The sequence below is a fragment of the Podarcis melisellensis genome (genome assembly GCF_964234715.1).
Source record: "Podarcis melisellensis genome assembly, chromosome: 1".
Classification (NCBI taxonomy): Eukaryota; Metazoa; Chordata; class Lepidosauria; order Squamata; family Lacertidae; genus Podarcis; species Podarcis melisellensis.
In genome coordinates, this window is record NC_138528.1 from 50,756,623 (window position 1) to 50,878,518 (window position 121,896).

Genomic DNA, 121,896 nt, shown 5'->3' on the forward strand with positions numbered 1-121,896 from the left:
TGTTATTACATGTGCCTTGCCTCTGAAGACTTTGAAAAGCTAGCCAAGTAACATTATCCTGGGAGTCCCCCTGGCTGCAGGAAGCTCTCCAATGCATGTCCTCTATAGGAGCCAACTCCTAGGGGCTAAAGGGTCTTTGCCCCCCAAAATATTTGAGGGAGTGCCCCCCCAAAAAGGTTGAGGGGAATTGCCATTCAAATGGTGTGTGTACACTGCATCATATGATCAGTTATGTGGGGCAGGGCTTACCTTGCCCCCCCCAATATTTTATTCAAGTTGGCACCCCTGATATCCTCTGAATGTTCACAAGCCCTGGTATAGCCAGGATTACAGCAGCAAGTGTGAAGAAACTCTCTCAGGAGCACTGTGTGTGACAAAATAAAGGCAGTGCTCTTCCCACTTCACTCCCTGACAGGTTGTTCCTTTGCGTGTTACAGCAAAAGCTGGCGCCCTGTGTTGCTTCATCACTTCTTCTCTGTAACATCTAGAGGGCGTTTATGTGCTTGAAAATATGCGCCCAGGAGAAGCCTCGGCCAATGACATATCTCTGGCATAAGTCTGTCTAATGTTTTCAGACACACACTCTTCAAAGAATATTAAAAAGAAGAACTGAGCTACAGTAGCTATTCAGAGACCTACTTTTTCAGCAATTGTGCGACGCACCTCTTACAACCTATTCGCTAACCATTGTTCCTGCTTGCCGCAACCTACCCTTCACTTTACTTCTGCCACTGATAAGTTTTGTTGTCCCAATAGCCTTTTGCTTCTCACATCTCCTGTTGTTATCCTTACAGCCCCTGCCAATGAAAACCTGCATAATGGTTTGTTTCATAGCCTTTTCAGAGGCAAAACCGGAGATTTTAATCAGACAGAAGACTTTGCCCTATTACGATCTATCTTTGATGCCATGTGAAGAAAAGGTAAATTTTGCTTTAGACGGCTCTCTATGGAATTGGGCAGGACTTCTTAATAGAAGCCCTGGAAAATCCATTGCTTATTATTTTCAGGATTATTTAAAGACACTATACCAAGTAAACACAACAAACAAATAGTCATTACTTTTTTCAAAACTTTAGCCAAGCTGGTAATAGTGTGTAATTGGTAAAGCATCTGTTAATGAATACTGTAATAAAATCTAGAAGCTCACAAAAGGAATGGAACCTATACAGGAATGCAAGGAGCTGTCTTCTGCTGAGTCACACTATGGTCTATTTAGCACAGGATTGTCTCTGCTGACTCACAGTAGCTTCTCAGAGAGCATCTCGTACCTGGAGATGCTGTGGGTTGAACTGGAGACCTTTTGCAAGGCATGTGCTCTACCACTGAGCTATCATCTAAGCAGAGTGGAGGAATGGTAATATGCAGGTGTCAATAGCACAGCAACAACTACAGTAATGTTACACAACACCCCAATCTCCAAGTGATGAGAGAATCCAGGGGTTCCGAGCGCTTACCAAGGTTTGGCTTCCTTGGAATGAAAGTCAGCAAAGACCAGAGGGCCTTTAGGATATATGGTTTTGTTTACACATATATACAACCTGAGCATAAGATGGAGGGGCTCGCAGCATCAACACTCCAACAGATCTTGCTTATCAATATGTCACAGCTTTGGATCCAGAGAAGATCAGGCATGTTTCTGTGTGCCCAGCTTCCAGTCTGCTTCCAGCTCAGCTAGGCGAGCGGGCTGAAGGAAAGGTTCACCCGTTAGCTTGGAGGGCACCATCACTTAGTTGTAGCTCTTGCAACCTGGTTCATTCTTTTGGGTTGCTGATGAGGACAGCTAAGGTCACTGTCTCACAAAAACACCTGATGAACCAGTTCATCAACCTCCTCTATTAGATTCTAATCCTCAATGGGCACAGGACTCCAAGAACGGGAAGGGATGCAGAACATCAATCAGACTGGACCCCCCCCCCCGCCAAAAAAAACCCCTCACCATCATAGTCATCATCAGAATTTGAACCTGAGCCTGGAACTTAATTTCAATGCCTGGATGAAACTTAGACATGGCATATGGCAGCTCCACATCATATCCAGATTGTGGCATGGGGTGGGGGCTTTGTCTGCAGTCCATAGACACCAGTCCTCTGATTTCTAATAGCATACATGGGGGTGGGGGGGTACCAGATTGGGAATCGTGACAGGGACAGAGGACTCAACCCCATCCCCTTATTCCAGCCTGGCTCATATGTGTACCAGTTATTTTTCTTCAGTAAAAACCTTGCCCACCAGGGCAAACTGTGTGACAAATCTATCATCTAGCGGCTGTTGCTGTTGCTCTCTGTGTGGATGTGGGCGACTGGCTCAGATGTTTACATGGTGCGCATGTTATGATCCAGCACTCCAGGGATACATTGGCCCAAATAACAAAATGCATTCTGAACATTGTGCATCTAGGTAGATTGCCTGGGGGAAATTAACAATAAGGAGAGTGCCCCGAGGTCATTTAATTGTGAGAACATGTTTACCTAAGCAATTGTTTAAGGACAGTAAATGTGAGGATGAATATCTGAATAAACTCAATAAGGGACTGAAGGGGTTATTAAGAAGGCTTCAGGAATGCTAACTAAGAGGAATGTGATTGTTTTAAGAGTAAGAAGCGGCAGGGGAGTGGGGGAAGGGAACTCCCTAGGACAGAAGTTGTGGAATTATCCTGCAAGGTGAGTGTCCTAGATCAAGGAATACTTAAAAATGAAGAAAGGCACATCTTGGTTTGGGTTCTTCACGCGAACAGGATGAACAAATTGAGATGAAGGTTGCAGTCCTAAATGCTCTCACTTGGGGTATTTGCTTTTGAATACAGTGGAAATGACTGACTTCTGATGAAATATGTAGAAGATTGCACTTCAATGCGCATTTCTTCTTCTTCTCTGCATTCTCTGACTCTAAGATTGAATTTGCTATATTGAGTTTACATTAGATTAATAAAAAGCAGGAGAGTGATCACAGGAACTCACTACCCCAGGGCCTTAGTCTGACAATGCATGATCCATCTCTGACCTGGATAAGAGAAAGCCTGATTCCGATTCCTTGAGTTCCAGGCTGGGAAATTGTGAGATAGAAATAAATTACAGCAAATGAGCCCCCTGCCCTGTAGGTAACAAAAAGACAAAATCACAGGAACACAATTTAGCAAAAATGAAAGTAATGCTGCTATAACCATGGCTAAAGTACCAGTTACAGATAGGTAGCCGTGTTGGTCTGCCATAGTCAAAACAAAAAAAATTCCTTCCAGTAGCACCTTAAAGACCAACTAAGTTAGTTCTTGGTATGAGCTTTCGTGTGCATGCACACTTCTTCAGATACACAGATACTGTGTATCTGAAGAAGTGTGCATGCACACGAAAGCTCATACCAAGAACTAACTTAGTTGGTCTTTAAGGTGCTACTGGAAGGAATTTTTTTTGTTTTGACCATGGCTAAAGTAGTAGAAGAATACAGAGAACTACAAGCATTACAGGCCAAGGCCATGATGCAAACAACAATACGGATCTGCAAATGAGATCTTTAAGATGGCACCTCATTTCATGCTGCTTCAAGCCACCAATGGGATAATATGCACAGGTGGCAGCCATTAACCCCAGCATTGCGCCAATGATTCTTCCTAGATCTTTCTTTCTTTCTTTCTTTCTTTCTTTCTTTCTTTCTTTCTTTCTTTCTTTCTTTCTTTCTTTCTTTCTTTCTTTCACAAAAGCATCATCCCTGTAAATCTTTGCAACATACGATGCAGGGTGGGGGTGGGAATCACGGAAATACTGGAATGTGCAATATGAAACCACAATCAATAATATAATTAAAATGCCTGCTAAGATTCTGTAGAATGCTCCTGGGCATTTCAGTACAACCAAAGGTGCTGCAACTCTAAACACTGCCATATACAAAATGGATTTAAAGTTATGTTATGCTGTATTGTAATCTAATATATATATATATAGATATATATATATATATAAATATATATATATATGGCAGAGTTCAAATTTAAACCTCTGGTCCAAAAATAAGGAATTTGTCATTCATAGAAGAGGGGTGAAAATATACAAAGTTGCTTACAAAATAAGCTTTGACTGAGGTCTGGGTGTAAGAGGAATGTTGCCAAGTCATGCATTTGCAACAGCAGTGAATCTATCAAGTAGCTTGCTGACTCTGAAGTATAACAATTGTTTAAAGGAAATATCAGCATTACTTTCATTTCTGCAACATTGGGATATAAATAAACTGACGTGCAGCAGGATTCTATAATAACAAGTATGGGCCCCTCCAGACTGTTGATGTTGTTTGGGTATGTTCTGCAAAATGTGACGGACACAATAAGAGTGCATTAGTAATGGACTTAGTCTGGACCATCCTCACATCATTCTGCTTTACTAGTGATTCTACAAAACTTATCCAATGTTATCACATTACTGCTACCTGGAGAGGCACTTTCCTCTTGCACGATGGTGCAGTGAAAGTGGGTCAGAAAATAAATTGGGACTTTGGGGTACAAACAGTGACAAGATTTCATTTATTGATTGGAAATGAAAGCCTGAAACTTTTGCAGGCACGAACAGTACAGAATGGCAGGGTGTGTGTGTGTGTGTACATAATTGCTCCAGTAACATCATGAACACACAAGAAAAAGGACCACTTTTGTTGTACTCATTCTGGCACCTGCTAAAAACATTCTTGTTCAGACAACCCTACTGAGACATGTAAAGTTTAATTGGGAATTTTAGCTTGCAGTGCAGTTTTAACTGTTCATTTTATTTATATTCTCATTTTTTAAAAACTCCTAAACTTTAACTTTTACAGGCAACTTTAACATATATGTTATATTCTTTAAAAACCACTTAGAGCTCTTATTTACAGTTAAGCTGCATGCAAATTCCATTAAATAAACAAATGGGATGTCCTGAGGGGCCATAAGTACCACTGAGCTCAATGAAGCTTGCTCCTAGGGAAGGGTATGTAGGAATTGCAGCCTTCACTGGTCAAATGACCCTTTGACTGTTTCAAACGCTGAAGTCTTTCAGAATTGCTCCTAGTAAAAGGAGGATCAGACAGAGAGGACGGCAGGGCTCCCAGATCTGAGAGAGTTGTGTAGAGGAGGCAATTTCAGTAGGTGCCTCTTCTCTGCCTCTTGCACAAAAAGCTATATCTACAGATGCAAACACTATCCTACTTGCATTCAGCTGTTCGCATAATAAGAGGCTTGTCCTCCTTTGCATCTGGCCATCCATGGAAGGAACAACAAACACCCAAGAGACCCCAGAATAGGCTGTTTTGCATCCACACGGACGGAGATGATATTTGCCATCAACAAAGCTTGTGTTGTTTTCTTTTTTTCCCGAGGTTTCCATGGTGTTTCACTGGGAGTGAAATAGCAACTTCTCGGCTCTTGCTCTAGCTAGGGGCTCCTTAGTATTTAAATCAGCTCATAAATATTCTATTTGGATTTCATGCTTAAGTAAGCCTGCCATAGACATGACACCATGCTATCATTTGCTACATTGCGTTGCCCACAGTGCCATCAGCCCCCTCCTTCCTCTTGCGGGAGTCAGGATTCTAGAGAAGGCTTGGGGTGCTGCCACCCCAATCATGCTTATAGTAGCCACCCCCAACCTGAATTTGCAGGTATGTGGTTGAAATTGGAAACACCCTGATTTTGTAAAATTCTAGGGTGGGATTCAACTAAGGAGTACCATCAGCAGATTCAATCAGTCAATCAATCAATCAATCAATCAATCAATCACTAGGGTGTGTGGGGTCTCAGGAAAAGCCACAGAGGCCTGTTCTTGTCCTGTTTTTTTTTTAATTTAACTGATGCCTTTTTGCTTCTGTAAAAAACTGTCTGCTTTAGAATATAGGAGGGTGAGCCACAAATATGGGAAGACCAGATAATGTTGCTAGGTGATTTTCAGGAAAACCTCCCTCTGCTGGGCAGCTCTCCCCTTCAAGGTTTCCAGGCAGGATGTCCTGTTTCGATCAGTGCAAGGAACCTCGAAAGGGGGAAGGGGAGGGGGCTGCCTATATAATGTATGAACAAAGGCTATTTGGCATGGCTGCACCATCACACTGGTGAGTGTGGCTCGCCTGCTCTGTTTTACTCAGCTGAATAAACGAGTGATTATGGGGATCTCCTCTGTCTATGGCATTTATTGGCTTTTCAGTGATGAAGGCAGCTTGGGTCCGATTAGCGGGCCCCAACAGGTGGCTACATGCAAAATAGAGCAGGCATCTCTTCAATACATCCTTCTCAGTTTGTAGAAGAGGGAATTAAAGTTCTCTTCTACACAACCTTTATCTTTTATATATATAATTTTTATTAAATTTTCTGTTTTACAATTTAAAATACTCATTTAAACATCCTTAAAATATCAGTGACTTCCCTTCTCCTCTTTCCATGGTTCATTCTGCATATCATAAATCCCTGCATATTTTACAAAAACTAAACTGCAGTATTCCATTATTACATCCACAAAACTTATTTACACTGTTGAATTTATCTTAATGCTGCCAACGTTTCCAAGTGTACACAATTTCCCCCCATATATTCAATAAATGCTTTCCAATCTTCTCTAAACGTATGTACTTCTTGTTCTCTTATTCTGTATGCTAAGCCTGCAAGCTGCACATATTCTGTCAGTTTAAGTTGCCATTCTTCTTCTACACAACCTTCAAAGGTAAAGGAGCCTTCTTCTAGTTTGCCTCTGCCAGCGCCTTTTATTTACAACCAGCAGTCCAAGTTGTGGGTGAGGCAAAAGGAGAATTCCCTGGGCTTTGCCTCTTGTTGGCTCTGGCTTCCCCTGCTGTTGGCACCCTGGCCTTCTGTCCTGAAACCCTGGCGTCTGGCCACACTGCTCACGACTGTGAGTCCATGATAAGCAGCTGCACGATAAGCAGCCGCTTCCTCCCATCACTGCCTTTCCGTGCAGGTAAAAGCTTTGGCCATTCAGCTGGGAACCTGGCAGTGAGGAAAACGGCAGCACCCTGAGTGAAAACCTGACCATCGTGTTTGGGTTCAAGAGGTTCAAAAAGTATTACAGTGGTACCTCGGGTTACAAACTTAATTCGTTCTTGAGGTCTGTTCTTAACCTGAAACCGTTCTTAACCTGAGGTACCATTTTAGCTAATGGAGCCTCCCATTGCCTCTGTGCCACTGCCGCCACACAATTTCTGTTCTTATCCTGAGGTAAAGTTCTTAACCCGAGGTACTACTTTTGGGTTAGTGGAGTCTGTAACCCGAAGCGTTTGTAACCCGAGGTACCACTGTACATGGAAACACAGCACCCCTTGGCAGACATAACACTGGCACATAGGCCACAGCCTAGAGAAAGGAAGGGCAAGTCCTTTCCTACCTAGCCATCCTAAGCCTTTTCATCACGGTGGGAGGAATTCCCTGAAGCAGTGGCAGCCAGTCAGGCAGGTTGCTTATGGAGAGGGAGGAGGGTGAGGCACAGGAAGCTCAGTGCAATGCAGTGCATGGCGGCAGAGCCAATCTGATGTCCCTGTCGCATACCCTCCAAGTGTCCCGATTTTCCACGGACAGTCCCAGAATTACGAAAGCCACCCTGGCTTCTGATTTGATCACTGAAGGCCCCCATTTCTCTTGCCAGCATCTCCAGCGCTGAGCTCAGGGTGGAGGATGAGCCGGCGTATGTCCCAAGCGGTGGCGGCGGCAGCAGTGGTGGCTGCTAGGGAGCACCCAGCTGCCACTCCATGGCCTCCACTGCTAGCCGCCTCCCTTGGGCAGCTCATGGTGGCCAGTGGCGAGCAGGTGAGGAGGAAGAGAGGCTGCTGCTACCAAGGCCCAGCCAGGTGTAAGGCTCTGGCTCTGAGGTGCAGGCAGAGGGCAGGGCTGCCCTGGGCGGGAAGAAAGGCGAAGTGGCGTGGAGCTCAATTACCCTTGATTTTTTAAATTATAAAATGCTTTGTGCCTCTGTCTCTAATCTTGTCCCTTTCTCTAATTTATTTATTGGTGTGTGCTTTTCTTTTTGCAGATGTACCAAAGAATGAAATAAAATAAAATTCTCTGCAAGGGGCGGGGGAATGGGGCATTGAGGAGTGTCAGTTTTTTGGGGGGAGTCAGAAATGTCCTTATTTTTATCTGAGGAATGTTGGAGGGTATGCTGTCCCCTCGTGCTGAGGCACACTGAGCTCCTCACGCCTTGTCCCTCCCTGTCACGGTCTGGGCAGATGAGGAGGACTGGTGGAGACCTCCACCTGAAGAGGTGTCTGGGCAGGAGGAAGATGAAGATTCTATGGACCCAGATTCATGGTGGTGGCGAACAGGACACACCCCAGAAGCAGCAGCAAAGTGTTGGGAAATAACAGAAAATGAGGAACAGGAGCAGGGTAGCAGATGCTCTAGTTCTGAACAGAGACAGGACTCAGAAGTGGGAGAAACAGTACAACATGGATACTATGTCACTTGAAAGCCTGGTAGAACCCCCTCCTTCTCCAAGGACAAGGTGATCCCTTCATATCTTAGAGCGGAAGACCAAACAGAGACAGAAAGATTCCATTCCCAGCCACTGTAGGCAGTAAGGAGGGGCTTGGAAGCTAGGAAGTGCCACAAGAGCGGTGGAGCAGGCACTCTGGGCAACGTCTGGAGACTGAGGGGAGCAAAATCCATGGTATCTCTGTGTTTAAAGAAAAGAACTAGCAGAAGCTCTCTGCATCTCTGATTTCACTGGCAGCTAGCCTGGGAGTTATGACCAGGCTGTGGTCATAACCGGCTGTGTTGGGAAGCTGGGAGAGCAACAGAGCCCCACCCACAGTGCCTCTCTGCCTTGCCTGTAGTATGCATGTATATGGGCAGGGGGATCTGCCACCAGTCTTCTACTACTGATTGTCAGTGGTGGCTGTTAAGAGCTGGACCTGGGCGGTGGGCAGGGCAGCTGCTAGGAGGTGGAGCCAAGGAGAGGGTCACTGAAGGCAGAATCCACTTATTCCAGTTTTCTCCCCATCCTCCTCTCCCAAAAGATACCAGAGAGGACTCTTGGGAGTGATTGTGTCAACCGCTCGTTTCATCTCGCTATTCCATTGTGAAACCAGGGCCTCAACAGGGTCACCCGCTTTCTCCACCAGAAGATCCCCTGAGCATTCAGGAAGCCTTCAGTTTTCATCAGTTACCTGGAGAGCTTCATTTTTTAAAAGGAAAGACTCTGCCTTTTAGAACAAGAGACACTGAGTATTATCCCTAGTGAAATAAATCATATTAATGGCTAATAATGTGCAATTTATCACTGTAATTTTGCTCTGGAAAGGCTTTTTGCAGGCGCTTTAGACAGTGTGAAAGCCTGGATGAGCTGCTGCTGCAGTCGTTAAATCAAAAGTTTGAAAATAAAAGGTAGGCTGATAGTTGTAGTCCCTCTTCTGTGGACGGTTTTGAAATGGGATGGCTATGATCTGAATTAGAAAATATTCGCTTAAAGTAAGGGGCATTTGGCAGCTCTGACTTTTAAAAAGGGTACAAGAATACGAGAGGAATCTAAAAAGTGGCTCATGAATTCATAATTTGACTTGGATACTCTGTTTCAAATACACGTCTGAAGTATTGATAAAACTGTACGATGATGGTTTTTAAAAAATAAGCAATAAGCAATACAATAATCAAATTCGGAAGGTGATGGACTCTCCTTCACTGGAGGTTTTCAAGCAGAAGTTGGATAGTCATCTGTCATGGATGCTTTTAGCTTAGATTCCTGCATTGAAGAAGAAGAAGAAGAGTTTGGATTTGATATCCTACTTTATCACTACCCAAAGGAGTTTCAAAGCGGCTAACATTCTCCTTTCCTTTCCTCCCCCACAACAAACACTCTGTGAGGTGAGTGGGGCTGAGAGACTTCAGAGAAGTGTGACTAGCCCAAGGTCACCCAGCAGCTGCAGGTGGAGGAGCAGGGAAGCGAACCCGGTTCACCAGATTACGAGTCCACTGCTCTTAACCACTACACCACACTGGGGTTGGACTAGATGAGCCTCCTGTTAGTGTAATTTGGAAAAATTGGTGAAATTGAACTAACAGCTTGGACCACGTCTCTCTTTCTGTCTGGTGTTTTGAATTATGGGAATGCTTTATGCAACTGACCATTGTACTAAAGTTCTCTACATTTCCGATTTCCCCTACATTTGAGGCTTATCTCTTTTGTGTGTTTTTTGTTTGTTTGTTCTTTTGTATTTGGTGCTGCTGCTTCCCACCTCTCTCATTTAATAATAATAATACAACAAATGTTGGAGCGGGGGTGGGGGTGGGGAGCGGACGCAGTCAAATTATACACTCAACTCTCGTGTTCAATTCCTATTGGATCTTCATAAGAGGAGGCAGCAAAAAAATCTATTACTTCAGTCTTACAGCACAAATTAATTGGTTACAGGTGGGCTTCCTTTTTTTAAAAAAAATGTATTTTTTCATTTTTTTCAGTAACCAAACTATTTATGTTAAGTGTTTACTGGAAGGGGCAGTGATGTTACAGAAGATGAAAAACAACCTAAAAGGACTTTTTAATTGTGAGTAGTGTTAGGAGATATAGGGATAGTCATTTTTGTTTGTGTGTAGATATCAAAATAGTTCTGCAGTTAATTTGTAGTGTAAAATTCTGAAGTTAAGTGTGGATTAATATTATGAGTTCAGGCCTGTGTAAATGTTGTCTATATTCCCTGGGGCTTATGTGTTATTTTTAAAAATAATAATTATTATAGGTTGCATCCAGCTAAGTCCTACTCAGAACAGACTCACTGAAATTAAAGAACGTAACTTAGCCATCTCCATTAACATCAGTGGGAATCCTTTGAGTGGGATTAGTACTGAATACCGCCCATTCAACCTACTATTACTGGAACAGTAATGGCCAAAACAGATGGAGAGGCTAGAGAAAATAAGGTAGAAAGGGAAACACATTACAGAGAAGCTTTCAACTATCTAAGAGATTGCCTTAGTCAAATATCTTCCAAACTGAAGGGGCAAGTGGAGGAGGATTAGTTTGGATGACAAGATATGGGTGATCTTTATAGTAACAGGCCAGAGATCTTAATATCTTCCTAACCGTGTGTGTGGGCAGATAGGGAGGTTAGAGTCTCCTTTCGTGCTGAAGGTGTTGAAGAGGAGGATGAGAGCTGTTATAAATCTGATCATTTTGGGCAAATCTGAGCAGCGTGGGAGTACAGGAGCAAATGCTGGCAGGAGGCCTAGACAAGTTGGAAAGATGTTCAGCTAAGTATCTTGAGAACAAGAGCAGCAGACTTGGACAGGTGGCCTGGACCAGCAGAGAGCTGTCCAGCAAAGCTTGGGTTGCAGGGGCTGGGTTAGGAAATGAATCTATTTTTGCTGGGTTTGGAGTCCAAAAATACTGGCGGGACTTGACAATTATCCTTGTGGCAGATCCCTTCTGCTCTTTTGTTACTCTCATTGGTGCCTAATGCTGCTAATCAGCAGTGGCTCTGTATCCTTTGATATGTCTGAATCATTGGCAGCGTTGGATTCTTCCAGCTTCATCTACAAACATGCATTCAGGAGAGGAATGCAATCAGGGGCCTTGCTGGCATCTCCATCTTCTGCCCAGATGGAGTGGGGCAAAGTCAAATGGGTTGTAACCAACTCATGGTGTAATATAAAACCCAGATATACATTTCTCCACTGGGTGTAATTTACACCCCTTTCCTATAGTTTGGATAACTTCGTGAGTCATACTCAAGAGTAGACCCATTGAAACCAATGGACTTAACTTAAATTCATTGATTTCTATGGGTGTACTTGCTTATGATTTACAGAAGCACATTGGGCAACCAAATTTGTGAATCACTTACAAGGGGCCAGTTTACACAAAGAGCAGACACAAGCAGGAAAGTTCTCCCCAGACCTTGGATTGGGCTGGAAAAAGTTAAAATGGGTGCAACTGGACCCACTGCCTCTGCTGAGCTGGGCCAATATCACCTTAAATTCTCTATGCCAGCAGTCCCATCCTTCTGGTGTAAACCTCCACGTCAGCCATCATGCAGTTCAGAGATTTGACCAGCATCAACCCAGCAAAGAGGAGTGTGCTGGGGGCAGGAAAGGGGTGAGACATGGGGAGAGTTGGGCTACGCCACATTCAAGTCCCACTCAATTAAGAACCCCACCCCAATAAGTGGGCAGTCCTTACACCAGCCAAAAGGGGTGATGCAACTTGCAAAGCTCCATAGATGTCAATGGAATGGGCCCCATGCCAGAAACTCGCCTTCCAGCCACACTCACAGCAGCCCAATGGCATTCTCCGGATGCAGCGTAAACACCAACTAGTCAGAGGGCTAGAAACTATGCATCTACCAACCTCACTTTACATGCTTCTTCTTGCAATGTAGCATGCTGCCACATGAGCAACTCATGCATTCAGGAGAGGAAGCTCAGGGCAGCATGGTGAATTACACTTTGAACTATGGGGAGCATCCTGCACACAGAGGTCTAGCAAGGTCAGGTGGTATCCGGCGCGAATTTTTTTTTGTCACCCTCTCCCACATTGCAATTTTTGGGAATGTTGCCCAGAGCTGTTGACCTTTTTTTAAGGGAATGTGCCCCAAAGTTGTTGACCTATTATTAGGGAGTGTTGGCCGCGAAACAGATATGCCCGCAGATCACGCAAATGAGACCGGGGGTCTGATTTTTGCAATTGGCAGCCGGCGCTTACACCACAGGCAGGCCAGCAGCACCCGCCGATCGTGAAAATCTGACCGCAAATCACATAAAACCACCCACCAGCGATGCAAGTCCTGCCTGCCGGGGGATGCCAGGCTGATTGCCAGGCGTATTTGTGTGACCAGCAAGTGGATTTTCACGACGACGATTGCGCCAATCATGAAAATCCACCCGCAGGGGGTGTGAGCACCGCCACGCCGATCCACCCAGAGGGATTTTGTCACCCCCTAGGCATGACACCCGGGGTGAACGGCATCCCCCTTGTGACGCCCCTGCCTGCACAAGCACCGGGCACTCTCAGCACTCTTTGAGCAAAGTTCGCCCACCAGAATAAAAAAATGCAAACAACTTTTCCCAAGCTTCTCTCTCCCACAGGAACTTGGTGATAGGCCTCAGGAGAATGAGGAACAACACCATGCACTCCCAAGGAGCAGCCAGGATCGAGCCCAACCATAAGGTTAGTCTGCGAAAGGGGAGAGGCCTCCCCAGGGAAACTTCCAGACCAGACTCATCTCTTGCATGGAGGGATGGCAGCAGTGGCAAACAAGCTTATACTTCACAGCTTGGAGTGGTGGCCCCAGGCCTCCACACTACCCCACATGTCGGTGGGTGGTGGGTGCTGATTGGATGATGCTGGCAGGGTTGCTATGGAGTCCTTGTGCATCTTTGTGTTTCCTCCACCAGTCTCTGGCTCTTTCCACTGGCTGCAGCTCCTCCCAGCCACTTCCAAATGGAGTCAGGTTGCAGCATATCTTCAGCCAGCCATATCTCCACTGAGTGTAATGTACACCCCTTTCCTATAGTTTGGATTGCTTTGTGAGTCATACTCAAGAGTAGACCCATTGAAGCCAATGGACTTAAGTTTTTGTGGGTGTGCTTGCTTATGATTTACTTGTCTACAACCCTTACTGTAGAGGCCTTTCTCTCCACCAGAGGAACATTGGGCAACCAAAATTGGGCAATCACTTACAGGGGGCTGGTTTACACAAAGAGCAGACACATGCAGGGAAGTTCTCCCCAGATAGCACTACTTTGGATTGTAGGTGCAAGGTTGCATAGTTGAAATCCCTATGGGTGAGGGAGCCTACCCTGTGCACAGAAAAAAGGCATGTCATGGAGAAGCCCAACCTGAACTTTCTTTTGTGCAAGGATGGCCCTTCCCTTATGGCAAGTTTTTGGGCATGTGATGTAACACACACTCTAAAGTGACACAGTTCAGGAAAAGCTCTGCCATTGACTGTTGTGACTGTAGAGACTGGCCCAAAGTCTGTGTTCATGAAGTGATCAGAAATGGTACGGCAGCACTCTTCTCCAAAGTATACAGAGGAACACTGCATGTTAATGAGACGCAATGTCTGTAACCAGAAGCCAGCTGGGCTCAGAAGAAGAGGGGAGTAAGGAGCTGGGGCACGGAATACACTCAGCAAAGAGATGGGCTAATGAAGCTCCTTGGCCTAATTATTTCAGACCAACCATTCCATCATCTCCAAAGTTTCCGAGCAATGTCGGGCTGGACATTACTCATTCAGTCAACTGTGACTTTACCCTCTTCTACTGATTTATTTTTTAAAATTTTTAAGTAGCAGTGAATACAAATAAGAATTGGAACCAGGGATAAGAGAAGAGAAGCCACTTACTATCACTCTCTTCCCCTGCCCATGTGCAGTGTGTGTGTGTGTGTGTATGTATGCGTGAACTTGGGTGCCTGAGAGCCAACAGCGAAATATCCTAGAAGAAGGTGTGGCTGAACAGGAGCCCTCCACATGCAATGTTTTCTGGCAGCTCCCACTTCTTTCTTTCTTTCTTTCTTTCTTTCTTTCTTTCTTTCTTTCTTTCTTTCTTTCTTTCTTTCTTTCTTTCTTTCTTTCTTTCTTTCTTCCTTCCTTCCTTCCTTCCTTCCTTCCTTCCTTCCTTCCTTCCTTCCTTCCTCTCTCTTTCTTTCTTTCTTTCTTTCTTTCTTTCTTTCTTTCTTTCTTTCTTTCTTTCTTTCTTTCTTTCTTTCTTTCTTTCTGTATAAAACTCATTAATTGTATAGAATTAATTAAGCTCTTGGCTGTTCTGGTATGTTGATTTACAACATGCATTATTACAAAAAAAAAGTATTATCTAGGTTGTTGTTGCTGTTGCAAACTCTCCTATTGAAAAGTATATAAATACTGGAATTATAGTTTTATAATAATAAATAATAATATTTCAGAGCCCTCTTCTAGCTTTCATAACAAGTTTTTCTGTCCCATCTCCACCCTGCAAATGATTTCTGTCCTTGCCTTTCCACATCTTAAACTTTCACCTGCATAAATTTGTTCAACAGAATGCACAAAATATACTACTAGACAACATGATAATATAAGGTAAGAACACCACTGTAGCCCCGTTTCCCTTTGTGTGTGTGTGCATATCCCATTTTAGGGATCCAGCACGTACACTTCATGCCAGCACAGAACAGATTAAACCCGTAACACATTTCCAGGCTTAGGAGCAATTAGTCAGTGTAAACGAAACTTTTAATTGCACCTATGATTTATTGAGCTGGAGCTGAACAATTAAGATTCATTCTCAGACATGATCAATGAGCTGCAGCGAATGACCACTTTGTGTGTGTGCGTGATTGAAGAGCCACTTCCATCAGGGAGGGCTCATACCACACTTGTTCCTCTGAAGGGGCCAGTTATGCACTCTCTTTCCTTAACCAGGAAGGCTGTGCCCTCCTATCTGATGCTATTCCTACAGGGTGCACCTACAAGTGAGGCAGCTGAGCTATGGTTTTTCCTTACCCATAATTCTTTTCTCAGGACCCAACATATCCCTTAGGTTTCTCCTCTTTAGAGTTTTAGAGGCACTGCTGCCAATCAGCCTAAGGATGTGAGGGATGGGAGACCTCTACAAATTATCTGTTCTCCCAAGAAATTGCTTACAAACAAGCAGATATTACCTTGTTTGGCGTAGACTGTGCTTCTGGCAGGCATTCTGATGATTGATTATCTTTTTATTTTGAAGAGGGGCTCACATCTCAATGCTGTGCATGCCTAGCCAACTCAGAAGTCAGTCCCATTAGAATCAGCAGAGCCTCCTCCCAGGTAGAGATGCTATAGGAGTGTTACTTCAGATCCTTTGCTGCAATTAATGGGTATTTGAGTTACTGGCTTTGATCCCTCAGATCTGAAGAACATCACAACATGTAGGAAAAGATGTAGGACATCATGTATGATCAAGGGTCTGGAAACCAAGCCTTAAGAGGAACAGTTGAGGGGACTGGATATGTTTAGCCTGGAGAAGAGAAGACTGAGAGGTGATAGCACAGCCATCTTCAAATATCTGAAGATGAAGCAAGCTTGTTTTCTGCTGCTCCAGAGGGTAAAACCAAAACCAATGGATTCAAATAACATGAAAGGAGATTTCAAGTAAATATTGGGAAGAACTTTCTGACGACAAGGACGACAACAACAACTTTTTTATACCCCTCCCATCTGACTAGGTTTCCCCAGCCACTCTGGGCAGCTCCCAATAGAATATTAAAAACACGATAAATACATTAAAAACTTCCCTAAACAGGGCTGCCTTCAGATGTCTTCTAAAAGTCAGATAGTTGTTTATTTCCTTGACATCTGATGGGAGGGTGTTCCACAGGGCAGGCGCAACTACCGAGAAGGCCCTCTACCTGGTTCCCTGTAACCTCACTTCTCGCAATGAGGGAACCGCCAGAAGGCCCTTGGCACTGGACCTCAGTGAACAATGGGGGTGGAGACACTCCTTCAGGTATTCAGGACGGAGTCCATTTAGGGCTTTAAAGGTCAGCACCAACACTTTGCATTGTGCTCGGAAATGAACTGGGAGCCAATGAAGGTCTTTCAGGACTGGCGTTATATGGTCTTGGCAGCCACTTCCAGTCACCAGTCTAGCTGCATTCTGGATTAGTTGTTGTTTCTGGGTCACCTTCAAAGGTAGCCCCACGTAGAGCGCGCTGCTGTTTGACAGTGGAATGGATTCCCTCTGAATGTGGTGCTCTCCTGCATTGGATGTTTTAAACAGGCTGGATGGTCATTTGTCAGGGATTCTTTAGCTGTGATTCCTGCATTGCAGGGGGGTTGGACAAGATGATCCTCGGAGTCCCTTCTAACTCTACAGTTCTGTGATTCTTTGTATGAAAACTGTGTGAGTGCCAATTTTACAATAATGATGCAAAGCATTTTCCTTGTGCCTTTTCCACAGGCCTACATTGTCCTGCCCCATATTATGGCCTCCAAAAAACCACGTAATATGTTTAAGCCTGAGACAAGATTTGAAGTGAGGGACTCACAGCTCACAACCACAATGGGACCCAAACACCTTTGCTATGTTCTGAAGCAGCTCCACATCCATATCCTGTAATTTCCCCCAGGTAAGGCATTGCAACAGACTTAGGTTGCAATCATTTACGCACTTAACAGAGACTCAGTCCGATTGAACTCAGCAGGAGTTTCTTTTGAAGAAACATGCATAGGATTTCACTGTTGCATCCCGTGAGTTTCAAGATGGGGTCTTCGTCTTATTATGTTGCTTTTGCTCAAGTTTTCTGTTTTTATCTCTCTCCCTCTTATCTCCCATAGAAAATCTTTGTATCTTGCCAAATTCTTGTCGCTATTTGGAGCTGGGATGAATCAGGCGTAAAATGAAAATAAATCGCTAATTCCCCCTAATAATGCCTGATTTCCTGATTTGATATCCCACATTAATTCTAATTACTTATCCAGAGTCAGGGCATTAATCAACATGTTTAAATGTCTTCTCATTTAGCAACACTGATGCGCCAAGCAGCTGGCACAGCACTGCACCCACGTGCTGGGGATGTGCCGTTGTTGTGCTGGCTTGCTTCAGACTGCAGCACTCTCCATGGTGCAAGAAGCCTTGTCAGGTGGTCGGGGATGTTAGCTTTCGCTGGCAGTCATTGAATAAGTCACTGATGAGAAAGGTAACACTCATGGTGAGGCACAGATTTGTCTAGCCTGGCCAAGTAATCACTGAGGTAACTTATAAAGAAAACCAATCTGAGGTAGCAGCTAATATCACAGGTTTCGAGGGGAAGAGCTCTCATGCCAAGAACACAAGCAATTTTAGGCACAACAGAATACCTGCATTCCCCCCTACAGTCCTATTCTCCTAGCCATCTGCTGGCTGGGGGACTGGACTGGTATTTGGTGAAGTCCCCAGCACAGGCCAATTGTTTGGGCCAGATATACCAACTAAAGGCATCTGATCTGCTAAATAAACCTTGTGAGGACACACTATTTATCTGAAGTTTTTGTTCTTCTTAAAGAACTGAAATGAGAAGTTGATGTCTTCTCACAAAAGATGCAATTATTATCATCATTATTATTTTATTTGATTTATAAATATTTTTATTAATTGTTTTATAAATAAATTATATAATATCATTTATTATTGCCCAGGTTTCCCCAGCCACTCCAGGCTGCTTCCAGCATATATAAAAACATAGCAAAGCATTAAACATTAAAAACGTCCCTATACAGGGCTGCCTTCAGATGTCTTCTATAGGTTGTTTAGTTATCTCCTTGACATCTGATGGGATGTCCTAAGACTGGTCTTGAAAGTGGCTAATGTAACACCATTTTAAAACAGGGAGCCAGGGGAGAGCTGGGAAATTAGAGGCCAGTTGACTATTAATGCTTGTTCTGGAAACACTAGCAGAAAGCAGCTGCAGATAAAATTGTCAAACACATGGAATAACAAATCTTACTGAAGAAGAATTGACATGGCTTCTTCAAGGTTAAGTCTTGTCTCAATAACCTTTTAGAGAGTGTCAACAAGCATGTGGATAGTGGTGAACTAGTAGACAGTATGCACTTGGGCAAAGTTATTCAGCCAAGAACTTATTCACCTGAGCAAGCTCAGCAGTCATGAAATAAGAGGACAGGTCCACTTATAGAGCAGTAACTGGGTAAAGGACAAGAGACAGGGGTAGGGATAGATGGACAGTTCTCACATGAAGGGATGTAAGAAGTTGAATCGCTCAAGGATCTGTACTGGGATCAGTGCTTTTTGACTTGCTCACAAATGAGTTACGGGCAGGCAGTGAGGTGACAAAATTTGCTGATGACACAAAATTGGTAAAACAAAAGGAATTGTGAGAAGTTCAAAAGGATCTATCCAAACTGGGTGAATGGGCATTGACATGGCAAATGGAAGCTCATGTAATGTGATGCCCATTGGGGCAAAACAACCCCCCCCAAAACCCAAAACAAAATCCCTAACTTCACATAGACATCATCATCATCATCATCATCATCATCATCATCATTAGGGTCTGAATTGTCAATTGAGGTCATATTGGGTAGCTCACTTAAGATGTTAACCCAAGGTCCAGCAGGTGTGAAAAAGGCACATTTCATGTTAAGGATTATTAGGAAAGAGAATATTTTGACTGCGTCAGACCAACACGGCTACCTGCCTGAATTAGGAAAGGGACTGAAAATAAAATAGCAAATACCATAATCAATTCTATAAATCTATTGTGCAACCAGGGGACGCAGGTGGCGCTGTGGGTTAAAGCCTCAGCGCCTAGGACTTGCCGATCGAAAGGTCGGCAGCTCGAATCCCTGCGGCGGGGTGCGCTCCCGCTGCTCGGTCCCAGCGCCTGCCAACCTAGCAGTTCGAAAGCACCTCCGGGTGCAAGTAGATAAATAGGGACCGCTTACCAGCGGGAAGGTAAACGGCGTTTCCGTGTGCGGCTCTGGCTTGCCAGAGCAGCGATGTCACGCTGGCCACGTGACCCGGAAGTGTCTCCGGACAGCGCTGGCCCCTGGCCTCTTAAGTGAGATGGGCGCACAACCCCAGAGTCTGTCAAGACTGGCCCGTACGGGCTGGGGTACCTTTACCTTTACTATTGTGCAACCATACTTGGAATGCTGCTTATAGTTCTGTTCATAACGCTGTGAAAATGATATTTTAGAAGTGGGAAAATGCAGAAGAAGACAAACAAAATGACCCAGGGGTCTGGAGTAATTCCCTTATGAGGAATGTTTACAATTCTTGGAGCTTTTTAGTTTAGAAAAAACAAGTGAGTAAGGAGGGACATGATAGAGGTATACAAAATTATGCATGTTATGGAGAACGAGGATAGACTGATGTTTTTCTTCTTTTCTCATCATATTCGAGCCAGGGGTCATCCAATGAAGCAGAAAGTTAAGAGATTCAGGACCGACAAAATGAAGTGCTTCCAGAATTTTAGAGGTAATATGCCCTTCAGTACCAATTGCAGAGAATGACAAGTGGGGACAGTGCTGTTGCACTCAGGTCCTGTTATGGACTTCCCATAGGCATCTTGTTGGACACTGTAAGAACAGGATGCTGGGCTAGATAAGCCATGGGACGGCTCCAGCAGAGCTCATCTTACCTTATAATTATGAAGATACTTCTCATCATGGTGAGCCATCTACGTGCTGATAGAAGCTCCATGACAACATAGCTTCTCACAGCGGGCTCCAGGTGCCTGGACAAAAGTGAATTACTCTGTAGGGAAGAAATAACTCTGAAAGAGTGAAAGTGAGCTAAGCAAAATTCTCAGGCACTCCGGAGAACAGCAGCCCTTTAATGAGGCAGGTGATAGCACATTTTGCCATTACAAGAGCTGCTGGCATCCATGGGCAGTGGGATGAATATGCACCCAATGATGGCAAGTGAGAGGAGACGCTTGTACATGGTTCTTCTCATTAGCTCATTGTTCAAGAAGACTTTAAGGACCCACCTGCCACTCACAGCCCTGCCTTTGCCTGCTATTAAGTGGAATCTCATATTAGAACAGAGCAAGGAGATGAGGGTTTTTGAGTGTCTGGCAACCTTACCTAGATGGAGAATGTACTGCAATTATCTTCTCCAAACTGCTTGGAATGCTCATTTAGTGGAAAAAGCAGTGTGTGCTCATGCACGCATATGTCTGATAGTATATATTTCTCCACGCAAACCACATTTCCTATGTGCAAGCTTCTAGTATTTTAAGAATTCATTGCTGGGTAGTTTACTTCAAGTATTTGAACTATCGTATGGTTAAAAAAAAAAAGGTAAAGGACCCCTGACATTTAAGTCCAGTCGCAGACGACTCTGGGGTTGCGGCACTCATCTCCCTTTACAGGCTGAGGGAGTCAGTGTTTGTCTGCAGATAGTTTTTCCGGGTCATGTGGCCAGCATGACTAAGCCGCTTCTGGTGCAACGGAACACCGAAACCAGAGCAGCGCACGGAAACACTGTTTACCTTTCTGCCAGAGTGGTCCCTATTTATCTACTTGCACTTTTTGGCATGCTTTTGAACTGCTAGGTTGGCAGGAGCTGGGACCGAGCAACCCCGTCGTGATGATTCAAACCGCCAACCTTCTGATCGGCAAGCCCAATAGGCTCAGTGATTTAGACCACAGTGCCACCTGTGTATGGTTACGTGGGTGTAAATAAGTTTTATCTACATCAGTCTTGGTCCATGTTCTTCACCACTTCTCCATATCTGGATGCCCACCTGGCAGGCAGCATTGGGAAGGTGGGTTGTTAGAAGGAGACTTGCAAAGGTTTTCCAAGCCTCCAGGATCACAGCAGCAAAAGGACTGTGGCAAATTAACAGCATTGTGAAGGCTGCTGCCTGGCGATGGGTCACAGGATGCTGAGATAGACTGGCTGGCAGAGCTGTGTTTACCTCCAATGGATCTGCCTACATTTGGCCCTTTTGAATTGACAATGAACCGGGAGAACCGATACATTTTCATGTCACAACCATTTTTAGCTTGGCCAGAAGGCCACACATCTTCCCTGCTCCTGTTGATAGCTAGACAAAGCCAAAGTGGCCTGTTAGTCCCATCTGGCTATAACAGTTAACATGCCCCTTCCTGTTTCTACTGAAAGAGTCCCATACTTCCTACTTCAGAGTGAGTGCATCTGAAAAGGCACCTAGTGGGTTGCTTTATCTTCCATCTCCATCAACATCTCCACAGCCTTGTCCTTTGTGCTACTGTTTGAATCTGCTAGCTGTGCTTTTGAGAGCCAGTGCTAGTCTCTTTGGCAGACAGGCATCTTTTGATCCCCTCCTCCAGCTCTGAGTGGGCTAACCGCTTGGAAGAGATGGAAGCTAGTTTATTCCCTTATCTATTTTCCCCTGATATTTATCTTTCTCTTCTCCCCTTCTCTCCCTCCCCACCCCCCTTTTATGAATTTGAGAGCCAGGCAAAAGTTCATCCCGTTTACCCAGGAGCTCCAGAAATGAAGAGAGAGGTTTCCTCTTTGCAGATTTGCACTTATATTTTGATAGCCTCACACAAAAGAAAGAAAGGTGGCTCTGCTTATCCATCTCAGAAGGGTGATTTTCATCTCTTTTGGCTGTTTGAAAGCTGAGTTATCCTCCAGGGATATCTGCAGTCCAAAATGCATGGGAGACTCATGAACACCGCTGTCAGCTAAGGTTTGCCTTGCAGAAATCAAAGAAGGTGTTAAGGAAGCTGCATCGCTGCAGAGCAACCAAGGGTCTTTCCCAAGCACAGCGGTTTTCCTTGGAGGATTATATGGCTGTCACTAACCCACGCAGATTATGACACCTCAGTGAGCATTTCTGTTGCAGTTCAGTCACTGTTTCCTGCTCTCAAATGGCTAAATGCAGTTTCTGGGAAATGGCTATTCTTGCCACAGCAAGTGCAAATATTGTGCTTGTTTTAGTATGGGATACTGGTTTGTGCTATTGATTCAATTATCTCAGTGGCATAGCATGGGTTGCTAGTGCCTGGGGCTGCATGAAGGGTTGGTGGGCACCACATTATGTGGTTGATTATGTGGGATGGGGCTTACCTCACCTTCCCATATTTTATTCAAGTTGGCACCCCTGGTTTCAGGAAGTGCCGACTTAAAAATCCACAGTGCCCAGCAGACTTCCTGCTTGCACTGGCTCAACTTCTGCTGCACTGAACATGCCCTCATTTCATTGGATGTCAGGATGGACATCCACCCTCTGTTCCATTCTGAACAGGTGAGAGGTGCAAAGAGCTCTGAGTGTGATGGTGTGAGTGATGGAGGGCATGCCTGAGACATTTTGTGGTCCTATCTCCTTTTCTCTTTTCTTTCACACGTGGCAGCCATTTTGTGTTATGTCATATGTTATGCCATTCTTTTACATGTGGCAGCTATGTTGTGACTCTGGTTCATAGCATTTTCTCAAAATGTGCTCACTGGCCCCAAATGTTTGGCAGCCCCTGACTGAGACGCTAACCCATTGTGAATGTCCTCTGATAGTACAATGTGAGATTTCAAATATTCAGTTTTCATATGGTGGGAATATTAATGTAAAAGTAAATAATATGAATAAGAGGAAAGGAAAGGAATAGCTTAGAGTAGTTGGACAAATACATGAAGAAAAGAGGAGAAAGACTGGTGTCTTAATTATAGACACAGTTACTTGGAAATAAGTTTCACTGTGTTTATTTCCAAGTTTTAGGTTTGCAGCCTTAAACCACATTCATTTAATCTCCAACAACCCTTTTAAGGACTGAAAGTATTCCTTCCCTAGAGAATATTCATGGTCTCAGGCAGGATGTTAGCTTGGGGCTCTGTCTGCCATGCATGCAAGTTCACACTGTTCTCCCATAATGAGTCAGGCAGCTGGGCTGGGAGGAGGCCATATCACAGGCTTCCAGATGTTTCTTGCAGGTTTGTTGTATTGTGAACTCAGCTGATCAAAGCTCCTTGTTACCTGCTGATGTGTGGATGCCAATTACTGAGGAGCCTGGAGGAAAGAAATGCCGCCTTCTCAAGCTGTTCCTGGGATGACTAGCCTTGAGCCCAAACATCTGGTCATCTTTTTTTTTAATAAATAAAAAATTAGATGGCTGTGCCAGAAAATAGGCAGCAATAATTTCCTTATCCTTGAGCCTGGGCTAGATGAGGTCACTGGCATTTCAAATAACAGCCTTGGTGATGATCAAGTGTTACCGGTATGTTGTTGTTTTTGAACTTTGTGAGGTAGGTTGTGGTGGGATGCATCAAGTCAGAATAATAGTCCCCACAACCACCACTGCAACCTCAGTTCCACTCAGGAATACCACATCATTGGCCTTTACCTCTTCACTGGTCTCAGTCAATGATTGCATTTGTTATGGCAGAGTTGATGAAGCTTTGGCCTTCCAGTTGTTGTTGGACTTCAAATCCCAGCAGCCACATCCAGCATGGCCATTGTTTGGGTTAATGGGAGTTGTAATTTAGCAATATCAAGAGGGCCAAAGAATCCACAGCCCTGTCTTATGATCTGTTATGCACATCTATGTCCTCTTTCTTGGTTGCCACTCAGTGTCAGGGCTGGAGTCATGTGTAGGTTCAGCAATAAAACAATAAATCACTTAGGCCAATGAAGGTAACCCTTTCTATAAGGAAACAAGCCACAGCTTATGCCTAGTGGTCTCAGCGTCTCTTTTCATGAGGGCTTGCTCCAAGGAAGCAGCTGCAAGGACTGAAGGTCCCCACCTTCCCTCTGCTCCCTAAGACTCCTATCCTAGTTCCCTCCCCAGTAGCCTAAGGTTTCACCTTCTTGATGCTCATTACCTGCCCCCTCTTCATTTCTCTGTGTGTTCTGGGAGAACAAGGGGGAGAAGAGCAGGTTGTGGCAGCAGGAGGAGATTCCATGTCTTCTTCCGCAGCCTGCCTATATGCAGCCTCTTAACCCCCCCCCCAGCCTCTAAGTCTGCACTGCTCTCTGCCACAGCCTCTTCCTGCTCACTAAACTCTGTTGCCTCTTCTGCTCCTCCCAGTGTGCTCCTTCTCCCTCCGACCACTCATCGCCATCCCACTGCCAATCCCCTGGTTCTGAGCCTTCTTCCTCTGGGGGTTCCCTAGCTGGTGCCTCCCCCTACCTTTCTGCATCCAGCCAGTCCATGACACCTAGCTACTTTACTTGATAACCATTTTCTCCTTTTCAGATCGGAACACATTCTCATTATTGTTAAGTACTCATATGAGAGAGGCAAACAAATTGTGGAGCCACTGAGCCGCAAGCAGTAATTCACAGCCCTGGCCTTGAGCTCCCTAAGTTCTTCTCATTCTCATGGAGCTGAAATATACCCCCAGGATCTCAGCTATCCCTCTTATGTGTGCAGACTGGGAAATAAAAGGTGGGGTAAAAAGTACATCTGACAGGAATTTAAAGGTGGCAGAGCAGTTTCTATGCAACGGCAGCTGCTGCCCAATCCCACAGTACAGTGCAGTACTGGTAAAATATTTAGTCCAATGAAACATAGTTCAAGGGTGAGGAACAGACCACTGCTCCCCCAAAATAGGAACAACATGAATCTAGAGGCAAGGAAGCTGAAAGAAGGAAAACATGCAAGTTTCAGTGCCCCTCAAAGAGGGTCCACCCTACTATTGTAAAATTCATGAAGGGCCCCATATGTCACCAGCAGTTCACCCTGCTTGCAAAGGTTTAACAACAACAACAACAATTTATTTATACCCCGCCCGTCTGGTTGGGTTTCCCCAGCCACTCTGCGTGGCTCCCAAAATAATATTATTTTTCATAAAAAGCGATAAAATATTAAACATTAAAAACTTTTCTAAACAGGGCTGCCTTCAGATGTTTTCTAAAAGCCAGGTAGTTGTTTATTTCCTTGACATCTGATGGGAGGGCGTTCCACAGGGCAGGCACCACTACCGAGAAGGCCCTCTGCCTGGTTCCCTGTAGCTTCACTTCTCACAGTGAGGGAACAGCCAGAAGGCCCTCGGAGAAGGACCTCAGTGTCTGGGCTGAACAAGGAGGGGGGGGTGATAGTTCCAGGATGGTAACACCTCTTGAGGTGCAAACCCAGAGCTGCCCGCTCTACTCAAGGGAATGGCCAACATGTGATGAGCTCCATGTCCTCCTTGGTACCCTGGATCACTGCTCCCTTGGCCTCCGTAGTCCCATATTGGCTGCAGATGGCATAGCTCTGGGTGACAAAGCTGTCTTTTAATATTTGCTCATTTCAGTAACTTTCTGTTTTAGGCAAGTCTGCCTAAGGTCACGCTGAGTCTGCGCACAGCACTATAAAGTGGTGCATCTTTGGGCAGGATCTTCTTTTTATAAAAAACTGGAATCCAAAATGGTCTATTTTGCTGATATTGTTTCCTTTCACACATACAAATTTACTGTCTCTTGATTTCCCCCATTCTGACACCCCCAGCGTTGCCATAACAACAGGCGTTAAGAGCTTGTTGACATTGCCCTGTTGTGCTAATTGCACAATTTCCTGCTGCTGTTACGAGCCAGTTGTTCCTTTTAAAAAGCTGAAATTGCTTTTGGCTGGTCCATTTGTTACTTCGCTGCCTCCTTGGGCCTGGGAAGGGGCTTAAAGGAGAGAACAAATTAACCAGAAAAGCCTCAGGGAAAGGTTGTTGAGCCCTGCTGCGAGCAGGTCTAGCTGGCGCATGGCAGGCAAACTGCTCTCCAGCTACCAGCACCTTTCATACCTCCCAATGTATGAGGCTGGAAAACAGGTCCATTTTTGAAACATTAAGTAACCAGGGAATTCATATTGTGAAGAAGCCAAGTGAGAAAGCCACTTCTATAAATATTTAGCAGCATGTCCCATCAAATATCTTTCATTAAAGAGATAAAAAGAAAAACTTGTGGTTCAAAATTTGGTTTGCTAAATGTATTTATTTAGCAAATTTATATCTTGTCTTTCTTCCATCACAGAATTCAAGATACCTTAACAAGGAGTTTCCAGGAAGCCTCCCATCCAAGTACTGACCAGGTCAAGACCTGCTTAGCTTCAACAAGGTAACTATTCACAGGACTTTCTGAACCTACCCTTTTGCTGAACTAATATAAGCATCCCAACTCTGCTTGAATGGGACTCCTCCTTCCTAATCCCAGTTGTGTTAGCATTGGCTATGCTGGCTCAGTGGTGGGGGATGCAGTTAACACCTTGGCACTCAAAATAGGTCTATATCTGCACCCAAGTGTGATCTGGCTCAGATTAAGCTTTGGGGTGGTGCTGTAGAACCTTCTGTCTTTTGTGCGGCTGGTATGTAGCCTATTGTGCAAAGGCAAAAGCCACGTCAATGGCTGCACTCATTTTTGCACCTCGCTCCACCCACTTCCTCTCTCTGGTCCTGCACACCTGTGGCATGTGGCCCCCGGAATGTTGTTCATGAGAGAATGTGGCCCACAGGCTGAAAAATGATCTCTTCCCCTGGTCTACGGGCTACCAGGAGAGCCTGATCATGTGGCAAAGGACCCAGCAAGCCTGGCATCATGAAACAACAGGAGCAAAGATGTTGGTTTCCTACCAGAAGAGCAGAATGAAGATTAGAAGGAAACTAATCCAGTGGTGCAATCTAATGCAACACCCTCCTCCCTCTCATTATTTCTGCCTCTGACCAACACCGTCTACCCAGATCATCTTCCAATGTCCAGCATCTTATTTGAGAAAAAAGAAAGTAGGAGGAAGTAATGATCTGTGTTTGCTCCATTTCTCCTGATGTCCTTTTTAGGCTTGAGGCCAGCTGGGTTTCGAAAGAAAATATGAAGTTCAAGATTTGCAGGGGTGAGGCGGAGGGATTCTGCCAACAGGATTTTGTTACTGTCTGGTGCTGAAAGCAAGGAAGTAAAAGGAGAGGTTTGGAAAGCTATTCTGAGTCTTCTGCCTCCAGGCTTGATCGTAGAGGAAGACTCCATTAATTAGTGTCTGGCTCAAATCCACCAGCAGTGTCCACATTTTCGAAGGTTGCTAGATAGCCTCCAGCTCTCAGCTCACCTGATGGACTTCCTTCTCTGGAAACCTCTGGGCCTAAAATTGGCTTTGCTAAGACAAAAAAAGAGTTGTATTCAGCATTTCTGACTTAATTAGTTTCTCTTCTGTCCGAGACAGTGGATTGCTCTCTCCGGTCAAGATGCCAGAAGGCGTTTGAAATGTTAGTGAGTTAAGGAAACTATGGCAAGGTTTTGGCATCAGCTTTTGGTGACTTTGTCTCTCAGCAATTTGTGTGAATTTTCCTTGAGTCAGAAGGAGAATAGTAGGGTCTGAGGCTCCTGCCCCAGCAGATGACCAGTGCTGCAATCATGACATTCTTCAGGCTAGTACGAAAAATCTGTTGTAGAGGTTGGCCAGACCGAGTCAGAGGTGGTTCAGAAGTGTTTTTGTTGTCAAGAAACAGGCTTCCTGTTTCTTGACAAAATCCTGTTGTGGGCAGCGGTGGAGGGGTCAGTCTATTTGGGGCCCATGTCACTTCCACCTGTGTCCGTTCATAAATCTGTTCTGTCCTGATTCTGCATTAATCTGAGTTTTTTAATCCATACAAAAAAAATCACATTTAAACATTATCTTAAATACTCATTTAAAAAATGCATTTGATACAGTTTTGTTTTAGCTGAGAACTGTGCCACATTAGGAAAAATGCAACATGAATGTTCTGTTTAACACATTAGTCCGGGAGGTGCGGATCAGTTCATTTTTGTATGAGAATTCACAGAGACGGAACTATTCCAGTGCCTCCAGATGCTTGTGCATCTAATGGGAGGGAGAAATGGAGAGGATGCATTTCAGGTGTGGAAGAAAAGGACTGGGAACTCATGCAGCCTGTTCTTTAGCAGAGCTGCTTTCAGTCCATGTGCCTCCCCCACCCTCCATCACTGGTTCCCTGCTGGAATTATGACAGCGCTCCCTCCCCTCTCCCAATAATGTCAAAGGACTCAGTTCAGGTAACACAGAATTGGGCAACCCTTTTCAGCTCTAGAGCTGCAACTAGTTCTAGGCAACAGTCTAGGCCAGTGATGGGTAGCAAAAGTGGGTGGAGCAACACATGTAAAATTTGCCTTTTGAAGGCTAATTTCCTTCTTCTTCTTTGGCGATCATTCATAGCTGAGTAAGATTGTCTTCCATAAACACGGTTTTAACAGTGAGTCCGTAAGTGACTGTGGAGGCCAATTCTGGATCCACACGTCCTTCCACAGTGGGGACATTGGTTTCATGGCGGGAGTTGATCACGGTGTGGATTTACCAGGCATGTCCTTCCTCTTAGCATGTTTCTCCCTTGCATCTTGAGTTCGGGTGTCTTCAAAGCCCATGACACCTTTGGTAAAGGCTGTTCTCCAACTGAAGTGCTCACAGGCCAGTGTTTCCCAGTTGTCAGTGTTTATACTACATTTTTGTAGATTTGCCTTGAGACCATCTTTAAACCTCTCACCCTGTATCCTCCTTCCAGGCAAACAAGAGGCATGATCAGACTTCAGGGATACATTCCAGCCTGCTAAAAAAATGAAAAGTGAAAAGAAGACACAGTGTGACCCAGGGAGAGTTTCAACAGCCAGATACAGTGGCTTGGGGGGCTGCGTAGCTCTACACCCCCACCCCTCTGCAGGCCTAAGGTTTCCAACCCCTGCTCTATTACCAGTACTTACTCTTGCTCTTATCACTGATTTGTTAGGCAGAGTAAAGAGAAGCCACAGGGTGACTCAGTTTTATTTTTTAAATCTGTTTTCTCAATGCTTGGACCAGCATCCAGTCCAGGTACCAAAAGGGTTGGGGAGAACAAAATAGGAAAGAGTTCTGTAACCAGTGTTTGCAGTTCATTTACAAAACATCCTACTCGGCTCCTGCTGTCAGCAGCGGCAGAACTGGAGCTATTTTAATGAGCTGGGGGATTAAACCAAGGGAAACACAAATTGTACAGTTGTGCTCTCTGTTTGTTGACAACGCATTCCATGCATCGAGGATCAAGTTCCTTAAAAGAAGTCTGTTATGCCTATCCATTCTACTCCTTTGTGTACAAAATTTTATAAAAATAAAATAAAAATAAATAGAGGATCATCCTCAAGGGTCTTCATGTACAATTGACTCTTGCATATTGACGGCGTTTCTCTGGGTATTATTATTTGTGGGAATGTTGAGGGTGGCAGGAGAGGATATATTGATTATTTATATCCTTCCTAACTTGCACTAGCAAGTTTCTTCACTTAGAGTGCATTCCTCCTTTACGCAGCAGAAAACTGGTTGCAGACTCGTGTGAGCCCCTTAAGACAATAAATAATTTAACCTGGCTTGCCCAGATTGAGATATGTTCTATTATTCCTGGCAAGACCCCTTTGATCCCTCCTGAAAGAATAAAGACACCACAGTCTTCTGCATAAGTAACAAAAGGTAGTTTTACTCACGATCAGGCAGAGCACAGTGTGATCCCTGAAGGCAGGCTTTAGGCTTAAAGTTACAAACATGTACAAAGAAGTTTACCCCATATGAGAGCTAACCTGGGGGACTGCTAGTTGGCAGCCAGCAGTCCAGTCCAGGTGAATCAAGACGAAAAAAGACGATAGAAGAGAGGGAGGTGGCGGCGTGACTTGACCTTTTATCAGGTCTGGAAAGGTCACACCCACTCCCTAGTCACATGCAAGGAAGGATGCTCCTGCCAGGAAACAGGAAATTCAACTGACTGGACCAACATCCTCTGCATGACTACTCTAGCAAAACAGGTAATGTTGTACTTGACTGCTCCCAGTGGATTACATCCCACATAATTGTTATTATTTTGCACCTCCTTGGCTCATCACCCTGAGTGAGGGAACTGCCTGAACTGCTCTAAATCCATTGCTGGGAAGGGGATGTCTTCACCAAATATGCATTACCTGTTTGATTTCCTGATGCCTGCACCCCTTTCCGAATTCCTATCCATGAAGCTTTCAACCCTGTATGTGCTGTCATCTGCACACGTGCAGTGGCTGTTTCAAATGTACACACCTCAGCTTAACTGTGAAGTGAATGTGGCTTAAGTTTTCCAATTGGATGGAAGCTGGTTTGAGGGGAAATGCTTCAGACAGTGCTAGATATAGATTGTGGCTAACGCTGCGCACGCACAGCTTCAAACGCCAATTGTGGCAGTGCGCGGAAGCCAGAGTAAACGATAATATGTATACAGCCTTATACCCATACTGAGGATTAAGTGCGATTGCCCTCTGTTTTCACACTCCAGCTAACAATGACTGGAACAAGGATATGCAATAATTATATCGGAAATCCAAAAGCAGGGTAAACGAGCTGCAGCGTGCATGATAATTTAGTAAGGTAAACCTGAGCTATTCTTTGCCTCGGAACATCCAGGGGGGAAAAATGTTTGTATGAGACTTAAAAAGCACACTCAGTTTTTCTTTTTGGAGATTTCGCTCCCAGCTGGGATCTCCTTTCCTATACGAACATATTTCTTCTGCTTTTATCTGTTAGGAGTGCCAGATGGCAACCTGGAAATTCTGTCTCTCCCCACCCTCTTTTAAATCTGTGACTGAATTGGAATTTGCGTGCCATTGCCTGTCCATTTTATTCTTCCCCTCCAGGGTCTTATCACCAGTCTCCCCTCCACCATGTGGCATAGCTGGAGTCCTGAGAAATAAGACTATCCCCAGACTGGTAGCTCTCCCCGCCAAGTTGATATATTCATATACTGTAATACAAAATGTCCAAAGCATTTTGGCGAAGAAGTCTTCCCCAAGGCCAGCTGTGCAGTACATCATAATGACTCCCCACAATATCCACACACTAAAGGATTTTTTTTAATGCAGGTAGCTGTGTTGTTCTATTATATAAGGGTGTGTATGTCTCCCTCCTGCTCCTGCCCCCCCATCAGCAAGGAGCAGCAGTATGCAATTTATTAAACCCAGAAGGCAGTCACAGAATGGTAAACTGGCTACTTTCTCTGACTTCCTTTATGCTAATATGCCCACAATTCATAACAAAACTTGAAAGCCTTGTTATCACCTCCTTCACTTGCAAGAGCAAGGGGAAGTAGTCAATTACTTGGGTGTTCTGGCAGATGACATCCTTATTCCTACACTGGAAAAAGTCCTAGAGTTGCTGTCTCTTACGTTCCCTCTTCATTACATCACTGCCCAGGGACAATATTTAGAGAGCATATATAAATATATATAAAATCATATTATGAATAAAATTTGATGGCACTTTAAACCTGGGTCCTGCTTGGTGACAAAAAGACAGCAGGGAAGTGGTGGCAGCAGTTTCTCCTTCCTTGCTTCCATATTCAGTAATGTATTTTTTGCTCTATAAGACTCACTTTTTCCCTCCTAAAAAGTAAGGGGAAATGTGTGTGCGTCTTATGAAGCGAATGCAGGCTGCGCAGCTATCCCAGAAGCCAGAACAGCAAGAGGGATTGCTGCTTTCACTGCGCAGCGATCCCTCTTGCTGTTCTGGCTTCTGAGATTCAGAATATTTTTTTTTCTTGTTTTCCTCCTCCAAAAACTAGGTGCGTCTTGTGGTCTGGTGCGTCTTATAAAGCGAAAAATACGGTAAGTAAGGGAAAAGGTTGCCTTCTGATAACTTTGCTAATTGTATTTTCCTCTCCTGCTGTTCTCTGGTGTTCATTCTTCTTCTTTTTTTAAATAAAGAGACAGTGTCCTTTTTTTTCAAGTTCACAGGTTCAGCTCTTTGCCCTTATTATGAAAGAAACCATTAGAAGAATCATTGCCATCGATCATTTGAGTTTCCAAACCGTATTTAGGCCATTTTGCAATTGACCCTGTTTTAGTAAGCAGCCTCCTCTCTCTTCCTCAGCTTATCTCTAGAGGAGGCAATGTTTTTATAAGCCTTATCTGCGGGCTTCAGTATATGGAATCCTTCCATTGTAGGGGAAAGCGACTGAATGACCCTTGTGGTAACTCTTTTATGATTTCATGGTGGTGTCTATTACTTATTTATTTCAAATAACTAACTAAATAAATAAATCTTAGAGTGATTTACAAAAAGATAACGCAATGAAACTGGGGGGGGGGGGAGGTACACAACCATACAAAAGTTAAGATACCAAAACAGATTAAAATTAACTACACTTTCTAGGTAAAAAAGGCTAAATTCTATGGTTGTGTGACTCTAGCCGGTTCCTGTTCTGCAGATAACCCATTCACAGCAGTTTCATCTCTCAAAAAGGCCTCCAGAACTGGGCTGGGGAACCTGTAGCCCTCCATAGGGGGGTTGTTGGACCTTGTTAGTCCCAGCCATCATGGCCAATGGCAAGGCATGGTGGGAGTTGCAGTAGCAACATCTGGATGGGAACTGGTTCCCCACCCCAATCTAGAACATGGTTTGCTTGAAAGAATGTTTTCAACTAGCATTCCAGAATCAGATCCAGCTTACAATGTGTCTGTGCAGGGAGCCAAATAGATGTTTAAATTTTTTTTGGGGGGGGGAATGCAAATAATGGAGGACCATGACAGAAGCATATAAAATTATTCGCGGTGTGGAGAAAAGTGGATAGGGAAAAGTCTCTCTCTTAATACTAGACTCTTGGGCTTTCCAGTGGTGCTGAATGTTGGGAGATTCAGGACAGGCAAAATGGAAGTACTTCTGACAGTGTGGATGCACTATGGAATTTTCTCCCACAGCTTTGTAGTGATGGCCACCAGCTTTGGCTTTTGAAGTGGATTGGACAGTCATGGAGGATAATGTGGTCAACGGTGACTAGCTACAATGACTATGTTCTGTGACCACGGTTGGATGTAGTATGCCTCTGAATACCAGATACTGGGAACCTCAAGTGCAGAGAGTGCTATCACATTCAGCTCCTGCTGCAGGCTTCCCATAGGTATCTGGTTGGCCACTGTGAAAACAGGATATCAGACTGGATGGGCCTTTGATCCAATCCAGTAGGGTTCTTCTTATGTTCATAGATGGCAAAGCTGATGGAAAGAGGATTGGTGGTCCTGAGGGGAAAAGTCACTAATGAGAAGATTCGTTTGGTGGAAGTAATCCTTTCCTTGACAAACTTCTAGCCCATCAAAAAGCTTTGTTTGGAGAACAGAGGGCTCTGGAAGAGAGAGCTTCCAGTCGTATAGTTCAGTCTCCCACTCCAGCAGGTGGTGCTGTGGCTCCACCTGGAACAATGTACAAGCTGTTGGATGAAGGGGGAAGAGGCAATCACACCTGTAGCACCTTAGATTTCGCATTTCTGTGAGCTTTTGTTGATGAAACCCTACTTCATTGGGCCATGAAGTGGGAAAGAATGAGGGGGAGATAAGTAAGTGCATGTGGGGATAGTGATATTGGGAAAGAAAAACCAGTGGTACAGGGGCACTCTATGAGTACATGTGAAAACACCACGCATTGTATTATAGGGATTCACCTAGATGTACGACTCAAGGTGTGATGCGTGCGTGTCACACATAGGTTTGCAAACATGGGTAAGAACGTGAGAAGCATCGCTGGAGGAGGAGGCCAGTGGCTCATCTAGTCCAGCATCCTGCTCTCACAGTGGCTAGTCAGATGCCTGTGGGAAACCAGCAAGCAGGATTTGAGCACAAGGACACTCTCCCCTCCTGCGGTTTCCAGCAACTGGCATTCAGAAGCATTGTTGCTTCCAACTGGAGAAGAGAAGGTTAAGGGGTGATATGATAGCCATGTTCAAATATATAAAAGGATGTCACATAGAGGAGGGAGAAAGGTTGTTTTCTGCTGCTCCAGAGAAGCGGACACGGAGCAATGGATCCAAACTACAAGAAAGAAGATTCCACCTAAACATTAGGAAGAACTTCCTGACAGTAAGAGCTGTTCGACAGTGGAATTTGCTGCCAAGGAGTGTGGTGGAGTCTCCTTCTTTGGAGGTCTTTAAGCAGAGGCTTGACAACCATATGTCAGGAATGCTCTGATGGTGTTTCCTGCTTGGCAGGGGGTTGGACTCGATGGCCCTTGTGGTCTCTTCCAACTCTATGATTCTATGATTCTAACTGTGGAGGCAGACCATAGCCATTGTGGCCCTCTCCTTCGTGAATTTGTCTGTTAGGAGTGCATGCGGGAGCCAGGCCCTGTGACCAGTAGGGCTCCACAGGACTGGGGCCTTCCTAAGTTTGTTCTGAAGAGACAAGGTGTGGCCACACAGGTGAGGCTACTTGGTAACTCACTGCACCTGGTGGCAAGAGCCGGGAAGGGATATACGGTCAGCATTTCCCTTTGGCTCTTTGCCACAGCAACACGTTTCCTGCCTTGCTGTGTTTGGCTTCTTGCTTCCTGATCCTCAGACACTGGCTTCTTGGCTCCTTGCTTCTCGACCCTCAGACCCTTGACTTTGTGACTCCCTGCTTCCTGATCCTCGGATCCCTGGCTTCTGGATTCTTGTTCCTGCTCCCACCCTGCCATCTTGCCCCTGGTCCTGACGTCCACAGCCAGGACTTTGATTGCCCATAGACCGGACCGTGACATTGTCTAATCCTCTTTCAAAGGCACCCAAGTTGGTGGTTATCACTGCCTACTGTGGGAGGGAGTTCCATAGTTTAATTATGCATTGTGTAAAGAAGTAATTTTTTTAACTGTCCCGAACCTTCCAACTTTCTGTTTCATTGGGGGGTTCTAGTATTATGAGAAAGGGAGAAAAACTTTTCTCTGTTCACTTTCTCTGTACCAGGCATAAACTTCACGCACTTCTTGCCACTTCTTACTCACCTTTACTCAAAGTATTATATGGGTACGCTCACCAAGAAGTTGTGATGGGCTGAAACTCCCTCTTGAGTGCGCACTTGGCAAACCCAGATTTGCTTTTTCATCATGTGTGAAACAGCACATAATGTGCAGGTTGGGTGTATGCTGCACCAGCTTTCTGTGGCTTCTACAAATGTTTTGTAGAGACTCACAGTCTCTACAAGTACATGTGAAGAAATGGCCCTAAAAGACATTGAAAGGCATCCTGGTAGCTAAGTTAAAAATAGAAGAGGGAATCAAGGCTGAGACGCTCTATAGGTCCACCTTTTTATCCTGGCCTTTGACCCCTGAAATGTATATATATTTAGGACCCACCCTGTTCTTGTGACTGTAATTTACTTTAAGCAGCCCTGGAATATTATGGTGAAGGGCGGGCAAGAAATCAAATGAACACTGCTGCTGCTGCTAATACAGGAAGAAGAAATAAGTGAGGTGAGTTCTTCCCTTTGTGGCCCATTCATTCCAGGTCTATTAATGGGTCAAGGACTGCGTGCAACATCTCCTCCTTATTTAGATCTGAAGGAAGATTCCAGCAGCCCACAAACATCATCACTTCAACTCAGTGGGAAGGCCACCCTGTCAGTAATTTATGATCAGAATAATCAGGATGTTATAAATACTAGATGAAGGGTTCTTATAAATATTTGAAGCAGGAATAAAGCTATATCAAGTGTGAAACAATTATGCTACCCACCCCCTACCCCATCCCTACTCTCACTCCTGCATGTGCCTTCACTCGCTTTTATTCTGTAGAGCTGTCTTTTGAAAATTGCATCAGAGTGATTGCTCAAAACGCATCGCAGCAAAACTGAGGGCCAGTGTGCTTTTGTACTTAGAATGTGTACTTGGGCATGGGAAACCCAGGTCCAAATGCCTCCTGAGCTGTAAAGCCCAGCTGTAAAGTTTTGCTCTGGGCTTCCAGCTTCATCTCTTTCAAAAGAGCAAGGATGAGGGAGAAAATTATTTTGGTCAACATTTTAATACGAAACCCCCTAATCTGCACTTTCTGAAACAACACACGAAATGAAACACAATTAGAAGACTGTTAAACTTTCACAATATTGCAAACTGATGCAGAAATGTGGAAATATGAATTTAAGACTGGAAAAATAAGAGAAATTGGAACCAACAGACTCATTCATCCCTGCACAAGAGTAGGAGAGAAGAAACACCATGGTGCATGTGTAGCCGCAGAAACAGACTCCTTCATCTGCCTCAGCTGCAACAAAACATGTCTCTCCTGTATTGCTCTCTACAGCCACAGCAGGTGCCTTCCAACAATTTGACTTCACCCACAAAGCCACACTCCTTCAAAAGCTCCTGAGACAGACGGATGCCAACGCAAGAGTACTGTGAGGCTAAAATGCTCCTCCACAAAGGATGAGCTACAAGGCAAGTAAACCGAGAGGGGGCAGTCCTCACCAGAGGAGAGGGAAGGGAAGGAAGCCCAACTGTGACCTCTTTCTCCTTTATTGTAAATCACTAATAGCTCTACACCACAGCAAAATGACAGGGTAGATGTGGGGAACAACAGTACCACTAAACAGAATAGTTTCAAAAACTTATTCTGCATGATTTGAGATCTCACCCCACTAAGTGAAGAAACTAGTGAAGCACCCTTATTCTGTTATTTTCTCATCATCCTGATCTGTTTTCATTGTGGTGGTAATACTCTTTGAGAACCTTTGAAGGCATGAAGGAACATTCTTATCCATTTTTGCAAGAGACCTTCAATACATGGTTGGCTACTGAGATCCAGCAGCTATATGGACTCTAGCTCTCCAGTGAATGGGTAGTCAATGGTCTGTACCAATAAACCAATCCAAGGGCTCATCCACACTTTTGTTTGCCCTACCGATTCTGCCCAGGAAAACCTGCAGTTTAGCACTGAATCAGAACTAACGGCAATAGGGTTTTCTGTGGACTGCTATTCATTCCAATTTAGCGCCAAACAGTAGATTTTCCAGGGGAAAGACCACTCGGACCCATGCGACAAGCGGAAGTGTGGCTGAGCCCCAAAGTGTATGAAAGGCTCTACCTGTTACAGGATGAAATGGCAAATACTAATCATTTCATTAGGATGAGAGATTCTACAGCCAAGAGAACAAATTGGACACTTGGCAGATGACAGCTCTTTGCTGAAGTGTTGAGCTCTTGTGAATTCAATAGGAATTCATTGTAATAAAGATCTGATTATGGTCTCAGGAGGGTGTGTGTGTGTACACTCTGGTTTCCACATGGCTTTCATCACCTCTTTATCATCAGTCCAGGGCCATTCCAACTGAAAGGTAAGGCTGAATCTGCAATTCTGGTACCAATATCTACACCACATCCTGCCAATCTAATCAAGTCCCCCTTATGAAATATACCACAGAGCTTCTTCAATGCATTCTATTTACTTCCCTTGATGTAACAATGGAGCTACCCTGAATATAACCAACACTGTCCTTATTGTATTTATTTGCATATTTTTATATGCTGCATTGAAATGTTTTTTTTTCCCTGATGGAAAGGCAAATGATAAACCATGTTAAAAATAGTAATAGTCATCAATGCACATATTTGTGGTCAAACTATTCATGTAACATGAATGGGGTGGCTAGCAGCAAGGGATGTTTTAAACATTTACTTCTGGGTGCAATTTTCACTGGGAAGTCTACTCTGCTCCCACCCCACCTTCCTGATGAAAACTGCTCCTCTCTTGTTGATGCAGTTAGGCTCAGTGGGGGTTTGGGGGGAGCTCCCATTGCTTCCAGTCCAGAGTTTTGCCAAATCTGTTCTTTCAAAATGAAACACACATTCATCGCCTTTGCCTGCATCCTTGTGACACAGCCGGGCCTCGGGGTGCGTGCGCTGAGAAAATAAGATTTATGATGTCTCACACCAAGTTGTGTCTTGTTCTAGGGTGTCGTTTCGAGAAGGAGAATCTTAGGTTAGAATCCAGCTGGATCCCAAGGCTACACAGTGCTAAGCTGGGGTCACAGAAGCTACTGTGTGAAACAGTTTCACACATTTTCTGTCAGCAAACGGGAATGAAAGACAGAGTGGGGAAACCATGCGAATGATTTGATTAGGTGTGATATAAAGTGTATGGCCCGAGATGCTATTACATTGGGTTTATTGCACTTGTTGGCACGGCAGGGAAGGCAATGAGCAGGAGGAAGTTCACAGAGGTGCTGAACTGACGAGGAGTCTATTAACACGAAGGATTGATAAGTCACACTGGGGAGCTCATCACTCTAATGGTGCCAAGAGAAAGGTGACGGCAGTCCCATTTGGGATTAAGACTCTGTCCCATTTAGAATATCTCCTGGCTCCTTTTGGTCTTTGTCCCCCTCCCCTCAACAATTATGGTGAAAATATTGATGGGATAACCTTCCTAAATTCGCTGAGCAGATTTTCTCTCTCTTCCCCTGCACTCAGAAGACTGTGGTGAATGAAGTAGGCCTATGGGAAGAAGAAGTCAATGAGGTGTCTGGGAGAAACCACATTTTATTTATTCATTAAATGCATTTCTATCAAGCCCTTCATTTAAAAAAAGCATTTGTACAATAATAGCATCAAAACAATTAAAATATAACAACAAGATAAAATAAGGGCTCCTCCAGGTGACCTTTTCATTGAGCATTCATTCTTATTTCCTTCCAGAAAACCTATGTAGAGGTTAGGCTATGTCCAGTCGTTACTGAGCATACATTCTGATGGTACAACCATCGGCATCCACCCTGAATTCGTCTAGATTTGGTTGTGTCATGGTTATATGCATTCCTGTTAATCATTTGTTCTACCCACACTTTTTTCATAGCATTTTCCTGCCACTTTCCTAACAGCAAAAAGTCCAGTTTCAAAAAGAGAGAAAAAAGTGTTTTTGTTGTGCCAAGGCAACAGATTACCTTAATACATTTTAGTTTTGCACACCTAAATACCCAGCATGTGCTTGAGTCTCTCCTACAAAATGCTCATAGTCTGGAGGTGACCTAAGACTGCAGATTTAAAACATGAGCTTACAGAACTCCTTTAAAACTTGTGACCAGCAAATGTCTAGAAGAGCATTTTATTTTACAGCTCTCTGAAGAGGTGGTAGCATCCAACCCATTTCTCTCTGCCTCTAGGTGCCTAGCAGCAAGCAGACACATGGGTGAATGGTTATGTTAGGGAGGGACGCATTTTATTCACTGTCTCAAGAGGAGAAGATTGTGGCCAATTTGTTGGTCTGGGTAAAGGGCTGGGCTGTGTCAGAGTGAATACCTATTAGGACAACTGAGATCTTCCTGGCATGGCACTATAAGGGATAATCACTGCACCTTATTGATTTCAACACCACCATTTCAGCTTCATTCATCCTCCATCTCTTGCACATTCCCCTTTCTGTCTATAGGCAAGAACATCCTAGCTACCAGGATTGTAATGAGGGATGTCCTCTGATGGCAGCTGGATTTTAACAAGCACATTGACCTGGCCTAGGGTGACAGCCTCTAGGCAGAAGATTATCTTCAGTCAATTTGGCTCCACACAATCCAATTTCTGTTGCAGCTACAAGCTCCCTGACCCCTTGATCTTCACTGTGGAGTCTATTTAATGAGGAAGCCCATGAGACTGTCTGAAACAACCTTGCCCCCAAATATTTGTTCAGTAAACCCAATCTCTCACATCCTTGCTCTTGTTTATCCAGCATCCTATTTTCAGAGGTGTCTTCCTGTGCAGTACTTACATTCAGGAGTTCTAAGGGAAGACAAGTCTCACCACTTCTGGTATGGTCCAGGTCCTGGGGGATAAAACAAAACAAAACCCCTCAGAAGATTATCCAGAAGATGGACGTCCAGTGAGGCAAGATGGCGATCGCCATGGCTGCAGAGCTCCTGAGGACCACCAGCACCACCAGCGCTGCCTGGCGGGTCCCCATGCCGCCAACATCGCCTCCCCCCCTGGAGGGGGGGAACCAGGGGTGCCCAACTCAACAACCAGGGAGGTCACCAGGAAACCAGGAAAACCAAAGGAGCTGGGAAATATAATTAGGCCTAATGACAAACCTCCCAGTTGAGAGTTCAGTTGGCTGGTGTATGTGACTCCTGAGAACTTCCAACCTAACTTTCATTATTTTAATACCTTGTTTATGGTTTCACAGACGAGTTTGGAAAAGCTAGAGAAATAGAAAGAAGGAGGTGAGTGAGAAAAAGCTCATTATTTGTCAAAATGTAAGCTATTTTTTGACACCTGAAGACAGTTTTACAAATGAGAATATTTTGATACAAATACAACAGTAACGAATCATATGAATCTCCGGATGCAAATTGCCAGCAGCTTCTAGTGTTGCCACCTGGCAAGTCACGTTGTTTGCCTTCCATGTTGTTTATTTTTAAAAGACAAATCTACCTCAGTATGTGTAAGTTAGTAATTTTTAATTAGCATATATATTAATGAATTAATAACTGAATTACCATTTTAAGCCTGCCTGAGCAAAGCTGCTGTATGTGTCACAATTCAACAAGTAAATGCTATTTTTACTTTTTTTACAAGACGGTTTGTTTAACTGTTATAGCAGGAAAATCCAGTCTGCCTTAAAGCAGCTTGGATTGTTTAAACTAAAAGGCTAAAACTAGGCTAACTAAGGTTCCCTTTTAAGCTGCAAAGGGATGGCACTCTGTTGAACTCACAAACGTGAGGAAGGAAGGATAACATCTAACAAATATATCCTCTCCTAGCATCTATTCACATCCCAACATAGATAAGGCAGTTTGGAGAGCTTAACTGCATTGAACCATGGTGGCGCTTGAGGGCTCAGCTCTGAGAAGAGGTTAGCTGTCATTTTCTTCAAGGAGCAGAGATTTCTTTGTGACCTGTAGGAAATCTACATATGGCCATTCACAGTGCTATTGTTTTCTCTGTTTCCCAGATACTCTCAGGCCCTCAGGAAGCCAGTTGTTCTTTCTCCAGCTGCCCTGCTCTCACCCCCAAGCTCCCCCCTCCAAATGCAAGTCTAAGGGCACAAGTGGGCAGCTGCCACCAACTGACCTGCCCTCCGCAGCGCTGCCAAATGGGACACCAAAGGGAATCTCAGGGCTTCCCTCCGGACAGCTCATAGAGCTGCTCTTGTTCCCGAGTCCTGTTGCGCCCCACAGTGAGATTGGAAGAGACGTGAGGCTCTGCCTCAGCACACAACCCGACAGGCTGCACTTCTTCCACCAAGCAGGGCTGTCATCTCTCGTGTGCCTTGGAGACAAGCTGCCTCAAAAATAAACTGGAGCAGATAACATACCCGGAGCTTGTTACAAACGTGTTAAAATCTAATGGCGAGCACGTGCTTCATGCTCCCATGAGCTGAGCGTGTCAGGAAGCGAGAGACAGAGAAGAGAGGCAGACGGAGGCAGCAGGGAGACAGGAAGGATCACCTTTTAAGAGTTCAAATTCAGCATCTGAGAGAGAAAGAGCAGAAACTCCCCCCGAGAGGCTGACTCTGTGATGCTAAAATGCGTAAGATGGAACCTGGTGGACCAGCCAAGGCAATAACCTTAACTGTTCATACCCAACACCTGCCTCTTAGTGTGGGCTCCATCTTAAATGAGTGTGCTCCATTGCTAAAGGAAAGAAACACATAGATGGGCCTCTACTGGCTGGTAGGTAGAAGTAGCCAGAGGGGTGTGTGTGTGTGTGTGTGGGATGTTTTCTGATGGCAGCTGCATTTCAACAAGCACATTCTGGCCCAGCTCAGGCACTGACAGAAACATTGCCACCCTCAAAGCTGACGCTCAGGCCTGCTTAAAACAGGAGCCAAGGTTTCTCTGATCCAACTATGCTTCCATTCCATACCTTCTGGGGTGATCACCTTTACCATGCACACACAGATGTGCCGCCCCCCTTGCAATAAGCTGAATAACATGAACAAATCAGGACAAACGCTCAATAAACAGGTTGTCTGGAAGAGCTCACTAAGTCATAAAGTCAGAGCTGTTCTGTTTGCTAAACTTTTCTCTCTCTCCAAAAGGCCAGTCTCTGGGATTCCATTTGTGACCCATCTCATGGATGGGCCGGCTGGAACGAGTTATGCCCAGGCCTCATTAGTGATCGCACTGCCTCCATTGCCATTTGGCCATTATACTGCCCATTAGTGTCTGGGTAGACCAAGGGATGACATCTGCTATGTGGCTCTTTTACCCACCTGCTGATATGAGCAATCTCACCCATTTCGGTAGCAGTGCCTGCCAGGAGAAGACCACGCAATGCGGCACTGACAGATGTTTTGGCTCCAACACTTGTGGCTGATGGCTTTTTAAAGATTCCATTTGGAATCAGGAAACTGTCGTAGCTTTCCAGAGAGGCATTTTCAAATGAAAGTCTCCCTCTGTTTCTTGTACACGTACCTATCTGAAAAGAAGAAATCAGACTCCCCCCCACCCCCACCCTGCCAACCCTGAGGCAAAATGCTGCAATATTAATTTTCTGAAGTTCTCAATAAGCTATTGAAGATTAATTTTGGGGAAAGCCAGAGGATGTGATGGATTGGAGCCTAAGCCTGCTTAAATATGCAATATTAAAAATTGATTGTTATCTCTTCTAGTCATCCACTCAGCCCCCGTGACAGGGGCGACAGTAAGGCCTACAGAGAAGCTAGGAATATGCTCATTAAGTTCTACAGCCAGATGAACAGGGATTCTTAATAACTTATGTTTGTGTCATTGTGTGTTTTAAATCGGCATTATGAGTTTCTGTTTTGTAGATACAGATGAGCTCTGTTGCACAGACTTAGAGCCAAAATAACATTCTGGCAATGAATAATCATGTGCATTTATGCATGGGACTTGAACACATTCACTCCTCTCATTGCCTTATAGCAGGAATGGCCATGCAGAGTCCTTTAGATGTTGGACTACAACTCCCATCAGCCCCAACCAGCATAACCAATGGTCTAGGATAATAGGCACTGCAGTGCATCAGCATCTGGAGAGAGCCACATTGGCTACTCCTGCCATATAGACTCCTCCAATATGGGTGGAAGTGGAGGTGGACCTTAAACTGGCACAACTTGGGTGACCTCAACATTGGCACTTCCTGGCTTTGGTGCATTCCAGCTGAACAGTGATTGAGCCTTAGCACTGACAACATCAATTTGTTCTTCTCTTTCTTTCTTTTGGCAGCCATCAAAGGAACTAATTGAGGCCAGTCAACATGGCCAGATTGGTACGTCAAGAGTATGGTTCAGTGAGCCTGTGCAATGTTTGTGGAATTCAGCATGACGTAAAGTCTTTGTTTGATGGCAGCTTGCAACTCAATCCATGTTTTCAAACTACCTGCCAATCCACTCTGTAAAACAGCCCATATTATCCTATTATACAGTCATTGTGGGTAGAGTTGAGAGCTCAGAGTGACTCAGCTGCACAATCATTTCACCACAAGCAGAGCCTTTTGAATATTTTCAGTCAACTCAACCCATATTCTCAAAATGCAAATTGGATTGTCAGAACTGGCCCCAGGGACAACGAGGTTGACCAGCTATTGGTATAGGGAGTTCTCACACACTTCTCAACAAGCCCTGCAGCTGCTGAGCAACTTGCATTCATCTTAGCGGGAAAAGGGGGAAGTTGCTATAACTGGAAATGGCTCTGGATTGTTGTGAACTTGGACTGAGGAACACCAATGAGTTGTCATGATAGCCTCAGTCAGGAGCTATGGCCCAGACTAGAGCTGCTAATAAAAGTGTCAGTGTCTAATCTTCAGTTGGGAGAACGTTGGCTGGTTAGTTGGCACCAACCTGTCTCGGGAGACAATGGAGGAGTGCTCCTTTGGAGGTGAAGTCAAATTGTTGGAAGGTTGCAGCTCCTGCTGTGGCTGTAGAGACCAATACCAGCATGTCCTTGGGAATTCTGTCATCTTCCATTCTGTGGTCATGACCAAGCCAGCAGAGCCATCGCTAAGACAATATTGAGAACATACTGGGAGTGTGGGTTTGGGAAAGCACTTCTTTGATTGAAATTCTGTCCTGCCATGTGATGGCCAAAATCTTCCTGACACAGCACATGTGGAAGGCACTGAGGAATCACTCCTGGCAGATGTAAGTTGTCCACAACTCACTTCCATAAACCAGCTTGCTCAACAGGCAATCCTGTTGGACCTTAATCTTGGTATTGGAAGTTAGCATCACATTCTCTCATACCCTTTCAGAGAGGTGGGCCATTGCTGTAGCTGCCAATATGCTTGTCTAGCTCAGCGTTGATGGAGAGGTTGCTGATTATGGTGGAACCCAGGTAGACAAAACCATCCACCACATCAAGCGTGTGGTCACCTCAATGCTGAGGTGTGGAGTGCTGGTGATGTCCTGACTGTGGGTGTTGTTCTTTGTCAGGATGATGGTAAGGCCAAACTCTGTTCAGGCTTGGGCAAAATGGTTGATGAGTCTCTGCAGAGCTTCCTCAGAGTGCACTCTCAAGGCTGCGTCATTTGCAAACATCTCTTGAATAAGGACCCACTGCACTTTTGTCTTGGTGCGGAGAAGTGCCAGGTTGAACAGACCTTACCTGAAAAATCACATCCCACTTATCTGCTGTTGTGCTCTGTCGTTGTCATTGTTGTTTTCATCTGCCAGATGGTGCCAGCCAAAAAGTATCCCTCCCTCCCATGCTGAGTCTGACAGTTTCCACCAACCCTGGGATGTTACTAGCTGGTATTGATGCTTTTTTGTTTTTAAAAAACTCAAACTGCTTGAAGTCATGTAACTTTATACATCTCCATAAAGAAAGCACTTACAGTGATACATTCATCTTCTCCAACGTCTCTGATTCAAGTGCCTGAAGGAACGTTATTAGCTTTAATGAATCAAGCCTTGTAACTCTATTTGGAGCTGGGTCAGGGTCATTATTCCCACGTTAGAGGGGAAAGAAAGAGAGATTGAGAAGGAAATGACACATCTAAATTGAGTCAGCAGGAGTTGGGAAGAGGAACCCATTCGTCCCATCCTAGGGCTATGACCCCTGGTGGCAGCAATGAGTGAGCTACTTACCATGTGTCTTTGCCCATGCTCATCAGGTCAGCACCAGCCACCAACCTAAATGTGTTGTGCTGACCTGGACACCCTCCACCAGGTGTGGGTGATGTGGTGACTGGTAATTAATGGTCTTCACCTGTATGGCTTCTGTGTGGAGACACGGCCACGTAGACGCACTTCATTAGGCCTTTCATTGGATGGTAATGAGAGATCTAGGCCGGAGATGGACGGGCAGCCTGTTTTATTTGTGATCGGATTCCATTTCATCTTGGCTCGGAGAGGCTGAAAGGAATACACACTCCGCCTCTGTCCCCAACCTCCTTCACTGAGCCCTGGGGAAAGGAAGATTGAAAGGCACCTGGCATTTCTCCCTGGCTCCTATCAGACACAAAATGATTTCCTATTATAGTGAGCAGTCTCTGCTTTCACACAAACCAGCGACTCTGAGCTTGACCTAGTCCTGGGGTTTATCTCTCTCAACATGAGATAAGGCATAGGTTATTACACTGGGAATATTGTATTCCTGCTGGGTTGCTATGTTTCCCTCAACAACTAATATTTTCCCTTTATCTGTCGTCTTCTTCTTTTAGTGTATAAATTCAGCTGAGGAACAAAGAGTTGTGCATGAGGTGAGACCAATAAGAGTGCTTTGAAATGTGGATCAGAGTGGGGCCTGCAGGACAGCAAATGGCAAACCTTTCCAAAATATACATCTGGACCATCTGGGTGTACAAAGGTCAACAGACAGCAGAAGCAGCAATTGGAAGGCTATTCCGATCAACACTCTGAAACAAGAAATGGTTGAAAAACTGGAATTATGTACAGTGGTGCCTCGCAAGACGAAATTAATTCGTTCCGCAAGTCTTTTCGTCTTGCGAGTTTTTCGTCTTGCGAAGCACGGTTTCCCATAGGAATGCATTAAAAATCAATTAATGCGTTCCTATGGAAACCGCCTTCAGACCAGGTCCGGGGACAGTCCTGGACCTCTTCTGAAGGCTGGCGGGGGGCAAAAGTCTTTGCTCCCCCCCCGCCTGCCTTCAAAAGCCGTTCGGAGGCTTTTAAATCGCCCGGCTTTGCTCCCCACCGCCTGCCTTCAAAAGCCGTCCGGGATAGCGGGAAGCGCTTCCCTGCTACCCGGACTGCTTTTAAAATGCTGGCTGTGGGGAGCAAAGCCTTTCGCCCCCGCCGGCCTTCCTGGACCTCTTCTGAAGGCCGGAGGGGGGGGAAGGCTTTGCTCCCCACCGCTAGCATTTAAAAGAGGTCCCCGGAGATTTCCCTATGGGCTTTCTTCTTGTGAAGCAAGCCCATAGGGAAATTCGTTTTGCGAAGCGCCTCCAAAACGGAAAACCCTTTCGTCTAGCGGGTTTTTCGTCTTGCGAGGCGTTCGTCTTGCGTGGCACCACTGTATCATTTTCTAGGCAACAGAGCAAGGCTCAATACAGAGATGCTGTGAAGTTCTGCAGGGCTTGCTTTGGAATCAAAACATTGTCTTACTTACAGAGCAGGATGCTTCAGAAATCCAGGTTGTTTACCCAAAGCTTTTGTGACAGCCCGTCTTTTTGTCCTGCTTGCCCCTGCCCCCCCCATGGGAATAACCTACAATAAATCATCTACTTTGGACAGCAGTGAGGGTTAAGATACCTCATAGAGGATTCATGGGTTACTGAGGAGGGGAAAGGGTAGGGTTTGGGTTAAGATTTGGCCTGTGTGTGCAACAAAATAAGGGAGAACAGTCCTGAGATGTTAGAACAAACTGCACCACATCAAACAGCAGGTGTGATGTTACATTTAGGAACACTTCCCTAGCTAAAAACACATTTGGAAACTTAGCACTACAGGAAGTATGCTGGAGTAGAACCTCTCTTCCTGATGGGCTAGGCCTAGGGTTTGTTTTTTAAACATAAGTCAGGGAAGTTTCCATAGGTTGTTGTTTAGTCATTTAGTCGTGTCCGACTCTTTGTGACCCCATGGACCAGAGCACGCCAGGCACTCCTGTCTTCCACTGCCTCCCGCAGTTTGGTCAAACTCACACTGGTAGCTTTGAGAACACTGTCCAACCACCTCGTCCTCTGCCGTCCCCTTCTTCTTGTGTTTCCATAGGTAGGAAAATTCAAAAGTGTTATTCCACTCACCTACAGTCTTCAATAGTCCACTGTATCACCTCAGGATTCTGCCACTCTGTTCTACAATTATTCAGGCTGCTGGAATTCAGAGTTTGTGACTTTTGACCCCTCTTGAATGTCCCAAGCTATTAGTGGTGCTGGCTTATTCCAGATCTGCCTCTTTCAGGCACATGGCCAGTGTTCCTCTGTCCCTTAATTGTCTCTTTGCATTGCATTTTACGCAAAAGTCCTGTTGACATCCTGGCAGCATGGTAACCCCTGCCGAGAGACAGCCAAGAGAAGGAGACATGCACTCCTCCTCCTGCACATTTTTTCTTCCTGATCCATCATCATTAGCAAAGATAAGTGGCAGAGCCTAAGTCATTAGGCGGCTGTTCCTAGATAAATAATTCTTTTCATATTTAATTTACAAGTGGTTATAGACCCTCTTTGGGGTGCGCTGGGTTAATTAAGAGCTGGATTAGATGGAGATGCATTTCCCCAAGGAAATGCAATTAAAATATTCTGACATTAAAAATAATAATAGAAGAACCCGATCAACACTATTCAAGCTGGTGAGCTGTAACTATTTAAAATGGTTACTTAGGCAGGGCATTGCTATGTGTCCTTGTCACATAGAAAGTGTGAGTCAAAAGGTAAGTGTGGATTAGCCCTCAGTTTCTGAAAAAGTCCAGGACTTGTCAGGAACACATCCCTGAAAGAGACAGACATTGCTTGCTGTATACTGTAGGACAGTAGTCTTTTGCAGATCCAGGACCTACTTTTAAGCTAAAAATCCATTTGGGGACCCATTTCTTCTTCTGCAATGTATTTGTGTGATGGTGCTGTTGTTGTATACAGTATATATATTTTCTGTTTTACAATTTAAAATACTCATTTTCCATCCCTAAGATATCACTGACTTCCCTTCTTCTCTTTCCATGGTTCATTTTACATAAATCCCTGCATATTTTACAAAACCTATACCATTCAGTATTCCATTATTGCATCCATCAAAACTTATTTACACTGTTGAATTTATCTTAATGCTGCCAGCATTTTCATCTGTATAGAATTATTTCCCATATATTCAATAAACGTTTTCCAATTGTCTTTAAACGTATGATTTTCTTGTTCTCTTGTTCTATTTGTTAAGTCTGCGAGTTGTGCATATTCTGTCAACTTAAGTTGCCATTCTTCTTTAGTTGGGATCTCACTCGTTTTCCATTTTTGGGCTAACTGAACATGGGCCACAGTAGTAGCATACATAAATAACCTTTTTTGACACCTGGGAATTTCAGTCTGAATTATCCCCAGCAGAAAGGACTCTGTTTTTTTTGGGGGGGGGGTAAGTAGTTTTAAACATTTTTTCCAATTCATTAAGGATCATTTCCCAATACTCTTTTAGTCTTTTACAAGTCCACCATGTTGTGACCCATCTTAGATCAGGCCACCACCATCCCAACCAACTACCGGTAGTTGGACCAGTGCTGTAGATCTAGGGCACAGGCCAGCAACCTGGTGCCTTGGCCTAATTCCAGGCAGGTGGCAAGAAGGAGGAAATGGAAGGCGTGGTGGTAATGGGGTGGGGGGTGTGTGAGAAAGGAAGAAGGGGTGGCAGAAATGTCACCTTTGTTGTTGGATTTCTGAGCCTGCAATTTCCTTTCATTCTTCGGGATGGACACATAAACTCTCAGATTGGATTTAGAGGCACAGTTGTGACATCATAAGATGCTCAATAGGACTGGCTTTTCAGGGGGGAGGGAACAAAGCTTCCTACCTTTATTTTCTGTTGACCAATAGACGTGGGAATACTATTCCACCATAACCCAGGGAAGAGAGCAGGGAAATAATACGAGATAGTAATACCAGCTTTCCCAGCACAAAGCCATCAGCTGCAAAGTCACACCATGAACCTATAACCCATGAAGGACTTGGCTGGGTCCTATAGCTGAGGTCTGATTCCATCCGAAGCGGGCACACCTGTTGGCAGCTTTTGAATGCTTAGGCCATAGCCAGAGGACTATGACCATGCCAGCCTTGTGGTATGAACAGCCAAGAACTCTGTCTGGGCAGATCTTGTTTTTGAAAGCTGTATATTTAATTAAAAACAGTAAAAAAAAAAAAAAATCCTTGTGTGTGAGGGACCTATTGCCCGGATTTTCAGTGCTCCTTTACAAGGAGATGGAACCAAAGGGACACTTTATCTCTCTGGGCAGGCAAGAGCATTTCCAAAGCCCTCTGGGTGCAAACATTTTACAAGAGCATATGGTATCAGTAGCACAAGAAAAATCTGCACTGTCACTGCTCAGCTTTGAGCCTCTTGTGGGAGACAGTTGCCATCCAATCTGTGATCTGTTGCAAAGGTAGACACATTACCACTATTAGCCTGGTCCGAATCTGATAACTCCGGGGTGGGGAGGGGGACTTAAATATCAAGTGGAAACACACCGACTGAACCTTTTCATGTGCTGACATTCACACCAACAAGGAGGGCCAGTGGCAAGAGTGCTCAGCAAAGCCACCATGGGGAGAATTTGTCAAATGCAGCTGCAGACCAGCCTCTACTCTGCTCATCGCTGCCATCTTTTGCCATCTGTAAGCATGCACGAGGACAGGGTCACCAAGCTGCTGGGTGCTTTTAAATAATAATTTAAAACCAGGATGAACTGTGACTACTTGCTTCCTTTTTGTGATCCTTTCTCTGCCCCAAAGGTTTTCCAGTTTGGGGCAATTGTTGGCCTTTACTGTAAACATGCTCCTGTTATTTCTGTACTGTTCTTCTCCATTCCATTTTCTTCTTCCTTTCCTGCCACCCCCTGCCCTCACTTGCCCTCCCTGCTGTCTAATCCAATTGACTGCGGACAATCGTACAATTTTAGTCAATGTCATCTTTAACACTACATATGATGGAATGATGACACCTGTCAGCAGCACCGCAAGGGCCCCCAGAGCCAATCAAATTAAATGGCAAGGTGGGCACATGAGACCAAGGACAGTGACGGCCAGAAAGGGGCAGTGGAGGGCCTCTGAAACTGACCTTAGCATGCAGGCCAGTTTGTGGGAGAAAAGGAGATCTTTTGGTTACTCAGAAACCAGGCTGGATAGGGCTTTACAGGTAAGCGCCTGCACTTTGAATATGCCCATAAATACCTAAGAATAATTGAAGCTGTTTAAGGACTAGTGAGATGCATTTTGTCAACTAGTCCCACATAGCAGCCTGGTATAACTGTAGCTTCCTGTGCCTGATAAACACCTGCACCTGATAAATAGCAGAGGAGTCCTTCAGCTTGGAGGTCGAATAAAAGATATCATTGGCCCCTGTATTGCTACATCTAGCTTTCTGTGGGTCTGCCACAACTACAAACACTCTGGTGTGCTTCCTCGCCCTCCCCCACAACATCAAGCCCCATCTTTCCATCTGGCTCTGGTATTTCATCCACTTGAGCCTGGGCTGTCAATCTGAGCCACAGGTTTTTCTGCATGTGACCCTTTTCCATCCCAGCAGATCCAGCAAGTGCTGGGATGCTAATGATGCTGCCTTTTGATATGCAAAGGGAACGCTCATTACATCTCTCCCTCACCCCACATCCTCTGAGCTGTTAATTAAGGCGTGTGTGGCAGGCGTAAAATCATCGCCTGCAAAATAAACCAACAGCGTCTGGATGGCTGACCCCCACCAAGCAAAGGAAGGCCCTGTTTAATTTTACCAGGCTCTGGCCAGCTAATAAATCAAAAGCCAGCATGCTGGGACAGTGGGCAGGTTGCTTTCATCCCAGCGTAGATCCTGCGTAGGTGGGGATGGAAGAATTGAGCAGAATTGCTGGAATGTGGCACTTTGTTTAGTACATATTCACAGAACTGGGTTCCAGTGGAGAACTTATAGTTTACACAGTGCTAAGTATTTTACAGATCACAAAAAACAATGAGAAAAAGAGAAATATTGAGATCCCTGCCTGCCCAAAGGAGGTTACAATAGTGAAAGGGCAACAAAGGAAGGACAGTGAAAGGTCAAAGGATGAATCAGGGCGAATTAAGGGTGAATTATGAGTTATGATGACCGCACAATCCTAGGCACGTCAACTCAGAAGCTTTATTCCCCCCAGGTAATTGTGTACAAGACTGCAGCCTAAATGTTCCATCACGTTGGAAGTGTCTTTTTATATATAAGCTTGCATGGGAGCAGGGGCTTAATCAAGATCAGGTTTGCAGTGTGCAAGGATGGGGAAACTCCCTCCCTTGTGCTATGGCCCCCCAATGGAAAATCGCTTTCCATTTGCTGCCCAAGAGGCAGTGAGGGCCACCACCTTGATTAAAAGAACGCTGGGCAAATTTGTGGTTTCTAACTCTGATGGCTATGTTCTACTGTTGGTGACAGAGTGCTTCTCATTACCAGTTGCTGGAAACTACAGGGAGGGAGAGGACTGTGGTGTTCTGGCCCTGCCTGGGGGTTTCCCACCGGCACCTGCGTGGCCTCTGGCCTGAGACAGCAGAGCTCTTCTTATGTTCTTACTTCCCTGCCTGTTCAGGCTTCTATATGCTGTGTACGGTAAGGAAGGAAGGTGCACCAAGAACATCTTTCCTCCAAACAGCTGTTTTGGTGGAGTGCAGAAGGTGGTGGATTTTGTCAGGAGAACAGCAGGAGAAGGGAACTTCACCCTCCTTCCCAACTGTCCTTGTGCTAATTACCCTCTTGTGGAGGTAGAAAATAGATGTGTGGGTAATTAACAAAAGAATCGACTGGGCACCTAGATTATAAACACTGAGCTCTGCACGCTCTCCAGCAGGAGACAGCCCCCAGCAGAACTAAAAACACTCTCAGAATTATGCAGCAGTATAGAATGGAATATAGGTCATCAAACCCTTTTCATATCCCATTTAGTTTGCTTGAAAATGCTTGACCCTGCCCCCTCCCTGCAATGAACAGAGCACACACTGTTAAGTAAATTTAACATGCTTTACCTACTAAATCCAAAGGTCTGGCTTGTGCGTTAATCCATGCAGCAGCAAGGGAACACAGGTTGAATACTCTTGGGTGCAAAATACAAAATATAGTTTCAAGCATGCGGTCTGAACATCCCGGGTCGGATTCATGGCTAGAAGAGAGTGAGTGAAAGGAAGAAAAGCAGATTCACTTCCTCCCTCATGGCAGAAAAGGGGGCATGACCTAGATGAGTCTAGGAACAAAACTCTGCCTTCTTAACCCCTTCATGCCCTAATTAGCACTCTTGCATGTTTGACTACAATTTCACACACCTCTCTTCTCCATAGGTGTTGTTTTTAAAAACAAACAAAACAAAAATGCAAGCAATGCATTCCCTGTGAAATGTAGCTTGTTCCAAGGGGTCAGGCCCATGGAAGAGCCATTGGGGAAGGGCTCACTTGAGCCAAGTTCTTTCTAGTCATTATTTATGTTTTACAGTTATATTGTACCTTTTGTCTGAGGAGCCCAAGGTAGGGTGCATGATTCTACCCCTTCTCTATAGCCCTCACAACACTGTGAGGTAAGTTAAGCTCAGTGGCGTAGCGTGGGTTGTCAGCACCCGGGGCAAGGCAAGTAATTTGCACCCCCTAACCCGTGGACTTGTGCCCCCTAACCCGTGGACTTGCGCCCCCTAACCCTAACCCCAGATGTTGCGCCCGGCCCCCCCTGCACCCCCCACGCTACGCCACTAGTTAAGCTGAGAGACTGCGCCTGGCCTAATTTCACCCAGGGGACTTCATGATCAAGTGGGGATTTGAACACTGTTCCATATCCTAGTCCAGCACTCTAACCATTGCACCTCACTGGCTTGAGTCCGCCCTATATGTCTCATGGCATTATGTCGCATCAGGAAAGCTGTTCTGCTGGATCCAGTGTGTTTACTTCTGCAGCCATTTGCCACCCTTTATAAATTCTTGCTGGGAGAGATGATCAACCTGGGGCCAGAAACATACATGTACAGCATGCATGGTTTTATGAGCATTTGTGTAATGTACATGTGTGCCCGCCCACACATAAAGTGGTACCTCCAGTTACGAACTTAATTCATTCCGGAGGTCTGTTCTTAACCTGAAAACGTTTATAACCTGAGGCACGCTTTTGCTAATGGGGCCTCCTGTTGCAGCTGCGCTGCTGGCGCGCGACTTCCGCTTGCATCCCAGGGCAAAGTTCGCTACCAGGAGCACCTACCCAAAGCTTTTGTAAGGATGGTACGTAACCTGAGGTTCCACTGTATATGTCACAAAAGTAATGTATACAGTGACAGTGATTTACCACACCACAGGTACTGTGGGCAAAATGAAGATTCAGCGAAAGAACACATCCTCCCGGGACTGACCTTTGTGACCTTTCCTGGCAGAAAAAGAAACCCCGGCAGTTCTCCTGCCTTTGCAGGGAGAGCGGTGGAGGACAGGGCGCCCTTGGTGGTGAGCCCTAGAGAGCGCCTGCTACAGAACACGCCTCCGGCCTGAGGCAAGGTTAATGGGCTGACATGGCAGGATGAAAGCAACATCTAAGCCTTGACAGGCCTTTGGGAGCAGAAGCTGATGAGGGAAGGCAGGGGGTGGGGATAATCAGACTTCCTGCTCTAAAAGCACTCAGATCCCAACCCCACATATGTTCTGCCACCCCCTTCTTTACACAGCACCTGTCTGCTTCATCTTACCCTTCCTCAGCCAGCAGATTTTCCCGATACACATCCTTCCTTTCTGTTGCCTCCAGATCTGCGTTGTATTTTTAACCCCATTCAGGCATTCAGTGAGTGCATGAATGCATGTGGTGAATCTGAAACATGCCCACCGTCACTTCTCCCAACCCCTATGTATTCTATTGAAGGTCTGACTCTGAAAACAGCCTTTATGGAGGCTACCTCCCCCCCCCCCCGCAAAGGTAGCGAAGCTGACTGGGCCTCAGCACCTACCCTGCCTATCACCTCAGAGAGGTGAGACTGTGGACCTTCTTGCTTTCATCAAATTTGCTGGCACTCTGTATGGATAGCTTTAAAAGAGGATTAAACATATTCATGGAGGATCAGGCTACCAGCCATGATGGCTAAGCGCTGCCTCCATGGTTGGAGGAAGTATGCGTCCGAATATCAGTTTCTGGAAACTTCCGAAAGGAGAGTGCTCTGGATCCTGCTTGTGGGTTTCCCACAGGCACCTGCTTGGCCACTGTTAGGACAAGATGCTGGACTAAATGGTCCACTGACATGATCCAACAGGCTCCGCATCTGTCCTTATGTTATGTTCTTAACGTGTAAACTGTACATGGATAGACTTTATAGTCATGAGCCTTGGCTTTTCGTGGGATTCCAATGATGCTGAAGAGAACTCGCCCGTGTGCAACCTATACGTAGATGGGCCCTGTTCAAACCTTCAGACATGGAGGTTGGCAGCAGCCAGAGACAGGATGAATGGATGATTCCCTTCTGCCGCCACATAGCCCTGCTGCCAAGTCTCAACCTGGCTTTCAGTGTGTTATGTACTGAAGTTCTCACCCTGGGCCACCAGGGGGATACTGTAGATAGTTTTCACTCAGGTCCACATATGCAAATAAGGGATTGAAAGTGATGTTCAGTGATTGGATAGTTACAGAAAGTTGTTACAGTTACGTTGTACTGGAGCTCTATATAAGCAGGCTGGCTGGCTGAACCCTTCAGTTCAGTTCTGTTCTGACCTGTGAATAAACAAGAGCTGTTTGGAGAATCGCTGTGTCATCTGATATGTTCACCCACAACTTAACACAGTGTGTGAACCAAAGCCTGCTGCCTTGGTGGTGACACAGGCTCCCCATTTGCAGAAATACACGCCGGATTGCATTCCACAAGTGGCCATCTAGCTACAATGGAGGCAGAGAGCCTAAGTGAGTGCGGCATGGTGCCTTCTTCTCATAAGCTTCTGCATCTTTGTGCCAAGGCTTGGGAGGATGGGCTGTGTGGTGGCAGGGTGCTGCGGGAAGAGGAGGGGGGAGATGTCACCTTGCCAACTCAATATGCTTCTGGTGTGTGTTGCCAACAGGAGCATCGTTTGGGCTCACCGGGTCTCTGCACCTCGCTTTCCTCTGCGTTGCTGCTGTATTGCAGGCTGCGTGGCGCAGGCAGTCCTGTTCCCAGCAAGAAGGGAGAGGCAGGGGGCTGTTTGTTTATCCTCCATGCGGCTTTTAAGACAGGCTCTGCACTTGTCTCTCTCCTGTTGGGAAACATGGATTATTGCAGGAACAAGAACCGCCCACTCACTCCGCTCAGGAAGCTAGTTAGAGATGATACAAACAGCAGGTGCCCTGAAGACAGCAGCAGGCAAAACTGCCTCTCTCCCTGCATTCCTTGGAAAACACCAAAGGAGTTTCTGATTTATAATGCTCCATTGCGTGGAGGAGAGAGACTTAACAGGCTGCAGCAGGGCTCCAGAGCAAGCCTGTGATCAATCTTCTTAAATTCAAATAGATGTATAAATAGGACTTTCTTTACAGATCCTTTGCATGAAACTGAGAGTTTGTGAGAGGAAGACCCTTTCCGTGTTTCTTCTTTGCATATTCATTCACTGTGTGTTTATAGGAGGGGGAACCCTCTTTCCATCTCCTCCTTTCCATCTCCACACTTTTAAAAATAATTCTAGCACACTGTCACAATGATATTATTGAAATAACTGGAAAGTCATTTTTAGATCTCAGCTTGCCAATTATGTATATATTTACAAACCTAGTCTCAGCTTTAGATTTCATGACATGATGATATGTTGCAGAGTCCCAATCTGTGGTATCCTTAGTGGGCAACAGGGCTGAAAACAACCACCACCATCATTGCTCAAAGCCAAATGCTTGCACAACTATATTTGTTGATGTTCTGGTTTTGGAGGACCTCCAGAGCAAGGTGCGATCTTGGGAGTGGACACTGAAATGACTCCCCAACATGCCCATGCTGATCCAACTTGCCACACCAAAAGCATCATCAAAATGCTATGTTGCTATGTATCATAGTTGCTATGGAGGTCCATATGAATTGTGGGTAGTGTGCATGTGCAACGACAGCCCACATTCTTCTTCTGCTTGTACATACAGAACAAAAATCAGTGGTAGCTCCCACCACACCTATCTGTTGGCTCTGCCGGCTGTGGCTGATCGGTGCTGGGGTCCAACATCTTCTGGAGGTCCACAGCTTCCCCACCACTGATGTAAGAAGGTCCATCTAGCCCAGCATCCAGTTTCCAAGAGAAGCCAGCCAGATGATTCTATGAAGCGGGAACGCCCAACAGAGACCAGGGGTGACCTTTGTCATTACTCTAGGGTAGGGATGTCCAACTCCCAAGAGACGTAGATCTCACTATAAAAACACTGGCAACTCATTGGGTTGACCAAAGTTGTTGAACTTTTTTTGGAGAGGGAGACCCACAGTTGTGGAACTACTTCTGGAGAGGCTTCAGCAAAGTTGTTGAGCTTTTTTTGGGGGGGAGGGGACCTATCGGGATCACACAAACATCAGGAATGCCCCGCGATCGACCGGTAGATTGCGATTGACCAGATGGACATCCCTGCTCTAGGGCATGCACACAGGTTTTAGCCTCTACAAGAAGAAGCCATATAGAATAGTAGAGGGTTGTTATCATCAATCACCCGCACTGTGCTTCTTGCCTAGTCATCTTGACCCTGTAACTCAGCCTTGGCCGTGGGACCGTATCAAATGGCTTCCTTTAATGTGGATCACTGATCTTGCTTTCACTTTAATTCCATTGTGCAATAATGTAATTGGCTTCTGCAGGGCATTCTTCAGCAGATGTCCTGATCCTTCCTTAATGAATCCTTGCAACTGATGGCCCATGGAAGGGCTACGGTTACTCACTGCAGTGCTGTCCTGCTCATACAATCACCCAGTATCAACACACTAGCCAATCTCAGGGCTAGATTCAAAGCCGATGCTCACAAGGTCCCTTCCAAGTCCACTTTGGTTCCTATTTGCCTATATACTTGGAGATGCTAATGGTTTTTAAAGAAGTAAGTGTGTGGGGTGATCAGATTGGGACCGTGGTGGAATGGGCAGGAGGGGACGCACCTTTCCAGACTGATCCAGACTGGCAGGGGTTGATGTGGGGTTGGGGGCTACATTGGAAGAAAAGCTTCCAATGATAGAAATGGAAGCTTTTCTTCCAGTGCAAATGCAGGCATGGCTAGTGGTGTAGTGGTCCATTTTGAAATGCAGGGCCTACAAAGGAGACTCCATACCTATGCTAGCTGCCTTGATGCATGAGGTTCACTAGGTGTGATGGCCCTGAGCTAGTCACTGCTTGAGCCTCTCCTCCCTAACAAAGGGTTCATGTGCCAGGTCAGACCTGTCGTTCAACCACCCCCATCCCCTGCAAGATGGCAACATGGGCAAATACCTCTCCAGCACATGATGCCACCACTCCTGCTGATAAAAGAAATCATGGGGCCTCACTCTGCAGCATTCCCACTTTACTACACCATTGTAAGTGTGGTCCCCCTGCTCTAGACTGTGCCCAAAACGGTTAAAATGCTTGTATTGATGTCGTAAGACACTACAGATGAACCCTCTTGGACATCTATTCTTTCACTACAGGGAGGACTCTGTAAAATCTGTGGTTTTGCTAGGCCACCATGTTCTGATTAGCAGCCAGAAGATGCAAATGCCAGGGAGTGCTTTCCGCTCCTGCTTTCAGGAGGCGATGCCCCTGCCTGCAGGCGAGACTGCTCAGTCTAATGCCCCTGACCTCGAAGTGCGTGGCACTCAGCAATTGATTGCAACTCAAGCACCCATAGAGGCAGCAGCATGTCCTCCTCAAAGGACAGAGATATCTTCAAAAGCTCTGTCAAGAGCAAGGATCGATTCGAAGCAAGAGAGCTTTGCTTTCCCCTGGAAGTGCAACAACCTGCTTTAGAGCCTGTGGCTGAACTTGAAAGAGAACAAGCTGCACCATCTCAGGGGACCTGACGTGACTGGGAGAGGGGAATAATGTGTGTGTGTGTGTGTGTGTGTTGGGGGCGGCAAAGTAAGAGGGTTTGCTAAGGGCAGCAGAACAGGCAGAGAGTGCTTCGTCTGTTGGAGAAAGCATACCCATTGTTTTCAAGTAGCTCTTGCATCTGACTAGTTGAAATTTCCTGGCTGTGCAACCCCCGCTATGCTAGTTTTGCACAATCTGTTCCAGGAAATGCAAGTCACTTACACAGTCTGTACCGATTCCTGTTCTCCTTTGCATTCCGGTTTCCTATTCTGTGGCCTGCTCTCATTTGCATCCCACCTCTAGCACTATGGTACCTATCTCAAAACAGATTATGATCTTACCATAATGTTCCTTAGCATTATGAATAGGTGAATGTTGCCATCGTGACCATGATCAAATTTATGTACAACTTAAATGCTAAAATAGGCATCTCAGCGGTCTACAAAATGTGAAAACCAACCACGCATAATTCAAATAGATCATAATTAAAACTGCACCATGGTTAAAATACACAATGAAACCATCACATTAAAACATTAAAACATCCATAATTGAAATGTGCAATAAAGCAACATTAAAGCAATCAATTATTCCTGTCCCCTAGACACTGTGGGCACTGCAAACTAATGATTTCAGACAGTGCATTTATTTTTTAGAACTAAAGGTGCCAGTACTCACCATGAAGTTGTTACAGTTACTGCCAGCCTTCTAACATTTGGTGGGGGGGGGGAGGTGCCGGCACTGCATACCCTTGAGTACCTCCAGGGGGGAAAAGCACTGATTTCACATCACTCAGATTGCCTTGGTTTCCTTTCAGGAATTGTAGAAAAGACTCTCCTCCTTCAAGAGGGGAGTGGTTGTGGGCGGGATTCAATCCCAGCCTCAAGCAGGGGGCGTTAGCCCCCTGCCGCCCACTTACCTGGCTGGCGCACTATGCCCACGGGCAGGCGGCCAACCAGGCGGCTGGAAGGGGGCGTGGACAGCAACTTGTTGCTGCGCCAGCCACGCAGCCTCACTTTTCGTTGACCCGTCGCGAGTCACCCACCCTCCACTCCCTTAGAGCTCAGGGTTTCAGTTTCTCTTTTGGCCTTGCTATGGACCTTAGGTTGGTCGCCCTGGTTGTCCGGGGGGCCTGGCAGGAGTTTTTCCATTTGGCATTAGGCTTTGTGTTTTTTTTGCCTACCTCGTAGCAACCGTCACAACTTTCGTGGTATTGGTGGGTAGGTTAGGCATTGGAATATGTTGCGGTGTGTGGAAGGGCTAGGTGTGGCCATCGCCTACGCCTTCAATTTTTGGGTATTCCGTTAAAGGAATACGGTGGTCGTGGATCCTGTCTGATGCCTGCGTGGTGGGGGGCCATGGCACGACCCTCGGTGACATCAGGGGAGAGCTTATAGTTGGATTAGCATCAACGGGCTCCACCTACTGGTGAATAAACCCCCTTTTTAGACTCACCCCTCTCCGAGGGGGTGGAGCCAAGTCACGTGATCCAATGCCTAAGCCAATACCTTTTCACTTGCTGTAATCAATAAAGTTATGGCCTTTTCTTGCCCATTAACCTTATATAACTTGTCCTCGTGTCTTCATTTCACTACGCGGGGATCGGGTCCTCGAACCACAATTGTAGTTTGATGAGGTGCTACGAATTATGCTAGAAAACACTTCTGCAAGTCCCCCGAAAGTGAATGGCTATGGAACCAGTTTCACTGTGTAGTGTAATTATGCTATTTTTCTTTGCTAGTAGAGGTAGTCATGGGTTTTGCATGGGGCACATTTCTTTGCAATGTGTAGGGGGAGATGGCAACAACCTTATTTTCAGGTAAGTCTGCATTATTAGATTTCATGGTGGAGCACAAATGACCTCAGGCAGTGCTTTTTTTCTAAAAAAATTTTTTGGGTACTCTCATTTTCCTACTCATATTGAAATACTGCCCCTCAAGGAGGCCAAACTTAGATTCACAAAATGTTTAGGGGGATGTGTACCCCTGCATTCCCCCAGAAAAAAAGCACTGACCTCAGATAATGATGCTTTGCTATTGAGTGGTAATAGCAAGATTGGATGACCCACTCCCATTAGCCATAATGTTTTTATTTAAAGAAAGACAAATTTGAACCTCCTCATATTTAAATGTAAGATCCCTCCCCCTACAATAAAATTCTAAGAACTTGCCTCCTCTTGAAGCTTAACCAGGCTGATTCTTGAAAGTTGCCTGCCTGCTTTCATGGGAGTTGAATGGTCTCAGACTACAGGTGGACTGAACTGATTGATCGATCCTACATACAAAATCATTTCTTCTGTGCAGAAATCCAGTATGTCAGGAAGAAGAAATCTCTCCTGCCCCACTGCCTGTTTTATAGATGTGGATTTTTTTTGTTTTGTTTTGGGGGAGCAAGGGGGAGCATTTGATTATGTAAGCTCCCACCTGTAGCCTGAAGTGATGCAGCCCAGATACAAGTTTACAACCTGAGTGAGAACTAGGCCTGGGGGCGAAATAAAACACTACACTATTCAGTTACACAGCATTAGTCCCTTGTGAATCCTGCATCAGAGCTGCAGGCCTGCGGTGCAGAGATTAGTAGGGAAACAGATGCTATAGCACGTTCCAAGGGGCTCTAAGGACAAGATGTCAGCTTCCAAGCAGGTGATGGTAATAAAAATAAGGAAAACGTAAGTTCCTGATTTGGTGATATAGATACAGATGTGAGCTTGTGGGGTCAGTCTGTATGATGCCTGAGTCTCTTCTAATTCCGAGGGTCCTGGATCCAGCAAGGGTTAAAATCCATCGGGAGATTCCATCATTGAACTAGCCAGGCAAGTTCTTTGGCGAGTTACTGGCCCTAAGTACAGAAGTTGCTCTGGTTGTGAGAACGACAATATCCAGTGTGTGTGTGAGAGAGAGCTGAACTAGAAGCAGGCAGGAGCCAGAGAGTGAGAGCCACGCTAGATTTCTGTTTGACTCCAACGCTGTGAATATGGGAGAAAAAAGCCCTTCTGGGGTGCTAATGCGCTGAGTCCTTCATGTAGGGCCAGTTTAAGACATTTTGCTGCCTGAGGTGGACAAGATAGCACCCTCCCTCAAAGCACATATAAAATTGGACTGGTAGTTGATTTTTACTCCATTGCTGGTGAAAGGAGTGTGTCTTCCACTGTACTTGAGGGCAGCAAGCTAGCATAGGAATGTATGCACCATGTGTAGACCCATGCCTGCCCTCTGACTGAAATGGGATGAAAATTTATGTGAGAAGGTCAATCATTTTTTTAAAACCATTTGTTTGTTTGTTTGTTTGTTTGTTTGTTTGATTATTCAACTTTTACATTAGATGCCTCAACTTGATTTGCGGTCATAACCTAAAGCCAGTGAGAATAGTTTTTGAACAGTAAAAAACCAACTCAAGACAGGATGTTTTTTTAAAAAAATACAGATAGGTCTGAGGCCATGTTGCTGTTTTTTTGACAGGTTCTGCCCTGTTGCTTTTGAACGCAACCTGACAAGCAGATATTGCCTTCAACAGTCAGCTGACAAGCTGAAATTAAGCAAATAAAGCTTTTCCTGTCACTTTTATCTCCATGCAGAGATGTGAAGGCCCACAGAGAAACTGTAAAGATTTGGGGCAAGTGGGAGAAAAATATATTTGTCTTTTAAATGTACTGTGAAGTGCTTGGAACATTTTCGGTGCTATGTATACGATGAATAGTGACAGTAGAACATGGGTAGGCAAACTAAGGCCCGGGGCCCGGATCCGGCCCAATCGCCTTCTAAATTCTGGTCTGGGAATCAGCGTGTTTTTACATGAGTAGAATGTGTCCTTTTATTTAAAATGCATCTCTGGGTTATTTGTGGGGCATAGGAATTCATTATTTTTTTAAAAATATAGTCTGCCCCCCCACAAGGTCTGAGGGGCAGTGGACCAGACCCCTGCTGAAAAAGTTTGCTGACTCCTGCAGTAGAAGAAGTTCTTCTGCACTATACATTTAAAACATTTAAAACACTGCTTTAAGCAGCCATGGTTCCCCCCGCCTCAATTCTGGGAACTGTAGTTTGTTATAGTTCTCAGAACTCTGGGAATTGTAGCTCTGTGAGGGGAATAGGGGTCTTCTAACAACCCTCGGCACTTTGTTTTTTGTTAGCTGTTTACTATTACAGTGGTACCTCAGGTTAAGAACTTAACTTGTTCTGGAGGTTCGTTCTTAACCTGAAGCAACACTTTAGCTAATGGGGCCTCCCGCTGCCGCCACGCTGCCACCGCACAATTTCTGTTCTCATCCTGAAGCAAAGTTCTTAACCCGAGGTACTATTTCTGGGTTAGTGGAGTCTGTAACCTGAAGCGTCTGTAACCTGAAGCATCTGTAACCCGAGGTACCACTGTATACACTTGGCAGAAAGGTGGGATACAAATCTTTCAATTCAGTAATATCATGGGCCCTGCTAATCGCCAGCATTCCCATTTTATGGCAGGTGAGAAGTTAATGATTGCAAACTGGAAATTGAACTGACACTTCCCAAGTCTAATATAGCTAATGTTATATTTTTCAGCATGCGTGGATGTTTGTTTACATTATATTCCATTCATGAAACAGTTACGTTTTCTTCTGAATTGGTTCTGTTCGGCTATAATAATCCCAGAGCAGCCATCTCCCAAATTTTTCCTAGCCACAGGGATAGATGTAAACAAACATTTTTGTATTATTAAAGGAGCAGAACAAAAATGGCAGCAACGTCCCTCCTGGGCTATGTCACTTCAGAAAGAATTCCCCAGTTTGCCCATGACAATACTTTGAGGGGCCTGATGTTCTGGGACTCTGCGTACATAAACTAATGAGAAGGGGGGCAAATAACACCAACTCATATGTCCCCTACAATTGTCTAGTTAAATAAGTGGCAAAATGTCTGTGACGGTATAAGCACATCATAGGATAAAAAGTAAATGCACATTGATGGCACTGTTGCTGGCTAAATCGCAAAAGTAAAAGAAAATATAATGAGCAATGATGAACCTTATTCATACATTTATGCATAAATAATGGCAGAGTATTAACAATGAGAAAAGATTTTTTCTCCATTATGCAAAAATAAATAAATAAATACATAATGCTGTTATTCAGAACTTAACCACTTCCCTTGATTATGAGGCTGGTTTACATGTACATGCATGTCACTTGATGAGGGCAATGTCAAACAATGAGTTGTGGGGGGTAAATGGGCCTTTGCTGATAGAGCACCACAGATTGATATGATGTGAGATTTCAATGCTTTTCAGTGGAATCATTTCTGACATGTACAATGCTGTGCCAATACATATCTTCTCAGATGAAACTTTCGCTGAGTTTAGGATTGCCATGCAAATCCATACAAAGTTGTTGACAACAATCCGCCCAGACGCCATTTTGACAGTCTGATTCCTGGACATATGCGGGGAAACCCAGACGTATGGCAGCCCTAGCTGAGTTCAGTAGAGCCTACTCCAGGTAAGTGGGTATTCACTTACTTCAGAGTAAGTGTCATTGGACTCAGTGGGACTTCTGACTAGAAATATATAGAACTGCATGGCTGGTTGGTTGTCATCAGGTATTCTAATATATAAAAACAATCAAGTGACAACCAGGCAGTCAGATCTATATGACTGTGAGATACGCATACGAGCTACTTCAGCTGAAAACTGCAAAGGTGATACGAAAGTGCTCTATGTGATGACTTATTTACAAATGCTAGCACTGATTTGATTCTTGCATTGGCCAATAAATGAAAACGCATGGAATCACAGAGGTAGGAGACTTAAACGCCATCTAGTCCAATCTTCTGTTCAATGCAATTCAAGATGCAACTTGACAGCCTCTGCATCCCTAACAGATGGTCATCCAGCCTGTGCTTGAGCAAATAAGAGTTTGCCCACTTTTCACCCCCTCCCCAAAACAAGCTGTTCCCCTGTTGAACACCTAACACCTCTTACTGGTAGGAAATTTCTCCCAATGCTGAGTGGGTGCAAACCAGCTTTAAACTGACTTTTTTTTTGCAAATAACACCCATGATTGCAACCTGCTGCTTGGACGAGTGAAACCAACCACCTGTCTCCTTGATCCTTGCCCATCCTGGCTTATAAAAGCTAGCTGGGAAGGGCTGGACGATGGGCTTCGTGGGGTGGTGAATGCTTCCCTCGGTGAGGGAGCCTTCCCAGACCCGCTGAAAGAGGCAGTTATTAAACCGCTTCTTAAAAAACTATCCTTAGATGCGGCCATGTTGGTCAACTATCGCCCAGTCTTAAATCTTCCATTCTTGAGCAAGATGATTGAGCGAGTGGTTGCTGAACAACTCCAGGCACGCCTGGAAGAAGCGGACCATTTGGATCCCTTCCTGTTGGTATTCAGGCCTCATCACAGGACTGAAACTGCCTTGGTCGCACTGGTTGATGATCTCTGGCGGGCTAGGGACAAAGCTGAGAGCTGTTTCCTAGTTCTGCTGGATCTCTCAGCGGCGTTTGATACCATCAACCATAACATCCTTCTGGACCGTCTTGAGGGGCTGGGAGCTGGGGGCACTGTTATACAGTGGTTCCGCTCCTTCCTCCTGGGCCGTGTTCAGAAAGTGGTGGTGGTGGGGATGAGTGTTCAGACCCCTGGGCTCTCACTTGTGGGGTGCCTCAGGGTTCTGTCCTCTCCCCCATGCTTTTCAACATCTACATGCAGCCGCTGGGAGAGATCATCAGGGGGTTTGGGCTGGGTGTTCATCAGTATGCGGATGATACCCAGCTCTACCTCTCTTTCATATCAGAACCAGTGAAGGCGGTGACGGTCCTGTGTGAGTGTCTGGAGGTGGTTGGAGGATGGATGGCGGCTAACAGATTGAGATTTAATCCTGACAAGACAGAAGTACTGTTTTTGGGGGACAGGAGGTGGGCAGGTGTGGGGGATTCCCTGGTCCTGAATGGGGTAACTGTGCCCCTGAAGGACCAGGCGTGCAGCCAGGGAGTCATTTTGGACTCACAGCTGTCCATGGAGGCACAGGTCAAATCTGTGTCCAGGACAGCTGTGTACCAGCTCCATCTGGTACGCAGGCTGAGACCCTATCTGCCTGCGGACTGCCTCGCCAGAGTGGTGCATGCTCTGGTTATCTCCCGCTTGGACTACTGCAATGTGCTCTACGTGGGGCTACCTTTGAAGGTGACCCGGAAACTACAACTAATCTAGAACGTGGCAGCCAGACTGGTGACTGGGAGCGGCCGCCGAGACCATATAACAGTGGTCTTGAAAGACCTACATTGGTTCCCAGCAGAGGGCCTTCTCGGTAGTGGCGCCCGCCCTGTGGAATGTCCTCCTATCAGATGTCAAAGAGAACAACAACTACCAGACTTTTAGAAGACATCTGAAGGCAGCCCTGTTTAGGGAAGCTTTTAATGTTTGATGTATCACAATATTTTAATATTCTTTTGGAAGCCGCCCAGAGTGGCTGGGGAAGCCCAGCCAGATGGGCGGGGTATAAATACCATAAATTATTATTATTATTATTATTATTATTATTATTATTATTATTATTAATGCTAAGCCCAACACCCATAAATTAGCTGTAGGAAGAGATCCATGTTTCACAAGGGCTTTAAGCATCATTGGTGCGACTTTGCATCTATGGCCTGTGCACACAGGTCAAAATGTCCCATATTCATTAGGAAGGGAGGCAGAGTGAGAATTTGCAAGGGTTGTGCATGGTTAACATGAAAGTTGTGGCTTTGGGCTGCAGCAATGCTCTATTTAAGCATGCTGGTTCCAACTCTAACGAGGAGGTTGGTGATTCAAGCCCACCCAGGGATGGCTGTGGACAGGATTCCTGCATTTCAGGGGGTTGGACTAGATGACCCTCGGGGTCCCTTGCGACTCTACAGTTTAATATTTCTATCGCTAGGAATTTTAGATGTTACTTAAGCAATTTCAAATAACAGCTGTTGTATTAAATATAAGACACCAAACTAATCCATGCAATGGATATATCTCCTGCTCCACCTTCACAGCAGAAAATTCCCCAATACATCATTCTGAAAACCACCCACAATGATGCTTGTTTAGTTCCACGCTCAAGTTTTGGACACTCAACCAAAATATAGTTCCATATTAGAGGTCCTTTCCTTGTAAAATTCTAGCTGCATTGCTTTTGTAATGCTGGCTTCAAACTTATATTTAGACTAGGCAAAATCCCAGGAAAAGGTTGGGATGTGTTCTTTCCCCTATATTCCTACCATTTTTTTAAAAAAAATGAAAATAAAATGGCAACTGCATTCTCTCTTTCTCTATTCAACATAAAGAGCCCAGCACTCCACAACTGCGAGGGAAGATGATAGTCACACCTCATGGCTTGCCATGATAATGGCATTTATAATAGCACTGAGGCAGCGCTTCAGTCAAGTGGTACTTCCATTCTCCTGTCTGTATTGCAGCAATACTCCTCCTCCACTTTAGGCAACAAAAGTTTGAGAAGCTCTTATTCAATCAAGACAGATCAAGCTGTAACTCATGTGGATTTGGGTGTGCATTTCCCACACCCAAGACTATAGGGTTCACTTCAGTAGTTGTAAGTGCCCACTGCCATGTGTATATGTGTCAGTGTTGTGCAGTTAGGTAATGGTCTTATGGGGGTAGGGGTGAGGGGTGGGCTGCTTAGATGGGAATGCATATTACGTTGCTCACTTCAAAATATTGTATGTTGGCTTTGCTATACTTGGGGCCTTCCTGCTTTTTTGCCCTGGACTTCTGCCTTGACAGAACTTTCTGCCTTATACAAGCCTGAAGATCCTGTTTTACTTCCAGCATTATAACTCCCTGAAAATGAGGCCCAGAAGCTTCTCAGTGCTGCTTTCCTTGAAGTATGTGATAGGAAGAAAGGGTTTAAGGTGCATGCAGGCCAGCCCAAGCATTAGGCATGCTGAATCAAGTGACTGGTATGTCAGTCTTGTCTACAGTGAGTGACTACTGCTCCTCATGGTTCAGACAGGGGACTCCTCAGGCTCTCCCAAGAAATGCCAAGCCTTGAACCTTCTGCGTATAAGGCAGGTGTTTCACATTTCACAGGCAGGCTGCTTACAGTCCTATCCACAGAACAGACCTGCTTAAGTAGGAAAGGATCACACACAAGTGTGACAGCGCAGCAGCAGCTCATCACAGTCATCAGCTTAGTCTGATGGTCCATGGAATATTACCTTTTCCCATGTCCTGTTTCTGTCTGTTATTTGCCCATAGAGAGTCTGTACATTCAAAAACTTCCATTTCATTGGATGCTGTGCTTCTTTAGCATATACTACTACTCACTACTAATAATACTACCACTACTAATAATGCTAATAATTTATTATTTATACCTTGCCCATCTCGCAGGGTTTCCTCAGCCACTCTGCGCAGCTCCCAATCGAATATTAAAAACACAATACAGCATTAAACATTAAAAACTTCCCTAAACAGGGCTGCCATATGGCAAAATCCCATTTCCAGCTGGGCCTTCTGTGTCTTTCCTGTCCATTCATGTATTTTGGGGGAGTTCTGCAATATGAATAATAGAATTTCCAAGGCCTTCCTTCTGACTTGAAGGGGAAAGTATAACATCCCCCCCCCATCTTCTGCATTGTCTTTTTGCAGCCAAGTCAGATTTTCCTTTTCGTTGTTGCGGTCTAGTTACACGTGAAAGCCGAAATGCTCATGGTCCTGATCCTGGCTTGTCTCACACCCTCTTAGCGCAAAATTTCAAAGCCAGAAACAGCTGCAACAGCTGCCAGGCTGGTTTCATTTTAATTCCCCTCCCCCACCCTTCCAGCCCTTCCAGAGCCACCCCCTCAATTTCGATCTTGCGGGCTCCCCAAGAGAGGTCTCTCTTGCACACCCAGCACTGCTATGTTCCCATCACCATGCCAACGAATCAGATCCCATTACACTGGGAAGGAAATGCTCCTCCTCTGCCCGGTGAACGGAGTAAAATGGGCAGAAAACGCACTCAAGGTTTGCCACTTGTTTGCGGCTGACAAATTAGTCTTGCATTAAGTTTTTAATGTGACAAGCTTGTTCACTCTTCTCTGAAGATTGCTCAAGCAGGCAGCAGTGCTGGGAGAGAGGCAGAGGCAAAGGGAACAGACAGAAGGTGCTTGGGAGGGGTGGGATAAAGGCAGCCTGTATCTCACCAGAGCAGATGGTGTGTGCGAATGTTTGGATGCATCCCCACTGCACAGGCACACGGACGCCCCTCTGTCGATGATGGCAAGGCAGCTGGGTTACTATTGCAAGTCAGAGAGTTTCAGATGGTTTGGGAGCCTGGGAGGAAGGGTAATGTGAGTGGTTGAAAAAGAAAGACGAGATGAGATGCTGGACATCCCCAAAGCTTTCTAGTGGCCACGTCAATAGAGACTTTGAAAGACCATTGTGAAAATTGCTACTTTCCCCTTCAAAGGAAGGGACAAAATGGCTATTTCCACAGAGGGGCATGAGCACATGTGAGACCAGTCTGTGAGTTTGCTTTGCTTTAGCTAGTGTGGTGTCATGGTTAACTGTCAGAGAGATGGACTAGGACCTGAGAGAACAGGGTTCAAATCTCTTCTCAGCCATGAAGGCAATCATCGCTCTCCTTCCCTCTCTCCTACCTCACTGGGTTGTTTTGAGGATGTTTGGGGGAATGGAGGGAGAAATTTGTGTGCTACCTTGATCTCTTTGGAGCAGGCATGTCCAAAATCCATTTCAGGGGCGCAATCCAGCCTGCTGGTCGGTTAAATCTGGCCCCTGTGGCAGTTTTTTTCCTGGGCTAAAATCCTAAAACCCTAAAAACTCCAACCCTAAAAAAAAGCTCAATAACTGTGGGGTAAAATTATAAAAGGTCAACCACAACTTTGGTCGGCCCCCACAGCCCTTCATTTCATCAAATCTGGCCCACTGACACCACTGCAGTTTGGAGGAAAGGTGAGCTTCAAGTGGAATGAATGAATGAATGAATGAATAACACTCTGGCAGTTCTGTGTGAATGGATGGGAGAGTAACAGTGTAATGGTTGTTTTACACACGTTAGCACATACTCTATTCCCTTGAGTTATTAGTAAAACTGTAATTCTTTATCATTCAGCTCTTCACAACTGGTGACTCCAAAGTCAAAAGAAACCCATCATCAATGTGTGATGGGTCATCCTGCAATGCCTCTCCTCCTTCTCTTGGTATATGGTGTATATCCCTTTAGATAGGGGAAGGTGGCTATCCTATCTCATCTCGGTCTCCTCTTTACCAGGCTAAACATACCCAACTCCCTCAACCGTTCTTCGTAAGGCTTGGTTCCCAGACCCTTTATCCTCTTGGTCACCCACCTCTGCACATGTTCCAACATGTCAATATCCTTGTTAAATTGGGGCACCCAAAACTGGACACAGTTTGCCAGGTGTGGTTGGAACAAGGCAGAATAGAGAGGTACTGTTACTTCCCTTAGTTGGGACACTATGCTTCTGTTTATGTGAAAAGTAAACTACATTTCCCAGGGACCTTTGAGGGAAGCCATGTTAAATGTGCTTTAAATGCATGGTTTGTACACAGCCCCTGTGTCAAGCTTGCAATAAAACACCAGTCTGAGGTTTGAGACAGCAACAGGCGAGGGAGGAATAAAGCAGAGAGCCCCCCCAGCAAAGAGAACAGAGACTTTTTACTCCACTGCCCAGCTTTAGCTTAAGTTCCCTGGGCTCCTTTTTGATTGCCTCACCTAATTTCTCCATTCAAGCAGAGGCACCTCTAGCAATAGGGGAAGCAAAGTCCCCCACTACCTGCCCTTTGGTTTGAGAAGTAGGGGCATATCCACACAGCGCAGCTGCACAAGTGAATTGGTTCCCAACACATTTTAGGATATTCTTTATGCCTAGGGAAATTTCTGCCAATGTTTCTGGGGGGTGGTGGAATGCTTGGGGGGGTTACTTCTCCTCTTTCATTTCATCCAAGCACAGTTCCATGGATCACAGTCCACATAGGATGGGGAGCTTCCTCCCACACTGGGTCCCTTGCCGGATTGAGACAGTTGCAAGGGCTACTGGTAAGACCTGCTATGCTGTATGTTGTCCCGTGTGACATTAACCAGTGTCAGTCACAGGAGTTACTGCATTACAAAGAAACCTACAGATGCAATGTTGAATGGGGAAGCTGAACAAAAGGCTTTCCTTTGTTAGAGGCTGCGAGAGTCTCAGGTTCTTTGTCTTTCAGACAAGACCACCTAAGACATCTGGTGCTCCAGGCAAACAAATCTAAATGGCAACCCCCTCCCTTGGCAGTAAAAAAAATGTTAACAATAAATTATAGACACTCCGATGAATGCCCTTCAATTGCTGCCGAAAGGCAACCACCTTCCTCTGCCTAATGGTAGGGCCAGCTCTGCTCCCAGGCAGTTTCCTCTCCATCTACTCACCTAATCTGGATATATTTTTGTCTGCCATACACCACCATCCATTTATCACCCGGTGCCAGTCATTCCAGGGAATCTCTTAATTTTGAGGTCTGTTTAGCACCCATGGGTGGAAGTGGCAGTCGGCTGGCACTGCTCAAAGCTGGGCAGAGCTAAAGTAGGCAGGTGTTGTGCAACTTTGAATCACAGAGTGCGGCAGCTTCCCTGCTATTTTCCAGCGTGGCACAGATTGTGTGAGAGGCTGGATTTCATCCTTTTATCTTCTTGTGCTTTGTAACCAGGAGTATGCCCTCCATTGACTGGCACCACCAGAAACTTAGATGTCTTTTCCTGTTTATACAGACACATCCAGAAGGATCTGAGCCCCTTTGGATCTTGTCCTGGATTTGGTACAGACATCCCTCCCACTTATGTGTGATTGCATTGATAAATAAATATCAATGCACAGCATTTATAAATAAATATGGTAAATAAAATTCATTTCCAACCCAGAAAGGGCAGGAGAGTGCTGGAGAGTCCTGTGGCTGGTGAGGAGACCCTCCCCGAAGCCTGAAGAGGATGTCAAAGAGGGTGCAGGAAGCCACAGTTGGGCTTTGTTTATGCTGCTCAGCCCCCCCTCCTCACAGCTTCAATTCCAGTTGTGGATATTTTGGGATATGATACTTTTGGTCTGGATTGGAAAGAGAGTGGCAGAGAAGGCGTTTAAAGGGTGTTTAATAATAATATTAATAATAGTAATAATAATTTTTTATTTATACCCTGCCCTACCCGGCCAGAGCCAGGCTCAGGGCGGCTAACACCAATAAAATTACAATAAAAACATAATGGGGGGGGGAACACACACACACAAAAACACCAATTTATTAAAATACGGGTTAAAATACAATTTAAAATGCAGCCTCATTTTAATGGTAGCCCATAGATCAAAACCATAAGGAGAGGGAAACATAAGGGTCAGACTGAGTCCAAACCAAAGGCCAGGCAGAACAGCTCGGTCTTGCAGGCCCTGCAGAAAGATGTCAAACCCCGCAGGGCCCTAGTCTCTTGTGACAGAGCATTCCACCTGTTACCATAAAGCACCAATGCAGCTACAAGCAAAGGCTCTAGCAGCTTCGTCAGCTGCTGGTGGCTGGAAAGCCAAACAGGATGCTTGTGACTGTTGCCATGGGAAGAAAGGGGCAGTCCATTCTGTACTGAGCACCGGATGTTAGCTCAGTGTGTGTGTCATATGACCCGTACTGGAAGTACATGGGTGGAGTTTGATTCTTACTGCTGTGGAGTGCAGACATGTTTCTCTGTACTGATGTAAGAGACAGAAATAAAGAATGTAAATAGATTTCTGTCTGCTTCTTTCCCCTCCCTGGGGGACACCAAAGGGGAGAGAGAAGGAACGGTGTGTTCTTCTCACCCATCTGGGAAGAATCGCGAGACCTCGCCTGCTTATCTGCTGGGAGTAGCAGCGGGGAGGTCGACAAGGAATATCTGCCGGTGCCTACGCTGTGGCACATTCCTCTGACCCAGGCAGAATTCCAACACCACCAAGTCAGGGCCAGTACTGAAAAGGCCCTGGCCCTAGTTGAGACCAGTCTAACCACCTTGTGACCTCCAAAATGTTGTCATTTGTGGACCTTAAAGTCCTCCGCGGGGCATACCAGGAGAGTCGGTCCCGTAGGTACGTGGGTCCTAGGCCGCATAAAGGGTGCTCCCAACTTTATGTGATTTCACTTGTGCGTGCGGGACCCCAGAACTTAATCCCTGCATAAGTGAGGAGTCGCCTCTAGCACGGGGGTGGGGAACCTCTGTCCTGGGGGCCCAAATGCAGCCCCTCCCAGGCCCCTCTGTGTGGCCCTTGACATTCTCCTCAATCCACACCAGGTCCCTAGCCACGCTCCCTCACCATACCTGTGTCACACCCTCCTGGGGTGCTTATGCCTGGCTGGAATGCGTCCTTAAACTCCGTGCTCAGGACAGCTCAGTTGGTAGAGCACGAGACTCTTAATCTCAGGTTTGTTGGTCTGAGCCCCATGTTGGGTGAAAGATTCCTGCATTGCCAAGTGTTGGTCTAGATGGCCCTCATGGTCCCTTCCAGATCTACAATTCTATGGTTCTGTGAAGATGACTTTGCTTGCCTGGGCAGAGGATAGAGGTGTGTGTGAAGAAACTGGACTACCATACAGAGGTAAACTGTACATCCGTTGCTCCACCCAACATAGCCCATGGAAGCTCAACCCGGGAATAAATGTGGCCCTCAGGCTGAAAATGCCCCCCACTTCAGCTCTAGTTGTTTCAGACGTGAGCAGCAGAGGAAGCTTCCTCCTTCTGCATGGGTTGAGGCCAGAGCTCTAGCTTCCAGAGCTTTAGCTTCCAGAGCTTTAGCTTCCAGAGCTTTAGCTTCTATCCATTGAGAATGGCTAGAAAGCAGTCCTATAGGGAAGGGATGTATTTATGGAATTTTATTTCAGAGATTGTTCTCGTTCTCTCTCTCTCTCTCTCTCTCTCTCTCTCTCTCTCTCTCTCTCTGTGTGTGTGTGTGTGTGTTGGGTATCTTATCCTTCAAACAAATTCCCAGGGCAGCTCAACTGAGCCAAGTCCTTATCAGTTTAAACTTGCTGAACTGATAAAAGTGCAGGAAGAAGATGCATGCCACACACCTCTCTCCTTCTTAAGATGCCAGCAGGCTAACTGGGGAGAATGTGATTTTTCAGATAGCCTGGGCCCCATCTACACTGCTGCCCCTTTTGCTTGTGATGCATCGCTTTGCTAGCATTTTTTTATGAATGCAGTTTCTGCTCCCGGGGCACATGTTGTGGAATATGATGCTGTTGCATCTCTCCGGCTACGCCTGCTGAAATTCCCTCTTCCACACCAAGCCCTCTGACTGTCCTCTTTGGGATTTGGCTCTTTGGGATGTGACACTGTGGTCTAAACCACTGAGCCTCTTGGGCTTGCTAATCAAAAGGTAGGTGGTTTGAAATCTGCGCGATGGGGTGAGCTCTCGTTGCTTGGTCCCAGCTTCTGCCAACCTAGCAGTTCGAAAGCATACCAGTGCAAGTAAATAAATAGTTACCGCTGCGGCAGGAAGGTAAATGGTGTTTCTATGCGCTCTGGCTTATGTCACGGTGTTCTGTTGTACCAGAAGTGGTTTAGTCATGCTGGTCACATGACCCAGAAAGTTGTCTGTGGACAAACGCCAGCTCCCTCGGCCTGAAAGTGAGATGAGCACTGCAACCCCATAGTTGCCTTTAACTGGACTTAACAGTCCAGAGGTCCTTTACCTTTACCTCTCTACTTGTAATATGAAGAACCAGAATCTAAAGAAGTCCTTTAGGGTGTGCCTGAAAACATGAGCACATTTAGAAGAATTTCCAACTTCCTGCCACATTTGAATAGCAAGAGCGCACACACATCTCATGTGCCATTTGTCCCCCTCCCAAATCTGCTTGAGGGAGAGTTGAGAGATGCCACAGGTGGGAGGAGGAGAGGGGAGATTGTTCAACCTGATGCTTCCACTGGTGGAAAGATCACCTTAGCGTGATGCTGAATTCCACCCTTTTATCTGCCATATCAGATTTCCGAGTTTAAAAGAGTGCCTTCAGCTCCGTCAGTGATTCTATCTAGGGCTGCCAGAAGTCCAAGATTGCCTCTTATTTCTGCATATTTTAGCTCCTTAGAATACAACAGATGTCTCTTATTTCACACCACAGATCTTTGGGACACAATAGATGTCCGTCACTTCGCCAAATTTACAGTTCAGGCCATAATGGATGTCCCCTGTTTTAGACACCATCGTGCTCTGGGGCATCCCTTATATTTGAAATGTTTATTTGGTATCTCTGTTAGATCTTCCTAAAGCTGCTAAAAAGGAGTTCTTTAGCTCTCTGCCCTTCCCTCAATATTGGGCAATGTGAAATAGGCTGAAACACTGAGTCAGACTAGGGAGAGACTGTGGCTCAGAAGTAGGACATGTATTGTGAGTGCAGAAGGTCACGGGTCCAATCCTGAACATCTCTTGGTAGTGCTGGGTAAGACCCCTTTCTGAGACCCTGGGAACCAGCTGCCAGTCAGTGTAGCTGGGGGAACCATTGACCATGCTGGCTGGAATTCAACAGCTGAAATCCAACAACCTCTTGATGGGCGCAGGCCCCCCATCTTTGGTGTAGGAGTCAATCCTTACCTAAATGAATTGATGGCCTGACCAGTTATAAGGAAACCAGGCAGTATGAACACCTATAAGAAAGAAGAGGCTTGAGGTGTTAACAGGACAGGAGGAGATGACTAACTAAGGACTTCAGGTCCATATATTGCATGGTCAATAGGGAGCACCCCAGTGTGGTATAATGGTCAGAGCCCAGATGTAGAGGCCAGGGTTAAAATCATTGATCACCCATGAAACTCATGGGATAGCCTTGAGCTGGTCATTACTGCTCAACCCATCATACTTCATAGGACTAAATCATACAGAGAGCTCATTCGGTAGAGCACGAGACCCCTTAATCTCAGGGTCATGGGTTCAAGCCTCACGTTGGGTGAAAGATTCCTGCATTGCAGGGGGTTGGACTAGAATCAGTGTTTCCCAACCTTGTGCCTCCAGTTGTTTTTGAACTACAACTCCCATCATCCTTGACTAGCAATACCAGTGGCAAGGGATGATGGGAATTGTAGTCCAAAAACAGCTGGAGGCACAAGGTTGGGAAACACTGGACTAGATGACACTTGCGGCCCCTTCCAGCTCTACAGTTTTATGATTTGCTCATTTATTTAGGTGCATGCATACCCTGCCCACTAACTGAAGCTCTCAAGATGTCTTACAGTATATTTAAAACACAATAAAATAGACAATAATATAACAGTCACTGCAACAGGGCAAATGTGTATATAAGCCGCGTCCTCATTCCCCCCCCCCCAATGTTCCAACAAATGCCATTCTACAGCTTAGTCTTCTGGCTTAGAACTTTCTGTTGAAGCAGCTAGAAATTAGCCCCCCACAGGCTAGAATTTCCTCACCGGGTGGCCACTGCTGCTGCCGCCTCTCACAGCCACAGCCTTGGTGACAGATGCAGGAGATGCTGGGGAGGCAAAGATGGTACAAGCCTTCCTCCCAGTTCTCAGTTCTCCCAGTTCACTTTTGCATTTTATAGCTGCACTCACAAGACTGGGCCTGGCCATAACCCCCCCCACACACACAATGGAGTTGCCACTTGGTGGCAGATGCAGGCTTGGATAATGTGTGAAGTGGCCTGCAGCAGAAATCTAGGAAGATTTTGTCATGCATCTCTGGTTGATGGGTTCTGTTAATTTCTTCTTTTTCTGCTGCTGCTGCTGCTTCTCGCAGAATGCATTTCCCATCAAAGAAGGCAATCTGTTCAGACTGCAGAGTAGACACTTCACCTAGGAGCTTGTATAACTATTAGTGCGATGGGTGTCTTTGAAAGAAAACTAAGTGATGAGATCCTGCATCGGCAAAAGGCAACATCAATTTTTAATAGCAAGCATCAGCATTTGTAAAAGTCACGTAAGGTGGGAAATCGATGGCGTTCTAAAACGGGCACAACCAAAGAGCAAGCGAAAAGGCCACCCCTCCTTTCTCCGGCAAAGGAAGGGAAAACAGGGTGCTGAGTCCGACACGGCTTGGAATAGAAGATGAAAGCTCCTGGGGGCAGAGGGGAGGGTGAGGCCTTTTTATGGAAAACAAAAGGCAGCAAGGAGAGGTCAAGCTTGGCATAGAAATCTGGAGTAAGGGCTGGATGTATTCATCCCTTCTTGTTGTAGAACCAATTCAGCTGTACAGAAATAGCACTTTGTGCTCTTCTTTTTGATCAAGGTGGATGGATGCAGAAAGAAGGCAGCACCCTCAGAAGACAGCGCTGTGCAGAAGGATTTCAGCATGTGTCGCTTGCATGGCAAATTGTGGGTGTGTACACACAGGCATAAGGCGCCTTCTGCACTGCCTTCTGCAGAGCCAGCTCCTTGGGGCCATGGTCCCTTTGCCCCCTCAATAAAAGATTTGAGGGGGCTGCCCCCCCAAGTTGATGGGCATTGCCAAACAAATGATGTGTGTGCTGCATGTTGTGACGGATAATGCAGAGTGGGGCTTACCTGCCCCCCAATACTTTGTTCAAGTTGGCACCCCTGCCATAAGGGTCTTATGCCATTGTTGGACAGCATTTGCGTAGCCACCACCCCACCCCCGCCCCACACAGTTCCATAAAGAGTCACCTGAGAGATACCTAAGCCATTTGGTATATGGGAGGAACTACCTTGAAAATTCCTGCCAACCTAGCAGTTCGAAAGCACGTCAAAGTGCAAGTAGATAAATAGGAACTGCTCCAGCGGGAAGGTAAACGGTGTTTCCATGTGCTGCTCTGGTTCACCAGAAGCGGCTTAGTTTTGCTGGCCACATGACCCAGAAGCTGTACACCGGCTTCCTCAGCCAATAAAGCGAGATGAGTGCTGCAACCCCAGAGTCGGCCACGACTGGACCTAATGGTCAGGGGTCCTTTTAGCTTACCTTGAAAATAATCAAGGTTTTCTAAAAAAAAAATAAAAAAAATATTTCCACCAATGTTTTGTTCTTTAAAAGGAGGGGCAGAAGTATTGTGCTCAAAGCTGAGACTGCTGAACAGACCCTGGAGCTGTTGTGGGGCCTTTTTGTACCTTTATTTTAGATCTTTATGTGATATATGTGGAAATTGTTCAGTTTGCTTGCATACTTTTAATGTTTTATTTATTATATTTTTTCATGTTGTAAGCTGCCTTGAGCATGGTTTGAACTGTGGAAAGGCAACATACAAATAAAATTATGTATGTATGTACCGTATTTTTCGCCCTATAGAACACACTTTTTCCCCTCCAAAAATGAAGGGGAAATGTGTGTGCATCCTATGGGGCGAATACAGGCTTTCGCTGAAGCCTGGAGAGCGAGAGGCTCTCGCTCTCCATGCTTCAGGAAGCTCTGCGGAACCCTCCGGAGCCTGGCGCCAAGCCAAGCCGGGCTCCGGAGGGTCGCGGAGAGCTGCCTGCATTTCGAAGCCTCGGGCGCACTGAAGAGCATGCCCGGGCTTCGCACAGCTGTCCGCAAGCCTGGGGAGACCGGCGCGGCTCCCTAGGCTTGCGGATAGCAGGCTGTTCTGGGGGCTGGGGAAGCTTGGGCTTCCCCCGCGCCAGCCCCGTCCCTGGGGGGGAAATAATATTTTTCTTTATTTCCCCCCCCAAAAAACTAGGTGCGTCCTACAGGGCGGTGCGTCCTATGGGGTGAAAAATACGGTATGTATGTATGAACTAATGAAAAGGACAGGCAGAAATAGCCACTATCATTTTTTCAACACAGTTGAAAAGGAGCTGGCTTTCACAATTTATTATTAGTTTTTAAAGTAATTCCTCCAGTTTATCAACTTCCTGAGGTTTTGATCAACTTCATGTTGTGATCATTATAAATTTTTTTCACCCCAAACCATATTATTTGACTGATTAGGATGGCAATTTGATAGATTTGAGGTGCATCCATTTTGTGCATTGCCCTTTACAAAACGTAGCTGCACGTTGCCCTTTAAGAAGCCACAATGTTGAATCAGTTGGTGTAACAGGGAGCAGACATGTCAGAATCCCAAAGTGCCTTTTTTGCGCTTCTCATTCAATAAATCAAACTGTGTCGTGTTTCTTGTACTTGCCTGGTAGGGAGGCTCTGAGCATACTGTACCATGGGTGCTTTGCAATAAAACACACTGAAGTCTGTTATTAGCCATGTGTGGTGCCAGAACAAGCAGCCTCTGAGCACATGCAGAATGCCCTGCCAAAAGGAGAAAAAAATATTTAGGCATGAGGTTGCCTGCATGGTATGAGGGAAGAAAGCCTAGGGGCATATGCTGAGTGCAGCAATTTAACTGTGCGTGCAGCCTGCCCTTCCAAACATCCAATATATCAATAAACTTGTAGGATTATTATTTTTCAAGCAGTGCAGTGGGGCTTGAAAGGGGAGGGAGCAAGGAAACTAATGTGTGCAGACAGCAATGATTTAACAACCATTCACACTGCCTACATAGTGTGCAGGTGTGGACACTTGCAAAATGATGTCTACGAAAGTGCTTTTAGAAAACTCCAAACTGAAGCGCTTCCAAGTGTGTGTGTATCTACTTTAATTCTCTGCTCTGTACAGCTAGTAAATGTGCCTACAGAAAAAATCAGATCTGAACAACCCCTTCGTGACATAAAACTATCATAGGGAAGGACCTCCTGTGTGCCGTCTTCCTCATCACATATGTGCTCTGGAAGCATGATTTTCAGCACAAATCGGAAGAGGATTGCACCAGCAGAGAAATGGTGGTAATTTTTTACAGGAGTATCAGAATAAATGCCCAGGCCACCCAGAGTGATAATGGGTGTCTGTCTCCATCACATGTAATTTGGGCTAAACTGAAACCTTCTTCCTTTAAAAGCAGTGCTGTCTTTGCTATTGATTTCAGTAGGAATCGGTAATGTATATACATTCTGAACAGCAGCAAGTTTGAATCAGTGGGAAAATATACTTTCTATTGCGAATAGAACCATATGTAAAAATCAGTCCTCCTCTTGATGATGATGGCAGGGGAGAAGTGGTAACAAATATTCAAATTCAGTATTCTGTATTGGACCATATTTTTATTCCTGTAGAAGTGCAACAACTTTATATTCTTCCTGACACCCCCTCTAAAAACAAAAACACATTTGAAAAACAGAATAAAAAGGAAAGTTATGGGGCAAACTTGGTTGCAAATACTGATGCTTTGTGGCAGTAATTGAACTGTTTGCAAGGAAATCAAACTTATTTTCTGAAAGGAGAGCTGCTATTACAGGTAACTCACAACTTATGCTTAGTTAACATATGCAGGAATTTCTGAGCACTGCCTCGGAGGTGGAGGACATTGTGCAGACGTCCAAGCAAGTGGGTGGTGATGGGTTTGTTGGTGTCATCCAGGAAGAACTGCAAAAGCTAATTGAGGGCCAACAGGTATTGGTTGTTTAAGAGATGGAGAAACTGGTCATATTAAGTTCAGAATGCAAGGACGAGGATGGGGGCAGTGGTGGAGGAAGGGGGTGCGGGGAGGGGTGCGGTCCGCCCTGGGTGTGACACCTCACCGAGGGAGGTGACAAATGAGTTTAAAATAAAAAAATAAAAAATTGGGCTCACGGAACTTATTATGAGTGACGTGGTGGCTTAGGCGCCTGCAGGTTCCGTGCTGCCTGGAATGGCAGTGTGGGACTTGCGTCTGCCTACTGCCTCTCCCTCAGCCACCCTACAGCTGAGGAGGAGGCAGTGGAGGCTCCAAGCGTCAGGCTTGCCCCGCCCCCAGGCACCCGAGCAGCTAGCTACACCACCAGGATGGGGGTGGGGAGCATGAGCTAGCAAGCTCCAGGAATATTCTCAACTTTTTCAAGTTATAAAGATCTGATTGCAGTTTGATCCTTCCATAGAATACAGCTTCAAGATCCTCTGTGGGGCTACAGGCACTCTGAAACCATACAAGGAAACGTTTGATGAGCTCAAGAGACAACAGCAGTAGCTCCTCACTAAGAAAGCACCAGCAGCAGCAGATGTGCCCAAGCAACCCACCAGCACTTCTTCTGGCTACTGGTCAATCCCCCTGGTCATATCATCTGCAGCAGCATCCAGCAAGGGAGAGAAGGAGGAAGACTAAGAGGAACACTGGAAGCTGCATTCATCCCTCACCAGTTAGTGTTGTGATTCCCCTCCTCCACAGTTTTCTAGTTGTTGTTGTTTTTTTTAAGTGTTCTGGCTTTGCACAATTTTGCTTATATGCACAATAGCCCAGAATGTAGCCCTCACATAAGTTGTGAGTTACCGGTACTCAGTTTTGTGGGTGATCCTGACCTTTCTCCTCAAGGTGGCGCTCCTGTTGTGCATTTCTCAGCCATCAGAACACAATATGTTGCTGAGACAACCTGATATCTCTCCCAACCTGCGATAGTTGAACAATATGTTGAGTGCTGTGTGGGCTGGATTTTGTAGTAGTGTTACAGGTAGCTATTGGATAGTTCCCATGACATCTTAATTGAAAGATGTCATGCCCCCACCATTTCACAGTCACCTTGTGGTCCCTCCTTCTCCATTTCATCTGCCCTTTTCAAATAAAAAGGGTTCATGTCAATTTCATGCTCCTTCCTTTGATCATAAGGAAGTGATGTTGACCAGACACTGAGAACAGCCTTCCTTTGATGTGTAACCTCTTGCCTGGGGAACTTATATAACAGGGAGAGGGATTTGAATTGGGATTGCACAAGAAGGGTAACTGCAATTGAGGTACAGTTAACCCATGTTTGCCTGGATAAGTCTTAAACCCTTAGGATGGATAATGAATGGCAAGCTCATGAAACCTTCAGCACATGGATCATGCATTTGACCAGTGAACACCATTTCACATGAGTCCAAAATGCAGGGCTGCCGTATGCCTACACTTGCACTCTGTCCAACTCCAGCGAAGCATTGGTTCACAAAAAGTATCCTTGTATTGCATCTTGGTTTCCCTGGAAGCAGAAAGGCAGCGACTGCCTTTACCAAGGGAGAAAGGAAGTTGGATTCAAAAATTCCCTTCTGCTTTGTTTGTGACCCTTTCAGGCCTTAGGGAAGCTCTGCAGCTACAACACTGTGCCTTCCTGTTCATGGTAGGATCCTGCTAGGCTTTTTCAAAGCTGATGTGGCACAGCTGGGAGCAGTCTCCTCTGTTGTGCCTTGAGGTGGTGGAGAATGTGCAGATCACTTCCCAGCAGACGAAAGAGGGAAGGCAAGAGGTGAGAGGGGAGAATGTGGGGATAGAAAGTATCTTGAGGAGGCTGGTTTTGTTTTGCTTTGTTGGGGTTTTTTCTCTCCCTCCTAATGCAGGCACTGCTGTGGGAAGGGACATCAGAACGGCCTGGCTGTATGATTGCCTGTCCTTTTGCACAATATACATAACACTTTATGCTTGGTTCAGGGGTTCATGGGAGCCAGACCCCTGTGTTGTGGGTAACACGTTGGTTGCTGTAAATGAGATCACATTTCATCTTCTATCAATCTGAACACTCTGTGTCACTCTGCAACAAGAAATTCTCCCCTAAGCTAACATGTCCACTCCACTGCTGTTGCAAATGTGATGCGGCTGCACATGTGTCATGGGACCCTCTTTGATAGAGCTTATGACATCTTTAGAGTAGAGAGACAAACTCCTCCCCTCCTACTTTTCTCCAAATGGTTCCTTGGCAGGACCAGCTCAAGGAAAGCCCAGCTATTACAGTCTCTGATGACCTTCCACCAACTGGCAAAGGTATTAGCCAGAACTTTGGCCTCTAAGATGACTTTTTAATGCGTTGCAACTTGTTTTTATTGATGTTTACCTGGCTTACTTATGTATGTGTGTGTTTTTTTTAAAAAGTATTATCTTTCCATATTTTATTTGTCGAATTGTTAGATGCCTTGAGCATCACTGGTTCAAAGCTAGGAAATATATAAATACGGTACCTTGTTCCTGATGTACCGGTCATTAAATGTTGCTTTTCCTCCTCTCTTGATTCACACATTGTTGACATTAGTCTGTCTTGAGAGACAGACCTTGAGAGACTCCCTCCAGGGGTGAAGTCAACCCACTGGAGAATCCCAGTGCCTGCTGTGGCTGCAGAGAATTGTAACTTAAACTGCTGCCTCTTGCATTGTTTTTGCTGCATTAGCAGCACCGAATGACCTCCCTGGGGCGCAAGCCTGGGCAGTGTATATGGAGGCTAAAGAAGAATACAAACACACAGAGAGTCTGAACCTTTGTTTTCAGTATCAGGCGAGCCGGTTTGCTCCTCTTAAACAGGGTGCACAAACCACAATCACTAGTCCAGAACAAACCTGTACTGCAGATCATCGTGTTTGTCTGAAAGGAAATAAACCATGACCCCTGGTTTGGACGCAATGCTAAGCCAGAAATTGTAATTTGTTTCTCTTGTGTGGTAGCAGGAAGGAACCAAGTGGCCCAGACTGGCATGTTCACAGCAAACCATTCACTATAGTTTACTGTACCATGTAAATAAGGTAAATATATACATGCAATCCTAGCAAAACTTTTACACGGGTTTCTGATGAACCAGTAAGAATCCACAGAAAGCTGGGGCTCTGAGGAGTACAATGGATATATTTGTAGCCAAAGAAGTTATGGCCACCTTGAACGTGCAATGGTTATGTCGTTTTATACACAAAAATGCTAGCAACTCTTAGAGGTGCTTTTATTTGAGACATATAGAACAATCTTTTAGAGCAGACTGAACCTCACAGGGTTATTGATTTAGCCAAATGTTTATATATCACCTCAAAGTGCTCGTATATTTATCCTGAATCAGCCCCCTGCTTTCACAGCGCTGAGTTCTGACTACAAGCCTTCCGCTCACATGAGTTCACCCTCGAAGCAAATCACAGGGATGAAACAAGCCTGTTATCAACACGAGTTTACCATACATCCCTGTTTCATCATGGCATGCTAAAACAGTTTAGGTTGCTTCAGTAGTTAATGCAGGCAATCCCTGCCAGACTCTCATGGATGGGTGTGGGTGGGCAGGCTCGTGTCCGCAACGCAGAACTGGCTTTAGTTACTAATACTTCTGCTGTTGATCTTGCTGACTCCTTACTTGGAATTCCCTGGTGCTGGTCCCACAACCTGTTTACCTTATGCTGTCTGGTCTTGCACACATGGCCATTGGCAGCCTAGGCAGACAGACCAAAAGAGTGGCGTTGTGTCAGCTCCAGGATACCCTGAATGGCCTCATTGTTTCCTAAAGAAAACTTGACAGAGGGCAACATTGATATGGGACTCTACATTGCAGTTGCTGCAGTCACTGCTCCCCCCCCCCATAGAAAAATAGGTGGTATTACTCATCATGAAGTCATTACAGTAAGTACCACACTTTTTAACAACAACAACAACAAATGAGGTGCCAGTACTGCATACCCTTAAGTACCCCCTGGAAAAAGCACTGGCTGTGCTTCAAAGGATGCATCCCATACACTCTACAACCTCTAGGCTGATGGTGAGGGACTGATTTGCCTTGCTGGGACAGAGGCAGCAAGCCTGAAGCCATGCTTTGCCAGCAAATGTTCTGCAGAGGTGAGTTTTTATTTGCGTGGTATTTTTATTTTAAAAATATGGATCTTAAGATAGAACAGGAATGGAACAAAATCTACCTTGGGGGGTGGGGTGGGGCGGACAACACTGATTTTTGAATTTTGCCCCAATTTGTTTTGCTGAAAGGCCACTAACTTTCAGATAGGGCAAACCTATATTTAAACAATGGGGCATGTTGGTGACAGGGCAAGCAAAAATCCAATAGGGTTAAGTCCAGCAATTACCCTGATCTTTCATTAATATTCCACCTGGGAAATGCTCCTTTGGCTCCTGCCCCTATATATACCAGCTGATCTGCTTGAGCCAATATACGTCTCATACTTATCTCTCAGGAGACATAACATGCAAGAACTAGCTGATCAATTAATGCCCAGCTGGATGTTGGGCATTTATGAAGTGTTTCCCACTGTCAGCCATCTGATACCATAATCATGAGAAATTGCAGTCAAACATAACTAGGTGTGAGTGCTAGTTAGAGCATGAAGGGGTTAAGACCACATAGTTAGATCCCTAGACTCAGCTAGGTCATGCCCTCTCTCTCTGATAAGGGAAGTTTTGAAGCTTTATCTTCCTGCCCCCCCCCCAGTGCCATGTAACCAACGAGGAAGGATGTGTCTAAGCTTTGGTCCAAGCTTAGAGTGTGTATTTGAAGCTAACTTTCTGTATTTTCTACCCAAGAGTATTCTGCCCATGTTCTCCTTGCTGCTGCTTAGATAAGTGCAAATCTGACCTTTGAATCTGTAAGTAAAACATTTTTAACTTACTTAGCATTTTGTGAACTGTTCATTGCAAGAAGGGTAGAAAAGAAGGGAGTGCTGTTTGCAAGCAGACTAAATGGGACAAAAGGGTCTAACAACCTATATTCCTAATGCTATACTTTATACACTATATTCCTAATGCTATACTATACCTTGACTTTTGTGAGTTTAAACTCTGCTTTGGGGCTCTATTTTGCTGGAGTGTGAGTTTAGCCCCATGTTTTGAATCCAGGCACCTATCTGATTCTTTTATTAATTACCCCCCCTCCCACATGGGTCACAGGGGTTCTATTTCCCTCCCACAATACAAAGATTTAAAGATGTCCTGTGATTCGCAGGTGGGTTGTGCTAGACTCTGCAAGAGCTGCCTCTCTACGGAACCATTGGTCTGTCTTAAGGACAACAGTTCCAAAATATGCTCAGGTGTCTGTATCATAGTACAAATCACAAAGTAGGAAGTTTTCCTCAAAGAGGAGCTGAACCAATGTTGACAGCCCCTTTTATGGTTAACACAAGAAATATTTCCAAGCAGATGATCGAAACACTTAAAGAAATATATAACTGACTGGGTAGAAGCTGCTGAGGGTCAAAATGGACAATACTGAATGAATGAAAAGACTTATCCAGGGAGAAAAAATGAGCAGACCACACCAAATGAAAAGAAACACTAAAATATCAAATTACTACGACTAAAGTGTTAAAATAGCTAAAGGTGAAGTTACAACACCAGGGCAAGACAACAAGCTAAAATAGCTCAAAAAAGTTACTTCTTCAATTTGAAAAATTGAACGATTACTCCCAGGCACCGAACAAAAGCAAGTGCCTCTGTCTGATAGCATCTGGCAAATCTCCACACTAGCATCACCTGAATTACTACACTGCACGAAGCAGCGCTTACAGCCAATGAAAAAGCGTTTCAGTTTAATTTCAAATTACAATAATGGGCAAGGGATGAGTTATCAAGGCAAGGAAGAGAGAAGGCAGTTGTCTTGATAAGCAGGAAGTATCTGGAGGGAATCTCAACAAAGGAAGCCACCTTACACCGAGTCAGACCATTGTTGCATCCAGCTCAGCACTCTCTGCACTGACTGGCAGGGGCTCTCCAGGGTTTCAAACTGGAGGCATTCCCAGTCCTACTGGGAGATGCTGATAGACAATGCTAAGCTAGTCAGACCATGATGGTTTGACTCCATATAAGGCAGCTTCCTGTGTTCCTGTGTCTGCCTGACTTCGGCACTGAATGGTTGCAGAATCTACGCACAGAGAGGATTTGAAATATGGGCAAGCCTGAAAGACTGTACCTATAACTTTGTTAGGTTCCTAGTGAAAATTCATCTTTGGATACAGACAATGCGGTTGCATTGTTATCAGGAAGAATACCCCCCATACATGCAAAAGATCACATACTGTTATTTCCCTGCACTATAGAAGCACAGAGTAGTGGCTAGGTGACCTTTCGCCCCTGGCAAAACTGTCCAGATTGCACCCCCTAGCCATGGACAAATTAGCTCTTCTTTCCGCCTCTCCCCCAACCATCCCCATTCAATTCACCCTCTATTTAAAACCTTTTCTTATGAGGAAATAGTCAATATTTTTATTTATAGATATATTTATGGACATATTTTAAAGCCGATTTTGTGCATCCCCTCGCCTGTGCCCCTAGTGAGGGCCCACCTCGCCACCCCCTAGCTACAGCCCTGTGTTTGGCAACAGCCTTTTTGATACGTCATACTTAGAATGGTATAGCTGTGAGCAATTTCCATGACTGGTTTTAAGGTAGGGTCACAACCAAGGTGGCTAATCACATGCATTCAGCACCCACCTTATTTCCTTTCCTTATCAACATAAGCTACCTTGCGTTTGCAGAGGAAGTGATGCAGAACTGCTAACCTCAATCAGTCAAGTTTCCCACCCCTCTCCCATTATTATATATATATTTTTAAATTTACATTTTGAGTTATTTTTGTTTTCCTTTCAGAATCTAAGCTGGTTGACTTTATTCTTGTGGAAAGCATGAAAATTCAGATTAATATTTCATTTCCTATTTGCTAAAGAAATCATATTTGAATTTTATTTTTATTACAAATAAACACAGGCTCCGACTATGTTGCCAGTAGTATTAACACTCTTTATTCCTTCCCAGAACCAAAATTGAATAAATAACAATACAGAAGAAGGAAGTTTTTTTAGAAGGAACAAAGCTCAGTGGGGGGTGGCGATACGAAAGGCTGCACGTGTGTTTGAAATAATGGAGAAGAAAAATCAAATGAATATTATTAACACTATTCAAAAGTAACCTGCAATTTATGGTAAAACTCTTCCGTTATGCATTAAAAAAAATTCTATACAGAAGTTTATCACATTTGTCTTTGAAGGGTGCATAGTTAATCTCTGCTTTCATATGGGAAACTGAGGTTGCAGGTTGTATACTCAGTGAATCTAGGGCTAAGCAGAGATTTCATCATAGATTTCATCATAGATCTTAGGTTTAGCTTTGATACCTATCCACTGCACTATTACATCAATTTTGTGAACAATTTTGTGAGCAAATTTATAAGCTTTCCTTCCCAGTTTCAAAATTCCATAAATTTTTATTGTTTTTAAATAGAGCATTCCCCAAAACATTTTTCAAGGTAGAATTATAATCTATTGGAAGAAAATGTTTCTTTCTGTGGTCATGTTCATTAATTTTAGTGAGGTTATTCTGAGTAGGTCTGACATTGGATACAACCCACAGTGCAGAGTGCATTTGCTGCAAACTATTTGCTGTTCATCTTGGATATTGAAAGAACATAATAGCCATCAATGGAGAGACATGTAGTCCATCAGATGTTTTGATATACAAGTTTTGGAGAGCAATGGAGGTCTTCTCTTGGTTCTTACTTTTGTGTACATTATGGGCTCCTGTATTGCCAGCTTGAAAAGTTGCTTGGTCTTGCCACAAGAGCTGGTTGCTCACCCAAGCAGACCATTTGCACATTTTGTAGCATTTGAACTGACCCTTGGTGTGTTGCTCCATGAATTCAGTCTCACAGCAGCATATCTGAACCTGGGTCTCTTTAAGTCCAGGGTGAACATTCTGTCTTGGTACCAGAGTGACTCTCTAGAAACTCTCCTAGTGCCAGCAACTTTGTGGAAAAATTATGATAAGAGTTGAGATGGATGTTTGTTGAGGTGAGATGGAGCTATTTATATCTATAAATAAATAATACATATTTTCAGATTAAGGGCAGTTCAGAAGATGAGATTCCAAGGGGTGGCTGAGAGGAAAATAATCCAGTCTGGCTTCTGCACGGACTCCTTATAAAAGCATGAGTATGTTTTGTTTTCCAAAAACCATGTCGCTTCTTAGGAGCATACAAAGGGAGAGGAGAGACAGCATGCCCACCAAACTTTTAGCTTTTGCTGAATGGTAAACAGCACCTTCTGCTTCTAGAGTTCTTTGAGCCTGCTTGTTTGTTTCTGCTGCTAGTCTCTAGTGTCAAAAGCAATAGTGACACACTTAGCTCAAGAGCCAGCTGCCTTCTGTGGCATTCATTTGTATGCCATACTGCCTGTTCCTGATTCCCTCCTACCCCCCAAACAAATGCTGGCTGTGCCGTCTTGCTGCTTGGCTTGGAATGGCCCCAGATTTTTGGGCGAGTTTATATCGCAATAAAGAGCTCCTTTCTCTCCCACCAGTACCGGCGAGCCTGCTTCTGTTTGGTGTCTCCCATGAGGGATCTCAAAATTACAGCAACAAGCAGCCTGAGAAAACCCAGTTTGCAACGGAAGGTTGCCATGGACTGTAAGAATGGAAAAGTCCATACAGGCAAGAAGCCATGGACAAGAATTGGATTAACAGCTGGTAAGAGCAATGTACTATCCTGGCAAGCTTGGTAATATGGGCAGGGCAAGGACTCTGGCAGAGGAGAATTGGTGGGTGGGTGATAGGGATGAGTAAGTCCTTCAATTCCAGTTCTCTCTGTTTCTTTGTTTCCCAATCTTAAATTTCCACATTTCCACACCAATCTGGTTTTTTAATTAAAAAACCTCATGAAAATTCAGGAGAAAATCTCCCCAAAACACATTTTTGTATGCTGTTTTGACAAATATATATGGTTTTGTAGAGAATTTCGTGTAAGGCAATACCTATTAGTATGTAATTTTCACTAATATATGTATTTTAGTGCACACTTTACCCTACTATGTGCATTTTCTACAGATTGTTTGTATTGCAAAATTGGAAGAAGTGCAAATTTCAAAAGGTATCTGCTTTAGTTCAAATAATACTTCAAAAAGTGCAGATTTGGTAGGTTTGCTTTAAATGTGAACTGAATCAAATTTATCCGCCATCCCTAGTGGCGGATGTGGCTGATTCATTCTTCCATTGCTGACTGATCCTTCTCCTATACTCTACCCCACCCCAGTCAGGCTTACTACTCCCAGAGCTGGGCAGGGAGAAATATAGGGTTGGGGCACCTAGGGGGAGAGGATACATAACCAGAGAACTGGTGGACAGGGGAAGGGTTATATTAAATATCTCCCTTATTTATCATGGTATTGGTGAATGTGGGGGACACCACACAAAGAGCCTGGCATGCTTACAAAAAACAACAACACACAAAGGTTTTGGGGGTGAAGATTGGGGCTTTTTAGTTTAGAAAAAAAGGTGAGTAAGGAGGAACATGTTATAGACCTAAAAAATATGCATCAAGTGGAGAAAGTGAACAGAGCCACAATTTGATGCATAATTTGATGGGTCATTCAATGTAGCTGAACTGTAGAAGATTCTGTATTGACAAGAGTCACAGCACATAGTTTTGGAATTCACTAGCATAGAATAGGGGATGGCCATCAACTTTAATGACATTAGATAAATCCCTAGATGATAAAGCTAGTAATGGCTACTAGAACTGATGGCTGCAGAGAGGATGAGAGGCCTCTGAATGCCAGTCGCTGGAGAACAACAGGTGTCTAGTTGGCTGCTATGGAAAACAAAATGTTTGAATAATAGGCATTTGGTCTCTTATGTTCTTAGCTGGCAGAACATTTTGGACAGACAAATTGAATGCTGTCAAAAAATATGTCACCCTATAAATCCCTCTCCTGTATCACTAGCGGTAGAGTGCAAGATGGTATCTCATGTGCTTGTGCTCTGTGAATGTGTCCTGGAACAGGCACTCTAAGCTGCAAGCCCCTGGACACTACTATGCCCCAAGACTGTCAGGTCTATTATCAATGCATATGTGCAAAGGAACTCTCTGATTTTTAAAGGAACTGATACAGCCTAATCATAGACCTCATGGATATCATCTTGGTGGTGAGTCCTAGAAGACCTGCTCTCGCTTGCAGGCCTTTTCCCACCTGCCTTGGAGGCTGAGGCTGCTGGGGTTGGGCTGGAGTATTGTTTTGCTGGGCTGGAATCATTGCTGTTATTTTTTTTGTATCTTTATTTTGTATCTTACATGACTACAAACATAACAAAAGTAGTCATAAACAATAAACCAAACATAAAACACATAACCAAATCAAACAATTTCTACATAAAATTGTTCGATTTGGTTATGTGTTTTTTATGTTTGATTTATTGTTTATGACTACTTTTGTTATGTTTGTAGTCATGTAACTTTTTTTCTATGTTGTAAGCCACCTTGAGCATGGTCTTAACTTTGGAAAGGCGTCGTACAAATAATATGAATTGATCAATCGATATGGGGAAAGTCATGGGAGTCACTCAAAATATACCACTGCTTCTTCTGTTGAAGTGATACAACTCTCTACATTTGTAAAGAATCTATGTTCCTGATCAGCTTCTGCAAAATGCCAGTGAGAAAATAAACCTAGCCTATTACTTTTTTTTCTTCCGAAGGTTGAACTAACCAAGGTTAGCTGAGTCCCAGAATAAACAATTTTTACCCTCAGGCCAAAGGCATGTTTGATAAGTGATTTCTCCATCAGGATAAGAAGCATGTATTAGAAGACTATTCCCAGGTGCTCAGTGGTACATGCTGAGTTTGCGCCTTAGCCTGAAGTTTTATGATTTTCTGGGTGTGTGTCGTGATTTTAGAAAGCTATTTTCACTGATTTTTTAGAACCTGAATTATATGTTAGTACTTGTTAGAACCATAAGCAATATTTTCTTTTTTCCCTAGACTTCTCAGGATGCATGTATCACAGTCCAGTCCTTGGATGCCCCCAGATGCCTCTCAAATACTGACCTTGAGTTGGAGGAGCTTGTCTTAGATGCCTCGCATTTAACCTTCCCAAGGCACGGTTTGAGGGGAAATAATCACCAACCTTACATTGCATTATCATCTAGTAAGCATTTTCGTGCACATTTCTCCTAATATACATATTTTTCTCTGGAAGCTTATATAGTATTTGCATTTTTGAAAATGACTATCCCCCAACAGAATGCATTTTCATACATTATTCTCATGAATGTCTGCAATTTTGTGTAGACTTTTCACTAACACATACATTTTTGTGTGCATTGTTTGGTTAGAGACTCGGGAACATCTGAGACAAGACTCCAGGGTTCAAACTCAACCAAACCCAAATTGGTTGGCAATGATAATGGATTTGTAATCTGAGGTTTTAAGCCCAGGTCACAGCATCTTGGTCATGTTGTGGGGTGCTACCTATGCCTGGTCATACGTGAGCCTGCCTGATCACAGTCAAACCTGACTATTAAGCAGCACATTCCTCTGGGAGCGAGAGTATTTCTAAACGCAGTGTTAAATAATAATTACTGTAATTCTTTATAACCCTTTGGACTTCACATTAAACACACACTAAGCAAGATGGGACCCATAAAAATGAATGTTGCCATTACGGTATCCAGAATTATAAATGGGCTCTTACTGTTAACTGCCAGAAGTGGGTGTAGAATACAGCAGAAGACATAAGACCCGTATTCAAATACATTTGGACGGAGGGGGAAACACACAAATGTTTGGAGATGCTGGAAACATCTTTCCTATTTTTAGATAACTGACTTGGGTCACCTTGAAATTCACCAAACTCTCCCCCCCCCCAACTGTTTGAAGACTTCACATAACTGAACTTCGATTTAAAGCCTTGACTCTCTTATTCGGCTTAGATCCTTGTCTAAGGTGGTTTCCTCCAGTATAGTTTTTAATTACTGCTTCAGTATAAATTACACATGGAAGACTTTCCTTCCTGTAGCTGCAGGGAAGTTTCTAAGCACATCACATCACAGATCCAGTGTGCTTATGGCAGGCAGTATTATTTCTAGCACACCCAATCAGTGCAAAACGATGACAAAACAGGAATTTGAGTAAGGCTTTTTCAGGCAACAACAACAACAAAAACCCTCAGCAAATTGGCATTAGGGAAGTCACTGGAGTGGAGCAATGATGTCCTTCTGTTCCATATTTCCGTCTAGTCCCTAGCAGTTCATCATACAAATTTGTGATTGGCAGCCTACAGCAGCCCCATTATCTCCTCTTCCTTGGAACTGCTTGCTTTGATTTTTCAGCACCACCCAGATGCTAGCTTTTGTACCCATGAGAGATCTATGCTCCCATGTTTCCCCAGGTTTTGGGGTTCCATGGCAAAAATATTAGGAACCTATACAACCCCAGGGTGCATTTCCCCTCCTGAAGGTAGTTTCTTACAGTGCTACTACTGGGTCAAACTGACTCAACAGCAATCTGACATATTGGAGTGCTGGTCAAATAGGGGCTCAGTGATGACCACAGCCAATCCAGGCTACTGCCATATTGCAACTGACCTATAACTAACCAAGGACAATTGTGACCTTTTTGAACAAGAAGGTGATATGTTGCCGATGTGCTGTGTCAAACTAGCCCCAGCAAAATTTCCCAGTAATTGGAAGCAAGGGTTGTGGGATATCAATAGGAAACTGCTCAGTAGTTAGCCACATATGATAGTGTTGCAAGACCAGGAAAAAACTTAGTGAGAGGCCAGGAAGTGGTGAAGCAGAGTCTGTGGGGGAAAGTTCTGTCTCCCATACTAATCCTTTCCAAACAGAAGCACTGTTATGTTTCACATTAATGTGCCGATAATTAACTGTATATACTTAGAAGCAAGTAATACTGTTTTCAGCAAGATTTATGTCCAGCTAAGTATGTTTAAGATTGCAGGCTTAATTTAAAATTCTAATTAAGATTCTATTAATGTTTTTATTTAGGGACAAACTAAACATTATGAGGAAGAACTGTAATTGGATCTCCCAATGTATTTTTATTTTCCTGAAAGAAAAGAAATGCACACAGGATGCCCCAAAATTGGTTTGGGACTATAATGTAGGAGAAAAGAGGTTAACCCTTTCATCCCATATCATGGGAAGCCCCAAGAGCAATGTAGGGGAAAGTATACAGGGATCACTGCTTCCCCTGTGCCGTGGCTCCAGTGCACCCCTTAGAAGGAGAAGAGGTAGAAAAGCAGATGCAGTCAAGGACCTCCCACGTAATGCCTCAAACTGGTTGCCTCAGACTTATCCATGTGTCTTTTGCTCCCATCCTTCAGTTAGGTTCAGGCAAGATGTTTATGCCAAAGTGTTCTGGTCCCTTTGCTGAGATTCTCCTTATTAGTGCATTCTGCCTGCATCTCAGAGAAAGCTGAAGCAAGCCATAGCGATTGGCTGGAGCTAAGGCAGAATGTATGAAAGTATACATGAACGCATTGGCAAAGGGGGTGAACTGCTTGCTCATAAAACCATTTAATACATGCTGCCAAAGTCCTGAGCTCCAGCCAGCAGCCAAAGCAAACAGCTTGAATAGTAAGGCATTGCACTCTGCCAGCAAGACAGGAACAAAAGGTGGGGAAGACAGTTTTCTGGGTGGGCTATTGTTCCATTGTACCACCTATGGAACTGGGCCTTTGGTGCAATTTTCATTCACAGCTACAAAAGTCACAAACCACATTTTTGTGACTTTAACCAGAAAGAATTTTAACACACAGGGAAGACTTAGGGACCTGATATTTCCTAACCTGACAGCAATAGCAATCAACATGTCTTTTACAGCTTCACTGTATTAATCTAGCAACACCATGTCAGCTTAACCTGACCTTCTACAGTGGAATGTATGAATGAGGCTTACATCCTATTCACATTTATTTGCAGGTAAGTCCTATTAAGTTCAATGGTTCTGCTGAGAAAATATGCATCAGATGGCACTTTGAGGAAAGTTAAATAAGATATAGGGCTCGTTTACTGAATGTCCCTTTATGAGATATACAATCTGCAAACATGTTTTCTTTTTCACTGTGTCAGGTGTGAGGCCCCGAGTGCAACAGTCAACATGGTGGGCTTCACACAGTCACCATGAGGATATTCCAGGGAGAAAGGGACCTGCTCCCTAGGTGTACTGTGTACCCTTGTAGGGTTGAACCAAGAAAACGAAAAGATGCATTATCACATACTCAGTAAACTCCCTTCAAATGGTGAGAAAGGTTGGGTCTGTCAGTTTCAAATAATGCAAACCCTGGGGCCGCAAGGCCACTTTGAAAGAATTAGTGAAGATTAGTCAATTCTGGACGGGAAATAATTTAGACCTATTGGTACCTATTCAGTAGATCCAGTCTATTTTCACCTTCATTGGTTTCCAATTAGTTTCTGGACCCGCTTCAAAATCCTGGTTATGACCTATAAAGTATACATGGCTTGGGCTGTCCATACCTGAGAGAAGACTTCCTTCTGTATGTACTTCCTACCTGTATCTCCTTCAGCCCCTATCTGAGTGCCACCTCTGTGTCTATACTTTGGAGGGTGGTCAGGACAGTGAAGGGCCTTTTTGGTGGTGCACCCCCCCCCCACAGAATGCTTTCCCAAAGGAAGCACATATGGTGTTCATGTTGTTGACTTTTTAACTTCAGCCTGACTCCTCCCCCCCCCATTTTAAAATCTCCTCATTTTAGTCAGTGTGGCATGGCTGGTGGTTTTAGCTAAGGGGGGTGTTGTTTTCAAAAAGCTCCTGTGATTGGCATGATATTGATGGTGTGTTTGGGTTGTTATGCTGAGATTTTTATAGCTCAATGTTATGTTTCATTGATTTGTTTATAAGGTACCTATCAAGCATAAATAATAATAAAAAACTTCATTCAATTGAACCAAGCTCGTACTATAAACCTGATATTCCTTGGAGAAGCTTTCATAAGTATTTTAGGGAGCTGAAATGTACGCCTGGCATACGGGTGATGCCTGACTTGGGAGGCATCCCTAACTGAGAGATGCTCGCGGTCTTCTCCTCAGCGAGCCCCACAGCGCCGCGCAGCGGTCAGCCGCGACGGCTGAAGTTGCGCGCGCTCCGGACAGCGGCCGCTCCAGAGATTCTCCGGCCTCACAACCCCCGACATCTTTTAGCGCGGCGTCGGCGCCTTTAAGAAAGCGAGTGAGAAGCTCAGGCTAGCCATCTGGAAGCTGGAAAGTTGTCCGCTGGTTGGACAAGAGCACGGCGAGAGCACCAACACCGCCGGCAGCAGCAAGCTCGCGCCGGGGTCCGATGCCACCGCCGAATCGCCTCAGGCGGAATCGGTGTGGCGCGCGCGCCTGCTCACGCCGAATTCCCTTCGCTTGAAAAGAAGCGCGCTGCGGAGGAGAGGCCCGGCGGGGGGTCTCCCCCCCTCCCCCACGCGCGCCCGCCGCCTCGCCCGCGCTTTCCTCAGTTAGGCAGAGCAGAGCGCGGGCTGCGCTCTGACCCCGGAGATGGGCCGCGGCGGGAGGGGCCGGCAGCTGCTTCTGCTGCAGATTTGGCTCGGCAAGGGGAGCTCCCTGATGCTGCTGCTGCCGCCGCCGCCTGCACCGTTTCCTTGCTGCTGGCTGTGCGGTTGGAAGGGAGCTCAACCTCCGCCGGTATAAAAAAAAAACACAAAACACAAAACCCCTCCTCGCTCTCCAGGGAAGGCGGTCGGCCAATAGGTCCGCACCGGTTTCAGAGAGACTGGTCTGGAGAGCAGCAGCAACTGCCGAAAGGATACTTCGGCGGCTCGGCTGCGGACGAAAGCGCGGGACTTTTCTTCGCCCGCCCTCGCCCACCTCGCAGCCCGCGCCGAAGCGTCTGAGGGAAGGAAGCGGGCGCCGCCGCAGCGAGAAAGAAAAGGCGCGCGGGGAGGGTCGGAGCAGCCTGCGCGTGGGTCTCCTCCTTTGGCGGTCGCGCGTGCGTCGTCGTGCGAGGGGAGGGGAAGGGGGGGCGGTGGGCTGGCGAGAGGCAGAGCTCAGCCCCGAGGAGAGACACACCGGAGGATGGTCCTCCCGCCGTGGCCGCGCGCCGCCGCTGCCGAGCGAGCCTGAGCTGCGGACCGAGGGGAGATGCGGCCGGCGACTCTGGCTGGAAGCCCTTGAGATGAGGCGGACGCCCGCCGCCGTGCCCAGAGCGGCGCCTCGTTTCCGAAGGTAGCTGGCTGCAAGGGGAAGGCAGGACGTGACGGGGGCTCCTGGCAAGTCCCTCTTGCCCGGGGCGGGAGGGGGCACCCAGGACGCCGCTTCTCTGGCCAACGCAAGCGGCAGGCAGGCTTCAATCTCGCTCCCCCAATTCTCTCTATTATTAAGCGAGAGGATGCAGCGCGAGCGGGGTGGGCGAGGGACGTGATGCTCTGGGTCGGTTATTCCTGGGCACCGAGGAGGCAAATGGAAGTGCACTTTTCCGCTCTGGAGGCAGCCTAATAATGCAGGCTATGCAGGCAGCGCCTTAAAGACGGAACAGATTTATTTATTCGCCCTTTTAAAAAAACAAACGTGGCGTCAGCTTTCGTGGACTAGCACCCAACCCACTCCGTGCCTTATAGCCCACGGAAGCTTATGCCGCCCTCAAATCGCGTTTGTCTTTCTTTACGGTGCCTGTTCGCTTCGCGATTTTAGCCCAGGTTAGTTTACCCCGCAACTCTTGAAAAACTACCTTATTGTACAAGGCGATCCAGCAAGGATTGTTAAAGTAAAGGATTGGCTCGCCCGCCCACCCTTTTTGCAACAACGGCGACCACCTTGCTTTGAATGTAGGTAGCGGTTACTGTGGATCAGCTCACGCGAAGAGCAAAGGTGTGTTGTGTTCAGTTTGTGGTGGTGCAGGAGGTCGAGAGGGCTCGTCCACAGGTAAAGGGGATGGAGCGGTGGCGGGAGAAGACTTTCTGTATGTGACTGCAGAGACACGTGGGAATCGCCGGGCTGGCTTAGAACTAGGAGTCTCTCATCCAGGTACAGGCAGCTGGCTCTTTGGAAGAAGAGGCGTCAGGAAACCCCAGCATGATTTCCAGTTTTGTTAAGCTAGTGCCAAGGGATGACTCTGATTCCAAATGCAAGTTTTGGGGGCTAGGTTGGCCTTGCTTGTGATATGGGATGCTAGAGTAGCACAGCGCTGGAGAAATGCATGGGATGGGTCAGGTAAAGGCATCTACAACTTAATGTTTTATTTTGGGATTCCTCCTCCAGCCTGCCAAGGGGTAGCGATTTTCATTCTTATCTGGAACTTGGAGCCTGGGCTGGAGCAGAGGTTTTAGGATATGTTGCTTTTTGCAGGCTTTGTAATGCTTTCTCTTGTTATCGCTTTGTTTTCCGATGTAATTAAGCTGGCAGCTGGAGTCCCCAAACTCAGTGCTTAGACCAGCCTTTCTAATTTCTCTATCTACAGCTCATTCCCTGGTGGGTTAGGATTTCCCTGACTTGTATTTTCAGCATGGCACTAGCAGCTTCCCTTATTTAATTTTGGAGGGAGCAAAACATGCCTTTCATCGGTCCTTTAGTTAGAAATGACCACTGAGGAAAGAATGCAGCGACAAGATACCACTTCCTTCTTGTTTAACTCTCATTTGGCCTCTTTGGGGCAACGTTTTGTGGGGAGGAAATGAAATGTTTAGCTGAAATGGGAGCACTCTTATTTCCTAAGGTGGTCTAGAACAGGAGATAAATGAGACCGAAATGCCTTTCCAGATGATCAGTCTGTAGCACAACAATAAAAGCAAAGTTGTTGCTTCTGTTGTGTTGGACTCTTGACATCTTCCCTTAAGAAAGCACATTTGTTTCAGGGATATTCTGTTTTTCCAGCACTCAAATACCAACCTATTGTTTGGAAGAGGCCAAGCTTTCTCCAGCTGGTGGGGCCATTCTAATTGATTATGAGGACTGAATGGAATCTGATGGCATGAAAGTCTTGAGCACTCACTGTATAAAATATGTGAAATCATGCTCCCTCGTGTTAACAACAACATAGGTCTCATCCTGAACAGGCTTAAGAAAAGTATAGGAACACTCAGCAAGCCTTCAGACTTTGTTCTGAGAACAGTTCCACCTCGCATACAGATTTCTTCTTTGCAAGCTGAATATTTCCTCTGGAGCCCCCACCATCCAATCTATGCTTCTTTTTACTAAAGTAGCCCTCCCTGCAGCAAGGCTTTCCCCACATCCATTATGTGTGGATTGGACGCCTCACTCACACCTTTGAATTTAGGTGTGCAGAATCATTCCGCAAAGACTAAAATATGAAACAGGTTTATTGAGACACCTGTATTACATTTTAGCCTTCACAGAATAGTTTTAAGGAAATATTGTTGAAATAAGAATTTGGGGGATGGGGGAGAACCAGGGTTGACAAACCCTCCAGATGTTTGTACTACAATTCCCATCCTGTCCAGCCAGTCCAAAACATCTGGAGGTTGCAAGGTTGGTGAGGTCAGGACTAATTCATAATCCAGAACATATCAGTGTCAAGTCAGTATTATCCATTCTTTCTGCTTCTGCAACTCTGTAGTATGGGCACCAAAATTCCAGAGTTCTTATTTCCCTCAAAGCTTTGATTCATCAATTTAAATACCAAGATATCTGGGTGTGTGAGAGAGAAGGGGAACAAGCAAGGAGCTTTTGTCAACATCCAGTCTAGGCTATTTATTGGCACAGAGTTCCTCAACTTTTGGATCCCAGATGATGTTGGTTGAGAACTTCTGTGATCCTCAGCCAGCTTAGCTGATGATCAGGGTTGATGGGAGTTGTAATCCAACAACGTTTGGCAATCCAAGCCTGGTTTACAGTGTTTATAGACTGCCCTGTGTGTTCAGCATGGCTCACAAGAAGAAATAAAACCATTTGAAATTCAAGAATAATAGAAGTATAAACACAGCATAAAAATAGTCACATATATAAATCTAAAACAGATAAAGAGGCTGGTGCTGGAGTGACTCAAAGGTAAGTGCTATGTGGGAGTGCATTTCAGAGCCAGGAAGCCTTTCCTGGAAAGACTATATTTCCTTATAGTCACTCACCACACCTTACTGGATGGAGACACTTGAAGAAGGTCCTCTGAAGTTCTCAAGGGTTGCGTAGGTATGTGTGAAGAGCAGTAGTTCTTTGGGTACCCTGATCCCAAGTCCCGATAGGTCTTAAAGGTCAAAAGCAACACCTTGAATTGGGTACAGAAATGGACTGTGAGCTAGTTAAGATAGTGAAGCACTAGTCAGATGTGCTTCCATTGCAAAGTTTCGGGCAAGCAGTTTTGTAGTCATGCACTGAATTTTCAAAAGTAGACTTTTCTACAATGCCCTGCAGTAGTTCAACTATTAATGGAACCTTTTTTTAGCAGTCTCAGGCAGAAATGCTGAATTTTGCAATTGAAACTCAGGCTGTTGAAGCAACCAGCTGTTTTCTGCACTATAAGAAATGTTCTTGTCCAAAGCAGGCTGTTTATGGCTATTCAAAATAACTGGGGCACCTTTTAAAGCAGGATTTACCAGGTATGCTTCAAAGAATGCATCCACACTAGTGGTACAGGGGAGTGTGGCACTGAGAAGGAAATCGGGGTACTGTGCAAAGCAGACTAAGGATGAGGAAGAGAGGATTAAGACAGGCTGATGGTTTTGATAGTAAAGTATTTGCATTCTTTAGGATTGGAGTTGGGTATGAATGAAAATTAGGCTTATTCCCCATAGAGGGCAAAAACGGACCTTAAGAACAAAGTTTAATAGTTGCACTTTAATTTTAGATTAATTTTAGAGTGGGTTTCTACCAGTATTGTACAGTAGAAATAGAGCCTCTTATGCCAAAAGTTCAGTCTAATGTCCATTACAAGGGGTAACATAAAGTTCCCAGCCATATTCACCCTTACAATGAAAAGTAGGGACTGCAGCCATTTGCAGCATGTAATAAGAGGGAGAACCCATAGCTCAGTGGTGGAGCCTCTGCTTTGCATTCAGCAGGTCTCAGGTTCAAACTCTGGCTTCCCCACTTAGGGCTGGGAGCCAACCCTGCCTGGAGAGCTGCTGCCAGTCAGTGTAGACAATACTGTGCAAAACAGACCAATGGTGTGACTTGTAATACAGCAGCTTCCTATGTTGCTATGTGATGCGTTTTCCACCTACTGATTCCCTCCTTAAGTATTTCCCTGGCTAAGGTTGCTTTTAGTTTTGGAAGCCAGCTGGTCTGTATATGTGTGCAGAATGGCCAGGGAGCAATTTCAGGGAAGAGCTGAGTGCAGGAGGAGTTTAGGGAGGTGGTTCCCACTTTCTGATTCTCCCCAGCAAGTCTGCCCCTGAATTCTGCAATATGTTGGAAAACATGGGTCTTGGGTATGTTTCCCAAGAATGCCTATTTTGGTTCCTTAAATAAAACTTCTTCTGCTGTTACTTTTTCCTTTATGATATTTTGAAAAATGCTTATTGGGAAAAGCCAGAGATTTAATTCAGGGACACCTTTTTATCGGGTGAACAATAGTATGATGTGGCTCTGAGGCACATTTGGCAAAGAGGCTGCAAAGTATCTCTGCTGTTCTTCACACTTCTCAAATCTGCATTGCCATCATATCCTACACACATTCCAAAGATGTGCACCTGTGGCCATTTTCTCTCTGCTTCTCTGTGTTTGCTTTTAAAATAGGAGGTCAAGGATGCTCGTGGCCTTGAAATGAAGCCACCTACCCATTTGGCTCCAAACCAAGAAATTTATTTACTTTTCCTAATCCCAGCCATTCCGAATTCACTTGTTCGCTCAGTACACCTTGTACGAAGGGACAAATGTACCATCAAATATATTCCTACTAATTCCCTTACCTGGCGCTGTAGTCTAAACCACTGAACCTCTTGGGCTTGCCGATCAGAAGGTTGGCGATGGGGTGAGCTCCCATTGCTCGGTCCCAGCTCCTGTCAACCTAGCAATTCAAAAGCATGCCAAAAAGTGCAAGTAGATAAATAGGTACTACTCCGGTGGGAAGGTAAAGAGTGATCTGTGCGCTGCTCTGGTTTCGGTGTTCCCTTGCACCAGAAGCAGCTTAGTCATGCTGGCCAAATGACCTGGAAAACCTATCTGCAGGCAAACGCCGGCTCCCTCGACCTGTAAAGGGAGATGAGCACTGCAACCCCAGAGTCGTCTGCGACTGGACTTAACTGTCAGGGGTCCTTTACCTTTACCTTTTATCTGGTATATCTCTCCCTATCTCCTCCCTACCGCCGCAGGCCGATTCCTCTTTCCTGAATTCCTCCTAAGGGACTTTTGTCATCCTCTAAATAATTCCTTCCACTATTAACCCAGTACCTCTTTTACTTGGGTTGAGAAACTTGTGCTAACTAAAATAAAAACTATTAAAAACAAATCTTCTGTCTAATTTTAAGGAAGAGGAACATGATATTTAATTGCATATACATTCTGTTCTCCAAAATCATTAGTCTGTTATTGTTGTTATTATTATGACTACAGAACCATAATTCGCACAGTGAAACGAGGTGATACATACACCTTGGTAGCAAAGTTTCCCACAAACAAGATAGAAAGACAATTTCTTCAAGGACAGAGGGTGGGCATAATAAAGAGATTGAAGGAGTGCACTGTAAAAACACAAAGGAAATGTTTTTAACAGTGGGCCAGAGTGAGCACAGGTGACCTTCAAACTTTAAGTTTTATTCAGCAGAGCTGATCTGCACACTGCTTACTTCATCTGTACACTGCTTTAAGTTGCCTCTGGCGGGATTTGAACCTTTTAGTGCAGAATTGACTTGTGTTGGGCGTTGGGGTGGGGTGGGGAAGAACATGAACAATTCCTGTCAGGGTTGGAGTCAAGCTTTTAAATTTTGTCGGAGTTCTACCTATGTATAATGTCATGCTTTCCCACCACACACCCCTCCCTCTTGCCTTCAACTAGTATATAAAAGCAATTCTTCTCAGGGCATTATATCTCAAGGGGCAACCTTGATCTTAGTGAAAAGGCTCCTAATTCCATGAAACTGTTTACTCTGTTTGAAAAACTGTACTTACTTCTTGAGATGAATTTAGCTAGGGGAATTTGGTTGACTGATGTGCACACAGATTTTGCCACGTAGCATGATGTGGCGCGCAGAGATGAGTGTTCTGGGCTGTTTTAACACAGGATTTCTTAGTTTGACCCCCCAATTTTTATTTATTTGTTTATTTATTGGTCTGGCAACAGCACTCTCAGCCAACAATCCCAGCAAGCACTGTCCTGCCCCTATGGTTTCTCAGATATGCAAAGAATAAAAATGTGTTTGGAATCATAACTCTTGCCATCAAGCTTTGCTATCTACCCTGCCTGCAAGGCAGCAACATTTCATTTCAGGAAACAAAGTTATCATTCAGCCAGACAGTTAATGTAGGCAGCAAAGCCACAGTTTGCTCACTTCTGGCAGGATTTTGTCTCTCTCTCTCTCTCTCTCTCTCTCTCTCTCTCTCTCTCTCTCTCTCTCTCTCTGTGTGTGTATTTGCAAACCAACAACTTCATGTCTATCCTAGCTGCCTGGTTAGACAGAGAGAACTGCCAGGAGGCCCTGCTGATTTCCAGGATGCCTCTGTTCCAGTGATAACTAATGTGAAACTGGGGCTTTGCTGTACATATATGGGAATCAAGTAGTTTGATCCTGAAAATCTAGCCTCTTGAGCCTCGACATGTGGGAGAGGGATACAGCAACTGAGTGACGAGAGGAAGGCACAATGTGTATCTTTTGGAGGCAATTTTCATTACCAATTCTTATGGAAATGCAGAGAAGAACAGGCCCAGCTATACCTTCATATGGAAGACATAGGACTGGATTCAGCTAAACAGTTACACTAGAGGGGGCCAGTGCCACATGTCCCACTAGCTCAATGGGACTCCCCTTCCATTGGCTCTAGAGGTTGGGAGAAACTCAGAACAGCACATGGAAGGAGGAGAGGTGAGATTGTTATGTCTGGCAAGCTGAAATGCTGATGGAACTGTTGTGATATTAAGATGTTGAATTCCACCCACAGGTTCCTCACTTACCCATGTCACAGTTCTGTCCCCAAAAGGCAAAAGAGAGGATTGGGCTGAACTGTTACTGATAATAGCATGACACGAAATGGTCTGGTCCCCTCTCCTGACCCTGTGCAGATGTCAACACAGTGATCTCATCCAGTTTTAGAAACTGAGATCTGAAAGCTAGGAGCTAAACAGCACCTTAAACCTAGGTTATGGGTGCAACAACAGAATGTCTAGGTGCACTTTTTTATAACAAGAATACAAATCTGAAAATGAATGAACTGCAGCTACAAATATTCTGTTCATTTTTCACATGGTCTAGTCTTTCCTCTGCCCACCCCCCTAATATTCTTAAGAGGGTCTCTTATCCAATCTTAAGAGAGTAGCTGTAAGTGGGGAGGCAGAAAAAGGTCCTCCTTTCCTTCCATTCTGCAGTTTTAATCTGAAATCTTAGGTGCAGTACTGTGCCCACAGCTCAGAAACTGCTTGCACTAATGAAATTCCCTGTCGCAAAATGTGCCTAGGACAATGGGAGTTTCAAACACTGATCTCATCTGGTTCATTTCCCCCCATTTAACAGTTTTCCATCTGCAAAGATGCAGCTTGTAGCTGACCCATGGTATAACGAGGATTGCATGTATGGGTTGCACATGGCTAATGAGTGGGACAGAGAAATTAATCAGTTTTCACCCCCTTGCCTCTGCTGCTGCTCTACTCAGAACCTGACAGCAGCCTCTGGAATAGATTCAGAGTTGTCGAAAAGTGAGCCTTCGTTGAAATAAAGCACTGAAGTTGGTTCCTCTAGTCTGCCTAGGGCAATGGCCTATCAAGATAGCAAGGGGACATGTACAGAAGAGGCTCATACTATTCTAGATTCCTTTGTGTCTCAGCAGAGTGAGAATACTATTGCTTTAAAAATATGCTAACAAGGCTGGGAACATTTTCTTCATAAACAGTTTCCTAGGATTAATATTCCACTTCATGATCACAACCCAAGTTTAAATCTATTCAAATTAGTTGGCTTTTGTGGTTTTGTTCTCTCTCTTGCAGGTGTGCACACAAGCATTTGTGGCAGTGTGGAAATTGGCCCTACATGTCAGGTGAGAAAGGCTGTTTTGATTGGCCCCTCTCTCATTGTTCTGGCACTTTAATGCTTACCACAGATGTGTGGATGCGGCTTGTGTCGCATGTGCTGTTGTACTGCGCCTCATGTTTCCTGGGGAGACCCTTATCTCAGATTAAAGCCTGCCAGTTCCTCAGCTTTGTAGGCAATCAAAGTTAAGAGGCAAAGGCATGGTCCAGCAGTGCAGCGGATAAAATACTGGATGTCAAAGGCCCTGAGTTAGGATTTAAGTCTTGCTTCATCACTGGGATTATTGGGGTAGCCTCATAAGTCTTTTATCTTTCAGATCCAGTTCCCTGTTGGCTAAATGGGCATGAAACTGACTTGTCTCACACAGATTGTTGAGAAGCTGAATGAGATAGTAAAGGAAATGTGGCTACCTGCCCTACACCACCAAACTTGAGTGGCCAATAAAGTTATAATAACAATGCTCAACCCTGTAAAAAAAAAAAAGCAATGGGCTTCACAGCAGAAGTTGCTGGAGTTAATAAATTATTCCTCCCTTGCTGAAAGGTGCTTGGCGTGCTTTTGGAATAAGACTTTGTGCAGAGTAGAAGTAAATTTAAGTTTATCCCTTTTTTTTAAAAAAAAAATCCTTTTACCAATGCTCTGGATTAAATGCACAACTGGAAGGAATTTGGAAATACACTGTATTTTTATTTGCCTGAAAGGCATGTACTGTAGCGAGAAATGTTCCTGTAATTAGACATTTGGTATAAACAGGAGTGTTGCTTACTGAAGGGGAGGTTGTGGAGAGTGTACTGTATGTGCTTCAGATGCAGACTTAAGACTTGGATGTGGTGAGGCGTACATTCAGGTGATGTGTACATTCAAGTGTATTAAAGTTACTGGAGGCTTGGCTGAATGTGCCTGTTAGAAACCTGGTGTGTACCTTCTGGTAAACACGCTGCAGTTATGACTCCCAAATGCTGCAGTAGCTCTTGACCTGTCAGGCGGAGGAATTTGAATCATGACTCTGGAGTGGGCTTGAGCCATGTGTACCCTTGTGTCCCTCTCTGTGTACATAACATTTGTGTGGGGCATGTGTGTCAGCTTGTCAGGAGCTTTTCTGCTCTCTTTCCTTCAGCATCTCCCAGAGCTTCTGCTATTGACAATCATGTTTAGAGCGAGGCCCAAAGTCCTGAGTCACTGTATTGTTTCCATGGAAACAGACTTGTTCATTATAATCTGTTTTAGGGGTAGTGGAAAATACAGTACAGATGCTGCTAGGAGTTGGGCTGCTGCCAGAATCATACTGGCCAAAGAGATGTAGGATTTCATCAAGTTGGGTAAGGGGGGCTCATACTTTATCCACAACAGCAACTGCAGCAGGTTGTGTTTTGTGAAACCCTGTCTCGTGGTTCAGAGACTGATATGGCTGTGCGTGCATGTGAGAGAGAGATAGACAAGCTGCACAGCTGGCAGATATGCATCCTAATTGTGCCATTTCTGTACCTCACTTGTTGCTATGAAATCCTCCCTTTCTCTTAGGATTGCTGTCAGCTAGGCAAGGATTCAAAGAAGGTACCAATGTGTACAGTTGTATACAGTTGATGCTGGAAAGGGGAGGGGAATAGTGAAACTAAGTGCCCAGCCAACAGCAGGTGCTTCAGCGTCTGTTGGGAATAGTGTGTGTGTTGAGGGAAGAGAAGGGATTCCCAAGGGAGGGTTTCTACGCTCACTATGAAAAATAAAATATGAAACAAGGAAGAAGTCAGCATGAAGCTTCAGTGAAAAATCATGTGCTATTATACCTGTTTGTATTTTTTCTATCTGTCCTCAAGCCAGTGTTCACCATGCCTGGTGGGTTGAAATGCTTTTCCTCAGCAAGGCAACCAACCAGTGTTGGAGTAAAGGGTGGGGGGAAACCATATAAATCTGCTCAGAGAGCAAGCTTTAAGGCCAAAAAATTAACGAGAAATATGAGCTAATGAGAAGTGTGACATTAGTGAGAGACAAAGTAAGTCATCATTGCTGGAGCTTGAGGGGAATGTGGAAGGAGGGGTTGACACACAAATTAACAGAAGCAAACAAACCTGTCAGCGATATGGTGTTTTCACATGACTTGGGTTTTGAAATTTTTGTGCCCCTGTAAGCGCCATGACATTAAGTGAAGATTTGATGTAAGGACAGTGTCTGATTCATAGGGCAAGAGCACCCCACCTACTCGGAGCTGAGTCACCCACACCAATCAATGAGTCGGCTTGTGGTGTTTTTCCTTCCCATTCTGCTCAGTTTGAGACAGACAGAGCCCAACTCTGAAGGTGGCAGTGATGGAGCTGTTTTGCTCTTGCACTTTGTAAGCTAGTCGTGGCTATATGGGAAGCATGGATTTGGATACTGCACATGCCTTTATTTTGTTGCCCATACCTACTCTGGGCAGGTGTGGCTTGTAGTGTGCATACATGGCATGTAGCAATCTACACATGGACTTTATTATTATGCTTCCCTCCAAGCAAGAAAGCAAAGTAGAGATGAAGAAGGTAACAACATGGTGTACGATTTCTCCATGGTCAGGGAAATCCTGGGTGCACTGGATTAATTAATCTACTGGAAATCTATCGTTTCAGGCACCAGCTTTCAAAGATGAGAAAAATGTGTTCTGAAAATCTAAAATGATGCATGCCTCACATTATTGGAAATCTTGCATTTCTTGGTCTAACTTTAGCTGTGCTGTGGAAATGAGGTGTTGCTTGGGCATGCTTAAAATTTGGCCAGATTATGTTGGTGCACAGTATAGCCGGTAACTGGCTATATGGAGAAATGCCTACGGAGTCTGGTGGCAATCACACCAACTTGATAGCATGTGCAGCAAGCCCAGGAGAAATAGGGAGAGCAATTTTAAATGTATGTTGATAAGTCTAATAATAATTAGGTAGAAAGTAAGGAGGGATGAATATATTTCTCTAGGCTGCTCTGACAACCATCTCTCCCAGGAAATAGCTGAGACACCCCCCCCCCACCATTAGCAGAGTTTGTGAAGTCCAATGGCAGGCTCTAGTGTCTGAGGCTAAAGTAACAGCGCTGTTGGCACAGAGAGGCAAAAGGACTTGGCACAGCCCATCCCTGAGTGAAACAACATACTTAAACACTTTCTTTAAACATTCAGTGCAGGAATCTGGCAGTTGAGGGCTCTCCAAGCTTCCTTTGTGTCTGTAACTGAAAAACATGCAATTGTGAGGGCATAGGACATATTTATCCCTGTGAAAAAGTGCAAGTGAACATTTCATTTGGCTGCAGCTGATTATTGCTCCTTGGCTGGGCTTCAGATGTACATTTGATTCTGTTTAATGTGATATTTCTGTTAGGTGGATCCACAGCAAGTTGAGCAGCCATACACAGCGAGTGCTTATTAATGGCTCTGTATCAGCCTGGAGGGGGCTCTCAAGTGGAGTACCACAAGGCTCTGTCTAAAGCTCTGTGTTGTTCAGTCATTTTATAAATGACTTGGATGAGGCTATAGAAAGGGTGTTCATCAAATCTGCAGAAGACACAAAGCTGGGGGGATAGAAAATACCATAGAAGAGTCAACACCAGGATTCAAAATGATCTTGACAGGCTGGAACACTGGCCTCAAACCAACAAGATGAAACACAACAGAGATAAATGTAAAGTCCAGCATTTAGGTACAAAAATAATCCAAGGTACACATTCAGGATTGAAGAGATCTGACCCTGCAGCAGTGCATGTGAAAAATACTTAAATAACTTAGTCAATCACAAGCTGATCATGAGCCATCAGTGTGATGCAGCTGCAAAAAATGTTAATGCAATGTTCAATAAAAGAAACTGTGTGTCTAGTTTATAAGAAGTAATAGTTTTACTGTAGGTTGTATAAGACTGTCTCTGGAGTACTGTGCCCAGTTCTGGGTACCATATTTTAAGAAGGGCATCAACAAACAAGTGTGCCCAGAAGAGGTGGATAGTGAGGGGTCTGATGGAAGCCCAAGCCCTACTAGGAATGGGTGAAAGAGTTGGGCATGTTTGGCCTGGAGAAGTGAAGTATAGTGGGAAAATAATAGCAGCTTTCAAATATCTAGTCTTATGCAGAAGATGGAGCAGGCATGTTCCTGGTTGCTTCAGAAAGCAGGACTAGTACTAATGGGTGGAAATTGCAGAGAAGCAAATTTAGGTATGAGAATAATTTCAAGTAACAAGCATTAGAAGAAACTACCAAAAGGCAAGAGCTATTTGCCAGTGGAACACACTGATATGGTAGGTGGTAGGGAAACCAATGTCCATACCATGGAAGGACTTGTGGATCCAGAATTGGCCTCCACAGTCACTTACGGACTCACTGTTCATGGACCGTGTTCATGGAAGACACTTGACTACGAGTGATTGCCGAAGAAGAAGGAGGGCATCCTTCCCTGGAGGTATTTAAGCAGAGGCTGGGTAGCTACCAGACTCGGAGGCTTGTAGCTGCATCCTGTGCTGCAGATCTTACAGGCTGGACTAGATTTCATTCAAGGTCCTTTGCAACTCCATTATTTTATGTCTCTGCTTAACACAGAGCTTTGGATGTGGATCAGCTTGTATTTTCCTAGGAATCAAGTGGCGTTATTTGAGGTCATGGCTGGCCTTGTCCTTACATGGATGGAGATGAGCATCTGCCACAGCTGAACTGAAGTGATCCTTAGCTCACTTTTCTACTGTTAACAGCAGGGGTAGCTAATCTTTTTCAGCCTCAGGGCTGCATTGCCCCACTGCATCCCCTCCGAAGAGCCACATGCCAGTGGTAGATGTCATCAGAAAGTGGTGTGGTCATCCCACAGACTCGGGTACACAAGCAGGCACACACACACACACACACACTTAGACACATGCAGACAAGTGCCCTGTCCTAGAAACTTTTGCTAAAGAGGGTGGTTCAGGGCAGGGGGATGACAAGTCTCCTTCATAGGTCATTCAGATTGCATATTGTGCATCAGGAGATGGAACCCCCATCTGTCAAGGGACTCCCCAAAATGTGTGTGGGAGTGGCCAGAGCCCCCTTTCACAATAATCCTGCTGACTCTTTGTAGAGCTTCGTGCTCTGCAAGCCTCACTGGCAGAGGTGGAGCAAAGGAGTGTACTCGGAGCCAACAGATATTTGGGCAATAGACCTACCCTTCCCTCATCACAGTGCTTCTGATTGCCCCATCCCTTTGGCTCCCCCCCTTTTAAACTCCAGTTACGTTAGTTTGCACCCAAAGGTGAGTGAGGTTATGGCTATGCTAACATATCATTGGCATTGCTGCACTGCAGCGTTGCAAACTTTACAGCTTTGACAGTGTAAGAGACTCTAGGAACTAGGGTCAGATAGTCACAAATGCAAGTCTTGCCCTGCACAGGTTTCCTTTGGTGACTTCTTTCTAAGTGCATCTTACTCAAATCAGTGTGGCGTTCTTCTCACTAAACATTTAAGAGATTTAAAATCTCTCCTCATTCATAAATAGCTTTCTATGATTTCCTACGGTTTCCGAGCTACCCATCTGGGCAGATACACATTATCACTGAGCAAAAAAACTATTTGCAATGGTGGTGCAGTCTTATAAAAACTTAATTGCAAACATGACAATGCATTAATTTCCTTTGAAGGTATAACACGATTTTCATTGATGTAGGATGGAAACCTCCCATAGCTGTTAAGAATACTATTATAAAGTTTATGAGAATCCTCCAGTGCTTCAGTGTCAGTGAAAAATAAATGCAGGTTTCTGAGAGAGAAGGTCCTTGTATTGCCACAGTCCCTCTTCTAACATGGAATCAGGTGAATCTTTATCATCCATGGTTTGCTTTTTGCTGTTAGCACCATTTAATATAACTTGTATTGTGGAAATTCTGTTTTTATTTGAACAAATGTTTGTTCTCTCACCAGTAAGTTCATAACTTGGTTTGAAACAATAGAAGTGGTGTTGTGATCTAGAAATGAAGTCCATCAAATAATGTGTTGCAGACAGTGGAAAATCAAACATGAAATAAAATTTGGCTGGAGATTTTGTAGTGAGGCTAGAGGGTAAGAGGGATTTAAAGAACAAATTTGATATTGGACTCTACTTCAACAGCAAACTGACCTTCTCTAGATTCATGCCTATATCAACATAGGTTGGAAACGGCTAGTCAGAAGATAGCCACCAGAGGGCACAAGACAGTGCTTTAGCAAATATACACATGGAAAGCTGGGGTTGACTGGAAGCCACTGTACTTAGGAGAGGTGACATATTGATTGTTTTATTGTTCTATTTTACACGCATCCCCAACATGGCAAAGAGCAAGAGAACTAAAGCTAGTTTATCTCCTTCCATCTCTTTCATACACCAGAAACCTCCTGGATCAATATTATTTAACTAAGAAGTGCTAGGCTAAATATGCTGTGGTGCTGGGACTTGAGACCCAGCTGTAAAAGAGGATTTCTGAGTAGAGTACAATACCATGCATCTCAGAATTAACCAGGAGCTGTCATCTCAGAATTAACCAGGAGCTGTCATCCATCCATGTCTGCCTAGAAAAGTATGTGAATACTATAAGTGAATGTTGATTGTTTTCAGGGTTTTCTCCCAATGTGGGACTGCTGACTTTTAGGGGAACAGAGAGAAAGAAGACGTTGATAAATAGCAGTTGCACTTTCTTCCCGCTTTAGCACCACACAGAAGTAGTATGAGACAGGCAGCAATGCAGGATAACTGAAGAGTTCTGATGGACAAAGCCTTACATGGTTTGGGACAAGGGTATCTGATGGACCACCTTATCCCATATCAGCCTGCTTACTTATTGGGGAAATACATGGAGAACTTCCTGTCAATTCCAAACCATGTTTGGGACAAATGGGAGACCCAGCTTGGTTATTGGACCCCGTCGGTGGAGGGTTGCTGTCCTATCGCCAGTGCTGAAGAGAGAATCAACTACCAGTCCAGTCAGCTTCTGCATGTGGAACGGTGGGGGCCCCATCATGACCTCCCAGGCGTCAAAACGTTTTGGGCGAGTCTTAATTATATATAAGGCTTCTGGTCTTGTTTTGCTTTTAATTATTCAGCCTTTTATTGTGCTTCACTTCTACATTAAACTGTTTTATTGCTGGTTTGTTTCTTCATCGTTGTATAATATACAACGGCTCCAATCTGGTGGAACGCTCTGTCACAAGAGACTAGGGCTCTGCGGGACCTGACATCTTTCCGCAGGGCCTGCAAGACAGAGCTGTTCCACCAGGCCTTTGGTCAGGGCGCAGCCTGACCCCCTCCTCTGGCAACCTGCACAGGATTTTGCTTGATGGCTGCCATTAATTTGGTTTTAATTAATTTTATAATGAATGTTTTTACAATGTTGAACTATTTTGACTGTTGTTAGCCGCCCTGAGCCCAGCTTCGGCTGGGGAGGGCGGGATATAAATAAAATTTTATTATTATTATTATTATTATTATTATTATTATTATTATTATTATTATATGGTGTAAGCCACATTGAACTATACAGGAAAGGCGAGTTTCAATATCTTAAATAAATAATTTTGAGGAGTTGGCAACTGAGGAGTTGGCAACTGTCTGTCTTGGGAGAAGATGAAGGAGTGCACCTTTGCTGGTGAAGTCAAACTGATGGAAGGTTACAGCACATGCTGTGGCTGTAGAGATACAAGAGAGACATGTTTTGTTACAGTTGGGGCAGATGAAGGCATCCGGTTGTGCTGATGCAGAATGGCGTTTCTACTGTCTGTGCTCCTCCCAGAGAGCATTACTCCTCTGGTCCCTGCCATGGATGCATGACCTGAGTGGGCTATAGTTTAGTGGTAGAACTGTGGCTTTGTATGAAGAGGTTTCAGGTTCAATCTCTGGCATCTCCAGTTAAAGGGATATTGAGTTGCAGGTGAAAGCAGAGGTCTGTGCCCTGGAAAGCTGCTGCCAGTCTGATTTGACAACAGTGGTTAAGATGCACAAGTCTGACCTGGTATAAAACAGCTTATTATGTATCTAGTTGGGCGCAAAAGTGGGTGGTGAAATGAAATGGGCCCTAGAAGTCGACTCTTTCAGGGGGTTAAGATTTGTGAAGGAAAGACGTGTGAAATGTTGATGCTAATTTGGTGGCATAACTTTGAACAGCGATGAAAGATTTTTAGTGAGCAGTTGCAGAAGCATTCCCAGCATTTCTGCCTCCTGGGCATATCTCAGATTAAGAGGTCTGTTCATATTTGTCAAATCCCCAACTTTCTAATTCATATTTCCTGAACATGCTTGTATACAGATAATTATAGCATCCAAATACAGCAAGTGTTTGTAACCAAACAGAGCCTTTATACTACCCAGGAGCAGAATCCAAAAATTATGGTGATTCAGCCTGCATGCCTCTTGCACTACAGAATTTATATCTGTTTTGGGGAGCAATTGTGAAATAAGGCTCTGCTTCCCCACATGCAAGGACACTAAGCAGCAACATTTACTTGAAGATAAGTGCACAAAGCATTGCAGAACAGTGTCTACCTGACATGAAATGTAAATATCCATGCTATTTGATAACTAGCTTAAACATAAATTGAACAATAACAAATACATGACCCGTTGCATTATATTTAGAATGCTTGATCTTAAGCATAAAAAGTTAACTGCTGTTTTGTGTGTTCTCATTAAAAAGCAGGCTTTATGGTCTGTCGGAGGATAATGAGATCATTTTTAAACAATCGTAAGTACAGACTTGAATATGCTTGCCTTGCATTCATATACCCATTTAAACCAGGTTGTTTTAAAGAGGCACTTAGATCTGGCAATGAAATATTGAAATAAAGAAACCAGATTATAAAAAAATTGAAACATTGCCTTTTTACTTAGTCTGTTGTTCCAGTTTAACCTCTGCAGAAATGTAGATATTCAGGGCAAAGGCTGTTTGTGTGATCTGTGCATTCTTAATTTTAGGTTTGGGAGTTAATAAGGCGACTGGTTGCACACATAGCTTTGAGGTATAGCTTCTGCTGATGTGAAGCTTAGCCTTTGGTGCCCAGATTTGCCCAGTAGTTGGCCAGCCAAGGTTGGGTTGTTCTGGGTTAAACTTGCCATCCTGCTTTGTAGCAGCAACATCTGCTTCTTGTCTTGCAGCATCTTATTTATACATTCCTCTAGGAGAAAAATGTCTGATGCTCTAACAGACTTATTGGAGCTGGGATTAAATCCTGATAAATAAAAACACTGGTGGTTGAGGCTAGCCTCTAGGCCCACAAAAGCAGCCCTGCCCTGTCCTGCCCTTATATAACTGGCACAGATGAGACTGACAGCCTCTTTTCCCTTCCCTGCCTTGCCCCCACAACCCCTCCCCAGGAATGCCACAGTCTGCCAACAGCAGCGTCCTCTCTGGGGAGAAATCACCAGGAACTTTGTGCTTTTCTAGCCCTGTCAGGAATTTTAATATGCTAAAGCCACAGGAGCTTTGAGGTTGAACAGGCCCTGCATACTAACACACCCTTAGCCAATCCAGCTTCCTGAAGCTTGCACTGTGTGCAGAGATGTTGTCAACTCCAGAAATCCCCTTGCTGTGTTGTCTGTCAGCTGCTGTTCTTGCTCTCCCATCAGGAGTGGGTGGTGTTGAGCGTTAATGGGCAGCAAGGGGTGAAGGGGAGCCTGTTGAGGAGACATGAAATTTGTGCGTGCATGAATTACAGCAAAATGTTTGGATGTTTAAATTAAGCAATGCTCAGAGCAGCTACTGTGGATCAAAGGCAGAACATGAGCTTTTGGGGAGCGGGTAGAGGGAGGCTTCTGCACAAAGAGCGAGAGCAAAAGTGGAAAACAATTGGCCAAGGACAACATTCTCAGGGACCTGCTTGCAGCAGGGCAGTTTAAAAATATTTGGGTAAATTAATCTGGGATTTGCTGTCAGCATTTTGTGTTCCACAGTCCAGTCCTGTGAGCTTTAGCTGCTGCTATGTAAACAGACATTTCTCACTGCAACATCCTTTGCTTGGGAAGTGGGGCACAGATGCCCCACACATCACTAGTCGCTCAGTGTTTTCTCTTAGGGCTGCTTTGTGCATTATGCAGTGGCAAACCTGTTTACCTCCAATCACAGTTGATGGAGTTATGCAGCCGATCTTCCTGGCAGGTGTAGGTGCATAACACTTCTGTTTGAAAATGTGTTTATTGCATCCATACATTTAAAAACAAACAAACCTAGGGGCTGCACTTCTGCTTGCTTTGCTCACCTGCCATTCTCCCCAGATTAACCTTCTAGAATTACCCCTTCCCACCCCATGCTACTACTCAGATTGTTGTTCACCTTCCCAACCTCATTTCTGAAGCCACTTCTCTCTTCTGTTGTACAGTCCATCACTGCATCCCTGTTTTCATCTTTACCCCCATGTCCATGTCTTCCCCTCCATTTGTGCAATCCCACTTACACACAATGGTAACCTTCTGCATCTTCTTCCTCCCATGCATTGCAACTACTAAGTACCCTTTCCACCTTCAGCCCATCTGTGAAGCCACCATACCCTCCCATTCTTCAGGCCTTGTTTTTATCTTCACCTTCATCACCATTCCCACATCTCCCTTCTTTTTTGCAACCCCTTTTGCACCCCATTTCCCCCCTCCCCCTTCTTTTTCACAATTTTCCCCTGCACACAGATTTCCCCCATTTCCATTCCTTCTCCTCTCACAGATGTTGGGGAGGGGGCATTACTATTTTGCAAAAGGCCTGCCTGGCATGTGGTCCACCAGTACAAACACAGAAGATGGCCTATCATATGTCTGACAACCTTCTTGTTGTTGTATGCCCAGACAGGTGTGTTGGGTGGTGCATCTCAAGTTATACAGTGGTACCTCAGGTTACATACGCTTCAGGTTACAGACTCCGCTAACCCAGAAATAGTGCTTCAGGTTGAGAACTTTGCTTCAGGATGAGAATAGAAATCGTGCTCCGGCGGCGCGGCAGCAGCAGGAGGCCCCATTAGCTAAAGTTGTGCTTCAGGTTAAGAACAGTTTCAGGTTAAGTACGGATCTCCGCAATGAATTAAGTACTTAACCTGAGGTACCACTGTACATGCTTGTTTTAATATAGGCCACAAGGTAGTTGGGAGGTTAAAGTAAAAACCATTGTAACCTTGAGCTCTTGAGCTAGGATGAGAAGAATCAAATCAGAAAAATAATATATTCAGGACAGAACCATTTAATTAAACATCTTGAGTACCTCTGCAGTTGTAAACCTAAAATGATATTTCTGCTCAAGTCCTAAAACACAAATGACGGTCTACATTATAGAAAAGTTTTACTACATTTGACTCACTGAGGTAATGAAGACTGATCCTAGGGCAGCCTTACTTTGGACAACTGTAATTCACAACTCTGAAAGAGATAAAAGCCAGGCAATGCTACTCTACCTTTCATAAGATTTATTTTTCTTCATATTAGAGGTTGATCCTCAAAGAAATAGGTTCACTTACAGTATTCCAATATGAGTAGTATTGGAACATCATTCCTCTTCACCTCCTTCATGACCATGTCATTGATACTAGTAGGATGCAGGGTCGGACTCTATGCCTGCAGAAATCAGAGAACAGATTCCCCACCCCATTTTCAACTGCATCTTGTTATGCTCTTTTTTTGGTAAAATACATAGAAGCAAAGACAGCTCTTTTCTCAGCTGCAGCTTCCAGGTATTTAGCGGAGAGAAAAACAGTGGTGCCATTCACAACCAGCCCAAGGTATGTGGATTTTGCATTTGGATGTCTTTAAAAGGTAAGGGACCCCTGACAGTTAAGTCCAGTCACGGATGACTCTGGGGTTGCGGTGCTCATCTCGCTTTATTGGCCGAGGGAGCCGGCGTTCATCTGCAGACAGCTTCCGGGTCAAGTGGCCAGCATGACTAAGCTGCTGCTGGAGAACCAGAGCAGTGCACGGAAACGCCGTTTACCTTCCCACCGGAGTGGTACCTATTTATCTGCTTGCACTTTGATGTGCTTTCAAACTGCTAGGTTGGCAGGAGCAGGGACTGAGCAACGGGAGCTCACCCCGTCACAGGGATTTGAACCGCTGATTTTTCCTGATCGGCAAGCCCTAGGCTCCAGAGTACAAAAAAATATATATTGAAAAAATGCCCTGCAGCAAATTGTAACTTAAAACAGATTAGTTCTAAAGAGACGAGATGGGGCACTTTGAAGAGGGCGGCCCCTTGACCATGCCAGGCCTTGCAGTGAAGCACTGACCCTCTTCTCTAGAGGGTGGACTTGAAATGAGTCATGATAATAAATGGAATATGGTGCTGGTTTGGAGTATGGAATATAGAAGTGAGGTGGGTGAAGCATACCTATGAAGCACTGCAGCTCCAGTCTTGCCCTGCAGATGATGAAACGAAAAACAGCATAAATGTTTAGCTGCCCCTTCCTTTTGCCTGCGTATCTGGCCACACAAAACAGAGAGACCTCCTGCTGGTGCATTAGCTGAGTTCACAGATAATCATGAGAGGGAGGAATAGGTTCAGTTGCATTCCAGCTAGCTTCAGTTTACCTGCTCTACCAGCAAAGAGGAAAAAACAATATTCTGCATGTCTCAGGAAAGAGTCCGTCATAAGAAGCTGAAATCAAAGTTTATGAAAGAAAGCATGGTTTGCAGAGCCACAGGGGAGCGGCAGGAGCTGCTGGCTGTAGCTGAGTGACTCCCCCTTCTCCATAGCTCCCTGTAACTATGAGGAAGAGTCTGTTATTGCTGATAAATTACTCCGCACTGTAGAGGAAATGAAGAGGAAGGTAGCAAAATGGGATGTGTAGGGGCCTGAATTATTAAGACATACAAGGCTTATATGGATAAGAGTGTTTCTATAATGCTAGCATATATAAATATATAATGGTGGCTCCAGGGTAGAACAGTTCCTCCCGGGTAGAACAGGGTAGAACAGTATTCAGTTCTGGGAAGAGCCTCCTCTTAGTTGTAAGGGAGTAGTCTTCTGAGAAGAAAGTCACAACAAACTAGGGCTTCCTGGCAACTCCCAGACCGGACCTGCCTGTTTAGCAAGTAGTCTAGACTCCCTGGGTCCAAAATGATCACTTTTTTAGTGCCTTGCACCAGAAGCAACAAGCAAGGCAGTGCCACAGAGCTGAGCTCCCAAAACTGACCTCCCAACTGCAGCATCACTGCCATTTTCTGGGGGGGGGGGTGTGTGTGCAGGGGAGCCATGAACCTGGGTCAGTGCAGGTGCATCAATGTGAGTGCCAGATGAACTCCATTGGTGCACCCAAGCTTACCACTCAATTCCATCCTGTTAAGCGGCAGCAACACCATGTCAGGAGACCATCTCTGTGTCAGTTCCTCACCTCAGCAACTGCTCGTGCCTTGCAGCAAAGTAAGCTCTGACAGGTTCAGAAAACGGCCTCCGGGGAGGAAGTTGCTTCATTACCCAAAGGGCAGGGTTGCTGCTTTCCCAAGAATTAGGGTCCTTAGAGATCATGTTAGTATTCTGAAAATTGATAGACTACAAGGCAAGGTATCCCAGAGGCACTCAGAGGTCTATTAATAAGGTCCCAAAGAACGGCACCATTCAATTCATTTAATCTTGAAGTGACTCAAATCACTTGAGTGTGAGAAATTATTGATTGCAGAAGTTTTTTTTTCCCATCCCAGAGTGATAATGGCAGCATCAATAAAGGCTGATTATCCCAGATGGATGAATGATATGTAAAATAATAATATAATTAATAATAAATAAAATAATTCAGCTGAACAGGATCAGAACAAACTTGGTTAGAAGTCCCTCCAGACTTTCATGTTCTAGAAGTGCTACACAAGTTGTTTAACTTAATTTTAGTTCTGATAACATCTGAGTAAGGCTAGAATCTTTCTCATATTTCATAAATAAGCTTCTTTGGGCTTCATTGTTTTTCTGTGTTGGTTAGATGGCTAAGAAATTGCATTTGTTTTGGTAATCAGACCTTGGATAATTTCACACAACATACCACTAATTCCTTGAGAGGTTACAGCTTGCTGTTGGACTGAGTCCATGTATGTGTGGCCGTGACTGGGAAATATGTGTGCACATTCATTATGTATCATATCATCTGCACACCTGCCTCTTCTGATGCAGCCTTTGGTTGACACGTCATCCAAAGGTTTGTTTCTAGCAAATGAGAGGGTATAATCTCTTAAGATAAACTGCTTGCATGCATCCCAGAACTAAAGATTTCTCCACCCCAGAAATGTCAGAGAAAGGAAAATCTAAATTGCTATTCCTGGGGGGTTCTGTGGTAAAACAGGCAGGCAGTCAGACAACCTGACAAGTGCTAGCAGGATCATGAAGCAGTGGCTTCTAGAATATTGCCTTTGGATGTCCCAAATTATCAGTGTTAGACTGATAGTGGAGTCCAGTGGGATATGTTCCTGTTTGTCTTTGTTCAATGTTTGTGTACCTCTTGATGCATTTATACACCAAATATTCCCTTTATGTCCTTTTCCGTTTGTTTCACTTGTGAGAACCATGTGGCTTCCTTCCATGCTTTGCCCTTGGATTAGGAGTTGAGAAGAAGCTCTTCCCCTTGGTGACATTGCTAGTGTAGTGGTGGAGAACCTCCACCCCACAAGCTGAATTTGACCCACCTGAGGCTACGGCACCCCCCCTCCCCTTCTCATGTGCTTTTAGCTGGCTGGAATGTGTCCTTGAACTGTGATGTTGCCTCTTGCTTAGATGGAGCTCTCTCTCTCTCTCTCTCTCTCTCTCTCTCTCTCTCTCTCTCTCTCTCTCTCTCTGTGTGTGTGTGTGTGTTTGGACATCTCTGGCTTTTGTGTGGCTGGAATGTAGTCAATTGTACAAAGACACGTGTTCACAACTGTTGCTCCTCCCACTGCTGGCATCCTCACCCCTGTTGCTGAAGGATCCTACTTAACAGGGAGTGGAAATTTACGACAGATTCAAAGCTTCCTTTCACAAGCACCAGAATCGGCCCCTGTGGCTCCTGTTACTTGCACTCAGCAACCTCATTTACTCCATAGCCTCCCCTCTCCTTGTTTCAGTTCTATAGCATAGACAGCTTTTGAAATACCTGGTGGGCTTGTGCGTGCACATCTTACATTTCAAATTGCCATATTGAGGAAGGGCAGCCAAGCTCCAGTCACTATGGAAAATGAAGAAGCCTACATTGTTTCAAATTCTTGAAGTATAAAGTGGGAATTAAGTTGTGTATGGAATCAGTTAAAAACTCTGGAAGCAAATGAGAACAGAATGGATTTTTCAGTGATCACAAGGTAAGATGTCGGTATACCTGCATGATTTCCCTCTCCCTCTCTCCATAGTCCTATGCACTTTCTTTTTCTCTATGCATGTGTGTGTGTGTGTGTGTGTGTTGTGTTTCTGTTTAACCTTCAAAGAAGCTCAGAATTGTTGGTACTGAGGTGATGAGGCTGGCACATTTTACCCTTAACTGTCCGAGGTAGGTCAATCTAAGAGATGCTGAACTGACCCTGGGGTCTCCAGTTTACTTTATTAGTGATTTACTTTATGGGTAACCTAGTGATTTGAACTTGGGTCTTTTAGGTCTAACTGGCTTCTGTCAATGAGGCACTTACTTTGCTCATCATGAAGTACTCCTCCCTCCTTTCCTCACCTATCCTAAGCATAGGTAAAAGCAAAGCTAAACAAATGCAGTTCCACAAAGCCCCAGACTTGACTGTTAGAACTGATTAGAAATAGATCAAGTTCATAATTTGCAGGTTTTGACATCCTTGCTTAATTTATACTTAAGAGGTTGCAGGGTACCATGTTGTCCACCCACAATTTCAGATTTCACGGGCACATGAAGTTATCTGTGTGGGTCTTGCATTCAACCCGGCTGACTCTCTTGTGTTGCAGATACTAAAGTGACCTGTGAAGAATCTCCATGAAGGTGACCAGCCATGCAATGTTCCTGGAAGGCTGTCCTCCTACTTGCTTTGGCCTCCATTGCTATCCAGTACACAGCCATCCGCACCTTCACGACCAAGTCCTTCCACAGCTGCCCTGTGCCTCCCAACCCAATGAACTGTAGCCTGAACCAGGAGATTGAATCGGCCGACCGGCTGTGTGATGAAAACCCCACCCTCGCTTACAACACCTCCAAGAAGACACATGTTCTGATCTTGGCCACCACCAGAAGCGGATCCTCTTTCGTCGGGCAGCTCTTCAACCAGCACTTTGATGTCTTCTATTTGTTTGAGCCCCTTTACCACGTCCAGTACACCTTGATCCCGAAGCTGACGCAGATGAAGGGCTCCACGGACCGGCGGATCATGCTGGGTGCTGGCCGAGATTTGCTGAGAAGCCTCTACGACTGTGACCTTTACTTCCTGGAAAATTACATCAAGCCCCAGCCCGTGAACCACACGACGGACAGGCTCTTCCGGAGGGGGGCTAGCAAAGCTCTGTGCTCCCCACCAGTTTGTGAGACGCTGGCGGCATCTGCTGACATACCTCTGGAAGAAGGTGACTGTGTGAAGAAGTGTGGCACTTTGAACCTGACCCTGGCCACCGAATCATGTAAGGATCACGGGCATGTTGCTATCAAAACAGTGCGGGTGCCAGAGGTCAATGACCTCCGAGCCTTGGTGGAGGACCCCAGGCTCAATTTGAAAATCATACAATTGGTGAGGGACCCCAGGGGCATCCTGGCTTCCAGGAGTGAGACATTCCGAGACACTTACAGACTTTGGCGGATCTGGGATGGCACAGGAAGGAAGCCCTACAACTTGGACGTGACCCAGCTCACCACCGTCTGTGAGGACTTTTTGAACTCTGTTTCCACCGGGCTGAACCGGCCGCCTTGGCTCAAGGGAAAATACATGCTGGTGAGGTATGAAGACCTGGCCAGGAATCCCTTAAAAAAGACCGAGGAGATGTATGAATTCCTTGGCATTCCCATGGACAGCAATGTGGAACGATGGATACAGAACAACACAAGGGGCGACCGGTCCGCGGCGAAACACAAGTACGGGACTGTCCGGAACTCAGCGGCGACTGCAGAGAAGTGGCGGTTCCGCCTCTCGTTCGAAATTGTGGCGTTCACGCAGAACGCGTGCCAGCAAGTGCTGGTACAACTGGGCTACAAACTGGTGTCCTCCGAGGAGGAATTGAAGAACCTCTCCATCAGCCTAGTGGAGGAGAGGGACTTCCTGCCCTTCTGGTAATGCAGACATTATTAGGGACTCGTGTTTTAATGCTGATACGAGCCATTTCTAACTATTGCCTTATTTTCCTTCTTCCCCTCCTACTCTCTGAAATTTGCACTAATTCTTTGAATGGAAGTCTCCAAAAGAGTTAACACGAAGAAGGTGCCCCCGCTCTCAGACCATAATATGGATTATGAGTATTGGGTCTCTTAAGAACAAGAGCTAAAAACACAAACTGCGGATGGGTAGCAATGTTTACAAATCACACATACGTAACAATGTATAAAAGGGAAAAAAGTAACCCTCAGGCTTTCCGCACCGAAGGGCACCTGAGGAATTATACTTTTGCACTGTTTACTTTTACAATGTAAGAGATAACTATAACTATATATATATAAATATATATATATATGTCTAATTTATGAATAGTGTTGTCATCTCCCACCTAACTCCTCCTGATTATGAGCAGGTTTTACTGTTAGCTGAATGTGGAAAGTCTCCTTGTTTTAAATCTTGTTTTGATATGTCTGAGTCATGTTATCAGGCTGGTCGCTGATCCATGGTTTGTTAAGTAACACCTATGACATTTATTTGTGCCAAAAAAAGAAAGGAAGGAAGTGGTTTGCTGAACATCAACAACAATACCTTAATGCTTTATCTCTGTGTTTTCTGCAAATAAAGAATACAATAAAATCAATTGTTCCTGGAGGGACAAATTCACCAGGCCAGGCTCAGTGAATTGTCAGACCATTTAACTCTCCTCAAGACAAGTGTAATGGTGGGGGTGGAAGGGGAAGGATGTGTGTGACTATTAGACCTTTAAAGATCCAAAGATGGATAGCAGAGTACATCATAGGCAGACAGGCTGATTATCTGATTGTTAAGTCATGAGGTGGAGAAATAATGGCAGTTCCATGATCCGTCTGCATTTTAACCTCCTGCCTTTTTAATGTGTAGTAAATTGGAACCAGTTACCTTGATATAACAAGAAGAAGAAGAAGAGTTTGGATTTGATATCCTGCTTTATCACTACCCGAAGGAGTCTCAAAGCGGCTAACATTCTCCTTTCCCTTCCTCCCCCACAACAAACACTCTGTGAGGTGAGTGGGGCTGAGAGACTTCACAGAAGTGTGACT

General features: G+C 45.0%; 1 protein-coding gene and 1 long non-coding RNA gene across 8 annotated transcripts; one reads left to right on the top strand and one right to left on the bottom strand.

The window, feature by feature from the left end:
- Window positions 1-35,932: 35,932 nt before the first annotated feature.
- On the bottom strand, window positions 35,933-40,344 carry LOC309367849. Its single transcript, XR_014167380.1, has 3 exons — window positions 40,137-40,344; window positions 39,818-39,871; window positions 35,933-38,553 (listed from the first exon to the last, which is right to left on the bottom strand). It is a non-coding gene; the product is annotated as an uncharacterized lncRNA (long non-coding RNA).
- Window positions 40,345-63,424: 23,080 nt separating this feature from the next.
- CHST1 (carbohydrate sulfotransferase 1) lies at window positions 63,425-121,457 on the top strand. 7 transcript variants are annotated; one of them, XR_014163490.1, is made up of 4 exons: window positions 63,425-63,583; window positions 88,072-88,237; window positions 90,525-90,690; window positions 93,635-94,101. XR_014163490.1 is itself a non-coding variant. In XM_081891884.1 (2 exons), the coding sequence occupies exon 2, from the start codon at window positions 119,513-119,515 to the stop codon at window positions 120,776-120,778; it is 1,266 nt and encodes a 421-aa protein (XP_081748010.1). In that variant the 5' UTR covers window positions 88,085-88,237; window positions 119,469-119,512; the 3' UTR covers window positions 120,779-121,457. The 7 variants fall into 7 exon arrangements, 6 of the variants coding, with proteins under 6 accessions (XP_081748010.1, XP_081748006.1, XP_081748007.1 ...); XM_081891884.1 differs by lacking the exons at window positions 63,425-63,583; window positions 90,525-90,690; window positions 93,635-94,101 and adding an exon at window positions 119,469-121,457 and having other exon boundaries at window positions 88,085-88,237; XM_081891880.1 differs by lacking the exons at window positions 63,425-63,583; window positions 88,072-88,237; window positions 90,525-90,690; window positions 93,635-94,101 and adding exons at window positions 95,497-95,752; window positions 119,469-121,457.
- Window positions 121,458-121,896: the final 439 nt, after the last annotated feature.

What these genes read in the sequence shown, in the direction of transcription:
- CHST1 (XM_081891884.1), top strand. Translation starts at nt 119,513, where the DNA reads ATGCAATGTTCCTGGAAGGCTGTCCTCCTACTTGCTTTGGCCTCCATT.